This window comes from Calliphora vicina, chromosome 3 (genome assembly GCF_958450345.1).
Source record: "Calliphora vicina chromosome 3, idCalVici1.1, whole genome shotgun sequence".
NCBI classification, from domain to species: domain Eukaryota; kingdom Metazoa; phylum Arthropoda; class Insecta; order Diptera; family Calliphoridae; genus Calliphora; species Calliphora vicina.
In genome coordinates, this window is record NC_088782.1 from 355,718 (window position 1) to 475,947 (window position 120,230).

Sequence of the window (120,230 nt, forward strand, 5' to 3'; positions counted from 1 at the left end):
TGTTGTGCTTTCGGCAAGTTGAGTACTTTCGCTAACATTTTCATTGGATTCGTTAACTTCATCCTGTTTGGGGGTCATCCTGTTTGGGGGAAAACGAACACACACACATACACACATACATAAAAAGAATAGAAAGGAAAAACAATCAATATTTTAGTTATATTTACCAACATACTTTAAGTCTTTAAATTTTATTGTCTTTAATCTTCTTCTTTTTTCAACTTTATTTAAAATTATTTATTCAACTTCTGCAATGCAGAAATGTTTCAATGGAATTCACAAAATATGCAATTGGCCAATAATCACCAATGAATTTCAAACAAAAAATTATGTACAACTTTAATAATACAGTTATTATTATAGTGGCCTAAGTCCTATTATTCCGTTTTGATATATTCAAAAGATTTTCGTTTCAATCAATTGTACTTTTTTATTTCTTGACTTAGAGCACTTTCATAATAACTGCCTCAAATATTTAATACAACTTTTAAATTAAATTGAAAATTTATTGTTTTTGTTACACCGCAAAGTAGGTCCAGTCGCTGAATAAATTACAGGTATAATTGCAAAATAATGCGTGTAAGAGCACTAAAACTATCAGAATACTAAAGTTTTAATCAACCAATTGAAATAAAGGCTGAACTGTGTTCAATGCCAGAACTGACCACCTCGAGTGTGAAAAACCTTTAAGAGATCGTAACTTTTACAAACCGGGGCAATTTCATTTAAAAAATATTACACAGTACAACACATGATTTTGGGACTCAATTCTGACAATTGCACGTGAAAGTAGCCCCAAAAATAAGAACTTCTGCATCATTAGTTTTGCCAAGTTGGCTGCCGTATTAATTTAATGGCCATACGAATTTTTTTTCCTCAAGGTGCATTTTTATCACTTTTTCTATATTTTAGCACGGTTATATCTCGTACACCGTACGGAATATCTCTTTTGTGGCTGAAGCAAAGTTGTAGATATTGAATAGTAGAAAAAAAGTACGGAACATACCTACCCGAAAAAGATGCATCCAGTGCCTTAAAAATCGCCAAAATGCCCATTTTATTAAATTTTTTAACCAATTTTTCACCTTTTTTGCTCAATAATTGGATTACAAATCCAATTATGGACTAATCACCATGAAATTAGGTCGTGTGATTTGTGTCTATATAAAAGTTATTTATCATGAATTTTGTATGTATACCATAATTTTTTACAGATTTATGCACTTTAAAGTGATTTTCGGAAGCGTGTCTTATATGTGAGCTATGACTAATTATGGACCGATCATAAACAAATTCGGTACATATAATTTGTTCGGCCCAAGGACGAAAACTGTTGAAATTGGCTGAAATCGGTTCATTATTTCACCTAGGCTCCATACAAATGTCCTCCCGCAATTGGACTTTATCGGTCATAAATGTTTAATTTATATATGTATATACACAAATTTCGCTCCAATTAAGTTTTATATATACAAAATTCATGTCAAAAAATTGTATTATGATCGGTCCATAATTATTCATAGCTCCCATATAAAACCAGCTTCCGAAAATCAATTTAAAGTAAATAAATCTGTTAAAAATTATAGTATACATACAAAATTCATGATAAATAACTTTTATATAGACACAAATCACACGACCTAATTTCATGGTGATCAGTCCATAATTGGATTTGTAATCCAGCTATTGAGCAAAAAAGGTGAAAAATTGGTAAAAAATTTAAAAAAATGGGCATTTTTGCGATTTTTAAGGCACTGGATGCACCTTTTTCGGGTAGGTATGTTCCGTACTTTTTTTCTACTATTCAATATCTACAACTTTGCTTCAGCCACAAAAGAGATATTCCGTACGGTATACGAGATATAACCGTGCTAAAATATAGAAAAAGTGATAAAAATCCACCTTGAGGAAAAAAAATTCGTATGGCCATTAAATTAATACGGCAGCCAACTTGACAAAACTAATGATGCAGAAGTTCTTATTTTTGGGGCTACTTTCACGTGCAATTGTCAGAATTGAGTCCCAAAGTAATGAACTGAAAAATGTTGTACTGTGTTATTAAAGACTTTCGTAAAAAAATTAAAAAAAGTCTAATTTTTCAAAAGTTTCACTCTTACTTTATTCTAAATATAAATTTTGAGGTGCCCAAATTTCTGAAATTTAAAAATGAAAGTAAATTTGACTTGACTTTTTCTAAAATTTGGGCGCCTCGAAAATAGCCAAAAACTATCGAAAAAACGACGGTACAATATCAAAAAATGTTGGCCTACAAATCAACAATTCGCCCCACGAAAAAAAACCGTACTGGTCGTATACAATTTACCAAAGATTAAATGTTCTTTGACTGAGACAGGAAAGGTATACTGAAGCCGAAGAGGCTGTGATGGGAGAACATTTGTAATACGGCTGAAGGGAAAGAGGCCGGACCTCAAGTACACAAATAATACAATAAGTTTGGGCTGTTTTTTAGGGCAAAGTATGGATCCAATTCATATCATAAAAGAAATTATGACAGGAATTAGATACAGATCCATTTTAAATGATGTTATGTATCCACACGCTGAGGAATATATGGTTCTGGTTTAGAGATTTCAGCACGACAATAGTTGTAATCGAATGGTTACAATAGGTGTTTCGAAGTGGCCCGTTCTATCTCCAGATATAAATCCCATAGGAAACCTATTATAAGTACCACGAAGGAAACTTTATCAAATGCCATTAGAAGGGAATGACAAAACATTTCATAGGAGACGATTGAAATTTTAATAAAAAATCAAAGGATATCCAACAAAGTATTTAGTCTCTAAAAGGACCAGACAGTTTTTATGAAAATGAAACCTAAGTTTCCATTGTTTAGTCAATACCATAATAATGAATACTTTTCAGTTTGTTTTCTATTTTCAGAATTTAATTAATTATGTTCTTATTTTTTGTTGTGCATAAATGTAAAGGGTATTTCTTTAAACCCGATAGAACTTGAAATTGTAAAAAATAAGACAAAACGAACACTGCTGGCCTCCAAGGCCTTTCCTTGCACACTTTCGTTTGCATCGGCGATGTTATCTTCAGTACACACATTCCTTCGAAGTGTTGGTATTATTGCATCATTTTTAAAGTATGTGGTATAAAATCTATCCACAGTTCGACGAATGGCTGGCTCAAATGGGTCATAAAAATCACTAAGTCTATAAGTTACGCGAATCAATAACTGATTTTCAAAGTAAATTTGCATAACTTGGTAGCGTTGTCAAAAGTTTCAATCTATTCATGTTGATTTGTCAGAGTATACTGATCATAAATGTCAAATAGTGAGTTCAGTATGACAATTCGTTCGACAGTTAACCTTTTCGTGAGTTGCATGGGGGCTTAAAAAAATAATAATAAATATAATATTGAATATTTGCAAAAGTCTCCTTCGTATAGTAAAACACTGTATATAAACAAATTTAATAATTTAATTGATATAATTAAAAACAAAAAAAAAACTAATTTTACTAATTCAAAAGTTATTTTCAAGGCCTAAAATTATAGTTTTATCCTCTTTATATACATATACATATACGTGTGTTAGTAACTGAACTCCTCCTGGATGGGTTATATTGACAATTGATCTATATAGGTACAATGGGCGTGGCACCTACGAATTACGAATTAAAAATCTATTATTGCATATCTGGGGTACTATTATAGTGGGAGTCTTCGAACTTTGTGTGAGATATGGCAGAACAAAGTTTGCCGAGACAATAAACGAGATAATAACATTTCAAATAAGGCCAATGCTTACGTTTTTTAATTCGAACTTTATGTGCCTATTTTCGGTTGTTCTTTTGAATTATCCAGTGAGTCGAAATTTATAAAAGTTCCTAGATCTATAAGGTTTCCCACACTTGATGTGAAAAGTTTAATAATCAAAAAGCTCAAGTCCTTTAACATACATTGGTTTGCAATCGTATATGTATATTTTCATTGTGGTTGCGATTGAACCCATTGAGAATTGTTGTGTTGCAAAAATTGTGTTTGGGAAGAATTAATACTCACCTGCATGCATGTTGCAATATCTAAGCCACCCACAATGCGACCATCGTTATCCGGACACCAAAGTAAAGCGTCGTCAATAAATGGCATCGCTGATAAGGCAAAGCCACTAAGAACTTCGTTCACCAGTGCCAGCGTGTTTTTGTCACCGGTGATGGGGAAAGAAAAAATTTTGTAGCCGGAAACGGCAAAACACACCCAAATCTTTGGAGTGTGCAGGACCGCGTTAATTGAAGTCTTTAGGTTTCGATAAAGGGTAATTCCTTTTTGGTGTGTAATATTAATTTTTAATTGTATTTCTTTAGGCACTTGTTTGTATATAAAACATTATTTTACATTATAAAATTTAAAAAAAAATAAACAGTTTTTAAAGCCAATTTATTGTTGCTTTTTTAATATAAATTCATATTAAAAAATGGACGTATTTAGTTATTTTATAATAATTGTTTGGTTTCTTTTTTTGTGTTGTATAAAAAAATGTTAATTTTACTACTTCTACTATTTTGTTAAAATTTATGTCGAAAAAACACAAAATATTTTTGTTTTATTTTAATAAAATTTGGATTAAGGCAACCAGTTGGTGTATAAAAAAGGTGATGATAAGTCTGCAAAAAAATCGAAAGAGAAACACAAATTAATAATGAGTTTAAATAATGTGTATTCATAGTTTTTTTTTATGTATTAAATTAAATATTAATGGAAAAAATAATAATTAAACACGCTCAATTTTAAGCTCTGAAAAAGCTTTCAAGATGCTAAAAATTAGTCAGCTTCCGGTTTACGCTTTAGAGCATCAAAATAAAATTTGATTTATAGAACATTCAAATCTTATTTGTTTCTTTAAATTTTACACACAATTTCAGGGTCTATTTAATTGTTTATAACATACATACATACATATTTATTTTTGTTGAATCAATTCTTCTGCATAGAATTTGAGAACTGAAGAATTGAAGAATTGTAGAATTGTAGACATTGCAAATTTGAACATTTGTTATGTGTATAAATGAATAAAAAACCATGCAAAAACACGTTTTGTATACTAAAATTAAACATTTATTTTTATGTTTTATTTTCAGAAACATTTTACAAAATGATTATATAGCCGAATTGAACGGTTCACTGTATATCAAATACTTCATACTCGTTCATTCTTGAATTTCTTATTTCGTCCTAGAAAATATCAAATGTCCAAATTATATCACCACATAAGCAAAAAGCGTTTACTGGGTTTTGTGCTTTCATTGTATTTAGTTTGAACAATCCAAAATTTAAAATTTTTTAAATTTGAAAACTTCTACAAGCTATAAACATTGGACATTGGTCCATTTTAAAACTATACGATGATTGAATAAGTAAAAAATCTACTTAATTCATCAAATGTCGACCTATCTAATAAGAAGTATACTGCGAAAGTGCGGATCAGTCCATGTCCATGTCAAACAAGTTTTGTCTCAAAAAAAAAGACCATCAGTCAAAAGTACTCCCAGAAATCTAATGCAGGATCAATCAATAGTCCAGACTTGTTTTCAAATACTAATTAATATGGCTGATCTAAGTAATAAATTATCGATGCTTAACTATTGTTATTATTATTATTATTATTATTATTATTAGCGAGGCTTCAGGGACTTCGACCAATATCGTTACCTAAAATGCAAAACAACGTATCATCAAAATATTGAAAATTGGTTTTATTATTGATTACGATTCACTGCATCATATCGCCCCCTTAATAAAACGATAGTGTATATTTTTTTGCCATTTCGAAATAATTGAGTTTAAAATGTTTGTGTTAGTAGACATCTAGAACAAAAGTAATATTTCAATTGAGCAATTGACTTTGTGGAAGTTGAATTTTAAATAAAATTTTAAACTTTTACTATCAAAAATAACCAAGTTATAACCAAAATAGAAACTAAAGTATCATCAAGTACATGATTTTCATAAACAAAATAACGTATACACTTTGAGTAATTAATTAATAAATCGTTTTTACCTTATGTCAGGTAGTATCCTAATTTTTTATTAATATTTTTTTTTTGTTTTGTTGTAGTCTTTATGAAAATTTAATGAAGAACCTTTTATAGTTTAAAAAAGTCGTTGTTAGTAATTAAAATAAAAAAAAACATTATAAATTTAAAAACGTATGTATATTTAACTGCTTTTATTTAAAATAAAAAAAAATATTTTTATTTAAGTTTTTATTTTTTCATAAAAATTTATATTGATGATAGGTTTTTTGGTTTCAGAAAACAGCAATTCAAAAAAACGTAAGCCACAAAGTGTACTTTGAAGAAACTAGTTTTTTGGTATACATTCAATGTAATTCAGATTTGAAAATTTTGTTCCAATATCTCAAGTAGTTTTCATTTTATACCCTTTCTTGTTTCTCCTATAAACCTATGAAAAGTGATGATACGTTAATTTGCGTTTGAACATTTGTACAGCCTTAAAGTTTCATCGTAACAGATTTAGGCTGCGTTTGATCATCAATTACATCAATTACAAAATATGTTCAGAGGTTTCAGCATGAATTTCACAGAACCAAAACTGTTCATTCTCAACATTACCTAAAATAAATAGGTGATATCTAAGATCACAGTGTCCGGCGAATAATCCAGTAAATACAGCAACAACTGAGATCTACTTTGGACAGAGTAATGAAACTTTTTGGACTGTCTAAGGTCCTGGTAAATTCATTACCAGGTATCCAGCACTAAGTGAGTTCATTGGTCGCGGCGAGTGCATTTAAAGATGTCCAGCAGTCCATAACAACACCAGACCTTAGCTTAACTAAATATTAATGATGTATTTTCCGTAAAGTTCCTTTCTACAGTGATGATTCATGTTATAAGCTCACATTCTTAATGAGATTTGTTTATGATTTGTAAATACTAAGTATTACTGAATAGTATTGCCCCAAAGATTTTTCGAAACTCTTCAAAAGTTACTTAAAATACTCAACTATAAATTATTCCAAAAAATTTTTGCTAATTATAAATAATAAAAAAACCCTAACTGAATTAAAAAAAAAAAGATACAGAAAAACACCGTTACCCATCAATTGTTTTAAAATGTACAAATCAAATCATACGAATAGATCACATCATACCAGGTTCAAAGATAAATAATAAATAATAAAAACAACAAAAACAGCAAAATAAAAACGAAAAAATGAAAATAAAATTTTTAGTGGTTCCTTTCTTCTTCCGGTTAATTATCATTATCAACACCATTAACAACAACAACATCATCATCAGCAGCAGCAACATCATTGTCATATTATAAACATCGGCAACAACACCAAACAGCCAGCCAACCAACCAACCAACTAACAACAACAATGCAATAAATAAAGTTCAATAACATCAAATCAAATAACATCTGTTGTGTTGTTGTTGTTGTTGCAGTTGCTGTTGTTGCTGTTGTAGTTGTGCATGCTGCTGCTGGATTAGACAAAAGAAAGAAAAATTAAAATTGACTACAACTCGTACATACATATATACTGACTGACAGGGTCTGGCTGCATTTTGCTCTCCTAATACTTACTCGCAATCTAATGTTTAGCAGTGGCCCTATTATTATTGATGCAGTTGTTTGTTGCTAATGCTTGGAGCAGGGTTGAATAAGTTGGTACAATTTTCTGCATACGAATGCACCGCGAATTCTGTAGCAAATTGTTTCCCATATTTTCCAAAAAAAATCATCCGAAATTTTCAATTTTAAAATGAGTATAACTTAGTAACAGCAGATGTAGGTTTTTTGTATGCCTTAGATAAGAATTACGAATATTTGAGTGTTACAGAAAAAAAGGCTACAATGTCCATTTTTTTCCTGTGAACTTATCTAATAATTCCATCCAATTACATTTAATAAATGCTTGTGTAAATAACAAATCTGCTTTTAAACAATAAGCAATACCTATGTATCTCATTGTATCAATTCTATCAACAATATATTAATTACCATATTTTCCAAAAATAACATACATTTTGCTTTAGATTTTCAACCTTTTGCTAATTATTTATTATTAAGTTTTGCTGAATTTAGCCAAAGCGAAATATTTTTTAACTATTATTAGACTGTTTCACAATATCGAATGAAATATTTCGATCGCATTCTAAGCGAAAGAAAACTGATTTGGGTTTCCCTAATTTAAAATTTATGTAAAAATTCAACAGAAACTTAAGCAAAATATGTATTTATAGGTACAATTAAATCCGAAATAGTACCTAGTTTAAAAATTGTCCGTATCCCTGGCCACATCCACGTTCTCTTTTCATTTGCTTTCGTTTTTTACTTAAATAAATGGAAAAGCTGTAAAAAAATACCCACGAACCTAATTTGCAAAGAAATAAATAAAAGTAATAATTTACTTCACACTCATACTCACTCAACACCATCATCATAATCATCAAAAATTATTATAATAATAATAATGACGACAAATGTCTGTCTATTGTTTAAATTAAGTATGAAACATTTGAATATGTATTAAAGAAAAACTAACTACAATTTAAACTATAACATGCCATTCGCATTCACAGCCAAAGAGCCAAAGACAGTATGTATAAGATAGTTTATATACTCATCTATACGAGTCTATAAAATCCCTCTCTGCTCCTCTGAGTGTTAATTTATTGATGAAGTTACAGACAAATGAACGGACGAACGAACAAACAGAATGACTGACTGAGTGGATAAATGTCTGAAATACTGATGCAGAAGATGATGGCGGTGGTGGTTGTTGACGAATGAGGATCATGATAATGATAATGATGCTGATGCTGATGATTTTAAAGCTCATCATGATCAACATTGTCAGTATTACAAAAAGCATATATGCATTAGAGTGACAGCCGATTTTTTTTTTTTAGATTTCAAAGAGTGCCGGGTGGAATATTGTGACACTAGGCCTAAATGTTAAGAGCTGAAAATTTGAGCCAAATCGGGCAACGATTTCTGGACGCGCATCGAGGTCAAAGTTCAGATATATGCAAAATTTTACTGTTAATATGGAATAAATAGGTGAAACTCGTTAACTTTCTGCATTGTTTTCTAGAAATGTGTAGATTTATTTATATTAATGAATATTACATTAAAAAAAAAGTTTTGGAAATTAACCCTGTATCTCCTTTGGTTCAAAATGACCCAAAAACTGTATTATCGCCAAAATTAGAGAAAAATGCTAATTTTTCAGTTTTTGAAAAAATTTTGCTACTAAATAAATACTTTTGCAATTGAATGCAAAAGAATCGAAATATGTACGTAATTATCGTTGTAATGAGATATAAATGAAAAAATTTGTTTAAAAAATTTTAAAGTTATTACAAATTCGCCAGACCATTGACGTGTTTCAGGCCACTTGAACAAAAAATTTAGAAAAAAAATTAAGAAATTTCGAGAAAAATTAAAAGAAAAGCTCATTTCTACTTAAAATATGTCCATATGTACTTGTATATGAGTTTTTGTCTTCGTAGGATACCGTTAACCTATTCGCAGGTATGGCCAAAAAAAATAATTTTTTTTAACGGCTGTTTCAAAACTCCATTTTCAAATTTTTAAAAATTTTGTTAAACAAATTTCAGATTTTTTCGACCATCACATTGGGGTTTATTGAGATCAAAATAGGGAATAAAAATATGAAAAAATTATGTCAATACCTCTTACAGTTTTTCCGTACCTGCGATTTAAATTTTGCGTTTTTCAAGAAAAAATAATTTTTTGTCCATATTTAGGCGAATGAGTCCAATTTCCTTACTGTTATAAATTTTAAGTAAAACCTATTCATAATATTATAGTCCTTGTAATTTTAAATATGTTGTGAAAGTTTTACTAAAATCGGAAAACGATAACCTTTGAATCGCAAAGGTCAATGGTCAAATTTTTCAATATTTGGAATTTCTAATGAAAAGATAGCGAAATGTTATATATTTTTGTGCCGATTTTCATGAAACTTGAGGAAAATATATATTGGGGTCTAGCATTTACAACAACAGTGCAAAAATGAATTTTAACCTTTAAGAGGACTTGGGGTCAAAATGGTTGTGTTTTGTGTGATTTTAAAAGTTGAGGGTAATTTGGACCCCAAGTGCTGCTAAGGGTTAATTTCCATTTTTGTGGTTTTATTTTAAATTCTTGACTTTATGTTATATTTTCCTTAAGTTACATTAAAATCGGCCCAAAAATATATAACATTTCGCTATCTTTTCATTAGAAATTCCAAATATTGAAAAATTTGACCTTTGACCTTCGCGATTCAAAGGTTATCGTTTTCCGATTTATTAAAACTTTCAGAACATATTTAAAATTACAAGGACTATAATATTATGAATAGGTTTTACTTAAAATTTATAACAGTAAGGAAATTGGACTCATTCGCCTAAATATGGACAAAAAATTATTATTTCTTGAAAAACGCAAAATTTAAGTCGCAGGTACGGAAAAACTGTAAGAGGTATTGACATAATTTTTTCATATTTTTATTCCCTATTTTGATCTCAATAAACCCCAATGTGATGATCGAAAAAATCTGAAATTTGTTTAACAAAATTTTTAAAAATTTGAAAATGGAGTTTTGAAACAGCCGTTAAAAAAAATTATTTTTTTTGGCCATACCTGCGAATAGGTTAACGGTATCCTACGAAGACAAAAACTCATATACAAGTACATATGGACATATTTTAAGTAGAAATGAGCTTTTATTTTAATTTTTCTCGAAATTTCTTAATTTTTTTTCTAAATTTTTTGTTCAAGTGGCCTGAAACACGTTAATGGTCTGGCGAATTTGTAATAACTTTAACATTTTTTAATCAAATTTTGTCATTTATATCTCATTACAACGATAATTACGTACATATTTCGATTCTTTTGCATTCAATTGCAAAAGTATTTATTTAGTAGCAAAATTTTTTCAAAAACTGAAAAATTTGCATTATTCTCTAATTTTGGCGATAATACAGTTTTTGGGTCATTTTGAACCAAAGGAGATACAGGGTTAATTTCCAAAACTTTTTTTTTAATGTAATATTCATTAATATAAATAAATCTACATATTTCTAGAAAACAATGCAGAAAGTTAACGAGTTTCACCTATTTATTCCATATTAACAGTAAAATTTTGCATATATCCGAACTTTGACCTCGATGCGCGTCCAGAAATCGTTGCCCGATTTGGCTCAAATTTTCAGCACTTAACATTTAGGCCTAGTGTCACAATATTCCAACCGGCACTCTTCAAAATTTTAACAAAAATTTTTTTCCATACAACTGATTGTCACTCTAATATGCATGTTAGAAACAACTTGAGTCCACAGTAAATTCAAAGTTTTTAACACTGTTTCCATTTTCTATTTAATACATAGTATGTATGTATGTATAAATTTTACGAACTTTTCTCCGATACTATTTTTCTAAGAAAAATACGGCTAACAGTATCTATCCATAAAAATCAAATGTATCCAAAGTCCACAAAATTTGCCAAAAAAAATAATCGACTCAACCTTTACAGGTACCAAAACTGTACAGATAAACTCCTCTATCCCATGTATTTAATGTGTAGGCCTATGTACGATTTTTGAGTTTAACGATTACGAACCATTTGGATATTTCCATTTAATTTTTTTTTATTCCGAAAACCTTATGATAAAAGCTATAGGTATTGTGTTTCAATATTAGTCTCCTTTAAAACTGTAGTCAGATTTCTGATTAAAGATGCATTTTCTAGCTATCCACACATAAATGAAATACGTTGATAAAATATTGTATCCTACGTTTTTACCTATAAACACTTTTTTAAACAACAATAATCAAGCTTTTTCCCCGTAATCTAAATATTACAAATGAAATTAACGTATGCGGAATGAAATTGCAACAAAAATTTGAAACTGGGCAAAAGAAAAAGTATATGAGCTATTAGTGTTTTAGAACTTATTTTGAATTACGTTATGTTTTGCCTCAATACTTTAAAACCCCATTTGAAAATCTGGCTTTTAGTTAACTCAAAATATTAACAAAAAAAGAACTACCTTTAAAAAACATTTGTAATTTTGTTCCATATTTTATTAATTATCATCGGGAACAATTTGTTATATTTTACATCAGGTGGCAGAAAAGGCAGAGAACTGGACTTTTTTTGGAAGTAAATAAACCTATTATTGATAAGATGTGCAAAGTAGAACATTGTCTTTAAAATATCTCAAAATCTTAAAAATATATATTGATCTTAATCAATTAGATGTAAATTAGAAGTTTTGACTTTTTTGGAATTTGATTTGACCATCAATTCCAATTAATATATTATGAAATGTGTGCATAAAATTAATCATTTCATAAGAACAAACATCAGAGATTATTTTTTACGAAAGAAAGTTCTTCTTAACTGTTCCATCATCCAACTGTTACGACCAGACGATTATGGTGTTTCCACCACACTTGAAATTCCAGACTTTCTAAAGTGAAAAAATGTCCATATTTTTTTTTAAATTAAAAATAATTTGAGAGTTTTTGGACATTTTTAAATAGAAGAGTTTTTGTAGATTATTTAAAATAAAAATCGAGAAAAATAAGACCATGAAACTCAAATAGGAGCTCAGAAAAGTGCAAACATCGATATATTCAACACCTGTATATAAATTTCTCATAACTGCCACAAAAGTACATGAATATAATTAATTGTTTGCTTACATTAAATCAATACAATTGGCTATTATATAAAGGTTTTATAAATTATTTGTTTTAAATTTGAAAACAAATATAATTAATAATAATTAAGTAGAAAAATTTACATTAATTGATCTCTTAAGTATAAGCATTCAAATTATTGTAACTAATATGTTATTGAAACCATAAAAATTAATTAAAAAAAATGCATTTGAATCATTGTCCTCTTTAAATTGCAAATTTAAAAAGAATACATTCAGAACGCACAGGTGGAAACGAACTCCACCTTCAATTTTTAATTTTTGTTAAACAATCTTAAATACACTTGATTGAGTTAAAATTTGTTTGCGATGACAAGTCCCACTATTTTTAACAAAAACTTCTTGATTTTCAATATATTTTATTGGACCTTTTCATATATTTTCTTAAATATAATATAAATATACGACTGCGAAGATTAAGGTAATGTTAAGCCATACTTAAAGGTAATTTTATTGCGGAATTTCGGTTTTTTCAATTTATTCAATAAACTAAACCGTTTTTGAGTTACGCGAATAAAAAATTATTTGTGAATAAATTCGCGAGTTTTTCGAAATATTGCATAGTTGTATATGTTTATCATAACCATTTCAATATTTTTGAAAGTTGTTTTTTAATAATAGTATGGTCACTGTAATTGTTTATATGATTACGGTAACCATAATATGTTAACCTAAACATATTGTGGTTACATCATTGTAGCAATCATATATATGTATGATTGTGGTAAATTAATATATGTTTATGGCAATCATGTTCTCAGAATATGATGATAACCATAAACCTAGAACAACACAATATGGTGAGGTATTACATCATAAACATATACATAATTACTACAATCATATATATATATGATTGATACAATCATGTGACTTAAACATATAAATAATAACAGTGACCATAATATTGTTTAAAAAAAAACTTGTAAAAATGGACCAGTGTTTGGTACAACCGATACCTGGTTTTTCTGACCAAACTGAACACATTAATCGAAATAATTAAATTATCATAATTTTATAGCCTGTTTTAGCTCATTTCATGTTTAGCACATGCGGCAATCCTTAACATTGTGGAATTTGTAAATTCATCTTGATCAAAAAAGTGTATTCTTAGCAACTTTATATGTTCATGTTTATTAGTAAAGTGGTACATATCTGAATGAATTAGTTTTCTTATAAATTTCATCTATGTTTTTGAACTAATTCGAAACTGAAAATTAGGTCGGACACTACTTATTCCAAAATGTCTAAGTAAACCAATAGATATTTAAAACCCTTCAATAAAAACTCTTTTCTGTATAAGCTAAAGATAAAAGATGGATCTAAGAAAAAGTACACAATGTAAAGGAGGTGTTGATGGACAGTACTTCAAGTTTAACATTTCATAGAGCTTGCAAAATAAAGTTACAAAAAGTTTTTTTTTAAAAACGTTTCTTAGCAATAGTAACTACAATTTTGTAATGTATTTTGTAAAATATTTTGTGTTTCTAAAATAAGATAGAACTAATTAAGTAAGTATTTATTAACACTAATTAACTAATAGTAAGAATATTACACAAACATCTTTAATGGGATGAATAAATTAGAAAATAGCATAGGAAATGGTGTTGTTTGACTGATAAGAGTCCTTATTGTTTACAAACAAAAAAGTCAAGGAACATATTAAAACTTAATTATTTAAGTCATCTAAATATCAGCAGTAAATTTCGTTAAAATCGGAGATGACAAATCCGACTGATGTCCGCTTTGGGATCCATTCCAAATTTGTTATTAAATATGTATATGTAAGTTATTAATAACATTCATGTCTAATCGCCTCCCGTAAGCCACAATTTATTGAATCAAATTTAGTTTTCTGAAATAATCACCACTTAATAGATCTTACTACCTTTCAAACATTTTAATAAATATGTATCTGAAGAACCTGGAGGATGAGCTACAAAACTTTAAACGCCATATCTGCCACTAATCATCTTATTTTAGTTATTCACCTAGAAACCGTGTATTAGAAATTAAAATTTCAATTGAAAAGAGCAAAAAAAAAAAACTTTAAACCCCAAAACTAAAACGAAAATAGAAAATGAAAAGAAAATCTGCTGCTGTAATGTTTGCGAACCAGATACACCAGAAGGAAAATACGAACAAAAAATGGAAAATGTAAAACAACAACAATAAAAACAACAAGAAAATACTTTACATAACATGTTATTGAACTATGAAAAATAAAAACAAAATTGAAATAAAATAGAAAAAAGGCATCAACTACAGCAACAGCAACAACTGCAACTACTTTGCCACCACTTTTTGTTTTTAAAGCTATTTTTTTCTTTCTATTTTAGACATTGTGTTGTGTTGTGTTGTGCCACAGTTGTTGCTGCCGCGTCCAAATGGAAAATGCAACATAAAGTTTTTTCTGCTTTCTGACTTCATACTCACTCGAACTCGTATAAAAATGCATTTTTTGTAATTTATTTAATTTTATTTTTTTATTGTTGCTGTTTTTTCTTCGTCATACGTTTTAGTATTATTTTTCTAATGTGCATATTTTTCTATTACTCGTTGTCGTTGTTGTTGTTGCTTTTATTTGCTGCCTGACAGCCAGCAAGTAAGTGCAACAATTGCAATGGTTGTTGTACTTGTTTCTTGTGTGTGTTTTTTTATTTGTTGTATTTTGCTTTTCAAAAAGTAACTTCACTTTAGCAGCGAACCACAGCCAAATTCATTATAAGTGAAAGTCGAAGCGCGACTACAGTTCGTTAACATTGAACTACGTGAGTGCGCCAATAGATTACTACATAGCAACAACAACAACAACAACAAAAACAAAAACAACAGCAACAATTGCATTAGAAGCAATATTTGCAAATACATACATCCACACACACACACACTTAAACAAATGTGCAATGCTAAATAGAAAAAAATTAAACGACAAAATGCACTCACTCACTAGTGTAGAGTATTAAATATGTATGTACATTAGACATTCCCTTAAAAAATAGATTTGCTTTGGATGGGTCTTATTTTGTTAAAACTAACTACTGCAAAATTTATGTTTTCTAAAATTGGGTAAATAATGGTACATTTTACGATGTCTTAAAAAAATCCCTATCTTAATAAGCTTCTAGAGAAAATTATCTTTCTCACAAGATATAAAACATGAACATCGAGTTAAAAATAACAAAGTTATACGAGTTTTATCTGACCAAATAATGAGCAAAAAGTGCTAGTTTACGCATATTTTACTCGCATTTCTATTGTTGACATAGTTGTTTACATAACTTTTGCATGCAAAACAGTGAGCAAATAATACAAAAATGTCGTTTTTTTTGAATATATGACGTAGGGAAATTCTAATAACTTTGTTATTTTTAACTCGATGTTCAGAAAATTAAATTTTCTCTAGAAGCTTAGGTTTATTGCAAATGTTTAAAAAACTGCATTTAAATAGGGAATTTTGTTATGATATCGAAAAAAGTACCATTATTTACCCAATTTTACAACTTTCAAGCGACTTCCGGCACGTGTTCTAGTTATCCGATTGCACTTAAATTTTGCAGTAGTTAGTTTTAGCTATTAATGAACAAATTAAGACCCATCCAAAACAAATCTATTTTTTAAGGGCCTGTCTAATGTGCATATGGGCAATTCCACGAAAATGACTACAACGACTGAAAACCCAAAAACCCTGAAACATTTTTTCAAGATGATTTGAATAGGAGAAAACACTATAATATAACTATGTGTAAGTATTTAGAGCTTATTACAACATTTTATTGGCAAAAATAATAGTTTAAACTGCCTATATTAGGCTAAAATTGAGGTTAAAACTATGCTCACAATTAGCATATACATATGGTCAATTCACAAGGTCTCTTATCATGTCATATTGTCATAATGTCCAAATATTTCACAATGGTTTTTATTGTTTTTCAAGCTAAAAATATCCTAAAATAATACCACTCTGTATGCAATGTTTATTGTGTTGTCGTAACCAACCAGCAGAGACCTGCACCGAATGCCTAAGTGTCGGTTAAGCCGAGCTGCCGAGTCGTGATATTATTACAATATGACTGATAAGATACCTTGTGAATTGACCAATAGTATGAAATGAATTTGACTCTGTTTATTTGCTTTTATAAAATGGTTTATTGAAACCGAATGTATATTTTCTATTAATTTTTTTAGTTTTTGTATACATATATTTACAAAATATATATTTGTCCAATTCACAACGTAGTTGTATGTTGTACGTTGTATGATACAACTTTTGTGGTTATGAACACAGATTTAGCAAAGTCGTTTACCTTGTCAAGCCTTGAAAATGCCAAAAGAAACAGATTAAAACAAAACATTCCAGAGTCTATTAATGTTTTGTTTTGATGTTAAATTAATAGTGCAGCGAACAATAGCAAACTAATGTCTGAATTGTGTAAAAATGCAAAAAGTTTACAAACTTTTAAAACAAATTATCGTTTTTCATAAATTAAATAAATCAGCTGATTTCAGTGTTACCGTTTGGTTGTTATTTTACACTAAAATTAACAAATTTTTTTGTTTATGTATAAATATAAACTTTTGGTAACACTTAAATTTTCATACAACATTCGAAAAACATATGTAAAAATGTTGTAGGTGTTGTACAAAACATTTATATAGAAATTATCAACAACATTTGTACAACTATTGTACATTCAGACGACTTACAACTCATACGACTGTACAACGTCAGTTGTGAATTGAACAATTGTTTTATTATAAGAGAAAAATCTGTCACGTACGGTATGTAACGTGCGATATTAAATCGTATTTATTATAAAATCATCCAAAGATTGTTTTTATTTAAATATGACGGATTGTAAAGGAAAAATATTTCGTTTAGTGTAAGAAATTAAAAGAAAACATAACGCCTCTCACGATTCGAAAATTTTCACATATTTCTACATGTACCTCAAAATGAGTTCCGTTTTATGTCACGTACGATATACCCTTATTTTGCTCGATATTTTCGACAACAATGTTTCGAAAGAACTTTTTACTATTTTAAAATATAGTACCCTCTGAATGGAACATTAAGACCAGATTATTTTTCAGTTACTCTTATTATTGCAAAATCTATTTCACTCTATAGGCGTACAAATGTCACGTACGATGATATGGAATTGTCCATATGTATGTATGATGATCATGTTCATAATGATAATGATAATGATCATTAGTATGATGTTTGATAATTATTATTGTATTGTATTGTTGTTGTTATTATTATAAAATTTATTTGTATGTAGTCATCGTCGTCACCATCATCATCATCATCATCGGCAAGAGCAAGACCATTTTACTAATATCATCATAACACAACCAATGAGCTGTATAGTAGTAGTACCCGAGTAAATATTAATGTATTAAACAATAACAATAACAACAACAATAAATCAAACATGTATCCGATTTTTTTGTTAGATTTTTCTATGTAACAACACAGACTTTAAAGTACCCTTTTCCAGATATTCATTAATATAAACAGTCAGTCTGAGGGAAAATGTTTGCAAACTCATACTTCTTTTCGTCTATTCCAAGAACTGACTTATGATGTTTTAAGAATTACGAATAAAACACTTTGACGGAATCATTACAAACTCAATGTTTCATCATTTCAAATCTACTCAACATTGAAAGGAAATATTTTAAAAGTTTAAACAATACATTTTTATATGCAGAAAACTTAAAAAAATATTAGTAGTCAGGAATGGTTAATATTTAAGCAAGCATGTGATGAAAAACGATCGTTTTCAAAACTTAAATCAAAAACGATTTATGTAGGTGTGATGAAATTCGATTGAATAACTGAATTTATATATATTTCATAATTTTAATTTATTATCACCTCGACTTTCTGATATAAAACAGAAAATGTTCCAAGTCCCAAAAAAGAACATATAAGAAGCAAACGCACTTCCTATTAACTGTGATTATTTGTCATTGTAAATCATACAAAATAAGTAATAAAACTGCATTAACAGATTTAAAAAAATTTTTAAAATCAAGGATTTTAGAAAGTTTTTAGTCTCTTCTGTAATATTTCTGAAAAGGAACTCGTTAGTGCACCAAGCAAACGAAATGATAAATAAAATTAAATTTAAGAACAAAACACATTAATAAAATCAAATTTTAATATAACCAAACCGACACACCACCCCCCTCCCCAAAATGGTTGACCTAGATCCGCGCCTGTTATAATGCATATACAATGAATATAAAAATTGATAAAAACATGAGATTTATTGATTTTAGTTCCAAACTTTAAAAACCAGTTAACCGAAAATCAACCGAAATTTCGAAGAAAAACCGGTTTATCGGTTAACCGGTTTATAAACACTAGTTTAGAGACTCCAAATCCATATAAAAAACAAATAATTTTCTCCAGCTAGATATTAATTTGGAACCTCAATGAAACGGTAGGAATAATTAAGTTCTTAGATGTACGTATCATAAGTATTTTATAGCTAATAGAGTTATACTAGAGTTTCCAGTTCGATTTTAACCGAAACGGCGGTTTTTCAAGGCCTAAAACCGAAACCGACAGTTATTCTACGGTTTTTACTTTTAATCTATTTTCAGTAGAAAAATTCAAAATTTAGAGATGAAACATTTTCATCCAATATCTCTAAAAACAGATCGGTAAAAATATCTTAAGATTTCTTTAAATTTTTTAAATTGTATTACAAAAATTGCTTCAGATGATGCAGCATTCAGAATCATGTGTGACTTATTTTTAATTTTTAAGGTTATTATTATAAAATATTCAAAAAGTATTATTAGTTTTTTAGATTCTAACTCGGTCAGGATCATATGTGTTTAATTTTCTGCTTATAGGTTCATTATTAACGAAAAAGTACTCTTTAGTTTGGTTTAGTTCTCCTTTTTTTGGTATCATAATACCATTGAGTCCCTTGATAATTCCTTTACTGAAAAGCATATTAACCAACTTTAATGTACATACATATGTATATAAGCTAACTAATTTAATATATTAAAAGAGTACCATTAAAAGAAAATTTTCTTTATCCTCTTGAACACCCGTCAAGTTTGAATTTTAAATTTGTATAGCATTTCCTATATTATCAGCTGATTTTGTTTCTATAACACCTAATATTTAACAAATTATCACAAAACCGAAAAAAACCGAAACCGATCGGTTTTCATTTTTTTAAAACCGAAACCGCCGTTTTGAAATTCTTCGTTTTTTAGGAAACTCTACTTTCTACATAATAACAATTTAGTTTTGTTCTATTTAACAGAAATTGGGTCATTAGTCCCTTTGCTTTTCTAATAGATAATTAATGAAAATCAGTTGCAAAATTTTCAAGTTATAGCAAATTCACTTGACCAATGTTAAAACATTTGAATCACTCAGAAAATATTGGACATTAAAGTAAAAAACATATAATAAAACTATCTGAATGATTTTATCACTGGGAATGTTTTGTAGTTAAAAATAATACTTCAAACTAGCTAACTAATCAATAATACTCTAACGCTAATAAAGTAGGGTATTCAAACAAATTTGTAGTGGCATTAGAGCGCAATGCCAATAGCATTTAAGGCAGCAAACGGCAAACAGCAAATGCAACATCGACAACAAGCGGCTGCTGTTGCAGCAACAACAGCATTAGCGGTCGCATAGCAATGCCATCAACCATGTGTAGTGAGTGGTTTTACCACCAAAAACACAAAAAGTAGAAAAAAAGCAGCAGTAGAAACAACAACAACAACAACAACAACTGAAAACTTATTGCAGAAAATTGCAATGTCTTCAATGACTGACTGGGAAACGAGTTTTGGTTTCATTATTCAATAGATAATGATGATGACGATGGCGATGGTGGTGCACACTCGTACAATGCAGCACAATATACAAACATACAACATGCATACTCGTAGATAGGATATACATACATTTGTATGTGTCTATGAATGTATGTATATTTTTGCTGTCTTTTTGTATATATTTTATTAAGCAGCAGACAGACTGCTTACGTTAGACAACTACAAATGCAACATGGACAAACAGCAACAACTAAAACAACAATCATATGGCTTATGTTTAATAAGCAAGCATTAGAAGAGTAATATCGAGTTTATACATACAAACATCTATCTACATATCTATATATGTTTGTATGTATGTATGTATGTGTGTAAGTATTTATTTATTTATTTCTTTTCGTTACTTCTTGATGTTTGTATAAATTTCTATATATTATGCAGTAAGTAAGTAAGTAGTATCTATGCATCCATAAAAACATGCAACATGCATGGACTGCAACAAAAACGAATCTGAAATAAATATAAAAACCAACAACAACAACAACGCTATTAACATCAACATGAACATGAACTCATATAATAGTTTTTTGTTTTCTAATACTGGGATTCCAACAAAAGTAAAATTCAATTTGCAAATATGTAGTTTTAATATTAGTGTGTGGCATATACACACAAACACAAACATACTCACACACACACACACACTGACTGACTCCTTGTCAATAAAAGAAATAGAGAGAGCAAAATGAAAATAAATTTGAAATTTAAATTAAATAAATATTTGCATATGTTTTGCTTTTGGTTTCATCTTTTCAAATTTCAATAATCCAAATAAAATAAATAAATTTCTGTTTACATTCAAATTATAAATCTTTGTTTCTATACATATTTTTTGTTTTGTTTTTATTTTTGATAAAATACATACGTAATTTTAGTTTTAGCTAACATTTAATTCTCAAAAGACTCAAAACTTATTTTGCAATTCAGAATATTAATTTAATAAATAAATAAATAGTAGCTAATAAATTGTAAGGAATGGACATTTGAAAATTTTTTCAAATTATTATATTTTCTTTACTTATCATCAATTAAGTAATATTTTAATTAAATTAAGTATTTAATAAAATATTTAATTGACATTACTAATTTAATTTATTAATTATAATTATACATATGGGGCATTTCACGTCAAGTGAACCAACTTTTGAAATCGATGTCTTCCGATCGCGATGAAATTTGCACCAATGTTAGTTCTATTGGATAGTAATTCGGACACCATTTTTCAACAAGATCGGTCAAGAACTCTCTGAGTTATAGGAGGTCAAAATTTGACATTTTGGCCAAACAGGTGTTTTTTTTTATCCATATAACTTATTACCTATTGTTCTTAGCAAAATGTGTCCCAAATAGCTTAGATAGCTATTTATGCAATCTTTCGAAAAAAAAAATTAAAAAAATTTAATAAAATATTTTTGATTTTTTTTTTTTAAATCAAAAATATTTTTGACTTTTTTTTTCAAAATGGTCCCTTTTTATTTTTGTTTTTGCAGAACTCCATGTTCTTGGAGCAAGCGTGAGAAGTTGAATTCTTTCAGCTTCACTCTGTGACGTTTTGTATTTCTCTTTTATTTGTTCAAGAACTTCTACTGCATCCTTATGGTATTGGTTTCGACACTCATTCGTTGAATTTGAAAAGTTAGAATAACCATCATCATCAACAGTTCTGTCTTCATTCTCGGAATTACTTTTGTCTTCATCTGGAATAACTTCAACGCAAGGCTCATTACTATTCAAATTCGGTAATTCGTTCAACTTTCCGAGCTCTTTCCTGCATGATCCACAAATTTTCAATCGTTTTGACAGCGTAGGGAATTTTTTTAATAAGCCGTTGGAAATATTTCGCATATCTGATGATCTGTGCTTCATTTTGTTAAAGGGATTAAAACGAATAAATTTCATTTTCAACCTTAGCCTTTTTAGAAGTCGTAGACATTTTGAATTTTGTAAGTATTTATGTAAATAACACACGTCTTAACTTTAACGCTGTTTCTAAAAAACTGATTTCCGTATGTCTTCAGAATGACAATAAATAGTTTTTTAAGATCATATAGGTAGTACGTTTTAATGAATGAGTCTAAAATCTATTATTAGGGTCAAGAAGGGCTTACATACTAAAGTACCTAGTTTAACCAAATGTTACAAATAATAATAAAAATAAACCACCATATAAATAACCTACCTGTCAACTTCTACCTCTCCACCCACTTCTTAAAGTCAAATGTCATAAAATAATAAATAAACTGGTACTTCGGAGAAGGGCCATAAAATATTTCCACTTGATTCCAAAAATTTGTTTCTGGGGCACCTGATATTTTAACAATGAAAATCACGTGCGCTGAAAACTACCTCTAGGATTGACTAAAAAAGCCGCAAGATACAAAACTCAGACAAATTTTGGGGGTGGAAAATTAATAGCGGTCGGCCTCATATTGCACCCCTCCAGTGGCTATTATCGGTCAGTTGTTGTGGTTTTTATTTTTAAGGTTTTAGAAACACTTACACACGAAAAAAATATGAAAAAAATCAATTTAAAAACATTTGTCTTGAGTTACAAAACATTTATTTTGATAGATATCCCACTCGCATCCCACTAAGCGACCAAAAAGGTTTTAAAGGAAAAGACCTAAGCTTTCTTTTGAGAAAAAAAAAATTATTAAAAAAAGGGTTTTGATTTTTCAAAAAAAAGTAAAAAATTGTATGTCTTGAGTTACAAAACATTTTTTTTATAGATATCCCACTCGCATCCCACTAAGCGACAAAAAGGGTGTTAAAGAAAAACACATAAGCTTTCTTCTGAGCAAAAAAAAAATTAAAAAATGGGTCCATTTTTTTAAAAAAAAAGTCAACAAAGTTTTTGATTTTGCAAAAAAAATCAAAAATTTTAAATCTTGAGTTACAAAATATTTTTTTTTATAGATATCCCACTCGCATCCCACTAAGCGACCATATAGGTCGCTTAGGAAAAGACCTAAGCTTTCTTAAAAAAAATAAAAAAAAAAATAAAAAGGGACCATTTTGAAAAAAAAAGTCAAAAATATTTTTGATTTAAAAAAAAAAAATCAAAAATATTTTATTAAATTTTTTTAATTTTTTTTTTCGAAAGATTGCATAAATAGCTATCTAAACTATTTGGGACACATTTTGCTAAGAACAATAGGTAATAAGTTATATGGATAAAAAAAAACACCTGTTTGGCCAAAATGTCAAATTTTGACCTCCTATAACTCAGAGAGTTCTTGACCGATCTTGTTGAAAAATGGTGTCCGAATTACTATCCAATAGAACTAACATTGGTGCAAATTTCATCGCGATCGGAAGACATCGATTTCAAAAGTTGGTTCACTTGACGTGAAATGCCCCATATATATTCATCAACAAATATATGTACATAAATATTATTTATTAACCAAACAACCATGACGTTGGTTGTTTGCTGTAACACGAACGAAAATCTCGTGTTAGACCCGGTAGATAAGTTGTTATGCAGTTTATTAAATGCTTTTTTTCACTTTTAAATGACCACCATCTGCCCACCAGCAGAGAAAATATATGGTTGCGGTAACTATACTATATAACTATACTACATACGATTTTAACGGGTTGTGATAGAAAGAAAATATTGGTTTTAACTCATTTTCTGCTGGTGGTCGAATTTTCGACCAGCAACTTTGTAAGTGAACATCTAAGAAGCTGACCATATTTTTTTAAATATGTTTTAACAGAAATTAAGTTTTATATTTTTTTAACATCTTTGATATATTTATTTTTTGTCTTTAAGTAAAACCAGAATTTTTTCGTGATGGAGCAAAAAATGCAATTTTTAATCACTTTTCAAAAATGTTAAAAAAATTAATAAAATATAAAAGTAATTAATTTTTATTACTTTTCCTTGAACACAAAATACCAAATAATAAGAAAAAAAAGAAATCAAATTCAAAATGATAAAACTCTTATTTTTGAGAGGCCGTAATTTTTAGTGGTCGAAAATTCGACCTATGGCCGAAACCCATCATATAGCGTCATGCATACTAATTTAATTATTTTCTTTTCTTATTATATTAAAATGCTTCAAAATCATAACATATGTTTTATTTTTACCCTTGGGTAATTTTTATGTGATAAATGCATATCATTTTGTTTTGTGAGACCTAAATCTCCTTTTAATATTTATGCACTATATTTGGATAATTCCACTATTGCGGAAATGGTTGCTTTTACAAATGTCTATGCGCGTGAAAATAATGCTACTGCTAACCTTTACCAATAGAATTGCGTCGGTCCATTGGAATTTTATATTTGTCTGGTTATCATACTTTACCACATATCGATCATTATTGGTCTTCTCCGACATGGCATTACCAATGTTGAAACAGGTATTTGCATCTTGCCGATAATACTAATTTGGATATATCAGATCGTTTTGTTGCACTCATGTAAGATGTTTATAAAATAAAAGCCAATTCGATTCGGCTTTAAGTCGTGGTGCTTATGTTCAGAAAAGGGCTATTTTATAGTATTTTATACAGTGGTTCAGCCACATCTTATAGTAAGAGCATATGTCCTGGCGCCCAAAAAGTTTTAAATTTGCTTGCTGACCTGATCCGGAGTTTCATACTGTTTCCTTTGACAATTTTGTGTTCTTCTTATCAGCTTATGTGTCTTTTTGAGCCAAAATTTTATGCAATTGGAACTATACGTGAAAACAGAATGGAAAATTTAAAGAAAGGTTGCGAGGAGAATTTGTTCCTTTAGTTGATAGTCAACAGTAATGTTATAACAATAACTCCACAGTTGAACCACTGGTCAATGCAAAAAGATATTGTCGCAAGCAGAAGAAAACCATAAAAATTCCATAGCCGAAAGTGATAAAAGAATAGAAAAACTTCAAAACAACAAACCATTATCGCAACTTGATTTTCATTCTGAAGTCACAAGTAAACTATTGACATACGAAAAGGATAATGAGTCTGAAAATGAGAACGTGAAATATCCCACGAACAATCCTCGAATCAATGAGAAAGTACACGCCGTATCAAAAAGCGCATAGAATAAACATAGTCGGTGTAAGCTATGCAAGAAGCACACTTTATTTGCATGTAAGAAGTGCAATATTTATCAACACATCAAATGTTTTGATGAATACCATACATTTTTTAAATGTCACATATTCAGAAATAATAATTATTTTAAATTAAACCGCATTAATTTAATATTTTCCTTCAAACTAATGATTTTCTTTTATTAATTGCAAATATTTATATTTCTTAAATTATATCGTTTTCGGCCAATGGTCGATTTTTCGACCAAGCCATACTAGGAAAATGGCAACCCTGGGACAGAAAAATTTAATTTTTTTTTCTTAATTGGAGCTTTTAAACCATGGCTTTAAAAGGAATTTAATAAGCTCCGTCGGATTCTGGTAGTGGCCGATAATGGGTTAAAAATCTAAAATTCTTTTTTTATCACATTTGAGTTTATGGAACTATTTTTAAGGATTCAAAAAACATAAATTGTATTAATTTTTGATGCAGAATCGACTGGTGAAATCAGATTTGCAATATATTCAACCGTTTTTGCTCTACAGAAAAATGTCCTCAAAATCCTCGTCTCAATCATATTATGATTGAGCCCAACAATAAATAAACATATTATGGTTGAGGTATAATCATAATATGGTTCGATTATGGTCACCACAATCATCTTTTTTCTTTGAGTACAATAACCCATGATTACGAATGTGAATGATTTTCGAATATTTGATAGAGAGGTTTTTAAATAAAAATGTTTATACATACTCCCTGAGTTCAATGTCGGCTTGGAAAAGCCAGTAGGTTGTTGGAGTTTCAATAGTATAAACCTATTATGCTGTTGGACTGAAAAACCGGATTTTCTTCGAAATCTCGATTTTTTGCGAACCGGTTAATTTGAAATGTTGATTTTCGTTTAACCGGTTTATCCGGATTATATCACTCGCTTAACCGTTTTTTAAAATTTGGAACTAAATTCATTAAATCTCATATTTTGATGAATTCTTTATAGTCATTATATCAAACATTTGGTCTGATTTGAAAACTAAACTGCTGATATACAATACATATAGTGACGGACAATACAATAGAATCATTACATATGAATTCGATTAAAGCGGTAAAACTACAAAATTTGATTTCAAAATTTAAAATTTGTTCATTATATATTAATGCTCATAACGTAAACAATAAATAGAAAAAAATTAAATAAAAAAAATAACACATTCTTATGTTAAAAACGATGTCAAATCTAAAAGACTAAATAGAATATGCGACATTCAAATAGAATCAATTAGTCTTAAAATGATTAAAAATAAAAAATCATCATAAGAGTTCGTTGTTTTCTTAATATTTTGTTGCATATCAATTATTTCTAATAACAGCATCAAATCTTTTGGGGTTTGAATTTAACAAACTTTCGCATGTAGATCGGGAAATTGCATACCATATTTCCTGAATTTTCTGCCAAAGTTCTTCCTTGTTTTTCAATTTTTCAGGTCCGAGTTTGTCTTTTACTATTTTCCATAGGATTTAAGTCTGGTTATTGAGACGGCCATTCCATAACATGAATTTTGTTATATAAAAACCATTTTTTTGGCAAGACCTGACGTGTGCTTTGGGTCATTATCTTGCTGGAAGAGCCATTTTACGGGCATATTCCATTCTGCATGTGGCTTTATAACATTCTCCAAAATATTTACATACAAGTGCTTATCCATATTTTTTTTAATCCAATAAATTGGACCAACGCAATACCAAGAAAAGCATCCCCATATAATAATATTTCCCCAACCTAACCCATGTTTTATCATCACTACCAATTAAATTAATGGTCGTTTCGTCCGTCCACAACACATTTTGCCACTTCTTTATATTTTCTGGCCCACAACAATCCTTATGATTGCTCCTAGTTTTAAATTAAATATTGATAGTGATTCTATTGTAATTACAATGATTTTAAATAGAAGAGGATGATGAGTTTACTTAAAAACGTTTTCAAAATCAATTACAAGCAATGGAACTATGAAAAATTTAAATTAAATTCCGCAAAATTCTAAAAGTTTAGGCTAAATCTTGCCAATGCACATAGGTCTGGCGAACCACATTTTTTGGCCAAAACTCAAAACTCCTTTTCCTATATTTGTTGTTAGAATGTGGTAGCAAACACTTCAGAAAAACAAAAAAAATATTTTGTTTTTACAAACTTCAATTAACCGTTATTCTATGAAGGGAGAAAGTTCAATGTTTTAAGTGCAGTGGTAAACTGAAACACGTGGTGTAATTTTTTGTTTTCTTTGAGTCACATGTTACACGAATATAAAAAAACGTTTTAAATCAGTTAGTTATGGATATTAATGACGATGGTAAGTAGTTAAATTTTTAATAGTGAAATATTCAATAAAAATTATGGTAATAAGAAATTACATAAAAAACTTGCATAACCCAAAAATCAGTGATTTTAACTTTTTATAAAAAAAAATAATATATAACTTATATAATTTCAACCGATTTCAACCAACCAGAAACGCACAAAATTACAGTGATATTTTGTGCTTACGAATCATCAATAACTTTCTGCTAGTTTTTGCTTATTTTGAAGAAATCAATTTTTGTTTCAGAAAACTTTTGCTTCAAAAATTATAATTTAGTCATAATTATATAATGTATATAACATACATAATTTCAACCGATTTCAACGAACCAAAAACGCACAAAATTACAGTGATATTTTGTGCTTAGGAATCATCCATAAATTTCTGCTAGTTTTTGCTTATTTTTAAGAAATTAATTTTTGTTTCAGGAAACTTTTGCTTCAAAAATTGGCCAAAAACAGTGGGTCGCCAGACCTATGTGCAATGATTCATTAAAAACTTAGGCCTTAATTTTGTAAATCACGTCATGTGATATTTATGTGAAAAGCAAAAACAAAATTTAAAAAATTTTAAAAATTTGTTTTTGTTTTATATACAAACTAGCTAAAACCCGGTGTGCTTCGCTACCCGTACCGTAATGATTTACGATATATTTAGTCTATATAAAATTAGTTTCTATCTATTTCATATTTTATAAGCTTAATGTGAATTGGAATAAAATAGAAAAATTTAGAACCAAAACTATTTGTATTTAATGTTTAGTATATACAATTCTGTATTAATTATTTATTATTCCAATGCCTTATATGTATATAATGTTCTTGGTTTTTCCACCTGGTTCATAGACCTATAAGTCTATAAGTCTATCAATTACATGCAACTGAAAACTGTTCATGTGAAAAATATGGATTTTCTAGACTTAGTCCGCAAACTTGCATTATCAATTGATATTACAAATGCTAAGCAAATAGGAAACTGCAATCGATTAAAATCAAATGGCATTTCCGATGTTATAAACGAAAAACTTGCAGCAATACATCTGTCCCTATATACTTCCCAGTTATACAGCTTGAACCTATTAGATTATACATTGATTTCCTTGCTGTAAGTCGAGTGCCATTACAAATACTCAAACACTCATACAAACAAACACACATTGACTTTTATATACATGTATATAAGGGTTTCAAATGTATGTATACAAATTTTAACATTTACTTAATATTGTTGGTAGTCCGCGCATTTCTGAACTAAATATTAATATTGATTGGTGCTATAGCTTTCCCTATATATAATTTGACATCATATCTATGGGAGGTGCAACGCCCACTATTGCTATTTTGCCCATTTTTGGCCTAAATATGCAATTCATACAAAGTTTCAATGCTTTACATATCTAAATTATACAGATAGATATGAATTTTAGTATTTAGATTGTTTGGTAGGTGCCACGCCCACTATTTTAGTCCGCCCATTCTTGTCCTAAATATTAATATTGATGGTAGAATAACCGTACAAAATGTATGGATTCTATCTCTTATAGCCCTGACAGACATAGGATTTGTATACTATACTAGCGTAGTATACTACATGTGTGTCAACCTATACTATAATTAAACCATCAAACACTATGGTGTAAAGCTGGTTCGTATACTATGAATATGTACGTATTATACATATCGTGGTATAGAAACCACATGTCTGTCAGGGCTATTATTGTATCCCATATATTAGATTTTTTAAATTATCATCATATGGGAGGTGCTATTGCTCATGCATTTGAGGACTATAGCTATTATAGTTTCCAAAATATTTGATGTTTAAAATTAACTTTGTATGGGAGGTACCACGCCCACTTGAAAATTCAAAACAAAAAGTATCCTATTGTTCCTTCCAGATATAGAAAAACATACAATCAAAATTTCAAGCAAATCTGGTTAGCCGTTTAGCCGTCTATAGACGTTAAACCAACAAATATACATATATACATATAAACACACATTCACTTTTATATATATATAAATTAGCTGAACCCGGTTCGCGTTGCTGGCCCTTTCGAAAACATCTGTTTTATATTGCATCTCGATCACGATTTTAATATACAGTGTCGGATAAAGTCGGTGATCCAACCTTAAATGTTCATACATGTAGTGGCATTTCAGCTGGTTCCAATGAATTCAAAAATTTAGTATGGTAATTTCTTATTCATGCACCTAATATGCAAGAGTAAACAAAATTGTTTATCACATACCAAAAATCAAAAATCTAACTTTACACTGTTACCCAAGAGGCTTTTCTGAAGATTCCGTGAAAATTTCATCAAAATCGGTCCAGCCATTTTTGAGTCCATACGGAACATACATACACACATCCATTTTTATGAAATATAGTGCATTAGCGGTATAATGTAAATATTAAAAATCTGATTATACAGTGTTAACCACTGGGCAATTCTGAAGATTCTCTGAAAATTTCATCGAAATCGGTCCAGCCGTTTTTGGTATAATGTAAAAAATTGATTTTGCCACACACACCCCTCCGCCCACAGACCGAAAATCAAAAAATCTGACTTTAGAGTGTTACCCGCAAGGCTATTCTGATGATTCCATGAAAATTTCATTAAAATCGGTCCAACCGTTTTTGAATTCATTCGGAACATGTATATTAGATGAAAAATGTTTGTATGAGGAAATTCGAAAATCTTCTTTAAGAATGGACCGAATGCACCTAATGTTGTATTTTAGGTATCTAAAACCATATTTAGAAAATTTCCTTTACAATGATACCAGTTTATAGCTAATCGGTTGGATGGTCTCAGAGTCTATTACGGACATACTAGGTAGAAACAGTTTTTGTATTTTATATGTATATGTATATAGATATTTAGATTCGGAACAGAACAAACGCACAAAAATTCAAGCGTTGATTTGCCTTTCATAATTTGAAAATTTTGTATACTCATATGTAAAACAAAAACTAAAAGTTAAATTGAATTTGATATATGTACATTAGACATATACTAATTTTGGCGAAATTTTTGGCATACCACCACGTGATGGCCAATGTTGTAAAAGTAACGAAAATCATTTTTTTAGGTCATTTGGAATCAAAAACATCACGCACCAACACCAATTTCTAAAATAAACAAACATTTTTTTTCTCTGAAAAATTATATAAATAATTTCATATTTTTGTTTTGCAAGTGTGAGGGATACTTCCCTCATTTAAAAATTACCTTTTGAAGTACGTCCGCAGTTATTATTAAAATAAAATATATTGTATTTCAAAATAATTGAAAATAATTCATGAAAAACTTTATTGCGTTTGGTGCGTGAACTTTTTTAACAACCGCGAAAAAATAATACCGTGGTTTTTTTTATTTTTTTTTATACTCTATACGACTATGCCATGCCAATTTGCATATTTGCAAAAATTGTCAATAGTTATATCCCTAATGTACATACCTTCATTAGTGTGTTTTGTTCTTAAAATTTTATTTTATTAATCATTTCGTTAGCTCAGTGAACAAACGTGCTAAGTTCATTTTCAGAAATATTATAGAAAGAGACAAAAAACGTTCTAAAATCCTTGATATTAAATATTTTTGAAATCTGTTAATGTAGTTTTGTTACTTATTTTGTATGATTTATAATGACAAATAATCACAGTTAAGAAGAAGTGAGTTTGCATGTTATAGGTGATTTTTTGGGACTTGGAAAATTTTCTGTTTCATATCAGAAAGTTGAGGTGATAATAAATTTTTAGTTGATATTTAATGAATAAATCAGTAACATAGTTATACTCAATTCCATTTGACTGAGATAATAATTTTGACATTTTTACAAAATAAAAGGGACTTAGCACTTTTATTTATTTATACATACATACATAGTTATTAAATATTAACCATTCCTGACTACTAAAAATTTTAAAGCTATACAGGTAGGCCTCCATTTACGCGGTTTGTTGGGACCAAAAAAATAGCGTGTAAATCAAATTCGCGTAAAACGAGGTTCTAATTTAGAACGAAATGCTTTTGTGCATTCAGTCACATAACAAAAAAGAAATTGGGACCTAAAAAGCGCGTTAAATAGAAAACACATATGTACATTAGGGTGGCCCCAAAATTTAAGTTGCGGATATTCCCACCTAAAATGAAAATTTAATTCATTCTAAGACTACGTTTTGAATTTTTTTCGTCCTGGGGTCAATATTTGGCGAGCTGGATCGAAGGATAAAAAGGTCCTTTTTTGAGGTTTTTTACATTTTTTCCATATTTCTTCCAAAGGAAGTATATGTAAATTTGGTATCATATGAAAGGTCTTTGAGAGACGCATTCAATTGGTTAAAAGAAATTTAAAAAAAAAAAATTTTAATTAAAAAATTTTAAAAATTTTCGACAAAATTTTAGTTTTTTTTAATTTTTTCATAGAATTTATTCAAATACATAGATGAAATTTCTTGATCATAAACATCATGTAATTTCACCGAAATGGTTTTTCTCGTTTTTTAAAATTCAGTCCAGTTCAATGTTTATTCAAATTTGTTTAAACCCAATTTCATCCCTATCTGTTAAGCAGTTTTTCACATGTTACTTAAAATTAACAACAACATTCCAAAGGAATAACATTAAAATAATCATTATAGCGCGATGTATAGTAAATGTTTTAGCTTAAATTTAAATATTCGTAGTGTAACAAAAGAAAAGTATAAGAATTTATACATCGATGGAAAGCTTATAAAATTTGAGTTATTTTGATGCCCATACATATACTATGAATTGAGTACAGAGATTGTCAGATAGGGATGAAATTAGGTTTAAACAAATTTGAATAAACATTGAACTGGATTGAATTTTAAAAAACGAGAAAAACCATTTCGGTGAAATTACATGATGTTTATGATCAAGAAATTTCATCTATGTATTTGAATAAATTCTATGAAAAAATTAAAAAAAACTAAAATTTTGGCGAAAATTTTTAAAATTTTTTAATTAAAATTTTTTTTTTTTAAATTTCTTTTAACTAATTCAATGCGTCTCTCAAAGACCTTTCATATGATACCAAATTTACATATACTTCCTTTGGAAGAAATATGGAAAAAATGTAAAAAACCTCAAAAAAGGACCTTTTTATCCTTTGATCCAGCTCGCCAAATATTGACCCCAGGACGAAAAAATTTCAAAACGTAGTCTTAGAATGAATCAAATTTTCATTTTAGGCGGGAACATCGATACCTTATTTTTTCTCCATACAAACGGGGCCACCCTAATGTACATACATATCGTCACCTTAAATGACCTTAAACTACACAAAAATTCAAAATCGAGTTTTTGATTAATTGATTGAACAATCGCCAAGAATACTCTATTATTATTATTGATTTTATAACGTATCCTGTAAAAACAATACAAATGCCTTTAAGGCGACGATATATACTTTAAGTAAATTTATTTAATTTGTACCTCTAAAAAATTACTTAAAACAAAAGTAAAGTAGAAAAACTCAACTAAAAAAATTATTTCTTATCGAAAATTAAGGAAAAAATTTCAATTAAAAAAACAAAATATTCTAATACATAAAAGAGATCATAACATAACAAAAAATTCATAAAAATTAACGAAGTTTTCAAAAAAGAAATCTATTATTCGCTTGTGTTTTTTAATTTCTTGTTGTTTGTTGCCGCGTTATATAAAAATCGTGTAAAAAAAGTCGCGTATTTGAAAAAATGGTTGCTAATTTGAGTTCGCGTTATATCGAATTCGCGTAAATAAAGTACCGCGTAATTTGATATTTTATAAACACTAATAAAATTATTCAATATACATATATACAATTTTATTGAATCAGAAATGTCCGATAAAGCCCGAAAAAAAATGTTTAACCTTTCAAGAAATGTTTAGTACGGAATATCAACCACATTTTGTTGGAGCCACCCTAATTCAATAATAATAATTCAGAGTAAAATCTTAATCATTACTAAAGCAATTGTCACATCTTCTTTTGTTAATGCAAAAAAAAAAATCAATTTGTCATTTTATTATTTAATTGTTTTGAACAAAACTTATTTATTATAAATATTGCTGCTATTAATTGTCACCAGATGTGTGTATTTGCTATTTAAAACAAATACTTACTCGTATTTAAAAAAAAAAAAAGAAATATTCGTCACAATGTTAATTAAAATAATCAACTAAGCAAAATAGTTGCAATACAAATTTTTTTCTTTGTTTCAAATTAAATTGAAAATACTCAATGATTCTAATAAAGACAAAAAAAAAAAATAATTAAACACATTCACGCAAGTAGGTATATGCATAAATATGTACAGTGAATCAACGATAATTTGAATAAACTAGTTATGGTTTAGTTGCTAATGGAACTCTGTATGGAAATGGTATTTATTAAGGATTGCCATCGAACTTTAAAAACATATTTAAACGAAAATGTAGGAAATTTTTTGTTCTACAAACTTTATAATAAGTTGTAGTGATATACTGTACGTTCGGTTACAGAGTTCGGCAAACAATCACGTTCGGCCAATATTCAAAATAGTTTATAAGCCTAACCATGTCAGCGAAAACCCTTGAAGAATTTCAATATTACATGTTTTAAATTTTTTTTAAACATTTTTTTTTTCCAAATTGTTTTTTAATTTTTTTTTAAAAAAAGTTTTTTCAAAATTTTTTTTTTTAAATTTCTTTAATTAATTTTTCCGGAAAAAGAATTTATGACAAAAAAAAAATTTTTTATGAAAAAAAAAATTCGGGTTAAAAAATATTTTTTTGCGATTTTGACCCATTGTATGTTCAACTTACTATGGTCTTATATACGTCGTTGCAAAGGTCTTTGAAATATCTATCATTAGATATCCATATTGTCCATATATTGATTTAGTAATCCAGATATAGGTCAAAAATCGAGGTTGTCCTAGTATCCTTATATCTCAGCCATTTGTTGACCGATTTTCTCGATTTTAAATAGCGACCGAGCCGGAAGAATTTCGGAGATATTGATGTATGAATCGTGTATGTAAGTTATTTGGGGGCTTCGGAAAGTTGATTTCAACACACAGACGGACAGATGGACATGGCTATATCGATTCCGCTATCTATAACGATCCAGAATATATATACTTTATGGGGTCGCAAATGAAAAATGTGGAAATTACAAACCCTTTACACTCATGGTGAAGGGTATAAAAACAGGGGCCTATTTCACTTAGCTACAAGTTCACAATTACAAGTGTTTTTGCCTGTAAAATTGTGAACTTGTGAATAACTGTGTTTCATCAAAATACAATTACAAGTTTGTAGCTACAAGTGAATTTTACAAGTCACAAGTCTACACAATTTTACAAGGACACGAGTTAGGTTCTTTCTATATTAATGTAACGATTTATTTATTTTGTTTATTTTTATATAAGTTTCATATATACCGAAGTCATGCCACCTGATTTAAAGGCAATTGGTGTAGGGTATCATATGGTCGGGCTTGAGCGACTATACTTTCTTACTTGTTTTTTTTTTTTTTGCTTTTGGGAATACCCACTTTGGAAATCTAAACATATACATATAGACAATTCTAAATTAGTACCCATAATTGCAAAAGTATTTATTTTTATCAAAAGTATTTATTTTTACCCCTCCAAAAATAAATAAAAAATATTTATTTTTATTTATTTATTTAATATCATTAAAAAGAAGCCTTCGTGGCCAAAAAATACATTTTCCGATAGATTGGGTCTAAAAAATAAGAAATATTATTGAAATATGTTATATTGCTTTTTTATATGATATTTTAACATTTTGAGTAATAATAAATAAGAATTGTAAAATTAATATCGCAATATATATATATATGTATATGTATATATATATATATGTATTAGGGTTCTATAGCTGAAACAAAAAGTCGACTTTTCGACCTTTCGACTTTTTTAGACTATTTTCGACTTTCCGACTATTTTCGACTTTTTCGACTTTTTCAACATTTTACCATTTCTTGTAAAAAATATATAGTTTCTACATTTATTGATGCGCCTTTTGTAATGTTTAGCAATAAAAATAAAATTTATCAAGGCGATAATAGTTAGAAGAATGTTGGAAGAATTTTGTGTAGAAAAAAGCTTTATTTTATAAACATTTATTTATTATTTATATTAGCATACACTACAAAAAATGCAAGTGTACCAAATTGCAATAGTTTTAGTTTAATGTTGAAATTACATATTTTTTGAACAATCTAAAATGTCGACTTTTATCGACTATTCGACTTTTTCCGACTTTTATCGACTATTCGACTTTTTTCCGACCAAAATGTCGATTTCGACTTTTCGACTTTTTTCAGCAAAAAGTCGATTGTTCGAACAATCGAACAATCGACTTTTAGAACCCTAATATGTATGTACAAGAACTTGTAATTGTAGAAATTGTAGTTTACAAGTGCAAAAAGCTACAAGTGTTGTGAAAATTTTAATGAAACACAATTCATCAGCATTTGTAAGAATTAGACTTGTATTTGTAACTTGTAAACTTGTAGAATTGTAGTTTAGTGAAATAGGCCCCAGTTTTTCATTTTCTATAATATTTATGGGTGAAATATGTTTTCCGAAGCCAACATTTATTCTACTGAAAATGGTACAAATATATCACATACATACATACATACATATGTTATTGAAAATCAGCATAGATTTAGTTAAAACCGGAAATCTGACTTGGTTAATAATGAAATTTTAAAAATTTATTTATAAATATAGAAGTTTCACTGTATATTTTAATATATTGTATATATACAGTATCCTATACAAATATGTACATTAGGATGGTCCCCAAAAATAGTTTTCGACGTTCCCAAATAAAATGAGTAAAATGAGTAAAATGAGCCTGGGAACATCCACAACTTTTATTTTAGTTCAATGCTATTGGATTATCAATAACTTTAAATAATACTTTTAGTGGACTATTTTTTACACTACAATTTTTCTTATGAAAGTAAAACATTAATATTTAATTACTACTAAAAAGTATGGAAAGTAGTGCACTACTTTTGTATTATCTCTAAACACATCATGCAGTAATGCAATATTCTTGAATTATCACTAAAATATGTTGTATTTTAAATAAAATTTTCCATTTTCAACAGCAAACTTTTCTGATCAACAAAGAATATTTGGGGAGAATTTCATTTCTCTACGTCCTTCCCTCGAGGCCCTAACGTGCCTTCAACAGATAGATGGACGAACGGACATACCAAGGTCGTCTTAGAGTTTTATAATGACCCATACTATACATATTATTTTTGGTTCTAAGACTAATATTTCGATATGTTACTAACGGAATGACAAAATCAATTTTTTTTGTAGATGGGTATAAATATGGGCGACAGTGAATCTAATTGTAATGATAGTGTGACTGATTTCACCTACTTTCCAACACCCTCAAAAACAAAATCAAATATTTTGGAAGGCAAGCAAATCTGTGCAGAATGAGATAAAAGTATTTGCGAACACGAAAATATTGCGAATAAAAATCACTCACATGCTTTCAAAGATTTCCCTTAATTTGGGAAGTTTTTTAAAATATATGTATATCTTGTGCACCAGTCGAGCGTTTATTTTCTTTTCCTGGCATGGTAGTACGCCTTGCAGGCGGACTTGTCAGACGAAAACTTAATAAAAATTTGTTTGGCATTGCTTTACAATATGCTTTAGTGATAATGCAAGAATACTTCAGGATGTGTTTAGTGATAATGCAAAAGTAGTGCACTACTTTGATAAGAAAAAATGTGGTGCACTAAAATTCAATTTGTTGATTTCGTTTTAATTTGGAAAAATTGCCAATGCGGCTAATGCTGCTCTATATAAATACGATCAATCTAATGTACATACAAATTGTATACATACATATGTATGTACATATCGGCAACAATAAAACAAAACATCGCAGACGTCATTTTAAAAATTTTAAAGGCGAGAGGTAAAAAAACTTTGGAAAATTAAAACCATAGATAAATACACATGCATACATATATTGGAAACTATCCTTTCAAAGTCCTAACTCAGTTGCCAAAACCTAAGTGTTGAGAATGTATGTATTAGTAAGAAAAAGAAAAAACTATGTGAAAACAAAACCAACACTCGTATGTGTGACGATTTTGAGTAATTTTTTCGTTTAAGTTTTTTATAGTTTCCCCTCCATGTGTATTTGTCTATGATTAAAACCTTCTCCGATATAAAATTAGTTTTTATCATAAAAAATCTTAAAACTGAGTGAGTACATTTTTGTAGTATTTTTAAGTAAATCAAATTGAGTATTTTTGTCGTCACGATGTTTTGCATTTTGGTTGACAATAGCCTTGTAACTACACTTACCTTTTTGTTGTTGTTGTTGTATTTTAAAATATATTGTATATTGTATATTGTCAATATTATAATTATTAACTTTATGTAGAGTTATTATAAATTTTCTTTAAATGTAAAATAATTTATGATTTTCTGTTGTCGTTTGTAAAAACTCTTTTCTTTTGTTTTGTTTTGTTTTGTTTAAAGGCAGTATTTGTGGATGTTTGTTTTAAATTTTGATTCTATAGATGCATTTAAAGATGAGTAGAGATTATTATAATTAAAAACTTTTAAATTTAGTTACTTTGTAACACTTTTTTTACACTTTACGCTAGCTGCGATATGAATAGTTTAATTGTATATAACGTTTTTCTATGAATTTTGGTTACTTTATTATTTTTGAAATTTATTACAATTTCAAACATTTTTCTTGGTGTTAAACTTTTTATTTTTTATTTTATTTTTTTTTCATTTTTTTCATTTAAATTGCGTTCTGCATTACACTCGCGTTTAAGGCACGCGAATTTCAGGTTTTTATCATTTTATAGTTAAGGTTGTGCATGGATTTAAGGATTTAATTTTGCAACGTATTCGCTTAATGAATGGTGTCTTATTGGCCTTAATATCAACAAATCCCACACGTTGTCTTTGGGGACGCATTTATATCTATTTGAATAATCATGCATCGAATTAAGTCATGTGTTCTGAAATTGGAACAAGAAGAAATAAAAGAGAAGCAAATTAATAAATTAGAAATATGTATTTAAGTTGAAAATAACAAATATTAGCAATAATATTTCCTAATAAAACAAACACTTGATTTGAAAATCGTTTTTAAAAATTTCTTTTTCAAAATGAAAAAAAAAAAACAAAAAGGCAATGAGAAAGGTATCAATAGTATTTTTTTTTTTAATTGCATATACATACTGTGTATTAGAAGTTAATTTTGAATTCAAATGATTTTTAAATGTTTTTTTTTTTATATTCAAACATTTTCTTAGTACTTAATAGACATTTTGGTTTTATTATTGTGGAACAATTTTGTCTATATAATTTTAAATTATTTTAAAGAAAATGTCTACAGCTCTATGAAAAGAAAAGAATATTATTTGATTAATTTCAAAACTAATTGAATGTCTACATAATTTCAAATACTTACATACATACATATGTCCATTAAAAATACAATAAACAAAAACTTTAACTTCCGAATTGGTAGTGATTTGAAAATTTCATAAATCTTAAAAGATTTAATTGATTGGTAAAATATTTATTCTTTAAAACATTTAGAAAAATACTTCTTTAATTAAGAACAATTTTAAAACATCTTTGATTATATTTTAAAATTTGATTATTGAGTTATCCTGTTTTGTGGATGCGTATGATTATTATTTAATTTCTAAAGTTAATAATTTTCATACGGCCCGTTTAGAAACATTGCAAACATGAAGGGTGGGTTAAACCCTTAAATGCTCAACCATATACATACATTTTTATTTATTATTTCTTTATTTATTATATTACAAATTTATTACAAGATATTTTAATTTTATAAAACGAAAAATATTTTAATAAAATAAAAAATAAAAAAACTATCTACTGATTTATGTCCATAATTTCATCAAATATCTATCTAATATTTTGTAATTTTTACCCGTAATTTGGGTATTTTATACCGCATTTTGAAAAGTACTAATTTTACATACAAAATATTATTTTTGTTCTTTTTACATTTAGTATGCATACACAATTACAAGATCTTTTAGTGAATAGTTTGATTAAATTATTATACTATTATATGGATCGATGGTTGGAAATGCAAATATTTTTATTGTAATATTACAAATATTTGTTAATTGTTCACTTTAAACTAGGGAGGCAAAATAATGCTTAAACATCTTGTATGTATATAGTATATTTCATTTCAAATATGTATCATACATATTTTCCTTGAATTCTCCAACTCCAAGTTCACACAATTTCCTAGTTGTGATCTGTTTTCTTTTTCAAATACTTAATGCTAAAAATTTCCGGAATTCTCGAGTAGATGAGTGAGTGTATTGTAAATAAAAATTTAAGTACCTGCATTCTTTCAATTACTGTGCGTAAATAAATTTTAAACATTTTGTACATGTTTGAAAAATATTCATACGAACATACTAACTACTACATACAATGTATACATTTAGAGACATGAATAAATAAATAAATAAATAAAATTATTGAAAATGACAATGAAATCAAAGTGTAAAAATAAAAAAACAAAAGTATAAACTATATATAGACAACTTAAATATAAACTGAGAGACAACAAATCTATAATTAAAATAATTCCACTTTAAAATTTAGCTTAATCGCCATTTAGCCTATCTATAAAACTAAATAAAAATGGAAACAAAAGACACTTTTTTATTAAACAATTTCTATAGTTACTATGGTAATTTTGTATGACACTTCAAAACACTGAAATCCTTTCAAAATGACATTATAAATAAGTAATATACAGTGGTGGTCAAAACATATGCAACCAGCAACAGAATTTTACAAAAGTGGTTTAAACTACTTTAAGATGTAAACAAAAATATTCATTTGCTTATAATATTTTTTAATTTATGCTTTAAAAATAAGAATATGAAATTTAATTCAGAATTTTTTGCATTGAAAAGAAAAAAAATTTAAAAAACTACGTATGGGTTGATATTTCATTGGCCAAAACATATGCAACTAATTGCTTTTAAAACATTTCTGTCTATAAAACTTAATATTTCGTGGCAAATCCTATATTTTCAATGACGGCCTTACATCGGCAAGGCTGTGAAGCTATCAAATTGGCAATAAAATTTGCAGGAATAGCGTTCCAAGCATCTACCAATCCTTGAAACATAATATTATTAATAATATTGAATTAGTGCAATTTTCGGTGTCGATTCTTTGATTAACGATTTCCCAAATGTTCTCAATGGGATTTAGATCTGGTAATTGTGGTGGCCATTCCATTACCGAAACTGTTTCTTGTGCTAACCACGATTTAACAACATGTGAAGAGTGCTTGGGGTCGTTATCGTGCTGAATAACTCATCGAAGAGGATTATTATCCTCAGAATTTGGAAGCATTACTCTTTCCAAGATGTCTCTATAGATAAATCCATCCATTATTTCATTAATTTAGAGCGATGGGCCAACTCCAGCAGCAGAAAAACAACCCCCATACCATTACGTTGCATCCTGCAAGCTTCACCGACGATTTCCGTACGCGCAAAAACCGCTTATATTAAAAGAAAAGTTTGAAGTTTGCTATGAGGTATTTAAATTGGCCAGAAAACAAATGGACGACTGTCCTATTTAGCGACGAATCCGAATTTAATATCATCGGAAGTGATTTCATGTGTTACGTAAGACGACCACTTAACACGCGGCTTCAAGCACATACTGCAAAAAGACACTGAAACATGGAGGATGCAACGTAATGGTATGGGGGCAGTTTTTCTGCTGCTGGAGTTGGCCAATCGCTCTAAATTAATGAAATAATGGATGGATTTATCTATAGAGACATATTGGAAAGAGTAATGCTTCCAAATTCTGAGGATAATAAGCCTCTTGGATGAGTTATTCAGCACTATAACGACCCCAAGCACTCTTCACATGTTGTTAAATCGTTGTTAGCACAAGAAAGAGTTTCGGTAATGGAATGGCCACCACAATTACCAGATCTAAATCCCATTGAGAACTTTTGGGAAATCGTTAATCAAAGAATCGACACCGAAAATTGCACTAATTCAGATATTATGTTTCAAGGATTGGTAGATGCTTGGAACGCTATTCCTGCAAATTTTATTGCCAATTTAATAGCTTCACAGCCTTGCCGATGTAAGGCCGTCATTGGAAATATAGGATTTGCCACGAAATATTAAGTTTTATAGACAGAAATGTTTTAAAAGCAATTAGTTGCATATGTTTTGGCCAATGAAATATCAACCCATACGTAGTTTTTTAAATTTTTTTTCTTTTTAATGCAAAAAATTCTGAATTAAATTTCATATTCTTATTTTTAAAGCATTAATTAAAAAATATTATAAGCAAATGAATATTTTTTTTTACATCTTAAAGTAGTTTAAACCACTTTTGTAAAATTCTGTTGCTGGTTGCATATGTTTTGACCACCACTGTATTTCAATTACCGTTAAGAAAGTGACTAATATAATGCCATTATATAATAGTTTTAGGTAAAAAATTCTTTATTTGCCATTTGGAGATTTGATTTGATTATTCGAATAATCAATTATTCCTGTTAAATCAATCCCAGTATGCAATTCATATATATTATTCTTTTGTCAATTTGTGAAAAAATAAAATTTTATTTCTTATACTATCAATAACATATTCATAAAAATATAGTTTAACACGAAAAATGCATTGAAGAAGTCTTAAAAGAAAAGCGCAGCCAATTATTGATGTTGTTTTTGACAATTCGAATCTTCAAAATCAGCAAACATCAGAAATATGTTCATATATTTAATCGAAATCGAATCATTTTAGAACATTTTTAATACCGAAAAAGGTATAGTATAACGATAAAAATTATAATCAGAATAATAAACGATTTTCGACTCTTTATCGCTCTGCACTCTACTTAGGAAAACACGCACATTCTCGACATTATATCGAAGTCGATATCGATAAAATTTTACGAAAAAATGATTCATTTTCGATATAACTTCGAATCATTTTGCATACTGGGATATAATCAGGGCAAGTTTTAATACATACATATGTACAAAAAAAATAAGCAATCCAAAAAGCTAAAAAAAAACTGGAAAATATGCAGAAAAAAATTCATAGGATAAAAATAAATTAAATTAAGAAAATTAAAAAAAAAATCATAAAAAATATGACAAACAAAAATTGACAGACAAACCGACGGACATAGCTAGTAGAAGGTTTTTAAGTTTAATAAGGACCCACATTAGATATGTATAAGTTATGGGGTCTACAACTAATATTCGATGTGTCGTGGTTCATAAAAGACTTTGCGTCTAATAATATTTTCTTTATATATGATATAGGCAAAAGCTTACTTTTCAAGCATGAAGCTTGAAATAATCAACTAATTTGAATTTTGATTTTTCAAATTTTAATAGTTGTTTTATTAAAAAACATTAAAAAAAAATAATAATTACACAAAATTCCAATTATTTACATATGTTAATTATTGTAATTTCTGATTAATCCATTATTCAACAATTTTGAATAACCGAAATTATTAAATTAATCATGGAAATGAATAATGTTAATATTTGTGTAGCGAATATTAGTTTGATTAAAAAATAAAATTCTGAAAAAACCTAAAACATGATCTATTTTCAGAATATATATGTATGTAAGTGATTTAAAATATATTATTTCAAAAAAATTTCCCAAATATTTTTTTTAAATATTTTACAATCTCATTTCAAGTAGCACTGTGTAAACTGAGAGAGCAAAGTAGCAAAAAATCACACAACTAATAAAATATTTTTCTTTTTTTTCTTTCAGTATTCTGAAGGTCAAGCACTAAACGCATGAGTAATAATTATCTGTAAAATTTATAGCTAGTAAAATTGGTTTTTGACAACTACCACCATGACGTACAGCTATAGAGTTTGAAAATTAATAACCGCTTACAAAAAAGAAGAAGAAAATTAAATCAAACCGGTTTCATTTCATACAAATTCCATTTGAAAAATTCTATTAGTAATTCAATTGTTTTTCTTTTCAACACTAAACTCAACAACAACAACAACATCAACAACTACAAACAAAATCAACAACGTTGTTTTATTTCCTTAAACAAATTGCATTTATTTTCAAAATCAACAACAATCGAATAAAGAAGCTTAATCGAAACATACACATTAACACTCACTCAGCAATACAACAAAAAGCTTCACTCTCCCCTGAAGTATATTTTTCATATAGAGGAAGAAAACAGCAAAAAAAACAAAAGCTTTTTCTTTATTTTGCCAAGATAAACAAAATAAATAAAAAAAAAACTGTTACTAAATGAATGTTACAAAAAAAAAAAAAAATATATAAATAAAACAAATTAATAATGAACAGAAAATCTTTTAAACAAAAAAAAACATCAGCATTTAGTATGTTGGTATGTTGGTATGTATGTAAGTGCAGTAATAATAATAATAATAATATGTATGTATGTATGTATAAATATTAATAATATAAAGAAAATGACGTTACAATATACTCTATATTGTTTTTGTTAATTATTTAGTATGGTCATTGTTGTTGTTGTTGTTGTTGTTGCTATGTGTTACGTGTGTATGTGCAAGCGATTGTGTGTGTATGATGCGTAAAGCAAAGAAGGTTTGTCTCATTTAATTGTCTAGGCTGTATTAGAGTGGCCAGATTTTAATTAGTTGTGGGAATTAAATATAAAGAATATGTTTAATGTGGGAATTATATGATTTTTAATTAATTTTAATGGATACTTTACAAAATTTAAACAATATTACGTTATAATAGTAATATTTTAAATATTTATGTATATCCTTATTATTATTATTTCCCGGTAAATAATATTATTTTATTGTAATTATTTCAACATTATTTTAGTTTTCAATTTATTATTAATATTAAAATATTTTCTCCTCATTATAGAAAAATCTTAAATCATTTTGATAAAATTTTCTTTTACATTTCATGGTCTTAAAAAAGAGTTAACATGGCAATACTGTTCTGTGTGTTTTAATAATTCTATTACTCAATATTTTTTGCATTGTTCGTATTCGTACGCTATTTAATGAACATTTAAACAAAACACTAGCTGCCAAAAATTGTCTAAGGTCGGATAACTTATTTAATTTTAAACATAGCCTAAAAAAGCTTAATCAAATATAAAATTTATTTAATTTGTATGAAAAAATATACTTAAACATTGCTTAAGCATTAACTATGTTTAAAATTTTAATAAGTTATCCGGCCCAAGTCATACGAAAGTATATAATTTAGGAAACTTAGAAATTGTAATGAATATTTTGGATTACACCTTCCCTATTCATTATAATTGTTTTTATTTACACTAAACTTATTTTTATGCAAAGAAAAAAAAACGTTGTTGAGATTTTATGGTTGCTGTCAAATTATATTATGATCGTAAGTGACCATAATATTACATAACTTAATATGATCATATTTAATTATAATTTAATCCCTTGTTAAAATTATTTTAATGGTAATCATATGTATCATATGTAATCATATTATGGTTCTACGATAATAATATGGTTGTAGCACAACCATAATATGATTGAACCAACCATATTATGATTCTAGTTGAAAATTTATTTTTTTATGTAAAATCATGATAGTTTATATCACAACTATAATATGATTGAACCTAAAGATATTCTAATTTCAGCTAAAATATTTTCAAAGTGAATAAATAGATTATGTAAAATTTTAATCCAGTATATTCTACATTTCTTTATGGTTAAATGTATTATTTATTAAGCTGGAGGTACAGCTTTATAAAAGTATTAATTCATTTTATATGGGCATTTCCACTGAAAGTTGCACCTGTACCTTAGTATAAAAGACGCCGAAAAATGCTCAATATCGGTTAATTTTTCATTTGATATTGTTCAAATGTTCCATTGTCGAGTTGCGGTACCTAAATCATCGTTTACACCGCTGAAATTTTTAATTTAAATCTAAATTTAGTTACTGCATACACATCACAGACAAATTGACCTTGGGTCTTTCGATTTATATCATATTCTGTAAACAAATACATACTCTTTAGAGTCATTTGGACAATTAAATTTTTATTTATTTTAATTTATGAATTTATGAATTTTGAAAAATTAGAAATATTGAGATTTTGTGTATTTCTTATGAAGTTGGTGCATTTGATTATGTCCTATTTGAAAAAAAAAAAATTATTTTAAGTGTAGAACATCTCAAAATTGCATTTGCATCATGAATTTATTTTTGGAAAAAAAATTATTTTTTGAATTATGTAGTCTAAAGTGTACGTAATTATTTTTTAAATGCATCGTAAATCAATGAAATCTGACACCGGCTTTATAAAATATGAGTATTTAAAATTGTAGCTCATGTAAATTTTCTGAATTTGTTTTAAATTTAAAAGAATAAAATTGCAACTGACCAAAGGGTTCCAAAGATCATATGTTTAACGAACATGGTAACAATCGCAAGACCCAAAATCAAAAACTTGTGTTATTTGGTAAAATTCATGATATTGGAAACAAGTAATCGGTATAATCTATCATTTTCACTTAAAATGTATGTACTTCTTTTCATTTCAAAGGAGTACGAATGTCGCGTTCGGAACCTAATGCCCACATCCAATATTTCGCTACTCCATTATATAAAATTTTCTAGAAAAATTTGTCGGATTTTATATAACTTTCACGGAAACTGCGAAATTTGTGTTAGAAAACTTATACGTAATACATATTTTCTAGATTAAAAAAAATATATATAGAAAATAAATATAAGATCCGTCGAGAACTCTCTGAGTTAGATGGGGTGAAAGTTTGACATTTTGGTCAAGCAGGTGTTTTTTCTCATCCATGTAACTTATTACCTATTGTTCTTAGCAAAATGTGTCCCAAATAGTTTAGATATACATATATTTCTTCAATCTTTCGAAAAACAAATATTTAAAAAAAAAATAAAAAATTTTTTTATATTTTTTTTCCGAAATCAAAAACTGTTTTTTTTTTTTTTTTTTTTTTAAATGGGCCCTTTTTTTCTTAAAATAAAGCTTAGATATTTTCCTTGTGGACCTATTTGGTCGCTTAGTGGGATGCGAGAAAAATCACATGTTTGGCCAAATTTTGACCCCCTCTAACTCCGAGAGTTCTTGACCGATCATGTTGGTGCAAATTTCATCCCGATCGGAAGATCGATTTTAAAAGTTGATTCACTTGACGTGAAACCCCCCATATCTATTATGTAGTGATTAATGAAAATATACATAAAATCTGTTTTAATACATGTGGCTTATCATGTTATTGCAGTAAGAAATTAAAAAAAAAAACAAGTTAAAGTCTGTGATTAGAATAGAAAGTTATGTTACGTTTGAGACCAAGGGTTTTTAATAAAACATTTGAAAATGTATAATATGTCTGCTTTTACACACAGCAAGTTTACTTGAAGCAAGTCTATTCGATTCCCTTTTAAACTTGCTCTCTGTTTACGCACGCCATTGTGAAAATGAGAAAACAAACGAGAATTGAATAGACTTGCCAGTACAAGCAAGTGTGTAACCCTCTTCTTTTATAAACTCAGACTTGCGGCAAGAAAACTTGTCCTGTGTAAAAGCAGACTATAATATGACAACAATTAGAATAGAAAGTTTGTGTATATTTCGAAAACTTTTAAATACATATTAAAAATTATGCAATAACAATTCAGTGTCATTTTATTGCAAATACTTTTATACGAAAATGTATTTGATTAAAACTGATTTTCGGGGCGCTTTCGCCCAAAACGTTATTGAAAGACTAGAATTTTGTAAGATCAGTTGAATTTACATTATTGTATATTTTAATTTGTCGTCCACTGTTTATTTTTTATTTTTTTACTTTAAAAACAAGAAGCAACTCTATTTTACGAAATAAATAACAAAATCATACAAAACATAACGATGTCTAGTCGTAAAAACAACAATACGAAGAGAAGACTACAAATTGATCATCGTTATTAACTAATATTATTGTTATTGTTATTGTTTTATTTTTATTTTTTTTTTTTTATTGTATAAGTAGTTTTTGCTAAAATAGTTACTATCTGTAAGTCCGTAAGTTTTTCTGTCTGTCTAACCAAATGAGTATTTAAAATTTGCACATACACAAACAAAATTGTGTATGTGCAATGCGTGTGTATGTTTGTATTTATGATGACCTTCTCACACTGTCATGGCTGCAAAAGCTTTTACAAAAACAACAGTTTTTTTTATTCATACTCACATACACATACATACTTACATATACGTGGTTTGCATTTATAGGAAAGTTTTATTTTGAAAGGTAATAGAGTATGTAGAGGCGGCCAATAGTGAAGAGAAGTCGCAAAAATTTAAATATCTACTAAATATGTATGGATCTACATATCGCACATTTGTGACTAGATGGTCGTAACTAAAAATTTTTCAAATTTTTAATATATCTACACGTTTATGTACATCAGATTTAAACCTTATTTAAAGAATGCTTAATAGAATGAATCAAACATATGAATTTCACTCAAAACTATGTTTTTTGAGTTATGGCAATCTTCACGCAAATGAGCGATATGTATGCTTATACGTTTATATGTAAATTTATTAGTTTCTATACTTATGTACATTAGAGTGCTCCAAGATTGTATGGACGAAAAAAACTTTCTAGGTACAGGCCGTCCCCCCCTCTAGAATTGTTCTATGTATTGTAGAAACACGTTGTGTAAAATATTAGGATGATAGGATAACGTTAACTGGTGGCGCAACGACGCTGAAGTTTTGAGGTGCATTTACAAGGGGAGAATATGCAATTTTTTGCAGTTTTTGTAAAAATTTTGCCATTAAATAATGACTTTTACAATTTAATTTAAAAGAATCGAAATGTGTACGTAATTGTCATTATAATAAGATATAAAAGACAAAAATTGGTGAAAAAATGTTAAAGTTATTAAAAAATCGCCAGGCCATTAACGTGTCTCAGGCCACTAGAACAAGAAATTTATGAACAAAATTAACATATTTTGAGAAATATTAAAATAAAAGCTTATTTTTACTTAAAATATATCCATATTTACTTGTATATGAGTTTTCGTCCTCGTAGGATACCGTTAACCTATTCGCAGGTATGACCAAAAAAATTAATTTTTTTTAACGGCAGTTTCAAAACTCCAATTTCAAATTTTTAAAAATTTTGTTAAACAAATTTCAGAATTTTTTGATCATCACATGGGGATTTATTGACAACATAATAGGGAATAAAAATGTGAAAAAAGTATGTCAATACCTCCTATAGTTTTTCCGTACCTGCGATATAAATTTTGCGATTTTCGAGAAAAACTAATTTGTTGGCCATATTTTGGGGAATGACCAGAATTTCCTTACTGTAATGAGTTTTAAGTAAAAGCTATTCAGAATAATATAGTGCAGGTAATTTTAAATATAGTCTGAAAGTTTTACTAAAATCGGAAAACTTTAACCCTTAAATCGTGAAGGTCAAAGGTCAATTTTTTCAATATTTGGAATTTCTCATGGAAAGATAGCGAAATATTATATATTTTTGGGCCGATTTTGATGAAACTTAAGAAAAATATAAAATGAAGTCTAGTATTCACAATAACAGTACAAAAATGGAAATTAACCCTTAATAGCACTTGGGGTCCAAATGACCCTCAACTTTTAAAATCACGAAAAACACATTAATTTTGACCCCAAGTACTCTTAAGGGTCAATTTCCATTTTTGTACTGTTATTGTGAATACTAGACTTCATTTTATATTTTTCGTAAGTTTCATCAAAATCGGCCCAAAAATATATAATATTTCGCTATCTTTCCATGAGAAATTCCAAATATTGAAAAAATTTACCTTTGACCTTCACGATTTAAGGGTTAAAGTTTTCCGATTTTAGTAAAACTTTCAGACTATATTTAAAATTACCTGGACTATATTATTCTGAATAGCTTTTACTTAAAACTCATTACAGTAAGGAAATTCTGGTCATTCCCCAAAATATGGCCAACAAATTAGTTTTTCTCGAAAATCGCAAAATTTATATCGCAGGTACGGAAAAACTATAGGAGGTATTGACATACTTTTTTCACATTTTTATTCCCTATTATGTTGTCAATAAATCCCCATGTGATGATCAAAAAATTCTGAAATTTGTTTAACAAAATTTTTAAAAATTTGAAATTGGAGTTTTGAAACTGCCGTTAAAAAAAATTAATTTTTTTGGTCATACCTGCGAATAGGTTAACGGTATCCTACGAGGACGAAAACTCATATACAAGTAAATATGGATATATTTTAAGTAAAAATAAGCTTTTATTTTAATATTTCTCAAAATATGTTAATTTTGTTCATAAATTTCTTGTTCTAGTGGCCTGAGACACGTTAATGGCCTGGCGATTTTTTAATAACTTTAACATTTTTTCACCAATTTTTGTCTTTTATATCTTATTATAATGACAATTACGTACACATTTCGATTCTTTTAAATTAAATTGTAAAAGTCATTATTTAATGGCAAAATTTTTACAAAAACTGAAAAAATTGCATATTCTCCCCTTTTAAATGCACCTCAAAACTTCAGCGTCGTTGCGCCACCAGTTAACGTTATCCTATCATCCTAATATTTTACACAACGTGTTTCTACAATACATAGAACAATTCTAGAGGGGGGGACGGTCAAAATTCGCAATTTTATTTTTTTGGAGCACTCTAATGTACATATTTACATAAATTTATAAAAAAAAATGCGCACCTACAGACAAATTTAAAGTCTACTATAGAGTGAGAGCACCAGTGCAAAATTTGTATATTTTTATACCCTTCACCTTCGTGAGAAGGGTATATATAAGTTTGTCATTCCGTTTGTAATTTCTACATTTTTCATTTCCGACCCTATAAAGTATATATATTCTGGATCCTTATAGATAGCGGAGTCGATTAAGCCATGTCCGTCTGTCTGTCTGTCTGTCTGTCTGTCCGTCTGTTGAAATCAATTTTCTGATGACCCCAGATATCTTCGGGATCCAAATCTTCAATAATTCTGTCAGACATGCTATCGAGAAGTTTGCTATTTAAAATCAGCAAAATCGGTCCACAAATGGCTGAGATATGAGGAAAAAACCAAGACAACCTCGATTTTTGACCTATTTTTGACCTATATCTGGATTACTAAGACATTAATATAGACAATATGGATATCTAATGATAGATATTTCAAAGACATTTGCCACGACGTCTATAAGACCATAGTAAGTTGGACCTACAATGGTTCAAAATCGGAAAAAAAAAATTTTAACCCGAATTTTTTTTTCAAAAAAAAAAAAATTTTAACCCGAATTTTTTTTTCAAAAAAAAAAAATTTTAAAATTTAAAATTTAAAAAAAAAAAAATATTTTAAAAAATTTAAAATAACAATCGAAAAATTTTTTTTCCCAAAAAATGAACAAAACAACTGGAAAAAAATTCAATTTTGTTTACCTAAAAATATTTAAAATTTTGAAGTATAATTTGGTGAAGGGTATATAAGATTCGGCACAACCGAATATAGCACTCTTACTTGTTTTATTTCAAATATTGTTTCTAATGAATATTTGATATAAAAACAAAAAAAAAAAAAAAACAATTGTTTTTCATTTCATTGAATAAAATAAATTAAAAAAAATATTTACGTTCACTCAAGTTCGCACTTGGGATACACGACAACATTTTAGTAGCATGTAGTATGTATGGATGCATGCATGTGCGTGTTTGTTTGATTATTTGATTGCATTTATACATATGTATGTATGTATCAAAATATATACTATATAAGTATATATTTTTTTTTGCATTATTGTGGGTTTGTTTCTGTTGTTATTGTTGGTTTTTCATTAAAACAAAATTAAATTTCAAGTTCCTTATTTTATACGACGGTGATTGATAAACAAACGCACATTTTGTTACAATGTGTGTGTGTGTGTGTGTGTGTGTGTGTGTAAGTGCGTCTTTTTATAGAAACATTTATTTATAAATATAAAATTAATTAACATTTTTTTATTTGAGGTTAATTAATTTTGATTTTGTTTGAATTTCTTTCAATTTAAAGTTAAGACTATTAAAACAATACAAAACTATTTGAACAATATTTATAAGTTGTTAATTTTTATATTATCAGTAAACTGAACCTGAACTCTTTTTAACCCAAATGGGAACTCATATATCTTTGGTTTTAAAATTCTTATACATACTGTAATAAAATATGAGCATTTTCATGGTCACGAACGCAACATTAGTACGCTTTTGAAGTGAAAAAGTTAAGAAATCTCAGAACTTTTTTTTTCCTTTCCTTTTGTCAATTAGTTGTTTGCAATATATTAGAAATAAACTTGGTAGCCCGAGCGATAGAAAAATGCTAAAATCCGCGAATTGGATTAAAATTGTTTAAAGATTTTTTTTAAATTAAAATGTAACTATTATTTAAAAGTTGTCTTGTTGAAATGTTTGCATTTGTTTTAGTTTTATAGACTTAATTATGATTTGTCACGCGACATATTAAATTTCATAAATTACAAAAAACTTTGTATTTATTATATTATTTTATATATAAGATAGTTCAGATATTTTTTTAATTAAAGTCCTTTACATTTAAAATAAAAGAGAGAGAGAAAGACAAACCTTCTTGATTATTGATATTGATTTATGCCACACTTTGAAAAATAAAATGTCTAGTGAGTTTATTAGATTCTGTAACTTGTTTTTTTAGTTAAATCCACTAAATTTTGATTTGAATTTAAATTTTCAGCCACTTTATTATAACAAGCTCGAATGAAACGATAATTTAGGTGCCGGAACGCGACATTGGAACATGAACAAAATCAAATTAAAAATGGACCATGTAATAATTTCGTTTTGATAGAAGAATTTGGTTTGTAGTACGTTTATGTAAACAATAATTCTAAAGAGAAAATGTTATTAAAAGTAGCTAAGAGAAAAAATATTTATTTTAAATTTTCAGTAAAATTTTCTCATGATAACAACAAAGCTTACCTAAAAATACGTTATACTATTGTCCTCAATTTTAAAATGTTGTAAATGTTGCTACATGATTTAATTCCGTATCCACATAAAATGTTTGTAAGGTGAAACAAACAGTAATTTACAAATTCGTTCTAATTCAAAACAGGGGTACGTGTTACTCTTAGAAATCCTTCCCACCTCAATCTTATTATTTTATTTTTTAAGTATAAATTTCTTTAAAATATGTACATATAAACTTCTATGAAAAATATAAATAATAAAATAATATACATATAAATAATTGAAACTTTTCTTTTATTTTTGCAAATGTGACGGATACTTCCCTTATTTAAAATTATCTTTTGGAGTATGTCCGCAGTTATTATTAATTATAAAAACAACTAAACGAAGGAATAAAATGTATCGTATTTCAAAATAATTGAAAGCATTTCAATAAAAACTGGTTTTTTATATTTTTTAATGTTCTATTCGACTATGCTATGCCAATTTGCATATTTGGAAAAATTGTCAATAATTATATCCCTAGTGTGTACTAGGGTATTCAAATAATTAATCGAGGTTTACATTTATTCGGTTAATAATCGGTTAATTTAAAATTATTCGATTAACCGAATAATTTCTATTTTCATTTTAAATTGAAAATACAACAACGAATTTTGTGTACAAAAACATAAAAAACTGATAATAAGGTATTTGAGATCATTTCTTTAAACATATCGCCTATTTGCTGCAACAACGTCATAACTCAAAATCCGTGTTTTATGATCTGAGTAATACAAAATATGCGCTGTTCTATAATCATTCATATAGTTTCATTAGTTTTCAAAAAAATCAATTATTTTTGTATGAGAGTGTTTTTTTTTTTGTAAACGTCAAAATTAAAATTCATGTTTTCTCGTATATTTGATAAATAAAAATTTGGGTTAAATACAGATTAGAAAGATATTAACATCTATCTAAATAGTAAAATGTCATAAAATATTCAAAGACGTTTTTCTCGAAACAACTTTTTTTATATTATGACGTTGTTGCAGCAAATGAGCGATGTGTTAGTTTTTTAGGGTTTTAGTGAGATCTTCTGAAATAATGTTTAAAGAGCAAAAAAAGAAATTTCGGTTAATCGGTTAATCGACACAAATTAATCGGTTTATTTGTTATTTGAAAATAGGCAATTTCAAATTATTCGAACAGTTAACCGTCCAAAATTAATCGGTTAACCGATTAACGGTTAATCGATTGAATATCCTAGTGTGTACCCATTTGTACTCAAATTTGAAAAAAAATGTCTCCTTAACCCGACTTTACCTCTGACATCTACAAACACAAAACTTGCTCAGGGGCTCTAAGAATGTCGAATATATGTATGTATGTATGTATACTTTATGGGGTCGAATGAAAATTATAGAAATTACAAACGGAATAACAAACTTCTATACAGACAACCCACTAATGATTGCAACTTTTTAATAAACTATTTTCGTATTTAAAAAGTTATTGATTGAAAAGGTTCAAAAGATTAAATTAAAGTGATGCGCAAACCTGTATTTTCAAAATGTTTAAATTAATTAATAAAATATTGAAATATGAACATTAATTGTTTCAGATTTTTAATTTGAAATCGGGAAATAATCGAAAATTTAATGTATAAATCAGAGCTTTTTTCACTAAGGTCTTAATTCAGAATTTAAACTTTCAGCAATTCATTCCATAAAACAATTCCCAACATAATAATTTTTTTAGTTTCATTCAAATGCTTTTATTTGAATACCTAGAATTGATTCAAATTCATAATAAAAATTATTCAATCTTTGAATGGTTAAATTTATGTTAATTGAAATCTTATACAAATGGAATTAAAATATTTTGAATTGAAGAAAAATTTAATAATCCAAAAAAAAATAAGATATTTTGTAATGTATTTGAGTTAAAGACAATTTTAATGATTCAGTAAGGAATTAAATCTATAAAGAATTAATTCTCAAAGGAACGAGTTCAATACATTTGAAGTGCTAAAGAATTATGCCTATGAATTAATTCATAATACATACATTCTTTAATGGAATGGTCAAGAGAAAAAATGTTGGCTCTTTCAAACCTAAAATGTGTATAAAAATTTTAGAAATAATGCTTGAAATAAAGTTCTCATTTTAGTGGTTATTAATTGTTGTCAAATAAATTTCAAAAATGTCATTTTCAACTAAGTTTAATTCAGCATAATCGTTACTTATGTTAATAAAAAACTGTAAACAATATGTCTAAACTAAGAAAAGAATATTATTTATCACATTTTATTTATACAGTTTTTTTTTTTTGTATTAAAGAATTAAACTGTAAATTTTGTAGATTTTGTTTTTAATATAGAACCGAACAGCGAAAAAAATGAAATACGCAACCTTCAAAAAAAAAAAAAAAAAATCTAACTAACAAACAAAAGCCAGTATGTAGTATCTAACCATGTTTGTATCCATGTGTATTTATGTATATTTGTATAGTTTACCTAATAATATACATACATATGTAGATACATACATATGTATGTATGTATGTAAGTGAATGTGAGAATGTAGTAAATATTTACGATGAATTGTAGTCATTTACAGTTGTGGTATTATTAATATTGCAGCAGTTGTTGTTGCTAGTATTTAGCTACAATTATTATTATTATTGCTGGTATTGTTTTGTTCAAAATAGAGAAACAACTACTATACCAGCCACAACTTGCATATATGTATATACATTCATGAATACCTACTACTACTACTACTACTACCACTACTAAATAAATCAACTCATATGATGCGTATCAGGAAGTTAAAATTTCAAGGATTGACTCATTGAAAGGCGAATGAATGCGATCGAGACAAAAACAGAAACAGAAGAAAACATAGACGAACGGAGGGACGGACGGACGGACGGACGGACAAACAGACAGACACACAACAACGACAAAAATCACAATAACAAATACCAAAACTACTAAACGCGCATGCACGAATTAAACACAACAAAAAATGCCGTCAAGATCAACAAAAACAAAAACATTTTAATAGACAACAAATAGACAAAGTATGTGTAAAAGAGTAATACATAGTTGTTGTAGTTGTAGTTGTAGAGAAAATAAAATCGAAAACAAAAACTTAAACTTAAACTAAAACTAAAACAAACAACAAATGAAATAGAAAAGAAAATATAAAAACAAAATATGTACAAAAGCTTTTTCTCTGCTTTTGAAATTCTAATTTATACTTGAGGCAACAAACAAAACTCAAGAAGAAAACCAAAACAACAATAAAAAAACACTTGCATTCTAATGAAACTACATACATACATATTTATTAAACTTTTGTTTTATTTGCATTTTATTGTGGTGTTTTAGAGCAGCAACATAATAATATCACTCATTCACTGCGCCTTCTCCATATCTATTTTGCTCCCTTGTTATTCTACGAATTAGGAAAATGAAGAGTTTGGGAGTATTTAATTATAGACGTACTATTTAGTTTAGTACACACATATGTATGTATGTATGTATAAAGGATCTGTGATGAGTTTTGAAATTTGTTATTTATTATTATTTATCATTTGTTTCAAAAATGTTGCAAAAATTTATCGTATATACTCGAATTGTAGAGACTTTTAGGAAAGTGTATGATAATAAACATGACAAATTAGTAATGTAAAGTTGTTTACTATTTTATAAATTTAAATCAAAAGTGATCATAATGTCGCCTTGATACATTTAATTTTTATTGCTGAATTGCTAAAAATTACAAAAGGATAGAAAACACTATGTACTTAATAGGAGGGATTTCATGTCAAGTGAACAAACTTTTAAAATCGATGTCTTCCGATCGGGATGATATTTGCACCAAGGTTAGACCTATTCTTTTAAGAAAAAAAGGCCCTTTTTGAAAAAAATAGTCAAAAAAAGTTTTTGATTTCGGAAAAAAACATTTAAAATTTTTTATTTTTTTAAAAATATTTTTTTTCGAAAGATTGAAAGATTGCCGGATTCGTCGGCATTGTTGATTTGGTAAAGAGCCAACCCATGCTCATGAACGTAATCCTTAAGATGGGGTTTCGAAAACAATTTCTCGCCTGTAATTTTTAAACCTGAATTGGTTTGATAAATTTTGATCGTAAAATCGTTGCTGATATTGGAAAATTGTTTCCCTTTGTTTTACAAATCACTTATAAAGCATTTTTTGCATTCTTGGGTACTCACTCGCCTTTATCTAAATTGCAACGCACAGAGGGATGGCTTCATTTCATTTTTTGCAAATATTGTAAGGAGTGGTCGTAGAGCAATGAAATTTGGCACCGAGAATTATATGGACTAAATTAAAAAAAATTAAATTTTATCAAAATCGTCCACGCCCACTGCCCATACAATCCAAATCTATTTTTTCGCATAAAATTATTTATATCCAAGCAAAAGTCTAGAAATTTGGTACTAAGTTTTATTTAGTATTAGTCAGATACAAATATTTTAGCATCGAAATCGTGCCATTGAAATCGTGAAATTTTGGAAATCGAAGTTTCATTCCAACTAAGTAGTGTATAAAAAGTATACAAGCATATTATGAATTCAATTTAATTATTAATTTATTTAAAAAAACTCAGAAGTTAGTTCATTCTGTTAAAATGAAAAACTAAAATTTAGCCATTGCACTATGGTCCCAAATCAATTTTTTTGGCAAAAGTTCAAAAAAAAAAAATTTTAAAATTGTTAAAAATTTATTTATTTTCCTAAATACAACACTCCAAGCAATCAAGAAAATATATTAAAAAAAAAAACAGTTGACAACAGTGCTGGTCTGCTAGGCTTTCAAAGTTGAAACTTTAAACACGTGTTTTTAAATAAGTGTTAAAACAGTGTTACAATTGTATAACGAGCAAACCTTAAAAAATAAAGTTATAAAGTATTTCAATAATGGCAAATGTAGCCCAAGGTAAGTAGTTTCATGGCATATATTTGAATTTTATTTTTGTTGAGTCCTTGTCGTAATTCTTGATATTGTGATTGTGTAGTTTTGTAGTCTCGCTATTACCTATAAGTTCCATGGACCAAAAGTTGCGTTTGGGCACGAACTAGCATGGAAGTTTAAATGTGGAAGTGTTCACTAAAGTGTGTATTTTGAGTGTATATTCACATCTCGCCAGCATTTTGCAGCAAACTCCCACAATTGTCATTTTATTTTAGCACAATTTTTGATTACCCGTACCGAAATGCTGTCGGATTATACAACAAACGGGTGCAAATATGATGTACTAATAGAGTGGGTTCTTTAAAAAAATCAATAAAAATCTGAATATTAACAAAAAAAAATCAAATAAAACTAAAGATATATACTTTTCTTTTACATATAAAAAACAGTTCAGTTTGGATACCTTCCCATTTAGTGGGCGTAGGGTGTGGGCGTGGTTCAATTGACTATTTTTTGTTCAAATTTATTTATATGCCATGGACATTAAATGTGCTGAAATTACAAGCTCTGACATGATTATTTTAATTTATGTCATAAAAACTGGATTTGTGCATTGTTTCAATTATAAGCCGTCTTTTTTGGAAACAGTGTTAAAAAATAAATAGTGAAATGCTTTTCAATATTCATTAAATCCACGCTTGTGTTGCTCTCCGCCGCTAGTGCGTGCAGTGCATTTTCTGTTTTTTTTTCGTTTTAATTTTTAAAAAAATGCTGTTATTAATTATTTTCAGTTTTTTTTTTCTTCTTTTTGTTCATAAAATGAAAATAAATAAAAAAAAAACCAAACGGTTGTTAAATTAACTACCTTTTAGGTGCCAGTGTCAGTCATCGGCAGTTGGCACTGGGGCGAAATATCTATCACCAAAACCGAAATAAATTTGTTAATGGATGGAAACATACAAGTTTTTCTTTGCCAATTACATAAAATTTTTCAAATGATAATGAAATTATTTAATCGCTTAAATCACTTAACTTGCAAACGAAAACTAAATGTTGGTCTTTATGCAATTTTCGTTACTGGCTGCCAACAAAAACAGTAGTTGCGCTAACACGTTACAAACGTCAATGTTGTTGAAATTGTCATTTTAGGGTTAAAAACAGAATGTAGACTAAAAATTAAGTAGTTGGTGGACTTTGAGGGGGCCCTCTATTTTATACAAAAATGCAAAATAGGTTGCAATTACCAATGACGGTGGCACAAGTCCAATGGATGTTTTGAAATTTGAAATTACATTATTAAACTATTTATAAAAATTGGAGAACATATGTATGTATGTATATAATCACAAGTAGATAAATACTTTGCTTTAATAATTTCATATAACATATGTACGTACTCAGTTGTGTACATAGACAATTGTATATCAAATGGAAAGCCTTTCTAACGAGATTGAATTTTCTTATAAATGTGTTAAATTCTTTTGTCAACCGTTTCTTTCTAATATATGTACTAATGTGAAGGGTATATAAAATTCGACACAGCCGAATATAGCACACTTACTTGTTTGTTTTTTAGAAATTAAGGAAGTTTAATATAATTTGACTTTGAATTAAAAAAATAAATTCAATTTATTTATTAATCTTTATAATAAAAATAAAGTGCGAAATTTCAAAAGATTAATTTTAAATGTTTAATCTTTTTAATTGATATTTTAGAAATGCTAATTGTTGAATTATTTAATCTTTGATAGTTAAATAAGCTTAGATACTTATGTATATTTAAAAAATTAAAGCTCAAAACCTCAGTATTTAATATCAGTTTAGAATGTAGACTGAGCTACAGGTAGAGTTGTCACTTATTCGAGTTTTATTTTAATCGAATTAAAGTTCATTCATAATTTTTTTATTATTCTCGTTATCGTTATCATTTTTAAACCTTCATCGATTATTCGAACGATTAACAAGTAAAAAACATTATTCGAATAAATTTAAATTTTTTTTGGTTTATAATGAATACAACTACAAAATTAATGAAGAGTCTCGATAAATATTGAAAGTTTTTAGGTTCCAAATTATTTTAAAATTCGTATAAGGCATTCAGTAATTTTTTAACGCGTTTCATTAAAATAGATTATAAAATACATCTGTATTGTTTATTATTATTATTTGGAAAAATATTATTTGCAGATACTTTAACCTTTCTACTTTAACCTTTACTATATTCTTTGTACGTAAATGACCTTCCCGATGAGCTACCTGGCGGTGTAAATGTAGCAGGCACGAATGTCAAAATTTTACTATATGCAGATGATATAGTCTTACTTTCAGATTGATTCGCCTTTGGAATTACAACAAATGATATGTTTACTGTTCAATTTGGAGCCTAAAAGTAAATTTAGATAAGTCTAAAATTCTTATATTTCGATCAGCCACACGAATATCGTCTAACTTGAAATGGCATTATGGAGCACAAGATATAGAAATCGTTAACAACTACAAATATCTTGGTATTATAATTGCATACAATTTATCATTCAAGAAACATCTGACTAGCAAGCTTTCTGCCTCGAAGTTAGCAATAAACTCGACATGGTCAAAATATATATTAAATCCACAAATTTCGAAAAATAATAAAATAAAAATCTTTCAAGCTGCCTCCAGATCTATAATGTTTTACGCTGCACAAATATGGGGATATGAAAAATATGATGAAGTCGAAAAACTATTTCGGTTTTTTATTAAAAAAAAATGCTTTACTTGCGCTCCAATACTCCCAATTACATGTTGCACTTAGAAACTAACCACGATTCTCTATATCTAACCACTCTGAAACTGCATTTTAATTACATTAATAATGTATTGAGTCTAAATCACAATCGCTTACCTCGAATCTTAGGTAAAAGTATCATATCACAAAATGTATACTGGGCAAAAGAGTGGTCCGATCTCTGTATTTATCTAGGATTCTCTCCTCCAAACTCTGGCCAACCTTTGTGTCCCTATTGGAAACCTATTTTAAACCTACTTAGAACTAAAGAACGCGAAAATTACATTTTAAATGCAACAAACTCCCAGCATCATGATCTCTACTCACAACTTAACAAATTTATCTACAAGTATCTCAAGTATTATAATTAAAGCAAGGTGCGGACTACTAAACTTAAACGCTAGAAGCTTTAGTAACAACACTACTACTTTATGTACTATATGTTATCTTCGTGAACCTGAGAACACTTTCCACTTTATTCAGGCTTCGCTTCCTAGGTAAACAACAATTTAATATAAGCGAGGTGCTAAATATGCTGAATGGGGTCAATTACAACAATCTATATATATAAATACTGTAATTGTAAATGAATTTGATTTCTAAATTTGAATTTTTAAAAAATTGTATTTATACTTTTTCCAACAATGAATTAAAATTATAACTATGCCAATCAGGCTTACAACAAAAATGTTCAGCCTAATATAGATATGTATTATAAAATAATTGAATTATAAAAAACAAAATATTTATGTACACATTATATTTACATTTATCTATTAATAAATAATAACAATAATAATAATAATAATAATACTTTAACCATTCCTAGGTATTAGTACTCACAATGTATTCGATCTTAAGTTATGTCTCATAATGTTCTAATATTGGTTTAACAAATTAATGAAGACATTTCTAGCAAAAAAGTTCAATGTCCAACATGGAATATAATTATAAGCTACCTAGTGAATGAAGTCGGAATTTCTGGAAAGTGATACTTTTTTTACCTCACTCTGCAGCAAATTATATTTCCTTATCTTTTGTATTGATTTGATTTCAAATTTGGCTGTCTCTTTTTCTTTTACTCCACAGTCGAACAATTTCTATTCCAGATTGTAGATTATTTAAACTCTGGAGTTAACATAAGAATGTTATCATTAACATGCCTAATGTTAATTATTAAATGAAAAATCTGTGGTCATACGGAAGAGTAGCTTAAGTCGACATAAGTTCGAATTGATAATGAAAAAGATTTCAAGTGGAAAATAAGACAAATCTTCTATATTTACCAATACTTTTTTTTTAAAACTTGTACCTTTGATATCTAATAAATTTAATACCAATATGTTAAATTCAGGTTTTTTTGTAATAAACAATAAAAATTACACATAATTGGGAAGGAATACTTCCAAATCTTTTTGTTTCGACTTACGGTGTTCTTTCATACGGTTACAGAAATTTTGTCAATAAATTGAAAATTATGTATGAGGGTACAAATAGTTTTTTTTGTTACAAAAAAAGTGTTTATGTTTTTGTGGAGCGTTTAGTGTGGACTTACTGGGGAGGTGAACGATACTATGGACAGATTTCATTTATAAGTTCTTTCATACATATGGAAACATATGTTTCCTCGGATTCAGCAAATTCAGTTTACAGAGATAAAAGAGCGAAGGTTTTGCAAACAGGATATAATATAACAAGGAGTATGTATTTAAGACGTTCTGGACTGTTCATTTTTGTTTGAAATTATGAATTTTATGTTTTAATTGTTTACATATTTAAAATTTCATTAATTTCACAAATATGTAGTTCTGTATTTTGAACAGTGAAAACAGTCGTAAACGTAGCTTTAATTCATAATAATGATTACAATTTGGTTAATTCAATCGAAATTTAATTAAAATATAGAATATTTACTTGATTCCATCTGTTTTCTTTTTTTTTAATCTCTAAGACCTTTATCCTTCACGGTTTAAGGGTTGACCAATTTTGTAAAACATTTTGTATAGGTATTTGCTTTTATTTAGAGCTTGTACATCGATATTTTTTTCGCCAGTAAAATCTTGGAGTACTTTAACGGCGAAGATAATAACTAAAGCAATTAAACATGCGTACAAATAATTTAGCGATTCAAATAAAGTCATCACATCACACGCTTAATTTAATTGGAAGTTCTTCCAAAAATACTCCAAAAGGTATTAGAAATTCTGGAGCTATACGATTTTTTTTATTTTTGATCGTGCATACAAATCGACCCAGCCTAATGTACAATGAAGTTTTAAATTCCAAAATTTTCGTATCATTATAAACGAAATTAAAATTTATTAACAAAATATAGTTTAAAAAGTCATTGATTGCTTGCATTCATTATACCTATTTAACAATATGTATGTATATGTATGTATGTACCTACATATGCATTCAATATCTTTAAATAAACACACAAACGAAACGCGTTTTATTTTAAATCATTATCCATTTATTGTTAATTCCATGAACATCAAACAGTTTGAAAGTCACTGCTGCTAACTTCTCACAATTTTACTTTTTTTTACCAAAAATTTCATTGAAAATTATTAATAAAAAATTAAACATTTTTATTAATAATAAATTCACTGCTAATGCAAAAAAAAAGCACGGTCAATGACCTTTTTGCTTTTCAACCATTAAATAATTTTGTTTGGGGAATTAATTTCACAAAAAAAAACTCTCTTTCTCTTAAACACATTTTTGTAGTTGCTTTCATTGTTTACGAAAAGAGTAAAAGTAAAATTATAAAATAAAAAAAAAATAAATCAAATTTATTATTGATTGACCCATCATCATCATCGTCATCATGATTATTTTAATTAAAAATACGCATTGAATTGAAAAAGTTATTTTCCGTATTTTCAAAAATAATAAAAGAAAAAAAAAGAATTGTATTCACAAAATTATGCTAAAGTTGAATACCACATTAATAAGAATTTTTCATTTCTTTTTTTTAGTTGTTTTTTTGTTGCTGTTAATATTTACAAACAAATGTTTGTTTGTATTTAAAAAAGAATAAAAATTCCCGAAAAAAAACAAACTGCAAAAATAAAAAAAAATAAACAACAGCAGCAGCAACAACAATTTAAGCTATAAAACAAAAGTGAAGCAAGCACATGTATAGTGTATAGTTGTTGTTACACTAAAAATGCAGTTTGTTTGATTGTCCGTCTCATCACACAGTGGGTTGCATTGATAACAATAAATGTTAAAAAATAAACTTTTTACTGATCGTAACATCTGTTAAGACAGCAAAACTCTCAATATACATTTTAATAATGGTGAAGTTAAGCTTTCAGAATTTTATTTTTTTTGCAGAGATGTCAAATTGAAAAACAATGTGAGACAATATGTCGGTATCGCAATAAAATCGTTCATAATGTATAAATCCCATACAACTTACGAAAATCTTAAACGGGTCTTATCGATAAGCTACCGTTACCGAAATACTCCAAATTTCAGTTACCACTAAAATACCGTCACCGATATAGTCCGAATTAGAGTTATCGTTACCTTTTAACCGTTTTGAATCGGAAGGCAACCTTACTATTACTTACTGTGTTTTGTTCAGTTCAGTTCAGTTTATGAACCTCACTATAATGGAAAATTACAAGTGAGAATCTTGTATACCCAACATTCATATGTGACAATAAAATATTTGTCTGATATAGCGGATATTATGGGTCAATTATTCATATAGGTTATGCCCAATTTCATCATAATATGAATTCTTATAAGACAATTATGAATGTTCAAGTCATTTTCTGAGGTGGGCCTTGTATGAGGACTATCGACAAATGTTGCCCGAATTTCGACATAATTTACAGTTTATTTTCAGAGTATGTACTTAGAACTAATTTCTGCAATATTTTTTCAGGATTCCGGACTAGGTGAAATCATGGACTGGTATCACTTCTGCCAGTTAGCTCCTATCATTGGGGCCACATCGTGTTTTCAACAGACAGACAGACGGAAGGACGTACGGACGGACATTGCAAGATTGTCTTAGAATCTATTTACTATTGTGGGTCTGCCATAAATATTTTGATGTATTACAAACGGAATGACAAAATCAATATACCCCTCATCTTTTTTGATGGTGGTATGACTTAAAAATGCCGCTGAAGCAAGTGAAGTGGTGATTTTGACATGGAAGAAAAAGATAGCCCAGGCCAGCCATGAAAATTGTTGTAAAACTCAACAAGAGCTTGCAAAATCATTGGGAGCAACTCAAGCAGCAATTTCAAAAAGTTAGCGTGCAGCCGGATTCATCCAAAAGCCGTAAGATCTTCAAAGACGATTATGTATGTCCGAAATGATGCTTGAACACCATAATAGAAAATCATTTTTGAACAGAATTAGATATCGACACCAAAGCCAAATATCCATGGCGCTAAGGTATTTCTCTGTATTTTGTGGGACCAAAAGCATGGTATCTATTAGGAGCTGCTGAAATCTGACAAGACCATCACAGGGAATCTGTACCGAATGCAACTGGTTCGTTTCATTGCACGAAAAACGCCCAGAATATGCGGCCAAACAACATTTAATTTAATATTCCATCATGATTTGTAGGGACGCACAAAAATCGCCCCAGTGACAAGGAAATCGTATTCTAGGGATCAAAATAAGAATCTTTGCCCAAGGAACTATAACTCTAATATGAATTCTGATGTTCCTTACTTTGACCCAAAGGTCAAATTTGAAGAATTTGACTAAGCACATTTTTATTATGACACGAACGCCATTTAATGCTTGTTGAATACTCCGCTACTTAAACGCGCTAAAACTATTCGTGTTAATCATTTCGCTTATTGTGAGCAAAAGTTATGCTGATTTAAAGTTTAAACTAAATCTTAAAAATAAAGCTATGCTGATTCTCATAGACGCATGATTAATAAAAAATATAAAATTTAAAATAATTTATACACAACACATAAAGAATCCGTGGCCACTTAAAATCCGTACGCACTGTAGTAATCATAACAAAGCTCCCAGTTATCAAAATGGAAAAAGATTTACATACGTTTTTAACAACAAATCTACCGCTTTTCTATAATGAATTGCAAGTCATTATGTTTAGTTTTAAAAAGTGTAGACACAATGGAAAAAAAATTGTGCACAAATATCTAGAAAATCCGACTTTGTCGTGTTAAAAGAAACCCAAAATCTGATTTTTGGCAGATATCAGGTCAGAAATTTTACATCTCGGCAGCTCGAGGTTGTGTGGCCTTTACATATGAATACGTAAAATTGAACAAAAATATTAATTTGGCAGGCAATCCGCAGCTGCTGTTAGAAGAGTCAAGATTTTCAGAAATGTTTTTAAAGAAATTTCAGAATTACATATATATAAAAAGATAGTTTGGAAAAGCGATTGTTGTCTGATACAAAGTTTTAGTCAAGTTGTCATTACTCAATGACAAGTTGTCATTACTCAAATACAACTATGAAGTGGTATAATGAGAATAATATTGATGTTATAGCAAAACACATCAATTAAACAAATTGCCCAAATCTTCGTCCAATCGAGATATATTGGAGAATTGTTAAACGTAAATTGAAAAAGAGTGCAGGTACAGTAAATAACCAGATTTTGATGAGAAAAAAGTGGAATAAATATGCTGGAATAACGGTAGAAGTGGTAGAATTAAAGTTGTGCAGCTATTAATAGGAGGCATAAAAAGAAAGGCCAGTTATATTTTTTTAAAGCTTAATAATTTACCTTTAATTTCATATATACAATGTTAACATACGTTGTTTCATTTAAAAGTTATGCTAGTTTTAATCCGTCCGGATTTTAAGTGGCCACTTCTTTACATTATGTAAAGTGTCAAAAATGGGTTCCAGGGGGGGTCGCTCATACATTTAGACTCGATTGGGGCACTTTAAATGGGTCAAAGTGGGATTTTTTAAAATTTTACCTTTGGGTCAAAATAAGGAACATCAGAATTCGTTTTAGAGGTAGTTTTGGCAAAGTTTCTTATTTTGATTCCTAGAGTACGATTTTCCTTGTCATTTGGGTGATTTTTAAACCGACCCGCCCTAATGACAACGCTAGGCCACATGTTGCAATACAAGTATTTAGAATGAAATGGTTGGAAAGTTTGCCTCATTCGCTTTATAGTCCATACCTTGCCCCGTCCAACTGCTGTTTGTTTCGATCGATGCAGAACGCTCTCTCTCTCTGGGAACAGAATATCCAATATTGACTTGATTCGTTCTTGGCCTCAAATGATGAACACTTTTTTTTGCTCGGAATCAATATGTTGCCACAAAGATGCGAAAAGTTCATAGCTAAAAGAGGCCAATATTTTGAAAAAATTTTTATTGTTCAACATTTGAAATACATAAAAGCTAAAAGTGTGAAAAAACACAGTATTTTTAAGTCAATGAAACCCAATAAAAATTTTAAAGCTTAACATCTTTTCATCAGATCAATACGTACGTACTTTAAAAACAAATTTTTAAATACATATAGACGTACACTGCGTTCCACTGTGCATCGTTCAGTTATGTATGTACGTATAATGTGTGTGTGTGAGTGTCTTTAAACAAAAATATACATATTTGTTTGTTTGTTTGTTGTACGAGAGTTCATGTTTTGTTATTATTTGCTACTTCTTCTTATTATTAGTGTTGTAGTTGCTGTAGTTGTTGCTGCTGATGTTATTCTCTATCTCTGTATATATGTACATACATACGTATGTATGTATGTATGTATGTATGTATGTATGTATGTATGTATGTATGTATGTGTTCACATTGCAATACAGCTCGAATGCATCAGAAACCGACAGTGAATGTGATTGTTGAGGCAATTGAACTTTCTTAAGAAATTGCGACATACATGTAAATATGTATGTATGAATGTATGTACGTATGTTTGTATAAATGTGTCTGTTTGTATGTTTGTATGTACGTACGTACGTAGTACTCGTATACACTACACTTTAAAAAGCTCTGGATTCGCAAGCAAATGTACGCCAATGACCGAGTTCGGGTGAAAGACCTTCGATAACCATCATCATCATTATTATTATTATCATCATCAGCATGGGTAGTCATTGCACTGTGTGTATACAACAGCAACAACAACAACATCAAATGCAGCAACAACCCAACAACAACTCACAACACAACGAACGCAACACATCCAACACTACTCTGTGTTCTGCTCTGCCTTCTGCGGCTCTTACTCTAAAAACAAAACACAACAAAAAACAATGAAACGAAAGAAAAAATCATTTACAACAATACAATATACTAAATGTTGATGTTGCTGTTGTAGTTCTTGTTGTTGTTGTTGTAGTTGCTGTTGCTGCTGATGATGACGATGGCAATGCTGATGATGTTGATGACGCTCACGTTGCATGTTAAAGCAATGACTGTATGGATGGATGGAATACTGACTGACTGAGTGAATGAATGAATGCCTTGCTTGCCTGTTTGCTAGCCTGGCAAATGTTGAGTTTGTTGCCTGCTGCTGCAGCTGTTGGTTGGATGGATGGATGGACGACGGCTTGTTGTATTAGTCAGAGTCAGTCTACTGCTATATGCAGTCAGTCTTATTGGAGTGTGTGCCACTGTGTTGCGACCAAGTGTTTGAAAAACAAAATTTAACAAAAATTGTTTACACCAAACACCGACAACAGAAACAGCAAGTCAGCAGCAACCAGGCAAACAGCCTTTAAAGGCAGAATCTTTTCACAAAGCACAAACATCATCATCATCATCCAGTTAGCCAGCAAATCATCTACGTATTTTTTCGCTACAGACCAGTAAAAGGATGTTTATTCGAAGGATAAAAATTATATTTTATTGAGGTACATATTTAGAATTTATATTTGAATATTTGAATATTTTATGACATTTTACTATTTCTTAAATAAATTTTCAACAAATCATGCGATTTCAGAAATAAAACCTGATATAAATAGTAGATATTAATATCTTTCTAATCTGTATTTAACCCAAATTTTTACTTGTCAAATATACGAGAAAATATGAATTTTAATTTTGACGTTTACAACAAAAAAATAATTGACTTTTTTTAAACTGATAAAACTATATGAAAGACTAAAGAACGGTGCATATTTTGTATTACTCAGTTCAAAACCCCGGATTTTGCGATATGGCATTGCTGCAGCAAATGAGCGATATGTACATAAAATCAAAGCGACTTAAAACGTATAGAATAAAGTCCAACCATACCAAAATTTGTATGACTTTCTATCTAAAATTAAAATATTTGGTCAATTCACAAGGTCTCCTATCATGTCATATTGTCAATATCTCACGACTCGGCGGCTTACGTTCGTCGCAGGTATCTGCTGGTTGGTTACGATAACACAATAAACTGGCATACAGAGTACATTTTTAGCTTGAAAGGCAATAACGAAATTTTTAAACCATTGTGAATATTAGGACATCATGACAGCATGACATGATAGAAGACCTTGTGAATTTACCTATTATATGTATGTATGTACAGAATAAAGCAAACTTTTTAGCTTTTTCGGTTTAAAAATAAAATTTATTTTTATTTCTCTGCGGACTTTTTTGATTTATTTGAAATTTGCAAAAAATATTTTTTTCTATTAAATTTATTCCAAAGATGTGGAACAGTTTGCTGAATATTTTGCCATCAAAAACTCATTTTCAACGAAAAGTCTATGTCTATTAATGAACTAACACTCTTATTTTAAATAGTAATACAAAAACGAAATTGATTAAAAAAACCGTTCTTTTATGAAAGTAAATTTCGAATACATTCCTTCAAGTTCAGTTTTATTTTACTTGCGCTGTATGTATAGTAAATTTTATGTAGTATGTGTCGCACTCTCAGCAACTACTACTGCAACAACAACAACAACAAGCATTACAACGACAATACTCTACTGCAGTGATGTTCAAAAATAAAAATGAAGATGTATTGGTGAGAGAGCTACCCAGCAAACATAATGTCAAACATTTAAAATAAGAACAAAATAATGAAAGTTTAGATTTAGAATTTTTGTCACATATAACCAATTTATTTAATGAATGTAATTTAAATTTTAAGGAAAAGAAAAAATATGCATTATACGGCCTAAATTCTATTTAATTTTGTATTTATTTTTGACTTTGTCATTTTGTGTTCAATTGCAATTGAAACGCTTGTGTTTGCTATGCTTCGTCCAAAAACAACCAACAACAATGCTTAGTAAATGTCTGAAAAAAATGACGATAGTCCGTCACATGTGTTTTCATCGAGAGCTAAACGATGAATGAACAAAAGTTTTTAAAAGAGCGTAACAAATGTGTGTAAATTTTTCAAACAATTGTTGTATGGCGTGAACATTACTGCTCTACTGGTTCGGTATAAAGAAAGATTCATTGAACTACATATATTTCAAACAAAAAATTCAAATTAAAACAGAGAATAAATTTTCCCCCTTAAAGGTACGTACTTATGAACTCCCGTTTCTACAAAAATTGGCAATGGGAGAAAATAGAGTTTTGTAAACAGAGATGAAAATCAAAACAAAAATGAACAAACACGCACACATTTACTAACTCTGTTAAGGTGAGAAGAATTAAAAATACAAAACAAAAAAAAACCTTCCCTAACAACACAAATTTACCGTGTCATCGTTATTATAGTGAGAATAAAAGTGCTCATACGTACTCATACATTTAAGGTCGTTGTTTTAATTTTTGCAAAATCCACACAAAATCACAAAAATATAAAGGGAATTTAAGAGCTATTGAGCAATTCTCTTAATGTGAACATTTTACTCTTTAAATTTGCCTACAAACACCCTCCCTCCCCCTCTTCAAAGAATAAACACAAACAAAACAATGTTTTGGAACTACGTATGAAAAATTCATTCATTTACTTACTGAAACCAACAACTCTCGAAGAGACTGAACTCTTGCGGTGCAGTTCACTCCATACACGTAGCGTGCACGCCGGAGTATGATTTGTGGTGTCTCAGCTGTAATTGCAAAAGGTGGGTGCATGTTTGAAGATGTTGTTGTTGTTGTTGATGTTACTGTTGTTATTGCTTCAGACCAACCTTCATACATTGAATGTGTGTGCGGATTTTTTCAGATGTTTTCGTTTTTGTCATCGTTTCCCTTATTTAAACAGAGATGATTCAAATGCGATCACACTGATACTTGCAACAACAACAAAACCAACTACAGCAAAAAATAAAATGAAAATAAGACAAATTATTTAACCGTAAACCTGATTTTTAAAGTTCAATAACAATCTTTTTAAAGTCCAAAGCCATCATTACTTAATATTTGTATTTAAGTTGATTATTAATCAAAAAATACTGATATGTGTGAACAACTGTTACTGTTAATGTTTTTTTTTTTTTTTTATCATACAGATTGCAAATCTGTCTGTAAAAAATATATACAAGATCTCCTGTCAGTCATATTGTCAACAATGATTTGAAAATGTTGTTATTGCGTTTCATGCAAAAAAATTCCTAAAATAATACTACTCTGTATGCTATGTTTATTGTGTTATCGTAACCAACCAGCAGACACCTGCGCCGTACGCCGAACGCCTAAGAGTCGGTTAAGCCGAGCCGCCGAGTCGTGAAATATTAGAACATTATGAAAATATGTGTAGCTAAAGATACATACATATGTATGTTAAGTCAGCCTATAATATATTCACTCCAATCACATTTTTGAAATCCGAACATCTATATACATACATACATATATTTAAAATGAAATGGTCTATGTATGTAATGGCATCACGTGAGAACGGCTGGAGCGACGGCTTACATTGGTTGAAGAGTGGCCGAAATTAATTTTTTCATGTTCGCCGATTTGGATATTTTTTTTGGTATTTTGTTGTCAGATATCTGAATATTATGATTCCGTAATATAAGGCTGATATATTTATTATTTGTTTGGACAGACACGATCGAAGTTCATATATGTTCGCTTGTTTAAAATGGCATGCTAATTTACTGTATATTCAATCTTTTGGTACAATCACAGTAAACTTATCATTTGACCTTGTTGTATATTTTCGTAAATGACAATTCCCATAGATGAGATATGCATTAAAAAAAGTTGGAAAAAGTGCCACATAAAAAATTTCGTAGAACAAAATATAAACAACATCAAAATTTCAATGTTCATCAACTTCAATGGACTCCATCTTTTTAGCGCTGTGGAAAACCTGCTCCTTTCCAAAAAAAACAGTAAAAACTATAAAGTGATATAGTGATAAAGTAACAAAACATGAATTTTCGTTCATGCATGTTGTTGTTGCCATAATTCTTTAGTTGTAGGAAGGAGAAATTTATCTCTTTTCCTGGGTGTTTTGTAATTTTATTATTTTTTATACTTAAATTATTAAGTAAACCCAAGCCAGTCGATCAACGTCAAAGCTGGGTAATACTTTTTATTTAATTATTTGTTTAAATTGACAAATCGGACTATAAAAGTCTTAATCTGTCCTCTTTAGTATTATTTTTTATTATTTAAAAAAACACCACTTTTTAATTTGGTCAACTTTACCAGTGGACAGTTCATAAGTGAATGAATTTTATTTCAAAAAATATTCAAAATAAATCAATAAAATAATACAGGATTAATGGTATTTTAATTTATTTAATTTTAATAATAATGATTTCATTTGAATTTTTTACATTTTAATTGATTATTTGTATCAGGTATCCGAGGAAGCTCAGAAAGCGAGGAATAAAGACTATAGAGCCTATAGATTACATAATTCGCGAAGAATTGGACGTGTAGCCACTAATGAAGACGTAATGCATAATCGTTTATTGTCTTCAGACCCATTTATAAATAGATTTCGCTCAAAGCTGCAAATCAAAAAATTGGAGTACGATAATGATGTTAAAAAATTATTAAAAGACTATGCTTAAATTACTTATTCATGTTTTATCCATGGGAGATGGGCGTAAAAGTTGGCGGATCAGGTATATATTTTCAGGAGCCCATTCTACAATTAATAATAATATTTATTTGTTGAGAAAATTGAGTTGATGCATTAAAAATCAAGGGAGTTATGAAACTTTTTCAATACAAGTTGTAGGGGAAGTGGGCGGATATTTTTCAAATTTCACACAAATGATTCTGAGTGTTTAAAAATTGTATGTGCCAAAAATCAATGCCGTAGTTCAAAATTTAATATTCACTTTGTATGGGAGGTGGGCGTAAAAGTGTGCGGATCATTTTTATTTTTAAATTTTTTCTTGATTCAAACAAAAAATGCCTATGTGCCAAGTTTCATTGTCCTTGGACAACTTCTTCTATTTTTAGCCGCTCGTTGTATGAACTTCAACCAATGTGCGGCTGGACCATGTTCATTTAGCATGTTTTAAATTGCAATTACTCTATTTTAACTGAACTTAGTTCTAAAACAATGATGCTTATATATTCGAATGACCGATTAATTTTAAAAATTTCCTCGATCATTCGAACGATTAACGAGTAAAAAATATTATTCGAATAATTTTTAAAAAAAAAAAATACAAAAATAACAATAAATTAGAGCATTTTAATTATATAAGGTCTCGTTAAATATTTTATGAAAAAAGTGTTGACTTTAGATTCCAATTGTATTATTAAATTCGTATAAGGCTTTCAGTAAATTTTTAAGGCGTTTCACTAAAATAGATAATGTATTGTTTATTATTAATAAACAGGTCTTTAGTACTCACAAGGTTTTCGTTTTTTAGTTAGGTTTCATAATGTTTTGATATTGCTGTGTTAATCCAAAGTTGATTGGAAAAAATCCCGCAGACACAAGGCATCTCTGTGATGTAAATAAAATCTGCATCGTAAACTCTAACACGTATTTGAGTACCTGTAATAAAAACAGATTCTGTTGCATTTTGGTCCAACCTAAAGTCATGTCAATATGAAAGAACTGCCCTGCATTGGTATCGATAACAATGTATACGATAACATAATCGCCCACATTTAAAGACCATTGAAATATGTATGTATGTATATTGAGCTAATAATAATAATAATAATAATGGAGAAGTCTCTAGAGGGTATGAAATCATAAACAAATAAAAACACAATTGCAAAGTACTAATTTCGGCAATCAAATCCAAACTGCAAGCCTATGCGATGCCCTAAGTATTTAATAATTTTCTTCACACCAATTTATTGGTACAATTTAAAAAAAAAATTCAATTAATTTTTAAAATGTTTCCCAAATTACCATTTTTTTAAAAAAAAAAAAAGTCTGTTTATCTAGTGATTTAGTATTTCTCAATTACTCAACTAACTTAAGTTCATAGTACTGAAATGACATGCAACCATCCAACAAATAAACCATCAGACAATGATGAAACGAACACTAGTACGAACATCAATATGAATAGAGAATTAGAATGAACGAAGGAAACAAGAGTTTATTTCTGTCTTTAAAAAGAAATTTAATATTTAACAACAGTATTCTTTGAATTTTGTTAGAAACAAAATCCAAAGACAAAAACTCTTTTAATTTAAAATGTTCTCTTTCTCTTCAAAGTACGAGTAGCGTGGTCTGTTTGTATGTTTGTGTTAGTTGGACGCGTAGTACTTCTGCTCTAAACTTTTTTGGCGAAATTCGGTCCCAAATAAAAAATAGATTGTGGTAGGTTCAAGTTGTTTTCGTTCTCATTTCTTTTTTCTGCTTTTATTTAGAATACCTACGCCATTTATTTGAAACGTCGACGTAAATGTTGAAAGTAAAATAGAATTTATGGCAACAGAAAAAAAATCTTACATGAAAATGAAATTAAATTTCAATTTTGTTGGGAATTTAAATGAACGCACACACGTTTTATGTTCTAAGATTTTGAATTTTTAAAGATAATTTTCATGTTCTATTATCTTTAAGGATTTTCAGACAACTGCCGCTTAGTTGTACACAAAATATAAATGACATATGAACAAAATATAGTTTTAATTACAAAATAAATGTTAAAGACATTCACGTCACCATTTCTTACATTGCAAAATTGCAAACTATGGCCAAATATTATATGAGACAAGAAGAATTTAGTGGCATTACAAATATCAGAACCACTGACGAAAAATTTATTTTAATATTTTTGGTTCAGTTCATAAATATATTTTCAGTGTTCACACGGTCTTCTATTTGGTCATATTGTCCTAATTATGATGGTTTAATCAAATGTTTGTTGTGTTTCAAACAACAAAGTTCTAAACTAATAAGACTATTTGAACTATGTTTATTGTTTTGTCATAAAATAATACTTTATTTGTTAAAAACACAACAACAACAACAACAACTATTATAATATATTAGGATTTTATGACAATATGACTAATAGCAGACCGTGTGAATACCCCAAATATTTTTATGTTTGTTTATTTCTTTATTTTTCAATCAATTTGTAGAATTAATGGATAAAAAAAAAACAAATTAAGAACTTTAATTTGAACCAATTAGTTTGAAATATTTTCTTTAAAATATGTGGTTCATAATCATCTCTGAACATGTCAATATGAATTCAATATTATATTGATATGTCATCTATTGCGTATACGCAATGAAATTTAAAATTACGTATACCTATAGATTGTCTATAACTACGAAATTTTGTAGAACAAATCTTTGAGGAAACGATCGAATTTCAGTTCATGGAAATTAGTCAAGAATATTTCTACAAAATTAAAAATAAATAAAGGAATGTAAGAAAAGATAAAATCACTGTTTATTTTGTTGGAGCTTTGCCAAAGCTTTGATATATTTAAAAATATAGCTTGAGTGTTTGTAATTCTCATTCGCTCTATAATTTTATTTATACAAAGGCTTTATTTGGGAAAAGGCTTATTTTATAATGTTGATGAATTTCGTGTTAAGTTAATTTTTCTCGTTACGTTTTATGTGACGATATGTACTATAAGTATTTGTTCCGAAAAACATAAATATATAAAATTGTTATTTTATCAAAGGGTTTTAAAACAAAAATTCCATGCAAAATTTGATTTATATTAAACGTTTATAAAATAAAAATTTGATTATGAATAAAGGGGGTTAAATAAAAATCCATAGAGAATTATACATAGAGACGAGACACTCCGAATCAGCGTTGCCACTCATAAAATATTTTTCCTACCAAATTTCTAATTAAAAACTACCAAAATCTACCAAATTTATAATATTTGAGAAATGCTATATGGATTCGTTTCAAAATTAATAGTTAACTTAAAATTATATTATTGCTGCTATAAAATTACCCAGAGGAATAAAGTTATTTAAGAACACTACAATCATAAATATGTTAAAATCGTTCAGTTTTCGAGATTTTATTTTTGAGTCGATTTAACATGTCCTTCCGTACGTCTGTCTGGCTAGTTGTCCATGTATTTCACATAGCCCCCATATAAATGTCCTGATTTATATTGATATTAAATAACATTTTTACAAATAAATTACATCTAAAAATTCAATTCATAATTGACCATAGCTCCCATATAAGGCCCTCTTCCGAAAATTACTTAAACGAGCACAAAACTCTTAAAAATGTTGGTATCCCGAAAAAATTCAACACAAATAAGTTTCATATAGAAATAAATTACGCGTCCTAATTTCCATAATTGGACATTTAAAGTGTCAGATGAAACTGAAATATTGAAGCAGAGTTTAACACATATTATTAGAAAATAAAAGTTACTAAATAAATACACATTTACCTGACTAAACTAAATATTTAAGAAAATGCTATCTTTATATTTTGCAAATATGTAGCTTTATTATTTTGGCTTAATATAAGTAGTTTTTTCGTTATTATTTTAATTATTTTGTTCTTAAAAATACTTCAGTATTCAGAAATATCGTAGCCTACCAAAATACGACAAATATCGGAACAAACCAACCAAACTACCAAAAGTCAATTTGTTAACTTGAAACTACCAATTTTGGTCCAATTGGACCAAAGCGGCAACGCTGCTCCGAATTGTCAAACAAAAATACAACAAATCATATGTCTGATACAACAGCAAAATACATTGACTAGCATGTATTTTGTTGTTGCAAGAGATAGGTTTTTGACAACAGACTTAGGTTTTTGACAATTACGTCTCGTCTCTATGTTACCCTATGTAAAAATCAATTATCACAAACTGTTAGACTTTATTTTGCAATTAAATGTAAATTTTCCATTATATAAAATTCATTAATTTAATATTTGAATTTTAAAAGTAAAGGGCGCTTCTTGTGGAATATTCATATTTAAATAAGTAAACCAACATTACTATATATAGCTCATTAAGCAAACCAAAGTTAGTACGTACAGTGGGGAGCTCAAATGAGTACATGTTTCTATTTTGTGCATTTCTTATGGAATAAAAATAAAACTAATAAAGCAAATCCAAAAATTTTTTCTGTCATTTATTTTATGTTTAATATGTAACAAAATGAATTACAATTCAAAACAAAAAACATCCAATTCTAAATAAAAAAGAGACAAAACTAAAATAACTCGCTTGTACTCAATTTTGCACCCCACAATAACTTTAGGGAAGAATTGCATTTTTTAAAAAAAATTTCAAAATCCTTTATTACGTAAATAAAATTTTACACGCATTGGCATATTTTCTATAAATTTTTCATTAACTTTATTTGGAATACTCTCTCTCTCGTGCTCAATCCGCTGTTAAAGCTCGTACAAATTTGTAGAAGTTAATCGGTATTGTTTCAACCGCCAATTCACGATTCACTAAAAATTCTCAATAGGATTGAACTCAAGACATTGAGCTGATAACTGCATTAATAAGAAATTTTTCTAGGAACACCATTCTTTACGATTTTTTACGTGTGTATTGGGTCACCATCCGAATGAAAAATTACTTCTTCTGCAGGATTTCCTCTTTATATATACAAAAACATGATGATGAGACTACAAAATCGGTGTGGTGAGTCTGCAAAATACGCAGATGGTTTTCTTTTCCCATTATTTCATTGATTCTTTGCATTTGTCCAAGGTGGCACCATATAAAGCAACCCCATATCATTACCATGTCTTACTGTTTCCTTACTGTGTCACCAATTTTGATAAAATCGGCGATATAATGAGTTAGGAAGACTATCTGCGTATATTGAAGACTAATCATACCGAATTTATAGACTTGCCATTCCGATTTTGTAGATAAGAGCGCCAATCATGCCGAAGAAGTTATTTTACAGCAAGACGGCGAATTAAAGCACTCATCAAAAACTTTGAAAAATGGTTTAGTGAGCAAAATTTCTACCGAAATAGTGTCCAGTTCGATATACCGACCTCAATACTTAATCATCTTTGTATTTTTCACATTCATCTTTGTAGATTATAACGCTTATCCTGCAGAAGAAGTAATTTTTCAATAGGATGGTGACCCAATGCACGCGTCAAAAATCGTAAAGAATGGTGTTCCTAAAAAAATTTCTTATTAATGCAGTTATCAGCTCAACGTCCTGAGTTCAATCCTATTGAGAATTTTTAGTAAATCGTGAATTGGCGGTTGAAGCAATACCGATTAACTCCTACCAATTTGTACGAGCTTTAACAGCGGATTGAGCACGAGAGAGAGAGTATTCCAAAAAAAGTTAATGAAAAATTTAAAAAAAATGCAATTCTTCCTAAAGTTATTGTGGGGTGCAAAATTGAGTACATGCGAGTTATTTTAGTTTTGTCTGTTTTTTTTTTATTTAGAATTGGATGTTTTTTGTTTTGAATTGTAATTCATTTTGTTACATATTAAACATAAAATAAATGACAGAAAAAATTTTTGGATTTGCTTTATTAGTTTTATTTTTATTCCATAAGAAGTGCACAAAATAGAAACATAGAAACTAATTTGAGCTCCCCACTGTATGTATGTATGTATACATATATTTCGTAATTTTCTATTATTGTAAAACCATCACGTTAACACCTTTTGAGTTTATAATTAAATAATTATATTATATACTACATAAAACTTAATTTAATATTACATTTATGGAAACTTTACATTTTTTTTTTTATTTTTTCAATGACCCTCAAAAAATATTCTTCTTGAACTCGAGCAAAAAATATTAATTATAATAACAAAATTAAAAATTATTAACGACAACTAAAAAGCAACTCCCCAAAAATAAGTCACATTCACTCACTCATACATGAATAAATATTACCTCATACACATTATGTCTCTTTTTGGAGGGAAAAACTTAAATAAAAAAATATGCTTGTACTTGAAAGCGTACATCAACCGTCTAAACGCATAAAAATTACAACAATAAAGCGTTATGTTTTTTTTTTTTGTATTAAACAAAAAATATCAAAAAATCGTTTTGCTCTTTTGAAAATGCATATCGATCGTTAAGGGAAACAAACTTGTAGCAGTACATTGATCATGCTGATGATGATGATGATGATGATTATATTGAAGGAGAATGACCTCTCCAAAAATATTACAACAACAACATCAACAACATTAACAAAATACCAATTGAATACACAGTCATTGTTTTATTTCGTTTTTATAACAATAACAACAACAACAACATACATCCACTAGACATACACAGCAACAACAATAACAATAATAAACACCACCAACAAAATGTCGTTTAATGCCGACAACTCACAGCAATATTGTTTGTTGTGCATTCGCATTCGCATTTATTTATTTATTTATTTATATTCGTACTTGCAAGTACCTTAAACTTTACCTATTCGATGGTCACACATCAAAACAACAACAACAGCATTAAATTAGGTTTAAAGTTTGGGCAACAATAATGATCATGTTATTCGTAGTGATAGTGTGTGATGTGACTGCACTGAAGCCTTGATTTACGCTTAGAAAATGCCATTTAATAAATCGGGCATCATTTACATTTAAGGTGAAATAACTGCAATTAAAAACATTAAAATTATGTATCCGAAAAATCCCTCAATATTGAAGAACACACACACTGTGGGGCAGAGTCAAAATTTATTGGAAATAAATCTGGCTGGTCCGATCGGGCGTAGCCAAGGAGTACTCGAGGTTAAGTTATTAAAATGGGCCCTACAAATGCTCCAGGGGGCGCTGGGGGCTTAAAGTAGGGTACCTTCGACATGTAAAATTTTAAAACACGTGCCACTTTGTTGTTTCTCATCCGATTTCAACGATTTTTATACTTTGAGAAAGCGCTCGGCTAGGTCTTGCAAAAACATGCTCGCGCGTGCTATTTATTTCTTACAATTTCCGAGTTGCCATACCTTGGTCTGCTTTTTTAAAAATAAATGGACTCGATTTAGAGTTAGACAACTAAATTACCCATAATATACAAAATATTTCAAAACAATATGGATTATGGATCCAAAAATAAACGATTTTCAATTTAAAAATTAAAAAAATAGTAGATTTTTGCTGTTTTTTTATTAAAAAAAAATAAACTTTCTTAAGAATATATAACAATTTTATGTTTTTCTGTAAGGTATCTTTACGGAGATATTTTGGTATAAAAAACATGTCTAATTTTTCGCATATGTCGCCACTTCGCCCTTCGGAATTTGACCTATTTTTTTGATCAAAATTTTAAATTTGGGCCACATGTTCTAAAATCCCAAAGCTGGGATCAGAAAACCGAAAGCAGGTTTGGAAACCTTGTTGTGTTCCCTATTTATCCCTAAATTATTTTTCCAGCCCCGTAGGAAATGTGGACCCTATGGACAAAATTGTAAAAAATATCATTTTTGGTAATTTCGCTTCAATTTTTGACAAGTTTTTTTACACTTTGTTATTTAGAATTTTGAAAATTTCATTGAGTTTTGTTAATAAATAAAGATTTTATTACATATTACATATTTAATGAGTTTCAAAAACTAAAATTTGCATGGAAATTTAAATAGGATTGCAATAAATTTGATCCTAATTAATTTTTTTTTTGGTTTAGATAAGTTAATTTTTGGTCTTACAAATTTCATGTCAATATCTCAATTAGATTTAAAAATATGCCACTTTTTCATATTGATGTAGCTACTGTTTTATCAGTAGCCACTGGCAATAATATAACAAATATTGTTTGAATTTGAAATCCAACCATTTTGGAATAAAACTAATCATTCGAAACTTTCTTAACTTTACCGAAATAACAATAAATTTACATAAAACCAAAAATTAAAAAAAAAAATCGACTTTATTTGATGAACAAATGTTTTTGTTAGCTTGTTTTTTTTAATTTTAAGAGCATATTTTTCGGATTTTACAGCATATTACATTCGCATAAAGGACTTCTTTAATCAGTGGAAAAACCCTGATGATGTGTTGGTTTGTGTAATGTAAATTTAGATACATACTAGTAACTATATTCATAATGAAATGTTTCTAAGCCATTAAAACACTAAATCACTGTGCAGTGATTATTAAAGTTTTAATAAAATTCTTCAATATTTTTCGATATGTAAGTAAAAATGGTCTTCTACTTAGCCTGTCCTTAGTGTAGTTAATATGTTTGCTTTCTCATGTATTTAACACGTCTTATTGTATTCAGCGTTTTTAAAAATTATTTCTTCAAATCAGCGATCAACCAAAACAAAAAGAACTCAAACACAATCGCATTAAATGTAAAATATTGAATATTTTAGGCCTAAATTGTAGTTTTTATGTTATGATATGTTATGATATTGTATTGTATTGTTATGTTCACACCATTTTTTCGGTCTGTCTTAATTCTCAATTCAAGGTTAAACGAAATTTTGTTTTTTTATTTTGTTGGAGTTTCTGTTGCTATTTTTGGACTTTTTTAATATTTATTTTTTACAAAAACTCAAATGGTTTGTTGTTGTTCTCTTTAATTTCGTTACAAAGCTATATTCATTAGGCTGCATTTGTTGGTTTTTTTTTTTTAAATATTTTATGGTATTTTTTTTTTATTGTCGATATTTTCTATAGACACTGTTAAACATATTTGTGCTGGTGTTTTTTTATTTGTTTGTATTATAAACACTTATAATACAAATTTATTGATTAATTGTCTTATAAGAGTTTTATAATCATTTTTAAGCTACGATCTTAGATGTTTGTAGTCAAACGGACAGCGGACAGCATAAAAGATTGCAAAAATGATAAAACTTTAATGCAATCAACTTGTTTTCTAAACATTATTTTTATTTATTGCCAGACAGCGTAGCGTGTAAAATGACTAAAATTTAAATTGAAACTTTAACTTTTGTATAATATGTATTGTAATATTTATGTATGAATCTTATTATAAATTTGCATTAGTTTTTTATGTTTGTATTAAATTGTTTATATAAATCAAATACAGAGAGGCGGTTAAGTTAAATTTTTTATTTTTTTTTGAACATATTTCAAGTAAAAACAAATATCTGTAGTTTTGAACAAATTCAAAGCAAAGGAATTGATGTTTAAAATAAAATTCAGCAAAACTCTAAAAACTAAAAAAGAAACAACATTCAAAACACCCAATATTGGGAAATACATAGTTTAAGCACACACACACACATAACTCAAATGCATACATACACAAGCAAACAAGAAATGTGATTGTGCAAAAATGTCTTATCATAACTATTTTCAAAAATACAGTAGTTTTCCGCTTTAACGAACATTCGTTTTTGTGAACAGGTACAACGAACAAATTAAATTATTGTAATGATGACATTTAACAAAAATAACTATCACTTTGATAGCGGTATTAAATGGACAATACAATATACATAGATCCCTCAAAACCAATGGTTTTACTAGAACTACAAAAAGAAACTGACAGACTCAATTAACTGTTTAAATACATTTTTGGCCTTTCCGTATAAAGAATAACCAGGGAAGGCTCTCAAGCAACAAATTTTCTCTCTTCACACATACAAGTACTGTGTGAATTAAACACACTTGTGGGAGAATAAAACTCTTTCACAAACATATAATAGTTTTTTGGTTTTATTTATTAAAATAACCGAATCATGTATATTTTTTGCACAAAAGAAATATATATATCCAACTTTTGAAATCGATGTCTTCCGATCGGGATGAAATTTGTACCAAGGTTAGTCTAGTTGAGTTACAAATTATTTATTTTGATAGATATCCCATTCGCATCCCAAAAAGGTTTCAAGGAAAAGATCCATTTTGAAACAAAGTCAAAAAAGATTTTGATTTTGCAAAAAAAAAAGGTCAAAAATTGTATGTATTGAGTTCAAAATTGTGTATCCAACTCGCATCCCAATAAGCGACCAAATAGGTCTTCAAGGAAAATAAATTGAAAAAAAATTTTAAAATGTCAAACATTTTTTATTTTTTAAAGTTGTTTTTTTTTAAAGATTAAAGCTATTTAAACTATTTGGGACACATTTTGTGAATGAGAAAAACACCTGCTTTGCCAAAATGTCAAATTTTTACCACCTCTAACTCAGAGAGTTCTCGAGCGATTTTATTGAAAAATTGTGTCTGAATTACTATCTAATACAACTATCCTTGGTGCAAATTTCATCGGAAGACATCGATTTCAAAAGTTTGTTCACTTGACATGAAATTCCCCATATATGTATATATAAAATTTGTCTGACATTAAATTTTTAAATTAAAACTGAAAAAACATAGTCATAAATTTTGTTATTGAAAATTAAAGAATAAATTCAAATAACTTTAATTTTCTGTTGAAAAATCTGAAAAATATCTTTATAAAATATTTACAGATGAAATATGTATGTATGTGTACATTTGATAATTGTTTGAATTTATAATTTCAATTTTTAGGTCCCTTTTATACAACTCAAACACACAGCGAAGTGCTGTGAAAGTGGCTTGAACCATAGAGAAATATATGTACATAGTGTGGAAACTAGAAAAAACTCAAATAAAAAAATTACTCAAAATAATCACACGTACGAGTGTTGTGTTTGTTTTCACATAGTTCATTTTGCTAACACATTCTTACCACTTAGGTTTTTGACAACTGACATAGGTCTTTGACAGGAAAGTTTCTGTATGTATTTATCTTTGGTTTGAAAATCGAAATATTAATAATAAATTTTTATAGTTTGGTACTTCACAATTTGATATGATTTTTTATATTTTTATGAAATAAGACTGAATTTTTATAATTTTTTAAAAAGAATATTTTATGTATTTTTAATTATTTGCATACCAAAAGGGCACTTATAAGTTAGTACCGCATTTCACGAACAGACCTGACAAACTTATAGATAGATTCGTTTAATCGGAAAACTACTGTATGTTTTTAAGCTTTCAAATAAAAAAATATAAAATAAAAAACAAAATTAAATTCTATCTAATCGTATAAGTTTAATAAATTTAGTTTTAGTTCCGTAGCGGCGAAACAAACTACCCAGCAGTTAAGCAAGTAGTCAATGTATCCCTTAAAGACAGTAATTGTCACAAATGTCTTATCACTTGGCTGACTCCATTTTATATATTTTGGTCATTTGACACGTGTGTGCACTTTGTAGTGCAGAGAGAAGACAATTGGTTACTTTATGCATCCCAAGTAATCTAGCGTGAAGACAATTGCCACTTAAGTGTCTCTAAGTAATCTAGAGTGTAGTCACTTTAAACGTTTTGTGAGTAATTCGTACAAACTGGTTTTTTACAAATTGTGTTAATATAATTCTCATACAGTTTATTTTTATTTTTGCTTAATTATACTGATATCGTATGTAACATAGCATGAAGTCAATAGTCACTTTAGTGTCTCTTAGTAACCTATGGTGAAGTCACTTCAAACTTTTTTTTGTACTGCAGTTTATTTTACCCACCAGAAGCGTTGACTACCTTCGATCAGCTATCCGATAGTCACATTGTAATCAAAAGGGTCAATTGACCCCCTGCTTAGGACATGCACGTGTTAAAATAACTAGTCAAGTAGCTGATCAAGTAACTAGTTACAAAGCTAGCAAGTTAACTGACGCTATGTAACCAGTTTGTGAATCCAATGCGTTGCCTACTTTGGACCAGCTATTAGACAGTCCCATTGTAATCAAAAAGAGACAATTGACCCCCTTCCTAGGACATGCCCGTGTTAAAATGACTAGTCACGTGGCTATTGAACCCTAAATGATGGGTAAAATCACTAGTTCGGTACTGTCTCCTAGAACTGCTGGGTAGTGAATCAATCGCCAAATTAGCGAGAGTGTGTCTGTCTCTAACAAAGAGAGCAAACAAAATAACAGTAACAAAAGCAAATTGTAGTAATAAAAGACTTCGTCGTCATTAGTTGACTTTGTCATAGTTGTTGTTGCTGTTGTTGCTGTTGTCTTCATCGTTAGTCGTTCGTCGTTATAGTTGTAGTTTTATATGCACGAGTTTGTATGCATATACTATGCATGTGTGTGTGTGTATATGTGTGTATGTCTGTTAATTGTTATGTGTATCAAGCTTTGGCGAGGTCATTAAAGTTTTTGTGAGTCTAAATCAAGGTGAGTCACCTTGGCCTTATTTTTAAATTTTTTTTGTATTTTGTATTTTTTTTTTAAATTTCGTCGGTTTTGTATTATTATTTTTTTTTCGGCTATCGACGGGTATTTTTTCTACAAACATGCATGCACACATCCACTAATTTATAGTAGTAGAGTAAAGTAGAGTAGAGTAAAGTAAATTGGTAGATTTTTTGAGCATAGCCCCATGTCCGTCTGTGCAGTTAATGAAATGAAACTTAAAGAGTTTCAAGCGACTGCTGCTGGCTAAAACTTGGCGGCTTTATTGGTTGATTTGTTGTTGCTGGTTCCACTGGATGGCTGACTGAGTGACTGGATGGCTGGCTGGTGGTTGTTGTTGGTTGTGTTGTGTTGTGTTTTGTTAACTCTGCTGCTAGTTAAGTAAGTATTTTAGCTGGCTGGCATTGTGGAAGGTCATGAATTTTGAGTGTATGGGTGTATATTTCTTTGTAGACTTTTTCGATCTTTGGCTAGTATTTATGATGTTGTTTTAAATGCTGTGTTTAGCTTAAAGGCATTTACAATTCGTTTTTTTTTTTTTTTAATATCAACAAAATTCTTAATTTATTTATATTTTTAAAAAGGGCTTTTTTAAGTTTTTGGAAAAATTTCTAGATTTTGTATGGGTTTTTTCAGATTTTATTAACCCTTGTGTTTCCTGTAGTTCATTAATGTGCTTTAGATTTATGTGTGTAGCTTTTAAATTTATTACTGTTTTAGCATATTTATAAACAAATAAAATGTATTTAATTCAAATATAAATATTTCGGAAAATTCCTATCATAAACATTAAAAACAACCTGGGTTTTACTTGAATATTTTAAATTTATCGTTTTACTGTGCATATGCAATTCTCTATTAAAAGTCTAATAATAACGTAGTTGTTCCGGTTTTTTTACCGTGTAAAGAACTAAAGTTGAGTAGTCAGTGATAATTTTATGTTGACAAATTGGAAACTGAAACTTATGATTGCCTCTGAAAACGCTGAACTAAACTAAAGTTCGGATGCCATTAAAAATCGACCCATTAGGTTTATAATTTTATTTACATACAGGCGGAATTGGTACCGTTTTACATTTTACATTAGTCACTAAGTTTTTCTAAAAATGGAGAATTGGTAAAAAGTAACAATTTGAAAATTTTAGATATGATAAAAATCTTGTTTAAGGTATTTATAGACGGCAATACTGAGTGTTAATATTTGTCAAAAATACAAGTATCATAATACAATTTCATCGTCTGAACAAAATTTGTATTAGATTTTCAAAAAATACAAATGATTTTTTGATTTACGGTCGGTATTCAAAAATTTGTTTAAATCAATTCAAAAACTTTTTAATTTCATATGTATCGCGTATGTATGTATTTTTAAATACAAATAAAGCAAACAAAAATGTCAAGAAAATTTAAAATAGAAATAAAGTTTTCAGAAAAATATCAATCAACAAAGAAATAAAATATTTGTAATCTATCGTGTAAACAATAAATGTTTTTTTCAATAATATTTTAAATTTGATAAGTGTTAATACTCAGTATTACCGTCTATAAATACCTTTATGAAAACTATTAGACATGAAATGGTGTGTCTGAATATATTGTTTTTTGAGTTGGAAAATGTAAAGAGATATGTATCTGTTGAATTCATTTTTGAAATAAAAGTATATTTTGAGCCCGTAAGATGGCTGGAGAATTGTTAATATTTTTTACAATTTCCAGAAGCTTTCAAAACAAAGTATTAAGAGACTTATAGAGATTATTTGTATAATTTAAATAGTCTTAGATAATAATTAAAAATATACAAATAGAACTGCAATTGTATGAGTTAGAACTAACGTTCAAATGAATAAAAAAGTTAAAAACTTTAAAGAGAATTAAATATTTTTTATAGGCTCAGGTTTTTGATTATTAGAAGAGAAAATTTAAAGAAATATTCAATTATTGGAACGATTTTGAAAGTCTAATTCGTACTTTATAGGACAATAACTGTCCATAGTTTTAGAAAAAAAATATATTTGTTTTAAATTCGTTTTTGTAGGACTGTATGAATATCTTGATTTCCATAAGACATCACAATGAAATTGACCTTAGGTCTTTCAATTTTGAAGAGCGACAAATGGTCAAAAATAGCACAACTTTAAGAGTCTGTAGAAATGAAATTTGAACTGACTTAGAAAAACCCAATAGAGCTTTGGCTTGCAAGCTGAATTCTTTCATAACTAATATGGTTAAAAACAATGCAAAGAAATGGTACTAGGTGTTAGCTAAGTTAGCTAAGTTAGATAATTTTCAAATTAACCACAAAATTACACTAGGGCGGGTCAATTTTTTTTGGTCAACAGGCGTATAGCAAAAACGTAATCTACGAAAAATTCTAAGAAAATTTCTCCAAGAAACTATGGGTCTAAAATCAAAACTTAGCTCCCGCTGAGAGACTTCAAAATACACAGTTAAGAAATTTTTAAAAACAAATGTTGAATCTTTATGTCTCTCGGCGGGAGATAGGTTTTAATTTTAGATCCATACTTTCACAAATAATTATAATTTTTATAAACATTATTTTTGATTGCTTGTCGATATTGTTAGCTGAAATGCAATAAACTATTGCTAATTTGTTTAAAGGTGCCAACAAAGGTTAAACATGATTTTTAATCAAATGTACCACCAATAAAATATCAATAAAGATCAATACATAGTTAGTTGGTTTTGCAATTTAACTAGCTAGCAAAATATGCCATAAAATCGTTTCGATTAAAATATAAATCACAAAAACATATTTCGAAATACATAGTGCATGCATTTACATTTAGTATATGAGTCATTTATCAGTTCCTTCTTTCGATACTGGTCGTAATCATAATAATGTGTCCTTTACATACACACATACATATGTATGTATATTCATAGTGACATTTAGACCCCACAATCATAGCAAATAGTTTTTGAAAGGAAGCTATAGGGTTAAATACAAATGTGTAAAATGCAATTTGCCGATATATTTTGAGGTTATTCTCAATGTTTGTTTTGCGTATTCTATACTAGAACACTGAAATAGAAAACAAATAAAAAAAATAAATAAAAAAAACAAAATCAACAAAAAATGCTTTAGTAGACGCCTGCAAAATTGTGTAGCCAAATGTCCCCCTTCTAATGCTAGTCGCCTCCCAACATTTATTTATACAAATATTTCTATTACCTTCTACTACATACTACCTCAATATATTTTACTTTGTGTTTTTTTTTTTTTTTGTATTATTTTTATTATATATTTCTTCTACTCATTCATATTCGTATTTCGTATTTGTTTATACATATATTTATAACATAGATACAAAGTACACACATACACACACACTAGAGTGTATTCGAACTATTACAACAACAACAACAACAGCAACAACAACACACAATACCATCTATTAGTGAGCTTCAATAGCAGGCCAGGGTCACGAGAGAAAAATGGACACAAAAACCTCTAGTAGCTTTGCTAAAATCGAAAAAACTAAAACGCCTAACGCTAGCTAGCCAGCCAGCCAGCCAGCCAGCCAGCCATTCGAAATACAACTTGCTCGTACTACGTACACGCTTGTTGTAGCTGCAAATACATATACATACACTGGCACACTTGCACAGCCGTATCTAAGTAGCTTGTTTAGCCTCTAGTAGGCAAAACTATGTATTTGTTTGTGTGTTTTACAAACGCAAAGTCGGAAGAAAAATATACAATGTGTTTTGAAATTTTTAGCGTTTATGCTGCTGTGCGACGACGACCACGAGAATTTTTTTATTTTTTTGCCGCTCTCTTTAGAGCTCTATCAAAATCAACAACAACAACATCAACAATATCAAAAACATGGTAATATTGATAGAGTTCGCGATTTAAATGTATGAATTGATTTATTATGAATTTAAATCATTTTGAAACATATCAGAAACAATGTAAGCCTATCCCCACAATATTATTAATATTCCCCTTCAGTTTTAAACTTGTTACTGTCTATATTACTGCACGGAGAAAACAGCTTCGTAGTAGCAACCGAATTTGTTACCAATCGAATGATTCCACCTCAGTGACTCAGTGAATTTTACAGTTGTGGCTACAACATTTTAGAAGGGTTTAGGCAAGTTTGGTTGCTTACACTGAGACTCTTCTATATCAACTGATTTTCTGTTGATAGAGCCGACAAATTCTATGTGTGCAACCGAATCATTTGAATTGGACGCATTTGTCCAATTCACAATCTACGTTGTATTGTTGTATCATTTTTCAAACAAAGCCAATTTTTGGGAAAATTTTTTTTGGGAAATAATTTTCCCTAAATTGACCCATTGTCGGTCTGAATTTCTAAGGCGCTATAACGATGTTGGATTTCAACAGACAGACGGCTATAGCTATAACGCATCCGTTATTTATTACGATCCAAAAAATATACAGTATTGGCCATAACTAAAGCACCCCCTCAATGGATTTTTTCAAATCATAATTATACCCTACACCACCATAGTGGGGAGGGTATTATGCGTTTGTGCAGATGTTTGTAACGCCCAAAAATATTAGTCTAACACCCACCTTAAAGTATACCGATCGACTTAGAATCACTTTCTGAGTCGATTAAGCGATGTCCGTCCGTCCGTCCGTCCGTCCGTCCGTCTGGTTGGCTGGCTGGCTGGCTGGCTGGCTGGCTGGCTGGCTGGCTGGCTGTCCATGTAAACCTTGTGCGCAGAGTACAGGTCGCAATTTTGAAGATATTTCGATCAAATTTGGTTCATATTATTTCTTCGGCCCAAGGACCAAGCCTATTGAAACTGGCTGAAATCGGTCCATTATTTCACATAGCCCCCATACAAATGTCCTCCCGAAATTTGACTTTATCGGTCATAAATGTTTAATTTATATATGTATCTCCACAAATTCCACTCCAAATAAGTTTTATATACACAAAATTCATGTCACCAAATTTTGTTACGATCGGTCCATAATTAGTCATAGCTCCCATATAGACTCGCTTCCGAAAATCACTTTAACGTGCATAAATCGCTTAAAAATTTTGGTAAACACACAAAATTCAACATAGTTAACTTTAATATAGACATAAATCACATGACCTAATTTCATGGTGATCGGTCCATAATTGGTCATAGCCCCCATATAACCCCACTTCCGAAAATCACTCAAAAATATAAATTATTGAAATTTTAAAAGAAAATTTTTTTTGCTCTTTTACTTAGTGTAGGGTATTATATGGTCGGGCTTGACCGACCATACTTTCTTACTTGTTTTTTTTGATAAAACGGCTTTTTTGGGATGTATTTTGTATATATTTTATTAACTAATATTGTTAATGTTCATTTAATATTCATTTAGTAAAATATAATTTTATTAAAAATTAATTTAAAATGATAAATCATATAAAAACTCAAAACGCAACGGACAAAACAAAAGCACCCTCTTATAAGATGTTTAAAAATTTGACTCGGTACTGCATATTTGCAATGTGAATTATCGGGAATCACAATGAATGGACTTAAAAATTCCAAAAGATAAAAATATAGGAAGACGTAGTTTTATACAGTTTATTGTGAAAAAAAACAAAGACTGGAAGACGGGGTTATCACTACATGAATTTAGTAAAAAATATTCAATTAACAGATCAGTTACTTCCAGGCTCGTTTCAAAATTTTTTAAGACTGGTCGAAAATCTCCGGTGCATTCTGGAGGTCGTTCGCGAAAAAAAACACGATATTATGATTCCTTGATCAAAAGAGCAATACAAAAAGATCCTACAGCATCAGCTATTCAAGTAGGAACAAGTTTAAGATTATGTGTTAGCGAAAGAACAATCCGTAGAAGAGTAGTAGAAGCACGATTATTCAGCTGACAACCAGCAAAAAAACATTTCTATCAGCTAAGAACAAGAAAGCTAGACAGAAATTTGCCAAAGCCTACATCGACTGGAGTGTCCAAAAATTAAAGACAGTACTGTTCCCTGCCGAATCCAAATACAACTTAAAAAGTTCCGCTGGAATAAGGCGTGTACGCAGACCAAAAGGAGGAAGACTGAATCCTAAGTATTGCAAAGGAACAATTAAACATGAAGGAGGCAATGTAATGGTCTGGGGTTGCTTTTCTGGTCAAGGATTTGGGCCAAATCATAAAATTTATGGGATTATGGATCGGTTCATGTACCGTGATGTATTGAAAGCTGTAATGTTGCCTTATGCCAGTGAAGAGTTGCCAATTATAGGGAGCTTCCAACAGGATAACGATCCTAAGCACCCCTCCAAAGTTTGTAAGACTTGGCTACACAGCAATAAGATTCAAGTTCTTCATTGGCCTGGTCAATCTCCCGATCTCAATCCTATTGAGAACTTGTGGCACATTGTTAATATGAAAATAAATCTTGAAAATTGTTGAAATAAGGATCGGAAATTTTCATTATTTATTTCATGCCGTTAAAATAGTCTGGGAAGGAATATCGAAAAACACCATAAAAACATATTATATTCTATACCAAGAGATGTTCTTGTGCCATCCAAAACAAAGGATTTGCAACAAAAAATTAACTAAAATTTTTTTTTATATTATATCCTTGAAGGGGTGCTTTAGTTTTGTCCGTTTCATTTTCTACCTTAAAATATTTTTTGATTTTAAGTTACCTCTTATAGAAAGGTTAACTTTGAAAGTATTTGTTTATCAATACTAAACATATTAACAAATAAAAATATTACATAATAGATATTTAAAACTTTGATTATATACAAAAAAATACCATAGTTATGGCCAATACTGTACTTTATGGGGTCGGTTCACAAAAGAAAAATATGAAAATAAACTATCAATTTCTATATTTGCCATATTTTCAAAATAAGTTCTTTGATTATTCCTTTATCTAATGCAAAAATTCCAGCTGCCCGTCCTTGCCACATTTTTTGCTATAGGTCAAATTTTGAAAAAAAGACATGATTCCAAAATTGACATATGACCGTGAAGAAAACCACAAAAATTTTTTTTAACAAAAAATTTTTTTTTAACTTTTCTGGAATAATTTTAAATAAAAAGAAACATAAAAAATTTAAAAAATTTTATTTTACTTACCATAAAATTGATTTTTCCACAAATGTCAACTTTGCTAACCCATAAGTAGGCACCTGAAAGGCGTAGAACCATTTTCAAACACTCATTTCATAGGCTTATCATATGCTTTTTAAATTTTTTAATTATCTCATTTGGTTCAAAAGTTATGATTTTTGCAACGAAAAAACTCAAATGGAGCCACTGTGCGACGTCAAATAATAGAATAATGTCTTACTGAGAACTTTTTGTTTTAATTTATTAGTGAATAAAATTTTAGGCAACAAATTTTTTTTAGTAAAAAAAAACAAATTTTAAAAATGTTTTTTCAAGATTTTGACCCATTGTAGGTCCGACTTATTATAGCGTTATATAAGTCATTGTAAAGGTCTTTATCATTAGATATCCATATATTTTCTATATTAATGACTTACTGACCTACCTAAACAAAAGCGTAAAACGGAACGTTTTTTTGCGTTTAGCTTTAACGCTGAAATGCCATACCTAGACAACAGCGGCAACGCTACGTCAAACAATAAAAACAGGGTTATCAAAAAAATAAATATAACAACCCTGATTATTTAGACAATAACAATATTTCTGATAATATAAAACATATAAATATAAAAGAAAATAATACATATGTATATGTATACTATTTTAAATATTTACACTTACCTCCATTTTCTAATAACAAATATATGTATGTATGTATATTTTTTGCTTATTTGATTTTCCTTTTGTATGTATGTATGTGTTTACATTTATTGTGTTTTGCAACCAACTGCAAAGCGTTGCCGTCGCGTTATTTCGGTATGCTACATACAAATTGTATGGACATGAGAATTGTTGACAACTAAAAAACGCTTGCCGCCCGTGTTTAGGTATGCCAGTTAGTAATACAGATATAGATCAAACATAGGTTAAAGAGCGAGGTTGTTATGGTTATTTCCTTATACTTCATCCATTTGTGGGCCGATTTTCTCGACTTTAAATAGCAATCGAACGGGGTCTATAGCGGATTTATAATGGAAAGTTGATTTCAACATACAGACGGAAATGGCTATATATTACTTCGCTATCTATAATATATAGAATATATGTATGTATGTATATACTTTGTGGGGTAACAAATTAAAAATGTAGAAATTACAAATGGAACGTCAAACTTATAGTATTTATAGTATAGAAAAGTGAATTATTGAACTGTTATTAGTCATTTTGCCTATTTTGTAAAATATTTGAACAATGTGAACGTACCTTTAGATTACATTTAAATAAATGATCTATCTTACAAGACTTTTAAAAGAACAAAGAACGTTAAATTATTTTAAGTTTATAATTAAGAAAATTGTGTGAATATTTGCCCAATAATTATTAAGAGACATGAAAAGCGGATTAGAAAGAATTCATTCTCTTAAATTATGTTTGGCATTTTAACAGTTTTTCGTTGTTTTTGTCGTCATTGTTGTTGTTCTAATACAATTTATATGCATGCATGGATGTATGTATGTTTGTATGTATGTATGTATGTATGTATGTATGTATGTATGTATTTTTTATTGTTGCTGTTCCAAACAAAGCTTGCGTTAGAGAGAAGAACGATGAACATTGCCTCGAGTGTATATTATCGCATTTTACTTGAAAATGTATTTATTTGTTACACTTGTAGAAATAATTATTAAAAAAGAAAATAAAAACAATTGTCATTTGTTTCAATTATAAAAATGAGAAAGAAAAATATTCATACGCAAGTAGAAAAAAAAAACATAACACAAGATAAGAAAGTAATGAGTGTCTGTGATTTTCAATATTAAAACATATTTCAAATTCAATTTCAACGTCATAAATATGTGTGATGTAGTTAGTATGTATTAACATTAACATTCTCATGTACAGATAGATAGATAGATGTATGTGTGTGTGTGTGTAGCAGATGTATTTGTTATCAAACTAGCCTCGACCTTCACTGACCTTATTAGTATGTGTGTGCGTGCCTCTAGCGGTGGTGCATAAACGAAGGGTTTTTCTTTAAATAAACATATGTATTGTTATTATTTTTATTTTTATAAATTAACCACGCCCCTTTTTAAAAAGTATTTATTTTTAAAATAAAATAGCTTGGTATTTTTATTAAAAATATTCAAAAATATTGCAGCATGTCTACAAATAGTTGTAAATATGTATTTTTGTTATTACGAAAAGCAATGCACTCGTCAAGGCCTTTGCTGACAGTAGCGTCTTCTGTCATAATTAATCATGATAGAACCTTTTAAATTCGTATACACAAATGTTTAATTAACTAGGATTCCCAAGCTTTCTTTTTAAAGTTATACCCCCTTATTCATAATCAATTTTTGATTTTATAAAAGGTTTATAAAACAGAAATTCCATACAAAATTTGCTTTATAAACCTGTAATAAAATTAAAAATTGATTGTGAATAAGGCATATAGTATTTACTGCCAATTGAATGATTCGATTTAACTAATCGAATTTTTGTCACTCGAAATTAAAATTTTCAGTCACAAGATAAGAACTCGGTCATTTATAATGAATCATTTGATTATCAATAAATTCGATTAAAATAGCCAAAACTTATTCTCCGAATGCCAAAAAAAAAACAGAAAAATGCTATTTAGTACAGACAATTTAACATTTCTAGCAGGTCGACTTAACACAAATTGAGTATGCAAGAAATTATTAGATTTTACGGCATAAATCAAGATCATCGAAACAGCTTGCATTTTTATTTTTAAAATACATTTATTTAACATTTATAACAAAAACGTTAAAATTTTTACCCGATATCTCTTAGTTTAAGAGTTACAGGAGTTTAGGGTCTGTACATATATGAGGAGCCGCAGAACAAAAGGATAGATTTTATAATATTTTTATAACATATGTATCATTGAATAGTGCTTTAAAATACTTTTAATATGATATACATATGTATGTATAATATTAACATTGTTTATTAACATTGTGAACCAAAAATTCCTTTTTGAATTTATATGACAGTCCTTCAAAAATGTTGATATACAGGAGAAGTGATTTCAGCGAAACCGGTGTTCGATACACCCGGTCCCTTCATCCGGCCGAAGGCCGATCAATACCGAATATGTAGAAATGCATTTTAATGTAAAGGTTAAACAAATAAAATTTAAATTTCCTTGAAATCCGTACAACCGTTAAAATTTCCTTTTTTAAAACTCATTTACTATTTGTTAGAATCGAAAACTAGAGTTTCCAAACAAGAAGCGGTTTCGTCTTCAAAAATTTGAAAACCGATCAGTTTTGATTTTTTTTCGGTTTTGGGTTATTTTATAAATACTAGATAATTTTCATTATGATGTTCAATAATACTCGATACATTTAACGTGATTAAGTATTTTCCTTAAACAGAGATTGTCTCTATATTCTTGGAGGATTCTTGCACTTTTTATAACATTTTATTAAAACTTTAATTCACATTGAATATTCGTAAAGGACAATTTAATTACATTTTATGATAATTTTTTTACAAATGATATTAGATTGTTAGATGCATTTTCTGGGATCATACTCATAATTGATGTTTAATTGTCAGGAGCTATGAACAATATTTTGAACTGAATAGTAAAAATTATTCATTGGAAGGTTTCCAAATATGGATTATGTATATGAACTTAAAATAATTAAAGGAATTAAGCTCATTAAATTATGAATATTTTTTCATGAAAATATGTCTTCAGAATATCATATTTTTACATATAATATAAGCAAAAACCCAAAACTGAAGAATAATTGTCGGTTTAATGTGCTGTTTTTATATAGCGAGTGAGCGCTTTGAGTGGACGTTTTACATGTATTTTGTTTTTGTTACAATAACAAAACTAGGGTATTCGAATTATTCGATTTTTCTCTTGTTCGAATAAAACGAATAATTCGAATAAGAGATTTTAACTTGTTCGAATAATTCGATCACACGTTTAAAATTAATCGAATTATTCGAATAATTTAAATTTTTTTAAAAAAGTAAAGAATGAAGTTTTGATGTCGGTTTTTTACTATTTTATTGTTAAAGAAAAACAAAAAATAACGTTAAAGTTAACAATTCAAGTATTGATAATGTTAAAAAACATTCGAAATCAAAGTCCATCATTAAATATTCATCAGAAATATTCTGATCAGATTAACTCCCGAACAATCTTCAAAATAATTGACTAGCAAACTCTTTAGTTTCCGTTTTGGAGCTATGCTTTAAACAACTTGAGCTAGTTGGACATGATCCTGAATTCAAATACAATATAAACGTATTAAGAACTTTTTTATGTCGTTCATTAATTCGGGTTTTAAATTGAGTAACTAATTCTTTAGTAAATTAATTATTCACTACTTCTAAATTATTTATAACAAATTCTATTATACATCAAGCTCTATCATCGTTGCCGAATCTTTGCTTAATAAAGTGGTCTTGGGGAATTACACAATAAAGGGAATCTGTCCAAAGTTTGATATCATTGTCAGTGAACGTGGCTAATTTGAAGTCAGGCAGTTCAAAATCATGTATAAGACGAACTCCATGCTTTTCTTGCAACAAAACGTTAGTTTGCAATATTTGTGTTTATCATTCGATTTATTAAATATTTTGCAACACTTACATACGCGGTTAATAACATCACTTACATACATATATCTTAAGATCATGGCCTTCATCTATTTCAATATAATCATTATAAATATCATCCTCAATATCACTTTCGAAGACCGTTTCAAAATCACATTCTCCATCACATTCAACTCCACTTTGATCTAAGTTAATATTTTCATTATTAATTGCGATTCTTCTAATATTTCGCCAGCTAAATAACAAATATTTTATTCCGTACCTTTTATTTTCATTGGTCCAAGTCCTAAGATAAAAATTTTTAAAGATTTGTTTTTAGAATTGTAACTTCTTGCTGATTTATTTATATATTTATAGAAGCAGCTAGCGGAACACTCATCTACAGTGATCGAAAGTCCCTTTGTCTTTAGTTATTTGTCGAATTTCAGAAACAATACAATTTTTGTGAGTCATTAGTACTTATATAAATTTGAAATTATGAAAAATTTTAAGCAATTTAATAAATTTAAATATATATGTACATTTATTGGTTTTATTCGATTATTCTATATAAAATTGTTCGAATTATTCGTTATTCGAAAATGGCCGTTTTTAAATTGTTCGAATAATTATTCGTAAGAAATTATTCGATTAATCGAACGATCATTAGTCGAATGAATACCCTAAACAAAACACATGTTAAATTTCCACTCAAAGTACTCGTTCGCTATAGAAAAACAGCACATAAGTCTTTTTAAATTTCGTTTAAAAAAAATGTTAGGAATGTAAAATTGGGGATTTGTTTGGTTTCAGAAACGTTTAAATAGGTTTTTTCAACCTTTTTTTTTTTTTTGGAACATATTGCTTAGGGTATTCGAATTATTCGATTTTTCTCTTGTTCGAATAAAACGAATAATTCGAATAAGCGATTTTAACTTGTTCGAATAATTCGATCACACGTTTAAAATTAATCGAATTATTCGAATAATTTAAATTTTTATAAAAAAGTAAAGAATGAAGTTTTTATGTCGGTTTTTTAGTATTTTATTGTTAAAGACAAACAAAAAAATAACGTTAAAGTTAGCGATTCAAGTATTGATAATCACCCCTATCGTGAAAAACATGTGAAATTTATGTTCCCATGAAGTATTCATTTCCCTCGAAGGGTCAGATATCTACAGACAGCGAACAAATTTAAAATGGTGTCAATAGAGTGCATAAATCGTACACAGACGGTGTCAATTTGACAACGAACCATACGACACCATACCTTTGCAGATTTGACACCGCACAATGCTATAGAAAAAATAGAGAAAAATAAATCTGTAACTTTTAAACGGTTAGTCCGATATGAATGAAATTTCACATGCAGGAAGTGTTATCGAGTTTAAGTTTTGAACTTGGACCTCATGGGCCCACCAGGTGCGCGACCACGGGTCCTCAAAGTAGGACACCTCGGGTATGTTACATTTTCAAAACAATTCTATTTCTTCGTTTGTATTCCGATTTCAAAAAAATTACACATAATCCTCATCCAGGTCTACAAAAAACCTCGTCGTAGCTATCAATTATCTCTTATAGCTTAGGAGCTATCCGCATTTGAAAATTTAATTTTACTAAATTACGAATAACATACAAAAGATTTCAGAGCAACATCAATTATGGATACAAAAATAAACGATTTTCAATTTAAATATTCAAAAAATAGTAAATTTTTGCTGTTTTTTGGGCGATAAGGTGACTTAACTCTTTTTTTATTAATAATAAACTTTCTTTAAGGACATATAACAATTTTATATTTTTCTATAAGGTATCTTTTTGAAGAAAATTTATACAAAATTTTTAGTATGAAAAAGTGTAATAATTTTGATGGACAGAGTTTTAAAGTGGCATGTTTTTGAATCTAATTGAGATATTGACTTGAAATTTGTTTTGTAAGACCAAAAATTAACTTATCTAAACAAAAAAATTAGTTCGGAATAAATGTGGATCAAATTGGTCCTAATATTTGTAATCCTATTAAAATTTTGATAAAAATTTTAGTTTTAGAAACTCAATAAATATGTAATATGTCATAAAATCTTTATTTATTAGCGAAACTCAAGGAAATTTTCAACGTTTTTTAAAATTGTCATTCTAAATAAGCAAATGTAAAAAACCTTGTTAAAAGGTCAAAGGGAATCCCACAAATGGTATTTTTTAAAATTTTCCCCATAGGATCCACATTTCCTTCGGGGCTGCGAAAATGCTTTGGGGATAAATAGGGAACATATCAAGGTTTCCAAGGCTGCTTCTCGGTTTTTAATCACAGCTTTGGGATTTTAGAACATGTGCCCCAAAGTTGAAATTTTGATAAAAAAAATAGGTCACATTCCGAAGGGCGTAGGGGCGACATACTCGAAAAATATGACATCTTTTTTATAGCAAAATGTTCTTCAAAAAGATACCTTATAGAAAAATATAAAATTGTTATATGACCTTAAAGAAAGTTTATTTTTAATAAAAAACGAGTTAAGTCACATTTTCGCCCAAAAAACAGCAAAAATCAACTATTTTTTGAATATTTAAATTGAAAATCGTTTAGTTTTGGATCCATAATTGATATTGCTCTGAAATCTTTTGTATGTTATTTGTAATTCAGTTTTCCAACAGTTTTCTAATATTCTAAGGGGTGAATGTTAAAAAACATTCGAAAACAAAGTACCGTCATTAAATTTTCAACAGAAATATTCTGATCAGATTAACTCCCGAACAATCTACAAAACAATTGACTAGCAAACCCTTTAGTTTCCGTTTTGGAGCTATGTTTTAAAACACTTGAGCTAGTTGGATATGATCCTGAATTCAAATACAATATCAACGTATTAAGAACTCTTTATGTCGTTCATTAATTCGGGTTTTAAATTGAGTAACTAATTCATTAGTAAATTAATTACTCACTATATCTAAATTATTTATAACAAATTGAATTATACATCAAGCTGCCGAATCTTTGCTTAATAAAATGGTCTTGGGGAATTACAACATAAAGGTTTGCAATATTTCTGTTTATCATTCGATTTATTAAATATTTTGCAACACTTAGGTACGCGGTTAATAACATCACTCATATACATATATTTTAAGATCATGGCCTTCATCTATTTCAATGTAATCATTATAAATGTCATCCTCAATATCACTTTCATATTTCATCATATTCAATTCCACTTTAATATAAGTTAATATTTTGATTATTAATTGCGATTCTTCTAATATTTCGCCAGCTAAATTACAAATATTTAATTCCGTACCTTTTATTTCCATTGGTTTAAGTCCTAAGTTAAAAATTTTGAAAGATTCGTTTCTACAGTGATCGAAAGTCCCTTTGTTTTTAGTTATTTGTAGAATTCCAGAAACAATAAAATTTTTGTGAGTCATTATTACTTATTTAAATTTGAAATTATGAAAAATTTTAAGCAATTTAATCAATTTAAATATATATGAACATTTATTCGTTTTATTCGATTATTCTACCTAAAATTGTTCGAATTATTCGTTATTCGAAAATAGCCATTTTTAAATTGTTCGAATAATTATTCGTAAGAAATTGTTCGATTAATCGAACGATCATTAGTCGAATGAATACCCTAATATTGCTGCTTTGAACCAAAACTTTAACGTTAGCCAATAGATGACGAAAAACTATTCTAGACCTTAGGAGCATCGACAATCCACATTCAATGTTGTCACATTTAAACTCTCTTCACTGAGACGAATTGTCACAATTTATGCCTTTGGCACGTACGAATATGACGATGTAGTGGCAGTTATTTATGCAAGATCAACCAAAAATATCAATGAACTTGAGGCAAAAGTACGTTTGAATTCTATAATTTTAATTTTAATCAAAAAAAAATATGAAAGTATTTATTTTTTATTTAAATTTAATTTAAAATTGAATCAGCACTTTCATTTTCTATGTTTTTGAGGTGGGATACATAGAAAATCACACATTTGGCATGTACCTAGAATAACATTATTTTCTCTCGGTGTAGTTTAGTACATTTTAGAGCTTTTCGTTATTGTTGTTGTGTAAAACCTTGAAAAATAAAACACAAGTTAACTGTAGTTTTTTGTTGTTTTAGTTGTTGTATTTTAGTTTGGCATTGTAAAAACACGTAAAGATAAACATTTTCATTTTGTTGTTTTTGTTGTTGCTGCTGTTTTTGTGTTTAATGAATCTAAGAGAGTATGTGTGTAAGTGAGTGAGTGAGTGAGTGAGTGAGTGAGTATTTAACAAATATTGTTATTAATATTTATTGTTATTATTATTATTTTGTTTAGTTTTAGTTAAACAAAAAAGTCTACAAAATTCCCAGCAGTTCTAGGAGACAGTACCGAACTAGTGATTTTACCCATCATTTAGGGTGGGAGCTAGTTACTTCAATAGCCATGTGACTAGTCATTTTAACACGGGCATGTTCTAGGCAGGGGGTCAATTGTCTCTTTTTGATTACAATGGGACTGTCTAATAGCTGGTCCAAAGTAGGCAACGCATTGGATTCACAAACTGGTTACATAGCGTCAGTTACATTGCTAGCTTTGTAACTAGTTACTTGATCAGCTACTTGACTAGTTATTTTAACACGTGCATGTCCTAAGCAGGGGGTCAATTGACCCTTTTGATTACAATGTGACTATCGGATAGCTGATCGAAGGTAGTCAACGCTTCTGGTGGGTAAAATAAACTGCAGTACAAAAAAAAGTTTAAATTGACTTCACCATAGGTTACTAAGAGACACTAAAGTGACTATTGACTTCATGCTATGTTACATGCGATATCAGTATACTTAAGCAAAAATAAAAATAAACTGTATGAGAATTATATTAACACAATCTGTAAAAAAACAGTTTGTACGAATTACTCACAAAACGTTTAAAGTGACTACACTCTAGATTACTTAGAGACACTTAAGTGGCAATTGTCTTCACGCTAGATTACTTGGGATGCATAAAGTAACCAATTGTCTTCTCTCTGCACTACAAAGTGCACACACGTGTCAAATGACCAAAATATATAAAATGGAGTCAGCCAAGTGATAAGACATTTGTGACAATTACTGTCTTTAAGGGATACATTGACTACTTGCTTAACTGCTGGGTTATTTTAAATAGAATATAAGAAACAAAAAAAAAACAATTTCAAATGTCTAAATGAAAAAAAAAATACTTCAACAAATATGAACAATTTTTAAATTTATAACAACAAATAGGTAGTTAAATATGTAAACAAATAGCGTAACAAAGTAATAAATAGACTCTCTGTCGGTCTGTCCGTTTGTCTGGTGACTTTGTATAGTGCTTGTTAAAATAACTTTAGGCATTTTTAAAAAGCTCCAATTTTTGTTAATTTTATTTTTAGAAACAAAAAAATAAATATTTAATTCAAATTATGGTGTGCGTTAATTTTTTTTATTTGCTGAGTTTTTTTGTTGTAGTTTTTGTGTATGTGTGTGGTGTGGTGTGGCAACAACAACAACAATCTCATCGAGCAAGTGCAGTCATTCAGTCAGTTATAGTCAATGTCTAGGTCATTATAAAATGACGACGTTCACGTTCATGTTCAGTTTCATGTATGTTTATGTCAATGTTTTTTTTTTATTTTTTATTTTTTGTTGCAAACAATATGTAAGTTTTCTTAAAAAAAAAAAAATCAAAAGTACACACAAAAAAATAACAACAAAATGCACAGTTTTTTTTTTTTTTTTTGTTATACGAGTACATACTTACACTGGCCAATGTGTAACATTTTGAAAGATAAGTCTATTAGGTTTGTTAAATGATTTGTAACTTAAATATAAGAATTGTATTAAAGGTATTTATAGACGGCAATACTGAGTATTAATATTTGTCAAAAACTCAAGTATCATAATACAATTTCATCGTCTGAACAAAATTTGTATTAGATTTTCAAAAAATACGAATGATTTTTTTGATTTACGGTCGGTATTCAATATTTGTTTAAAACAATTCAAAAACTTATAAATACAAATAAGGCAAACAAAAATCTCAAGAAAATATAAAATAAAAATAAATTTTGCAGAAAAATATAATTCAACAAAGAAATAAAATATTTGTAATAATATTGTGTAAATAAGAAATGTTTTTTCGAAACGATTTCTTGACATACCGAATGAATTCAATAAAATTTTAAATTTGAAAAGTGTTAATACTCAGTATTGCCGTCTATAAATACCTTAAATAATATCTAAGACGTGATACTTTACTCACTTGATATAGTAGGTACATATTATAGAAACGTTACTTAGAGAAAAAACCTAACTCTGCAGTCAAAAACCTAAAATACTTGTAAATCAATAGGTCTGTTCATTTACTTTCCCAGTAAATACTTGCAACGTGAGAATAAAATCAAAATTTACAAAATTACTCTCTTAAATTCTCAAAAATAGTAAAAAGTAAATGAACGCTTTTCCAGTAACAATTGTTTTATACACACAATTTTCTTATTTTATTCCTTTTAAAATGTATAAATACTCACATTTTCTTTAATTTTATTGAAAATTCTTTTGTTTTGGCATTTTTTCACCATAAAAATAAAATTTTAAATAAATAAACAATAACACAAAACATATAAAATATAAGCTGCTAACTATTACGAGTTCAAAATAGATCTTGTAATAGTTTGCAACGAGAGAACACTCTCTAAAATTTATACGCTCTTGATATTTCTCTACTTGCAAGTTTTTGAGTTAATGAACGCTTTTCCAGTAACAATTGTTACTAACTAGTAACAACTTTTAGATATTGAACATAGCTAATGTATTTTGGAAAGAGTAAATATTTTTGCAGTGTACCCTCTCATAAGCGGACACCCAAGGGACAGACAAATTTGTCCGGTTTTGAGAGTAGAAATAATTCCAAAGAATTCGATAGGGACTGAAAAATCTGTCTGTTTATGGGACGTGTCCGCTTTAAAGAGGTGTCCGCAAAAAGAGAGAGTACACTGTAATATATTTTACTCTCAGTTGTGCCTCTAGTTCTACCCTATTGTACACTGTGTATCTACTAGGGTCTTCAATCGATTAACCGTTAATCGGTCAACCGATTAATTTTAGACTGTTCGAAGAATTTAAAATTGCCGATTTTCAAATAACAAATAAACCGATTAATTTGTGTCGATTAACCGATTAACCTCCTTTTTTTTTGCACTTAAACATATGTTTTTGTATTTATTTTTCCATTTCAATTCAAATACATATTTCAATATACAGATTCAGGGCACACTTAGAAAGGTGACTGCGATGAAACAGCTGATTATTTTTTTTATTCAGTTTGAATTGTCAATTCACTTGTGGTTGTTGTGGCGAAAAGTACAACAAACCCAAAAGCAAAAACAACAACAGGCAGATTTGACAGTTCACCTACTTTTTAACAAAAACAAAGTACCTTTCTAAGTGTGCCCTGATACAGATTTTTGAAATTAACTCTAATGTATATATAATATATGTACAGTGACGGACAATACAATAGAATCACTACATATGAATTCTATTAAAGCGGTAAAACTACAAAATTTCATTTCAAAATTTAAAATTTGTTCATTATATATTAATGCTCATAACGTAAACAATAAATAGAAAAAAATTAAAATAAAAAAAAATAACACATTCTTATGTTAAAAACGATGTCAAATCTAAAAGACTAGATAAAATATGCGACATTCAAATAGAATCAATCAGTCTTAAAATGATTAAAAATAAAAAAATCATCATAAGAATTCGTTGTTTTCTTAATATTTTCTTGCATATCAATTATTTCTAATAACAGCATTAAATCTTTTGGGGATTGAATTTAACAAACTTTCGCATGTAGATCAGGAAAATGCATACCATATTTCCTGAATTTTCTGCCAAAGTTCTTCCTTGTTTTTCAATTTTTCAGGTCCGAGTTTGTCTTTTACTATTTTCCATAGGATTTAAGTCTGGTTATTGAGACGGCCATTCCATAACATGAATTTTGTTATATAAAAACCATTTTTTTGGCTAGACCTGACGTGTGCTTTGGGCATATTCCATTCTGCATGTGGCTTTATAACATTCTCCAAAAAAAATATTTACATACAAGTGCTTATCCATATTTTCTTTAATCCAATAAATTGGACCAACGCAATACCAAGAAAAGCATCCCCATATAATAATATTTCCCCAACCATGTTTAAACGTTTTTGGTTTTTGCCATTTTTTGGACGTCTAACCCATGTCTTATCATCACTACCAATTAAATTAATGGTCGTTTCGTCCGTCCACAACACATTTTGCCACTTTTTTATATTTTCTGGCCCACACCAATCCTTATGATTGCTCCTAGTTTTAAATGAAATATTGGTAGTGATTCTATTGTAATGTCCGTCACATATATTATATATACATTAGAGTTAATTTCTAAAATCTGATTTGCGGGTATCATCAAACATGCTCGATGAAAAGTCATTTTAAGCTTAGCAAAACGCATTCAAAAAACATCAATTGTATTAATTTTTGATGCAGAATGGACTGACTGGTGAAATCAGATTTGCAATATATTCAACCGTTTTTGCTCTACAGAAAAATGTGCTCAAAATGCGCGTCTTTAGGTGCGTTCAACCACCACAAGGAGTGAAAATTTTCCAAAAAAAGGATGCCATTATTTTTATTTACGCAAAAACCTTCAGAAAAATGATGATACCCTAAAAACAAATGAAGTGACCTGGTCACATACGAACATATATAAAAAATTAGTCTTTCTCGAAAATCACAAATTTTATATCGCAGGTACGGAAAAACTATAGGAGGTATTGACATACTTTTATCACATTTTTATTCCCTATTATGTTGGAATTAAATCCCCATGTGATGTTAAAAAAATTCTGAAATTTGTTTAACAAAATTTTTTAAAATTTGAAATTGGAGTTTTGAAACTGCCGTTAAAAATAATATTTTTTTTGGTTATACCTGCGAATAGGTTAACTGTATCCTACGAAGATAAAAACTCATATACAAGTAAATATGGATATATTTTAAGTAAGAATAAACTTTTGTTTTAATATTTCTAAAAATATGTTAATTTTGTTCCTACATTTCTTGTTCTAGTGGCCTGAGACACGTTAATGGCCTGGCGATTTTTTAATAACTTTAACAGTTTTTAACCAATTTTTTTCTTTTATATCTTATTATAACGACAATTACGTACACATTTCGATTCTTTTGAATTAAATTGCAAAAGTAATTACTTAATAGCAAAATTTAAAAAAAAAAAAACTAAAAGAAAATAATTGTTTGCCCTGTAAATGCACCTCAAAACTAAATCGAAAGTCGGAACGGGTTGCCATTCTTAGAACAAGCTAACCGTTTCAATATTTCAAACAATTTAATTCTAAGGGACACTCTAATGTACAGGTATAACGAAAGTTTTTGTATGCTTAGAAAAAACTAAAAAAAAAACTGAGATATTGGATATTCTTTATCATGCTTTCGATTTCTTAAACATCTACGAGAGAGTTTTTACCAAGTAAAGTTTTATTAAATCTAAAGAAAAGAATTGTTTAAAAGGAAAAAAATTAAATTATATTCTTTTTTTAAAAGATTATTTCAGAAGACCTCACTAAAATCGAAAAAAAACTCAAATTTGTATAAAAAAAGGAATTTAAATACCATATTTGTTATTATTATTTGGTTGAATTGTTATGTTATGTTTTGTTTTTTTTATGTTTTTGTACACAAAATTCGTTGTTGTATTTTCAATTTAAAATTAAAATAGACAGTATTCGGTTAATCGAATAATTTTAAATCAACCGAATAAATCTAAACCTCGATTAATTATTTGCTCGATTAACCGATTAAACCACAAACCCGATTAATTGAATACCCTAGTATCTACCGAACTTTGTATCCAAAATATATGTATGATACAAAATCGAGGCATATGTTTATATGTAGATCGAATTTACTGAATGCCAGTACCAAAGTTATCATGAAAAAATCGAATATATTGATACAAATTTTCCGTATGATATCAGGGGACTTGCGACAACGTATTTCAACCAACATACGGCCAACGTTGTATTGACTTTGATACGTGTACTTTAATAGGTATTGTAGAAATTATATTTGGAATGACAATCTTATATATAATTTTACCAGTCATGGTGAGGGGTATTATTAAATGAAATGGAATGGAATTGGAATATAGCTTTCATTCCATTCATTGGAATAGCTTTCATTCCAATTTGATTGATATCAACTTATTTTATTATGACAGCCAAATGAGACTTTTCAGGCAACGCCGACTGATAAATCAATTTTGTGAAACGTGATTAGAACCATTTGTTAGTTTTTTCGAACAGTTTGTTTAACACAGAACTCACTTTGGAAATAAGTTTGTAATATTTGTAACGATTGGGTTTTTTTAAAAAATAAAAAACCGAATATTTAAAAAGTAGAATTATTGCGTTTTGTTATGGATCTCCTCATTCACAAAATCGGGCCAATAAGATCATTTCTGAAAACCAATGCAAGCCACAAGCTTTTCAGTAATATCGAGCCCTTAGCGCCAAATTATCGTAAGCGACAAAACAATCGACTTTCCCAGTAAATACTTGCAACGAGAGAATAAAATCAAAATTTACAAAATTACTCTCTTAAATTCTTAATAATAGTAAAAAGTAAATGAACGCTTTTCCAGTAACAATTGTTTTATACACACAATTTTCTTATTTTATTCCTTTTAAAATGTATAAATACTCACATTTTCTTCAATTTTATTGATAATTCTTTTTTTGACATTTTTTCACCACAAAAATAAAATTGTAAATAAATAAACAATAACACAAAACATATAAAATATAAAATATAAGCTGCTAACTATTACGAGTTCCAAATAGAACTTGTAATCAGCGTTGCCGCTTTGGTCCAATTGGACCAAAATTGGTAGTTTGAAGTTAACAAATTGACTTTTGGTAGTTTGGTTGGTTTGTTCGGATATTTGTCGTATTTTGGTAGGCTACGATATTTCTGAATACAGAAGTATTTTTAAGAACAAAATAATTAAAATAATAACGAAAAAACTACTTATGTTAAGCCAAAATAATAAAACTACATATTTGCAAAATATGAAGATAGCATTTTCTAAAATATTTAGTTTAGTCAGGTAAATGTGTATTAATTTAGTAGTGTTGAGTTCAAAAAATGCCAAAGGGCTCTCAAAACTTTTATTTTCTTATAATATGTGTTAAACTCTGCTTCAATATCATTCTTCCTCTGGATAATTTTATAGCAGCAATAATATAATTTTAAGTTAACTATTAATTTTGAAACGAATTCATATAGCATTTCTCAAATATTTTAAATTTGGTAGGTTTTGGTAGGCTTTGGTAGTTTTTAATTAGAAATTTGGTAGGAAAAATATTTTATGAGTGGCAACGCTGCTTGTAATAGATTGCAACGAGAGAACACTCTCTAAAATTTATACACTCTTGATTTTTTCTCTACTTGCAAGTTTTTTGAGTTAAGGATCGCTTTTCAGTAACAATTGTTACTAGCTAGTAACAACTTTTAGTTATTGAACAGAGCTAATATAATTGCGTTCAAGCTATTTGCTTATTTTTCAAAAATATTTATAACTTTTGACAATTAAAAATTCATGGAATACTTTATTGAAGATGCGAAAAGATGCATAGATGCAATTTTTTCGAATTGAAATTAAATTTTTATTTATGAATAGTTTTTAATGAAATTTCACAGATATGTAGATTTTTCTATTTAAAATGGAAATTTATTATCAGCAATCCCTCAATTCCCAAAAAAGTGTTGAAAAAATCCAAAAATGTGAATTTTTAGTTTTTTGGCAATAATATCCATACCAGGGTCGGGGTTATCGAAACCCTTTACAAAATACATAATTAGAAACATATTAGGCCACCTAAAATTGGTTACTATATTTTGATATCGAATATGGGATTTTAAAATTTTGTCGAGGGGGTAACAACAATTTTTTAATTTTTTTTCATTTAAAATATTTTATGAAAACTTAGCTTTCAGAAAGTATACATATATTCCTTATACATCCTCTTAGCAATTTTTTGCGATAACTTAAAAAGAAAAAAGTACTTTTTTCCCAGAAAATTAGCGAAAAATCGTATTTTTAAATTTTTTTAAATTCGAATGCTTACAACTTTGGACTTAATCATTATTTTTAAACAATTCTTCTTCTATTTGACACATAAATGTGTTGTTACTCCAGAAAACGAAAATTCAAGAAAATCGGAAAATATTTGGACCCGCTGGAGTGCGGTGGATAAAAATTTTTAAAATTTAATTTTCAAATGCGAATACCTCCTGAGCTATAAGAGTTATTTGACAGCTAGAACTAGGTTTTTTATAGTACTCGATGAGAAGATTACATGTGTGTCGTTTTTTTGAAATCGGAACACAAACGAATAAATTGGATCGTTTTAAAAATACAACATGCCCGAGGTGTCCTACTTTGAGGACCCTTGGTCGCGCCCCCGGTGGGCCCATGAGGTCAAGGTTCAAAACTTAAACTCGACAACACTTTTTCTTTGCGCATGTGAAATTTCATTCAAACCAATCTAACTAAGCATTTGGAAGTTACAGATTTATTTCCCTCTTTTTTTTCGATACCACTGTGTGTCGCTTACGATAAAATTCGTTTTCTGTAAAATATAAACATTGACTTACGATAAAATCTTACCCGCTATAATTTTTAAGTTATTAACAATTTTGATATTCTGAGAACGCTAAAACATCAGTCGGTCCATAAAATTTTAATTTTTGCAATAAAAAAAAAATTTAGAAAATGTCACTTACGATAATTTGGCGCTAAGGGCTCGATATACGAAATTTTGGGTAAAATAATGCATGTTATGTTACTATAACTATTCACAGGGAAAGGCAGGCTTACGTGGCAAATTTGTAAATGCAACCGAAAACTCTCTCTGGTTTCTAAAGCTAACTTTGGAAATACGCACTCATTACAATAAATGTAATAATGTTCTAAATATATATAAGCCTATGTTTGCAATTGTTTGCATTTTATTTTATAAACAATTTTAAATCGATATTTAAGCCGCTTAAAATCACACTCAAACTTTGAATCATGCTGAAACATTGGCTACCATTGGCAGTTTAGCACATATAATTATGAAATATTGGACTTAGCAATAAATAAAAAATGTTTAATTAATAAATAATATAACTCATAAATAATATTTAAAAACAAAACGTAGAATACTTACTGTTTTTGTTGCGTTTTTCAAAGACGCCACGCCATGTAAATTTACAATTTTAACCAGCTGATTTGAAAGCGGAAATAATTGTAACTGCCGTTGATTTGAGTTTCTAACTGTGTAATTTCGTTTGATGTTGTAATTGGTTGTTTGTGTCTTTATTTGTAAACATTGCAATACAATCACCATAAATAAAAAATAAAAGCTTAACAATACTTTTGCATTTCAAATCGAAATAGTAGTCCCAATTCAACATTCGGAATATTGAAAATCAAAAACTAATCAATGGGGTCAGTCAGCACTCGCTGCCCAAATAACTTTTGTAAAACTATCCAAATACAAACATATTCAATTGCAGTGTAAATACATACCTACATACAATTACATATTGAAAATATGACCCCCTCACACTTACCCATCATACTATTGTTATAACGACTTGGACAAATATTGCAAAATATTGCTGATGTAAAATGTAATTTTTTTCAAAATGTATTTTTAACATGTGTATTAAGCTTGTAACTAAATAAATGTTAAGTTTTGCCTTTATAGAATTACAAAAGTATTCATTTAAACGCTTACTTATGGAAAATTTTAACCCACTTTATTGGTTAATTTGTTGGGTGGTTTAAAACTTCTTGTTTTATTATAAAAAAATAAAAAATAAAAAACAAAACTTCTGGAGTATTGTTCTTTAAACTTATTATTTGCAATTAATAAATATTTATTATTACACTTAAAAGTCAATGACCTTTTGGGAAGTAAAAGTTGTGTTAAATTTAATGGTTTATTTTAACGAATTGTTTTTGATTTTATATTATATTGATTGATTTTTGAGAAAAATTCATTTGCCAAAAACCTATGAGCCTGATTAAGGAAAAGTCTTAAACAAGAGTTAAAGAATAATAAAAAAAAACTAAAATTGTATGATAAAATCTATTTATTTTTCGTATGAAACATGCATTTACACATGTAATTGTTTTTTCTTTAACAAAAATTTCTATAAAAATAACCCTTTTCATATTGAATAAAAATTTAATATAAACCGGTTAACCGAACGAACCTGTATTCGATAAAACCGAAAACCAGTTTCTTGAATTTGCCGGTTTTTTGACACTCTAGTTCTTATCTTATTAAAAGTAAATTTACATACATATGTATGTATGTATGTACAAAAGGAGTCATGCTAGAGTTTTAGTAATAACATAGTAAGCCAGCAAGTAATATTGAAGCTAAGTGATAACTACTTATTATTTGACTGAAACACTAGTAGTTATTTTTGTTCGCGATTTGAAAAAATGCCATGCTTCTATTTTACAAATGTACTTACATTCACCCCGTAAATTTGTGGCTAAAAAAAACAGAAAACGAAATTGCCTTGTGTGGGTATCGAACCGGCATGCTTAGTGTTTGAAAGTCTAGCAGCTTAACATAAACCTATAAATGAATATAATATTAACAAAAACAAATTAATGGATTCGACTAGAAAACTGTGCTAAATGCAAAAGTTCATTACCAACCTGTATAAAACTAAGTTCCTACTACTCTAATAAATAAAATAATGTGCTGGGTAACGACTAATTATTACAAAATAATGTATTTGGTAACTAGTTGCAATTATCAAAATTCACAAAATTTTACAAAGGAAATTAATTTTTTTGATTTTCCAATCTTGTGATCATGACAAAGCAAAAAACAGAAACAAATTTGCCAAAAAAATAAAAAATAACGACAAACAAATTTAACCATGAAAAAGCGAATTTCACCACTAATTCCCCTGACAAAGTTTTCAAATTAAGAAAAAGAAATAAAAAATATATATACATTGTATATATATATATATATATATATATATATATATATATATATATATATATATATATATATATATATATATATATATATATTCATTAGGGTGGCATTGATGAAAGCTTACTTTGTTTTAAAATACAATTTCTCTAAATGTATGGCCTAGCAATTAGTCGTTTGTAAGATGAATCACAGGACGAAAAGTTATTTTTTTCAAGTTTTTTCGATTTTTCTTATGTTTCTTACTTTTGCATCAATAAAAAGTGAGTTTTTTGTGGAATTTTAGAAGAAAAAAATAGACGTTTTAATATAGTTCTAAGAGAAACCTTTTGAGAAATGATACATATCTTCAACAGATGTAGACTTTCGTTTTAGTTGGGAATATCGACATTTTTTTTTTTGGGCCAACTTAATGTAAAGACTTCCAAGTGCCTAATAAATAAACAAAAAGGAAAACAAAGAAAACAGTGAAAGCATCATACAAAGCATCAAAATTTTTGGAAATATGAATAATTCTCGATTAGAAATTTTTAAAAATATTAATGTTCACAGTACCGTCGATACAAATCTCGATAATATCTCGAAACTGTGATAGAAAAATTTACAAGATTTGTAAACAGAAGGATGAAAAGATAAAAACATATTTCATTAGTCAAAACTTGAAAACGAAATCATAAATAGATAGCAACAGATTTGTACATAGTACATACATATGGGCATTTCCACCGAAAAGTCCACCCATACCGAAAAATTAAAAGTTATTGAATTCAAATCAAATTTCGCTCCAAATAAGTTTTATATATGTAAGTACATATATGACATGACGGAAGTCATGTCACGTAATTTTATGATGATCTTTACATAATTAGCCATAGCTCCCATATAAGTATTTTTCTTATTTCTCAACCAAAAAATATATGAAATGGAAATGCAAGTAACGTAACGTCATGTAGCGTCACGTCAGATACTAAGGCTAACAAATAAAAAACGATGAAAGATTTTTAAATTTTATAATTTGTAAAATAAATTTATATTATTCCAAATCCTACTACAAAAGCTTTTATACAATTCGCAGAGTTATGCCATTTTGTAATACAAGTCAAACTGCACTTCTGTTTTTGGTAACGTCACGCAATCACATATTTTTGCTAATATCTTCAAGTCCTTACTTCAAGTCCTTACTTTACAAATTTGAATTTTTCATTATTTTTTTTACATTTTGTCTTACAAATGTCACGCCATAATGGAAATGCCCATATTTAAGTATTGCGTTTTGGGATATAGTATTAATTTAACTGTAAACTATCCTGTAAATTGCGATTGTTTATAATGATAATTAGTGTCAAATAAAAATAAATATGCCAAATATTCAATAACAAATCTGTACCAATATCGCAAAATAACGTTTAAGAATAAGCTTCATTATCGGTATTGCTAATTATTCGCTCTTAACAAAATATTCTCGAACTTTCGAGAATGAATGTTTTGCTGTAAGGCCCCTTTCACATTAGGCAATTAGTTGCACAAGTCTTCTGCGCAATTTTTGTGTTTGTAGATGTTAGAGCTAATGTCGGGTTAAGGAGAACCATTATTTTTAATTTGAGTACAGAGTTGCTTGTACACGGTTAGTTGGTTGTTTTTTTTTTAATGAAAAACAGACTTGCGCAATTTAATTGTCTAGTGTGAAAGGGGTCCAAGACAAGTACAACAATTACAAAAATCTCATGCAATTGATTTTTAGTAATGTTGGCTGGAGCCATGGAGGATAGAAGGTGACGACAGAACTACAACAAATACAACATATACAAAAACAACAGGTACTTTGTTTTGGTTTTGTTGTATTTTTTGCCACAACAAACACAAGTGAATTGACAGTTCACTTGTCTACACAACTGAATAAAAAAATAATCAGCTGTTCTTCTGTCGTCACCTTCTATAGATTCAGCTGATTACTTTTTTCGCTTCTTTGATTAAAGCGTGTGTCAACAAAGCTTGTTTTTATATTTCAATATCTACATTTTTACATAAATAACACTATATTAAGTTTTAATACACATTATTCTAAGTTTTTATTTCTGTTTTTTGACAATTGTCAAGAAAAATTGTTGTTATTGTAGAACTGCCACCACCATGTATGAATTCGCCATGGCTCAAGCTGTCAAATCTTCCTGTCGTTTTTGTTGCGTATTCGTTTGTTGTAGTATTCGCCTAAACAAACACTCGTGAAATTTGACAGATTCAACTGTTACAAACTGAGCGACAGGTAAACTTTTTTCGAATCGTTTGCGATAGACGTTCTCGAATATTTTGTTTGAGAAATGTCCGCAACAAATTCGACAGAGATATACATAATTTTCTAATGCTCTGGTCGGATGGGTTTATTGCAAAGAAATTTAAAAGAACTTTTATTTTTATAAATTACCTATTTACAATATTGTAATGTTTTGCACAGATGAAAGTTCTTTCAATGATATTTAAAAAAAAAGAAATAAATGGAAAATGTTTGACATTCAATTAAAATTAATTTAAGTAAAATTTAGAATTTTTATTAAATTCATATTTGAATTGGAAAAATTCTAATATAATTAAAGATTTTATTTTAAAGTTATATTTAAATAGGAAGTTTTTGAAATTTTATGGTTTTTCACATTTTCCCTTTAAGTCAAACCTAGAAATTAAAGTTCACCTGACTTTTCAAATAATAGTGTTGTTTGGATTTAAAATTTTAAATTATTACTAAAATAAAAACTTACCTCTTACTACTCATTGAAATCCTTAATACATAAAAAGCATGATGTGTGAAATAACAAAGATTTAGTGTTGACAACCTCTGGTTTTCTTTTATTTTTTTTTTTCTTTTTCGACGTTGTCAACAATTTCAGTCGTCAGGTATTGAAGAAATTGTGGTGATTTTGTTTTAATTTTCTTTGGAGGAGTGAGTAAGTGTTTGAATTACATATTTCGTTTTTTTTTTTTTAGTTATTTGAATTTTTTATTAATCCACTTATAAATCACTGGTTTAATTGAAATGATTATTAAGATTTTATACTTGTATTTTTGTTACAAAATATACATATGTACAATATTTTCGGTTAGTTGTTGTAATTTTCTTTCTTTTTTTCAATTTAAATTTTCATATTTTTGTTGTTGTTATTATTGTATTGTATTGTATTGAATAATTTCACATTTTATTTTCATTATTTCATACAAAAAAACAAAAAAAAAGCAGAGTGAGTGAACGTATACGAACGGTACGATCGTATACTCCTTCCTACCGTTGACCCCGGTTTTTTTATATTTATTATATAGTTGTTGTTATTATTGTTATTATTGTTGTTATGGTTGTTGTATTGATATCGCGTGCAATCTTACGTTTATTGACCTTGGTATGAGAGCAAGTATGATGTATCAATGAACGAGCGAACAAACGAACGTAATCATAATTATCATCGTCGTAATCGTTGGTTGTATGAACAAAACAAAAACAACGAACAACTTTCGTTGCAGCCAAACTCGACGTCTTGTTTCGAGCTGTTTGATCGTTTGCAGTTGAAATGCAAAAACAAAAAGAAAAGCAGCAACAACAACTCAAAAATATCCGTGTTTAATTTAATGCATTTTGTTGGTCGAGTGAGTAAAAGTTGTATGATGTTGCATTGGAGGTTGGATAGTTGTTGTTGGTTGGTTGGTTGCTTGCTTGCTTGATTTGTTATTATTTTTTTTATTGGTTTTTTGTTGGGGATAACGTAACTTTTTTACAATTACCGCATACTGCCCAAACATAAATTACTATAGACAATTTGTTGGAAAATTTCACAAGTTTTATTTTAACAATAATCCAAATACCGACCTGACCAGTCCAGTCCAGTTAATTTTGAGCAATTTTTTTACCGAAAAAAAGTTAAAAAATTTTATTTTTTCAAAACGACAAAAAAAATTATTTAAAACAATTTTGTTGTGTATAAGTTTATTTTTTTAATTTTTTTTCAAAAATAAATCTTAATTTTTTTGTATACAAAAATATCACTACTTTTTCTATTCACAGACTTTTATGATTTTTTATTATTTTGTAATAAGGCAGTTAAGAGAGGATTTAAGGCAGGTTTTATAAAAAGATTTTTAAGGTTTTTTTTTTAAATCTTAAGTATAGAATGGGTATGTTTTTTTAGTTATGTATGCATGTGTATTTATTTTTGGCCTTTCGTGTTTATTTACATATTACATATTAATATTTGTTTTATTTAATTATTTTCCAAAACATCATTAACGGCTTGAAAATCCGACAAATGTCAAAACGCGTTTAAGAGTCCGCTTATTAAACAAGCAGGCAACTCGTTTAATGTTTTTATTTTTTTTTTATTAATTAGTCTTCTCCAAAATAAAACCGAAAAAAGTTACGCTTGTAAAAAAAAAACTTGGCGCCTTTGCCGATTCAAAGAAGACGTACAAACAAAATATAACAGTCGTCGTTCTGTTGAAAATGCATTTGTATTTTTTTAACACACACTTTTAACACGCTTTTTCTCAAGTTTATGGTACAACCGTTCGATACAATAGTCCGATATAGACTAAACATGAAATGTTGGAAATTGCTCACAATGAGCTCCCCACGTCCACATCCATAAAGCAAAAAACAAAAAACAAACCACATCATCAAGTTCATAAAAATCATTATTACATACACTAACTACAAATGGTCTCTTTCTCCATCTGTTTATTATTGTTCCTCTCTCACTTTAGTTATTTATTCGTTTGCGTTTTTATTCTCTCCGCCCCAATATATTCGCTATGAGCAAACAGCCCCATCAAGTCAATTTCGTGCTTTATGCACAATTTGTTAGTGCTTTAAAAAGAAAAAACAAGCAAACAGATTTTGATAGTAAACTTTCAGATATTTTGTATTTAAAATTGATTGCAATTATTTCGAATAAGACGAAAATTAACTGGCTTATATTAAGGCATTTGTGTTTCACAAAAATAGGCCCTAGTGTCAACCAATATTAATGATTTCATGATAGTTGACCCACTGCTATAATAAATAATTAAAAAAAAATCAAAATTGAGTCTAATAAATACGCGGAATTTAATAAATAAATAATTTTTTTTAATTTCACTCATAATGAAAAATATGAAAATAGGCTATAAACAGACTAACTTCTTTCTGAATCCCATACAAATTAAATTAGAATGAACTTTACAAAATCCTTCGCGTTGCGATCACTGAGGCTAAAGAAGATTGCAAAATAATAAGCATGAAGTTTGAGGAACTAAAAGTTGAACAACTCAAGAAAGAATTGAGTAAGTTGGAGCTACCAACAGCAGGTAACAAGGCAGAATTGCAGAAGAGGCTGATAGACGAATTCAAGCGGCGTGATATTGACATCGGTGTTTACGAATTCGAGTATAAGGAAGAAATGGAAGTTTCTACACGTTCAGCTACAAGCAGCATGGATTTAAGCACAATGTTTGCGGCTATGATGGAAAAGATGGAAGGAATGCAAATTAAACTTCAAGAAACTTCTAAAGTAAACAACGAGAACCTGGAAGCGAAATTGAACGAAAATTCTAGAGTTAACAATGAGAAATTATTATTTGAAGTTAAGGCTGAAGTTCAAGAAACTTCTAGAGTCAACAATGAAAAATTATTAGCTGAAGTTCAATTCAACAGCGAGAAACTCCTAACTGAAATGGAAGCGAAATTTCAAGAATCATCTAGAGTCACAGACGAGAAAATTCAGGAAATGTCTGAAGCTTTTAACAGCAGAGTGGATGGTATTGACAAGAACGTGTCAGATTTAGAAAATGGTGTTGATCAAAAACTGCATGACCTAGAAACAAAGGTTAATAATCTTCAATGCCAAGATGGACCGGTACGAACTATTCCAGAATCCTCTAGTAGAATAAAGGCCCCTAGTTTTGATGGCAGCACACCATTTAATGTTTTCAAGTTCCAGTTTGATACAGTTGCCATTAGAAACATGTGGAACAATGAAGAAAAAGCTAGAGAATTTATATTGGCCTTAAAAGGAAATGCAGCAGTAGTTCAGAAATTGTTATGATGACATAATGGAGGCGCTACAACGTAATAAAATATGCGGTATGTGCCACACCAAAGTCATCATTCTTTGAAACCGTCTCAGCAAAGATAATTTCAAAGCCCCAGGTGTGTGTGAAGATCGAGGTTGTCGCTGAAAATGATAGAAGTATGGTCAACGAATTAAAGGAATTAAGGCCCTAATTTTGTAAATCACGTCACCAAAGTGATATTTATATGGAAAACAAAAACAAAAACAAAATTTCAAAAATTTTAAAAATTTGTTTTTGTTTTATATACAAAATTTTCAAATTATGAAAGGCAAACCAACGCTTGAATTTTGGTGCGTTTGTTCTGTTAAGAATTTGTATATAAAACAAAAACAAATTTTTAAAATTTTTGAAATTTTGTTTTTGCTTTCCATATAAATATCACTTTGTGACGTGATTTACAAAATTAGGGCCTAATAGAGGCAGTTTTAAAGGCTTTAAGTAAGAGACAAACTAAAGCCAAAGTTAAATGTTATAACTGTGGAAAAATGGGTCACATTCAGCGAAACTGCAGAGCACCAATAAAGCGAATCAGATATGTTTCAGCATCAAGAAATAACCATTGAGTGACTATTTAATTCTGTTGTTGTACATTTTAAATAAATAAAGAGTTGTTACAATTTTTAAACTACTAAACGGCTTTTATTTGCAATCAAAAGTAGCCGGTTTAATTAAAGGAAATAAACCAGCGTTTTTAAGGGGTTAAAACGTAACAATATGTAGTTTGACAGCATTTCGCATTAGCATTATTAAGCCTAGTACTCTGTTCATATTTGCGAAAAATCATTGTTTTTTCATGCGAAAAATTTTACATGCTGTTTGACAGCTAGCTGTTGGATTTAATTTCGTGCGAAATAAGTGCTGCGTATGTTATTTCGTGTGGAAAAATAAGTTTGCCAGATGTATTTCACATGTTTTCCGCAATAAAAACAGAGTACTGCTTTTGCGAAATTATTTTGCATATATTTCATTCCAAATATTCTATATGTAGTTTGACAGCATTTCGCACGAAATTCACATCCTGTTTTAATAAAATTGACGAATTTCTACACGAATTCGTAACATATTTGTTTTTTTATTTTTTGTACGTCAAAATTTCAAATGCAATTAATTTGCTGTTTTTATAATACAAGCGAGTACTCTGGGCGTAAATTTTACAAGCCAATTTCAACACAAAGTACTCGCTTGTATTATAAAAACAGCACATAAATTGTACTATTGCAATGGAATACTTTAGTATAGAAGTGCAAATCAAATTTAAAAATGTCTAGCATTTGGAATTTATTTTTGTATACCCTTCACGTTCGTGTTTGTCATTCCGTTTGTAATTTCTACATTTTTCATTTCCGACCCTATAAAGTATATATATTCTGGATCCTTATAGATAGCCGGAGTCGATTAAGCCGTCTGTCTGTTGAAATCAATTTTCTGATGACCCCAGATATCTTCGGGATCCAAATCTTCAATAATTCTGTCAAACATGCTTTCGAGAAGTTTGCTATTTAAAATCAGCAAATTAGGTCCATAAATAACGGAGATATGAGCAAAAAACCGGGACAACCTCGATTTTTGAACTATTTTTGATCTACAGTGGTGGCCAGGAATTTAAGACAAAAATTGTTTGCTAAATTCCACGTGATTGTCAATTATTTTTTCAAATATTTCCACAAATATGTATGCATGAGGACTGTTTTAACACACAAGTGTGTTTTATTCGACTGTGTCAATTCATACATATTCACCACGAACACATACAATTTTTCTACAACTTGACCAAAAAAAAATTTTCATTATATTTTTATTATTATAAAATATTCGGACCAAATTTCGTATTTTTAGTTCCATTAGTTTCGCTCATATCATCTTATTAACAGCGGATGTTCGCTGAGGTGGGTCAACGTATTTCCACATATCTTTGTCCATATATGTTTTACCGATTTTTCCAAACATTTTTCAGAAACTAGAAACATTCATACCCTTAGAGGTCCTTTTATTTGAAAGAAATTCAAGTATTTGTCTTAAATTGATGGCCACCACTGTATATCTGGATTACTAAGTCATTAATATAGACAATATGAATATCTAATGATAGATA

The 120,230-nt window shown here is 28.7% G+C and overlaps 1 long non-coding RNA gene across 1 annotated transcript; it reads right to left on the minus strand.

Annotated features, from left to right (window-relative positions):
• Window positions 1–38,818: 38,818 nt before the first annotated feature.
• On the minus strand, window positions 38,819–115,937 carry LOC135953097 (uncharacterized). The gene is made up of 2 exons (XR_010576192.1): window positions 114,805–115,937; window positions 38,819–39,080 (listed from the first exon to the last, which is right to left on the minus strand). It is a non-coding gene; the product is annotated as an uncharacterized LOC135953097 (long non-coding RNA).
• Between the last annotated feature and the right edge of the window lie 4,293 nt (window positions 115,938–120,230).